Source organism: Dipodomys merriami, unplaced genomic scaffold, assembly GCF_024711535.1.
Source record: "Dipodomys merriami isolate MVZ:Mamm:240054 unplaced genomic scaffold, mDipMer1.0.p SCAF_71, whole genome shotgun sequence".
Taxonomy (NCBI): Eukaryota; Metazoa; Chordata; class Mammalia; order Rodentia; family Heteromyidae; genus Dipodomys; species Dipodomys merriami.
Genome location: NW_027206302.1, coordinates 1,142,298 through 1,261,352, shown reverse-complemented (window position 1 = coordinate 1,261,352; position 119,055 = coordinate 1,142,298). Strand labels below are relative to the sequence as shown.

Here is a 119,055-nt window from a genome sequence, read left to right as displayed (position 1 = left end):
ACTTATGGAATATCTCCAGGCAGACTGTCACTTTCCCTTAAGTCCCTCAGTGTCTGGAAGATCTATCCTTCAGCTGGTAGCTACCTGCCTGACTTGTCCTGAATAGGACAACAGTAGGCCCTGTCTATATCCCCAGCACCTCAGCCAGTTCCTGGACAGAAAGGGCTCCAGCCCTGGGCAGGAGAGTTTCTTTTCCAAGTATGTATTTTCTCTGTCAGTCCTGAATGACTACTTGCTATCAGTTGTGTGGAGTGAGGGAACAGGAGTCAGGAAGCTAGAAGTACAACATTAACTAATCTCAAGTAGCTGGCAGTGAAGAGTAAACCAAGTTAACATCTGGCTTGGAAAGTGTAATAGAAATATATAAAAAGCCGTAGAAGTGCCCAGGAAGGAGTGACTGACCAAATCTTACCATCACCAACACCACCATGAGTTAGGTAAGTGGCGTGTCTGAGAAGTTGCCAGTGGAGTGAGGGTGGGGCTTTTCCATATTTGAGACTCTTAACAGAGCTTGATTGCAAATCAGTATTCTCTCCTAGAATGCACAACTCTGAAATTTCAATCTCTAATTCAGATTTCTTGGTTCCAAATCTAGAGAGCCAATTTGCAGCCCCATTGTAGTTGGTTGGATGTCTCAGAAGCCCCTCCCACTCTGTGTCCCCAGTAGAACTAAACTACAGGTACTAGCAATGCTGCAACAGGGCATAGGGTTCCTTCATACCATACCAATTCCCATAGAAGCATCCCAGAAATTCCTGAAAGGGAGTTCTGCAGAGGCAGGAACAGGAACTCGGATGATTAATATTCCCGTGGCCACTAAGGACTGCATCATATTTGAATTACAATTCTCTTTTTGTACCTCTACTGCTAACCAGAGGTGAACTGCTATGGACAGGAACCATTTCTTGGATAGACAGAGGCCCAAGGCAGGGTAGGTATTCCAGTTTTGATGACAAATAGTTGCCACAAATTAAATTGCCACTCTGCCCTCACCTTCATCATTGACCTGTTCCCATCAGTGTCCCCTGTCTCAGAGAATAGTACCAGCACAAGCTGGAAATCTGACTGGTCCTAACTTCTCTCCATTGCCTTACTGCTCTACCTCTGCTAGATTTCTTTAAATCCTAGTTTTGTTTGTTCTGTATCAGACCTATATTTCTCTATCTCCACTGCCTCTGTCTCCATCTGAAGTACCATAATGCCTCACCTGAATTCCCTCCCTCCCTCCTTCTTCTTTCCTTCCCTCTGTCATATCCTCTCTCCCTCCCTTTCTCTCTCTTTTTTCTTTTTTTTCTTTTGGAGGTTGTGGGGCTTGAACTCTGGGCCTGGGCGCTTGTCCCTCAGCTCTTCAGCTCAAGGCGAGCGCTCTACCACTTGAGCTACAGCACCACTTCCAGTTTTCTAGTGGTTTATTGGAGATAGGAGTCTCACGGTCTCTCCTGCCCGGGCTGGCTTTGAACCGCGATCTTCAGATCTCAGCCTCCTGAGTAGGTAGGGTAATAGGTGTGAGCACCAGCACCTGGCTCCTTACCTGAATGTCTACATCTCTGATCTGGTCCTCTTCATCTTCTCCTGTATCCCTTTACGATTCTCAACATGCCATTCCAGAATACAAATCTGATTGTGCTTGCTGCTGGTTCTCTTTTTTTTTTTTTTCCCCCTTCTCTGTGCCAGTCCTGGTGCCTGAACTAAGGGCCTGAACACTGTCCCTGAGCTGTTTTTGCTTAAGGCTAGCTCTCTACCACTTGAACCACAATGCCACTTCCAGCTTTTTCTGCATAGTTTTTATTGGAGATAAGAGTCTTATGGACTTTCCTGCATGGGCTGATTTGGACGATGATCCTCAGACCTCAGCCTCCTGAGTAACTAGGATTGCAAGTGTGAGCCACCATCACCCTAATCTTTTGTTATCTTTAATAAAGGCATCCATAAAACAACACAATACAACACACACACACACACGCACGCACGCACGCACACACACACACACACACACACTTTTTGTTTTAACTTTTTCAGTGGCTTCTCATTGCCCTGCAATAAAGACCAGAGTGTTTAACTTGTCTGACCCAGCCCTGCCTGCATGGCTGGCCACATTTGACTTCATCTCAGGCCAGTCTCTTCTAGCCTTGGCTTTTTCCATTTCTTCAACTACACCAAATTCCTGTTTGCTATAGACCACACAGGCTGGTTCCACCTCAGGTTCATTTGCTGCTCTCTTCCTCATGCCCTGAAGTCTCTCTCCTATAGCTTTGATAACTCCAGATACATTCACATGTCTCCCAGAACCCCAGGACAGTGTTACAAGCTTTCATAACTCCTTTCTAGTCATATTTCTTTTACAGTACTGGAGACTCAAATCCATGGCCTTGTATATGCTAGGCAAATGTTCTTATCACTGAAGCAACATCCCCAGACTCCTCTAGTTTTTCTTGAAGTAGATGTAGGAAACACCCCTCCCTCTCCCACAGTAGGAAACACCCCTCCCTCTCCCACAGTAGGAAACACCCCTCCCTCTCCCACAGTTCAGACTCCTCCAAGCAATGGTTAGCTTCTGCCTTTAGATGGCACTCTCTCCATCCCTCTCCCTACGTATCATACTATCAGCCTGGTTCTTAAAGCTTTATGTTCTAGAAAGATCATTCTGGATGTGGAATCAGAGATCAGACAGAACAGAAGGAGAGTAGAGTGGAGGGTAGTGGCAGCCAGAAGCAACAGGGAGAAAAAGAGTTAATACTCAAATTAGAGACACCTAGATCCAAAGGACCCTATATCTTAACTCAGTTTGAGTCCAGTTAGTCAGGAATAGGGTCAGGGAAGGGAAGAATCTTCAGAATTTGTGACCCATTTTCTTGTGTTTGTTTTTCGGCCCATTCTGAGGCTTGATTGAAGGGCCTGGAAACTATCATTTAGGTTTTGTTGTTTTTTGTTGGTCGTGGGGCCTGAACTCTGGGCCTGGGCACTGTCCCAGCTCTTCAGCTCAAGGCTAGTGCTCTACCACTTGAGCCACAGCCCACTTCTGGCTTTTTCTGCTTATGTGGTGCTGAGGAATCAAACCCAGGGCTTCATGCATACAAGGCAAGCACTCTACCACTGAGCCACCTTTCAAGCCCTCCCTTAGTCTTTTCTTTTTTTTTTTTTTGTCGGTCGTGGGGCTTGAACTCTGGGCCTGGGCACTGTCCCTCAGCTCTTCAGCTCAAGGCTAGCGCTCTACCACTTGAGCTACAGCGCCACTTCCGGTTTTCTGGTGGCTTATTGGAGATAGGAGTCTCACGGTCTCTTCTGCCCGGGCTGGCTTTGAACCGTGATCCTCAGATCTCAGCCTCCTGAGTAGCTAGGATTATAGGCGTGAGCCACCAGCGCCCGGCTTCCCTTAGTCTTTTCTACTCAAGGTTGGTGCTTTATCTCTTGAGCCACAACTTGTGGGTGGGGATGGAAGGGAAAAACTGGGAGAGAGTAAAGAGGTGACATTGTCCAAAAAGGAATGTATTGAGAAATGTACTGATTAGCTGGGCACCGGTGGCTCACGCCCGTAATCCTTACTACTCAAGAGACTGAGATCTGAGGATCAAAGTTCAAAGCTAGCCTGGGCAGGAAAGACCTTGAGGCTCTTATCTCCAATTAACCACCAGAAAACCAGGAATGGTGCTGGGATTCAAGTGGTAGACCTCTAGCCTTGAGCTGAAGAGCTCAGGGACAGTTCCCAAGCCTAGAGTTCAAGCCCCACAACCGACAAAAAAAGAAAAAGAAAAGTACTGATTATCTGACTTACATAACTGTACCCCTGTGTACATAACCTTTATAATAACAATAAAAAATAAAAATTGGGGCCGGGCGCTGGTGGCTCACGCCTGTAATCCTAGCTACTCAGGAGGCTGAGATCTGAGGATCGCGGTTCAAAGCCAGCCCGGGCAGGAAAGACCGTGAGACTCCTATCTCCAATAAACCACCAGAAAACCAGAAGTGGCGCTGTAGCTCAAGTGGTAGAGCGCTCGCCTTGAGCTGAAGAGCTGAAGGACAGTGCTCAGGCCCAGAGTTCAAGCCCCACAACCGACAAAAATAAATAAATAAATAAAAATAAAAATGAAAATAAAAATTGGCTGGGAATGTGACTTAGTGGTAGAGTGCTAGCCTTGAGCAAAAGAAGTTCAAGGACAGTGCCCAAACCCTGAGTTCAAGCCCCAGGACTGGCAAAAATAAATAAATAAATAAATATTAAAAAAACAAATAGTCTCATAGACTTTCCTGCTCCATCCTCAACCAATGCCTAGCTTCCTATGGCCTATTGTCTGCTATTAGTTTTGTTTGGGCTCCTAGAGGAAAAAGGAAAATCCGAAAATCCACTGATTCTGGTTGATCTGAGTAAACTTTGGAAATTTAATAAGATATACCTTATGAGCCTACTAATTATTTATTTTTGTCAGTTGTGGGGCTTGAATTCTGGCCTGGTGTTGTCCTTTAGCTCAAGGCTAGCACTTTACCACTTGAGCCACAGTGCCACTTCCGGTTTTCTGGTGGTTAACTGGAGATAAGAGTCTCAAAGATTTTTCCTGCCCAGACTGGCTTTGAACTTCAATCCTTAGATCTCAGCCTCCTGAGTAGCTAGAATTACAGGTGTGAGCCACTAACGCCTGGCCTACTAATCATTTTGAAACAAGATTTTACCTTTTTTCCTAGGCCTGAATCTGAACTACAATCTGCCTATTTTATACTTCCCAGAATAGCTGAGATGACAACTCCACACTCAGCTTCTTCTGTTGAGATGGGATCTTGCAAATTTTTTTGCTCAAACTGGCCTGGAACCAAGATCCTCCCAATCTCAGCCTCTGACATAGCTGGGATGACAGGTGTATACCACTGCACCAAACTATTGGTACACCAAACTATTGAGAAGGAGTTCCGCTGGGAGAATGGTTTCCAGTGAAAAATTAAGTGTCATTAATTGTTTTGCTTGGTTTGGTTTTTTTGGTCGGTCATGGGGCTTGAACTCTGGGCCTGGGAAATTAAGTATAATTAAAGAGTAGTAAGACTGATTTTTCTCATGTAGCTTTTAAAGTGACAGCCAGTTCTAAAAGGTAAGCAAAAATCCTTCTGAGAAGCCGGGCGCTGGTGGCTCATCATGCCTGTAATCCTAGCTACTCAGGAGGCTGAGATCGGAAGATCAAGGTTCAAAGCCAGCATAGGCAGGAAAGTCCATGAGACTCTTCCCTCCATAATATACTAAAAAAAACAGAAGTGAAGCTGTGGATCAAAGTGGTAGAGTGCTAGCCTTGAGCAGAAAAACTCAGGGACAGTGCCCAGGCCCTACAACCGACCAAAAAAAAAAAAAAAAAATCCTTCTGAGCAATGAAGGTACTGTGAGAACAAAGATGGACATGCCCCCTTCCTCCTAAAAAAGATTACTTCAAGACAGCATTTGTGGGCTGGGAAGGTGGCTCAGTGGTAGAATGTTTGCCTTGCATGCATGAGGCCCTGAATTCAATTCCTCAGGACCACATAAGAAGAAAAAGCTGCAAGTGGTACTGTGGCTCAAGTGGTAGAGCGCTAACCTTGAGCTGAAGAGCTGAGGGACAGTGCCCAGCCCCAGAGTAAAGGCCGCATGACTGACAAAAAAAAAAGACAGTACTTGTTTCTTTCATGTATGTATGCATACATTTCTTCAAATATTTATTATTATTTTTCTCTAACAGGTGACACACATTGTCCTGGGTATTGTGGTAAGTGGTAAACAAGATAGAATCTCCATGTTTGTGTTATTTTATATAGGGAGACAGATAAACAGGGCAAAAGTAAGGTTTGTTTTGATTTTGTTTTGTTTTTGCCAATCCTAGGGCTTGAACTCTGGGCCTGGGTGCTGTCCCTGAGCCTCTTTGTGCTCAACGCTATTGCTCTACCACTTGAGCCACAGCGCCACTTCTGACTTTTTTTCTAATTAATTTATTAGAGATAAGAGTCTTCCGCACAGGGCTGGGAGTGTGGCCTAGTGGTAGAGTGTTTGCCTAGCATGCATGAAGCCCTGGGTTCAATTCCTCAGTACCACATAAACAGGAAAAAGCTGCAAGTGGCTCAAGTGATAGAGTGTTAGCCTTGAGCAAAAGATGCTCAGGGACAGTGCCCAGGCCCTGAGTTCAAGCCCCAGGACTGGCAAAAAAAAAAAAAAAAAAGAATCTCACACACTTTCCTGATCAGGCTGGCTTCAAACCACGATCCTCAGATCTCAGCCTCCTGAGGAGCTAGGATTACAGGGGTGAGCCACCAACACCTAACTCCAAAAGTAAGTTTTAAAAGCCAGGCAGTGGTGGCTCACTCCTGTAGTCCTAGTTACTCAGGAGTCTGAGCTCTGACAATTGTGGTTCAAAGCCAACTTGGGAAAAAATATCTGTGAGACTCTTTTATTTCCAATTAGCTACCAAAAAAGCTAGAAGTAGAGCTGTGGTGAAGTGCTAGCCTTGAGCAAAAAAAGTTCAGGGACAACACCCAAGCCCCAGCCCCAGGACACACTCTCTCTCTCTCTCTCTCTCTCTCTCTCTCTCTCTCTCTCTCACACACACACACACACACACACACACATACACACACATACACACACACACGCACATGGACACGCGCGTGTGTGTTCCTTAGCCAGGTACTAGTGGCTCATGCCTGTAATCCTAGCTTCTCAGGAGGCCCAAGGAGTGCAGTTTGAAGCCAGTTGGGACAAAAAAAGCCTGTGAGACTCATCTCCAATTAAAAAGCTGGAAGTAGAAGTATGGCTCAAGTGGTAGAGCACCAGCCTTGAGTGAAAAAGGTTAGCAAGAGTGCCAGGCCCTGAGTTCAAACCCCAGTACTCCCATACACATACTTCTCCTGCACATTAGCATGCACATAAAAGACATGAATTCTCTGATTGTTGATGACTGTGGGAGATAGAGATAAGCAAATGGCAATGGCAAGTCCAAGTCCCTGAGATTAAGTGCTAGCTTTAGCATAAACACAAGGTGTTAGGGATAACAAAGGGAGGCCACCTAACCTAGTCTTCAAGTTGAAGGGGTTTTTTTTGTTGTTGTTGTTTTTTGGTTGTGGGTCTTGAACTCCAGCCTGGGCACTATCCTTGAGTTCTTCAGCTTAAGGCGAGTGCTCAACCACTTGAGCCACAGTGCCACTTCCAGTTTTCCGGTGGTTAATTGGAGATAAGAGTCTCACGGTCTCTCCTGCCCAGGTTGGCTTTGAACCACAATCCTCAGATCTCAGTCTCCTGAGTAGCTAGGATTACAGGTGTGAGCCACGGGTACACAGCCGAGGGAGGAGAGAGAAAGAGAAAGGAGTCTGGTGAGAGGACTCACAGTTTAGTACGTCTGGCTCTTCAGAGGCATCTATCTTGTTAAAAGAGAAATCAGCTTAACTTATTTTATTTTTATAAGCCTCTTGAGTTTGCATAAGAAAGGCATTCTGAGGTTTGTCAGCAGTGAAATGACCCAGTTCAGGGCCTGCCCAACTCTCTGCTGCTTCTCCCTAATCTCCTCAAGTCAGTCTTAATAATCATCTGTCAGCTGGAACTTAGAGCCTGACACTAGGCTCCGTGTGGGAAAAAGTAAAGCCTTCTGGTTGAACACCTCAGTTCTTCTCTAACTAGATGAACAGAAACACAGGAGGGAAAAATCAAGATATTGTTCTCTGAGTAGAGGAAGACTGAATCCTGAGAGCCTCTTCTGGAGCACCAGGATAAAATGTGGGAAAGAGACTGGGGCCAGCTTAAACTTTCAAACAAGCTTTCAGAAAATCCACTTTATCAAAGAATGGGAGCAGTCTGTTGACTCTGTGCCCCTATAAACTGACTCATTGGGTTTGTCCCTAACCTCCAGAGAAGATAGGCATAAAAGGGATTGCTTACCAGCACAGATGGTCTGTATTTATTGAGATAGTGGTTTATTCTCTGTACAATAAGACTTCTGAGACAAGCTGACTGGGGCACTTGTGATTCTAACATACTTGTTCCTCCAAGTTTGTTGATTCTGTATTATTGGATTAGAAAACTAAACAATCCACTAGCCAAGAAGGAAGGGTGGGCTTTAACCTCTTCTGCATTGCAGATGAGAGCCTGGAATCCTGGCCTGTTTGTTTTGTGCCAGTACTGGGGCTTGAACTCAGAGTCTTGTGCGCTAAGCTCAGAATTTTCATTTAGGGCTGGTGTTCTACCACTTGAGCCATGCCTCTAGTCTGGCAGGTGCTCTACCAAAATGGAGCCATGCTGCTATTCTGGCATTTAGTTAGTTCGAGATAGAGTGTCTCTGATTTTTCTTCTCAGGCAGGATTTCAACCCCAAACCTCAGATCTCAGCCTCGTAGGTAGCTAGAATTATCAGTGTGTCACTAGTATCTGGCTATAGGAGTTATTTTTTATATAAGGCCTCATTTTTTTGCCAGGCTGGTCTGGATTGTGATACTCCTATTTTATGCTTCTGCTGTAGCTGAAATGACAGGCACATGTCACCACACCCAGCTTGTTCTTTTTTTCTTTTTTCTTTTTTTTCTTGGTTGTGGAGCTTGAACTCAGGACCTGGGCGCTATCTGTGAGCTCTTTCACTATGGGCTAGTGCTTTACCGCCTTGAGCCACAGTGTCACTTCAGTTTTCTGGTGAACTGGAGATGATTCTCAGGAAGACTTTCCTGCCCAGGCTGGCTTTGGGCCATGATCCTCAGATCTCAGCTTCCTGAGTAGCTAGGATAACAGATGTGAGCTGCCAGTACCGGTCTTGGTACCATTAAGTTGACCTTAGTGAACTAATTTGTTTAAAAATTATTAAGTTGGGTATGAAAAATACCTCAAGCAACTAAATTGTTTTCTTCAAGTTTATCAAGCTTTATTTTGAAGGAAGGAAGATTGTTCAAAAAATAATCATCTAAAGAACAGAACCCTGGTGGCTCATACCTGTAGTCCTTGCTACTCAGGAGGCTGAGATCTGAAAATCGCAGCCAGGACAAGAAAGTCTGTAAGACTCTTTATCTCCAATTAACCACCAAAAAAAGAAGTGATGTTGTGGCCCAAGTTGTAGGGCATTAGCCTTGAGCAAAAGAAGCTCAGGGACAGCGCCTAGGTCCTGAGTTTAAGCTCAAACATAAGTTGGAATATTTTAACCATTTTAAGCAGAGACTTCTGAAACCATTCCTCCATCTTAGATCCTAAAATTACTAGTTCATAATAATTACTAAAAACACAACTACTAACATTTTTTAAAGGACTTTAGTATATTTCAGGCTCTGGGTAAGGCTTTCAGAGTCAGGATCATGCAGCCCATTAAATGTATCGGATCTTCAAAGTAATTTGATACATGGATCAGACACATGCTTTTCATTGCTGCCCATAGCTCATCTGCTTATACACTTGACAATTTAGTATGTTCCGGAAGTGGCGCTGTAGCTCAAGTGGTAGAGCGCTCGCCTTGAGCTGAAGAGCTGAGGGACAGCGCCCAGGCCCAGAGTTCAAGCCCCACGACTGACAAAAAAAAAAAAAAAAAAGAAATTTTGTATGTTCCTCGAATGATGTTATAAATATCCAAATGGACTTGGAAGAAAAAGAATTTCCTACCCCTGCTAGAATTAAGGACCATAGTTAGGCCGTATTACAGAGAGGAAGAAACTGAAGCCCAATTGCTCAACTCACGTAAGTGGCAGATTAAGGTTTGGAAGCAAGGGCTCTCTGATTTCAAAGTCAATATTCTTAGATCACTAATAGTTGTGAGACTTACTCTATTTTTTTTTAAGTGCCAAGATGGGGATGTACCTGCTACTTTTGCTCACTGGCTAGCACTGTACTAACTGAACCACATCTCCAAACCCTGTAGAGATTTATTCTAAGAAATAGGTTCTTGTTTAAGCACATGAAAATGATTTTTTTGTGTGTGCCAGTACTGGAGCTTGAACTCAGGGCCTAGGCACTGTCCCTGAACTTTTTTTTTTTTTTTGGTCAGTTGTGGGGCCTGAACTCTGGGCCTGGGCACTGTCCCTCAGCTATTCAGCTCAAGGCAAGTGTACTACCACTTGAGCCACAGCGCCACTTCCTCTTTGTTTCTCTCTTTCTCTCTTTCTTTCTTCAGCAGACAGAGCCAATTTATTTGAAAGTGAATGGACTGAAGAGAAAGGAAACAGTGAAGGACTCTCCTAACACAGGGCCTTGAAGGATGAGTCCCATGCTATGTGTCTTAAACAGGTCACTCATAGAAAGTGCCCTCTTTAAAAATATGAGGTACTGGAGTGGAAAATGGAAGATCCTTTTCAATTTTATACTTAATAACTCACTTATAGAGTTTTTGCTTATTTTTTTTGGTCCCTCCCAGTTTATGTTCAAGGGTTTGGAGGTCCTATTTCCCAAGGGAGGAACGCTTCCTCCAGATAAGATACACACTAAATTGGTTCCCTCTATTTAGAAGTAAGACTTTCTCTGGGTGATTTTGAACTCCTCATGCTATTAAACTAATAGCAGAAAAGGAGTTTATGATATTGGTTAGGCTGATTGATCCTTCACATGAATTGGAAACTAGGTTGCAACCTCCACCAGTGGCCAGAAGAATGTTTGTTTCCAATGGATTCATCAGGGTGCCCCTTATTCCTCCCGTATCTATTAACAGTTGGTGTGAAACTATAGCAAAGTCATAAAGATGGTAGGGAAAAAACAAAGGAGGGGGTAACATTGCTCCATTGGAAATGTACTTACTCATGTAACTATAAGCCCTCTGTACAGGATCTTTTTTTTTTGTCAGTTGTGGAACTTGAACTCTGGGCCTGGGCGCTGTCCATCAGCTCTTCAGCTCAAGGCTAGCACTCTATCACTTGAGCCACAGCACCACTTCTGGTTTTCTGAGCGGTTTATTGGAGATAAGAGTCTCCCCGACTTTCCTGCCCATGATCCTCAGATCTCAGCCTCCTGAGTAGCTAGGATTACAGCATGAGCCACCGATGCCTGGCCTGTATAGTATCTTTACGATAAAAAAAATATGAATATTTATATAAAAAAGATGGGCCACTAACAGAATGGATCCTATAGAAATGAAACAAAGAGCCATTAGAAAGGACAAACTAATGGCATTTGCAGGGAAATGGATGAAACTAGAACAAATCATTTTGAGCAAAGTAAGCCAAGAGCAGAGAGACAAACAGCACATGGTCTCCCTGATATGTGGATGTTAAATCCAAAATGCAAGGCAAAATAAACAGGACTCAAGAAACAAAGGACCTCCGCACAATTTGTTGTATCATTTCTAAATGACTCTACGTTCTTGACCTCAAATATGGTGTGTGTGTGTGTGTGTGTGTGTGTGTGTATACATATACATATATATATATATATATATATATATATATATGCACATCTGAGGGAAGCTAGAAGGAGAATACAGAATCAAAAGAAACAGAAAAATAGGAAAATATACAACAGAGGGCCCATCAGCTGCACTGGACATTGATAAAAACGAACTAAGCAACTCAAGGGCAGCAATGGAAGGGAGGGGATGAGAGGGAAAGAGGGAATAGCTTACACTAAGCAAAAGGAAAGAAATGTACATATCACCTGGTGTGGAAGAAATAGTTGTATTGTCAAAGCTCATAGAATTCACAAACATTATAGATCATGATAATGACAACTTGCCTTGTGAAGGTTAAAATGTGTGACTTTGAACATCACTATCAATACTGTGAAATTTATGTAATCACTTAATCTCAATAAAAAAATACTTTAAAAAAAATGAAGCAAAGATCCCTTCTAGCCAATGGTAGAGGCTAAGGGGGACATAGACTAGAAGGCAAAAGAAAGCAGCTTAGAAGGTCAGCTCAGAGTCTTTTTTGTGTGTGTGTGTGTGTGGGTCCAGTCATGGGCCTGAACTCTGGGCCTGGGCGCTGTCCCTCAGCTCTTCAGCTCAAGGCTAGCACTCTACCACTTGAGCCACAGTGCCACTTCTGGCTTTTTTTTTCTGCTTACATAGTGCTGAAGAATTGAACCCAGGGCCTCATGCATGCAAGGCAAGTGCTCTACCACTGAGCCACCTTCCTAGCCTGAAGCTCAGAGTCTTAACATCTCTGTAGATAAATTATTTTCTATTTTCTGTATTTCTATGTTTTCTATTATTATTTTTATTATCCTTCTCCCCAACTTCCAAACTATCTGAGATGAACAAAACTAGTGGTGGCTATTTTTACTATTTATATTCCAGATGGAAATCACCTAGCTATGATATAGTTTGGTAACTGATGGGTTTTCTTCTTCTCCCCAGTTTTAATACCTCCTGTCTATTTTCTGCCCTGTGCCCCAGGAAGCTAACATCCATGGACTGTGTCACTAGGGCATGCTCTCTCCCTCTCTCCCTCTCTCTCTCTCCCTCCTTCTCTCTCTCTCTCTCTCTCTCTCTCTCTCTCTCTCTCTCTCTCTCTTTCTCACTCTCTCTCTCTCTCCTCTCTTGTTTATGCTGGTACTGGCATTTGTACTCAGGGCCTTGTGTTCTCATTTGCCTTTTTCAATCAAAGCCGGCATACTACCACTTGAACTGTACCTAAACTTTCAGCTTGTTGGTGGTTAATTGGTTATAAGAGTCTCATAGGCTTTTCTGCTCAGGCTGGATTTGAGCCGTGATCCTCAGATCTCAGCCTCCTGAGTAGCTAGGATTCCAGGCATGAGCCATCAGCACCTGGTTTCACTCTTTTTGATTGGCAGTGTTGGAGTTTAAACTCAGGGCCTCTAATTTGCTAAGCAGGCATTCTTAATGTTGAACTACACCTCCAGCCCTGATTTTTTTTTTTTTGGTAGTGGGTTTTGAACTCAGGACTTGGACACTGTTCCTCAGCTTTTTCACTCAAGGCTAATGCTCTACTTTGAGCCACAGCTCCACTTCCGGTTTTCTGGTGGTTGATTGGAGATAAGAATTTCACAGACTTTCCTGCCCAGACTGGCTTTGAACCATGCTCCTCAGACCTTAGCCACCAGCACCCAACTTGCTCATTCTTTTTGAGGTAGGGTTTTTCTTTCTGCCTGAATGTACCTTGCCGTGATGCACCTGTTAGTAGGTAGTAGCTAGGATAACAGGCGAGAGTCACCACATCCAGCTCTTCATTGAGAAGGATCCTGATGAACTTTTTCTTTCCTACTGGACTGGCCTTAAACTTTGATCCCAATAATCTCAGCCTCCCAAGTAGTTAGGAATATAGACATGAGCCACCCATGGATTTCACTTTTACTTGGGTTCAGCAAATAGGAGGCACAAGGAGACTGGTTTGCGGGAGAAAACAGTTTAGGGATTTCCCCTGTTCAAGGCTATATTTAATTTTTTTTCCTTGCAATGGCTAATTTTTCTCCAAGACAATAGCTTCTGTTGGTGCCTCTTCTTCCATGGCTCAGGGTCGCTGAGAACTCAGGAATCTATTCTCTTCCCTGGCCTTCTCAGTCAGACATACTAATGGCTTCCTGCTGTTGCTAGCCACTGTCTATGTACATCTTCCATTTTGATTCCTTTTAACCTGCCCTACTTATTGAATAATTCCTTCCTTAAAGTTTCTGTATTCATCTGTTTAGTAGAGTCTCCTGCTGAGACCCTGACTGAAAGATCTATCATTTAGAAGCCAGGCATCGGTGGCTCAAGCCTGTAATCCTAGCTACTCAGGAGACTGAGATCTGAGGATCATGGTTAATAGACAGCCCAGACACGAAAGTCCTCGAGACTCTTATCTCCAATAAGCCACCAGCAAACCAGAAGTGGCGCTGCAGCTCAAGTGCTAGGGCACTAGACTTGAGCTGAAATGCTGAGGGGCAGTGCCCAGGCCCAGAGTTCAAGCCCCACAACTGACATACATACATACATACATACATACATACATACATACATACATACATACATACATAAAAGAAAGATCATTCATTTAAAGGTGAATTATAAATTTCTGAAAATTAATGAGTTTATTAATAATTGATGGTTGCCAATGGCTCATGTCTGAAATCCTAGCTACTCAGGAGGCTGAGATCCAGAAGATTACTGAAAAATCCATTAGACTCCATCTCCAAAGTAACCTGAAAAAAAGGGGACTGGAGGCATAGCTCAAATCGTAGAGTGCCAGCCAAACTAGCAAGTCATACAAGTGTGTCTGTCATCTTGCGTTCAAACCTCAATATTAGCAAAAAAGATAAAAATAATTAATACTGGGGCTGGGAAGGTGGCTCAGTGGTAGAGTGCATGCCTTGCATGCCAGAGGCCCTGGGTTCGATTCCTCAGCACCACATAAGCAAAAAGAAAAAAGCCGGAAGTGGCGCTGTGGCTCAAGTGGTAGAGCACTAGCTTTGAGCTGAAGAGCTGAGGGACAGCGACCAGGCCCAGAGTTCAGGTCCCATGACCGGACCCAAAAAAATAAAAATAAATAAAATAAAGTTTATTAAAAAAAATAATTAATACTCATAAAACAGTAAGAGGATGTTGGGTGCCAGTGGCTTACACCTTTACTCCTAACTTCTCAGGAGGCTAAGATCTGAGGATTGCAGTTTGAAACTGGCCCATGCAGGAATGTCCTTAAGACTCTTACTTCCAATGTACTACAATAAAAGCTGGAAGTGGAGCTGGGCCTTGAGCAAAAGAAGCTCAGGGAGAGGGCCTAGGCCCTGAGTTCAAGTTCTAGGACTGGCAACAACAACAACAACAAAACATTAAGAGGATAGGATATGAAATTGAAGTCATTTTTTTACTCAACATTTATTGAATTCTTGTGGATATGCAAATTAGGTATTGGGAATATAAAAATTAGTGTTAGTTGCTATCTAGTGCACAACTAGCTGGGAGACATGTGTACATAAATTGCATAGTGTGCTAAGTACTCTCTAATGGGGTCCTCAAAGTACTGTGGAACAGATTTGAAGTTTATTCCTTTATTTCACATCCTTTTGGATTTATTTTAGTTTCTTCTCCCAATGGCTATTTGGGGGGACATAAAATCTAAGAGAAACAATTATTTTTAAAAGATTATTTTCATATTCTTAGTATATGCTATAATTCCCAGCGTAACAGAAAAGTATTCCCAAAGTATGCCTAGTTGTTACCTTTGAGAAATGGAAAGCTGGAATTCATCAGCACTTTATCTATTTATATAATAATTTATATATTTATATAATATACACAATATAGTTTATATATAATTTAAATTTGGTTTTCAATTTTTTGTGCACACCAGTCCTGGAGCTTGAACTCAGGGCCTGCTTTTTTGCTCAAGGCTAGTGCGTTGAACCATAGATCCACTTCCACCTTTTTTTTGGGGGGGGGTAGTTAATTTGAGATCAGAGTCTCATGAACTTTCCTGCCTGAGCTAGCTTTGAACTGCAATCCTCAGATCTCAGCCTTCTGAGTAGCTGTGATTATAGGCGTGAGCCACCGGTGCAAAGCTTTTTTTTTCTCTCTTCTTCACATTTGCCCCTGAACATTAATTTGTTGATATAATCCTTTTTCTTTTTTTGCTGGGGCTTGAACCCAGGGCCTTACACTCTCAGCTTTTTCACTCAAGTTGGGACTCTACCACAGGAGCCATGCCAACACTTCCTGTTCACTGAGTCTTTTTAGGAGACAAATATGCATTTGCTTTAAGCCAGTTGTAATGGACACAATGGCTGTGTAAGTTCCTGCTCTCAAAACATTTATTGTCCCAATGGGGAGTTAAGACATCCTCAGAACAGTTGGAGACAGCTCATGGTTTAGTGCCAACGGGTTTGGCCCATGAAAGAACAGCAAAAACTGTGTGAATTGCCAAGATTTGAGTCTGAGAGCCTTGGAATAGTGGTACCATTTATAAAAATGGATAGTTGGAAAAAGAGCTGTTTTGGAAATGCAGATACCTATAGTAAAATGTCAGTCTATTTGGCCATGCAGAGGAGTAGGGCTGCAAAAGTAATTCTTAGACTGCAGGCTGCCAGGAACTATAATAATCTCTACCTTTTATTGAATATAGACTATGTGCCAGGCACCGTGCAGTGTTGTTTGCATATGTTATCATTTAATCTTCCTAACTCAATGAGGCCTTTTGACCCTATTTTCCAAATGAAGGAAATAAGGCTTGGTGAAATTGGATCACTTGCCAAGGCTTCATAACCAGTGGGAAAGCAACAGACTAGAACATGAACAAGTCTGTTCAGCTCTAAAGCATTGTGCTCTGTCATCCAGGAGGATGTGGAAGATTCCATCTCAGCTGTAGGATATAAGTAGAAGGCCAAGGCAGGCATGTCAGCAGGCAGTGGGCAATTCCTCAGACAGCCAGTTCTTCATCCCCACATTCCCACCATCATGTAAAGGAGTTCAGAAACTGGGAGCTAGTGGCTTTCCTGCCTGTAATCCTAGCTATTCAAAAGCCTGAGCCGAGCACTGGTGGCTCACACCTGTAATGCTAGCTACTCAGCGGCTGAGATCTGAGAATTGCTGTTCAAAGCCAGCCCCGGCAAGAAAGACCGTGAGACTCTTTTTTTTTTTTTTTTTTTTTTTGGGTACAGACATGGGGCCTGAACTCTGGGCCTGGGTGCTATCCCTCAGCTCTTCAGCTAAAGGCTAGCGCTCTACCACTTGAGCCACAGCGCCACTCCGGCTTTTTCTTTTTGCTTATGTGGTGCTGAGGAATCAAACCCAGGGCCTCAGGCATGCAAGGCAAGCGCTCTACCACTGAACCATCTTCCCAGCCAGGCCGTGAGAACTCTTATCTCCAATTATCCACCAGAAAACCAGAAGAGACGCTGTGGCTCAAGTGGTCAAGCGCTCACCTTGAGCTGAAGAGCTCAGGGACAGTGCCCAAGCCCAGAGTTCAAGCCCCATGACTGACAAAAAACAAAAACAAAAACAAACAACAACAACAAAAAATACCAAGAGGGCTGGGTAGGTAGCTCAGTAGTACAGTGCTTGCTTGGCATGCATGAGGCCCTGGGTTTAATTCCTCAGCACCACATACATAGAAAAAGCCGGAAGTGGCGCTGTGGCTCAAGTGGTAGAGCACTAGCTTTGAGCTGAAGAGCTGAGGGACAGCGCCCAGGCCCATAGTTCAGACCCCACGACCGGACCAAAAAAAAAAAGAAGAATTCAAGCCTCATGACAGAAAAAAAAAAAAAAAAAAAAAAAGAGTCACATGGACTTTCCTGCCCGGGCTGGCTTTGAACTATGATCCTCAGATCTCAGCCTCCTGAGGAGCTAGGATTTACAGGCATGAGCCACTAGTGCCTGGCAAAGCCTAGGATTTCTTAAAGGAAATTTCTATTTGGGTTTCAGTAGATGTTGGGTTCCAGCAAATGACTTGAAGCTTTGTAAGTCATTCCTTATTGAAAGCCAGTGTCTCATGCTTCTTGGGTGGTCTTTAGTGGCTCCATTGCTAGCTTCTGTTGGTTGAATTTCTTTACAACATTAATATCACTGGAAGACTGCATTAAAGAGCTTCCTCTTTATCACAGCCCTGGCTTCACCCCAGGCATTGGGGATTTTGAACATGCTTTTCCTAGAGAATGGAAGAAACATAAGAGTTCATCCACTACCTTAATTGTCAGAAGTGTCCTCGCAGCATCAGGCACATGTGGCTGGCCAGTGTTTCTCCCTAGTGGTTCTGGTGGCTGGCATCATTTTTCCTGTCTGAACTCTGCAGGATGAGGCTAGCTGAGTCAGTAGAAACATCCACTTGGCAGTGGGGGGGGGGGGAGCTATGTGGCACCTCTCTCTTGTTCTTTCCCTGCAGCCTTAGTGGCCTGAGCAAGACTTTGTAAAGGCAGGATCTTCATGACAGCAGCCGGAGTGGGGCGGAGGCTGGCATGCAGTTTCTTGTGGGGTTAGAGCAGAAATAAGAGCGTGAGCTCAGCTGACACTGTGTGATTGGTAGGGCAGAGCGGAGAGGGGTATGAGGCCAAGGGCCTCTCTTTTTCTTGTGGATTGTTAGTCAGAGAGCCTCAGGGAAAATGTCAGCCATCCTGATCTGATATAATTTCCAGCCCCCCTGCTGGATAACTGAGTGATTCTCTAAGCACATGGTCAAGAACAGATTTTTTTTTTTCTTTCCTCAAGGTGAAAGCAATTAGGCCTTTATTCCCTCCTCCCCTGGCTGCTAGAAAGACAAGAATTATGGAGGGGAAGCAATGTCTGTTTCTGCCAAGGTCAGCCAGGATGCCCTGGCCCATTCCAGTAATTGGCTTGCCACCTGCTTGCACTTCGCCTCCGTTGTTGGTGTCCCTGGGAGGCAGAGACAGGGAGAAGGACAGGAATGGCTGCTTTTCCACTTTTCTCCAGAACAAGAAAGCGAGATCTTGCTCAGCCCTGAGTGGGGAATTAGTAGCAGCACCGTAGCCAGGCCTGGGTAACAGCACATACAGGTGAGGCTGAGCTGTTCTCTCCTTTTCTCTGGAAGATTCAAAGACAAACAGCAGAAAACTCAGAAGACAAAAGAATTCAAATACTTGTGCTTACAAAGGGGTAGAGTCAGAAAGAAGGGCAGGATGCCACCAGAACCTGATCTACTATTTAAAAAAAAAAAATCAGGGACATCTAAGTAGAGGGAAAGTCTTTAAAAAGGGACAAAAACCTCATGATAAATGTTTAAAAGAAGGATAAAATGAAAATAGAAGCTCCTAATTATCCACCCCCTTCCCCCCACACACACAGAGGGTAGCAGCTGTTGATGTCATTTTAGGTACTTCTCTAGGAATTTTCCATAATATATTCAAGTGTGCATACGTATATATGACTTTTTTTTTTTAAATGGGATTGGTTCATTATACAATACACCTAGTCTGCAGGTTTCTCTCCCTAGTCTGCAGGTTTCTCTCCCTTTACAATGTCTTATTCCATGTCAACAGCTTTGCCTCATTCTTTTTGAAGGTTTTGTGATAAGAGGAAATGATTTTCTCTTTTCTTTTTCTTGAAAGGTGAAACCTGAAGAGCAAGAGAGATCAGCAAGGCAAAGGGGTGGTTCTCTAATTGAAGGAGCCTGGGAAAACAAAAACAACAGAGGCTCCTCAACAACAGAGTCTCCAAACCTCCCTACCTCCCTTCCTCCAGATCCCGCCCTCGCTCCCTCTCCCTTCTCACAGCCACATTTTCCCACTTTAATTTGCAAAGCAACGTAGTCTTCTTTTGTCTTGCCCTAACCCTGGGGAGCTTCATTCTTTATGCCAAAGCAACTTATTAAGTATTTTCCTAAACAAAGAACTATCTACCCAGAGAAAAATTATGCCACTCCCTGAACAAAAAGTAGCTTCAAGCTCTGTGTTTAAATAGCAATTTAAAAAAATCTGTTACATACATATAGCACCTGACAATTCAGAAAGAGCAGTGGTTATTATTTTGCCAGGATTGATGGACCACTAGGCTGTTCCAGAGATCCTGTCTTTCATCTTGGGGATCTATCATCCAAGGACACCTTATGAATGTTAGGCAAGAGCTATACCCCCCAGCCTTTTGTATGTGTGCGGAAACGCAGCAGAATTTGGGCTTGAAATCAGAGTCTTATACTCTTGCTCAACTTTTTTGCTCAAAACTGGTGCTCTTACCACTTGAGCCACAGCTCCAATTCTGGCTTTTTGTTGATTAATTGGAGATAAGGCTAGCTTCAAAACCATAGTCCTCAGATCTCAGCCTTCTGGGTAGCTAGGATTAAAGGCATGAGTCTATATATATATATATATATATATATATATATATATATATATATATATATATATATATAATTTTATTTTATTTTTTTGTCGGTCATGGGCTTGAACTCTAGGTCTGAGTGCTGTCCCTCAGCTCTTCAGCTCAAGGCTAGTGCTCTACCACTTGAGCTACAGCGCCACTTCTGGTTTTCTGGTGGTTTATTGGAGATAAAAGTTTCACAGACTTTCCTGCCCTGGCTGGCTTTGAAGGGTGATCCTCAGATCTCAGCCTCCTGAGTAGCTAGGATTACAGGTGTAAGCCACTGGTGCACGGCTGTATATATTTTGTATTGTAAAAATACTGTATGGAGGGGTTACAAGTTACAGTAAGATGATTAAGGTAATTAGTATATTTCCTATTGAGCATTGTTATCTCCCTCCTTCGTTTTCCCCCTACCATCCCTTCCCTCCCACCTAACTCCCCCCTCCCTCCATGCCCCCCCCACTTCCAGTTGTAAAGTGTTTTTTTTTTTTGGGTCCAGTCATGGGGCCTGAACTCTGGGCCTGGGTGCTGTCCCTCAGCTCTTCAGCTCAAGGCTAGTACTCTACCACTTGAGCCATAGCACCACGTCCGGCTTTTTTCTTCTTCTTATGTGGTGCTGGGGAATCAAACCCAGGGCCTCAGGCATGCAAGGCAAGCGCTCTACCACTGAGCCACCTTCCCAGCCCTGTAAAGTTTGTTTTTAACATAGTGTTTTGTACATCTCATTGTTACAATGGGTCAACTTGTATCCTGTATCCTTATTTCAGCATTTTGTTATTTCCTTTCCTCTCCCCAAATTAGAAAAATGTATATGCAAGATGCAGGGTACTGGAATCAAATACAGTGAAACAGGTGTTATACCATGGGGGAAGAACATAGAAAAGAAACAAAAAAAATAACATGGTATATTATAAATACATTAAAAACAACAGCAAGAAAGATAAAACCACTCATGTCCCTATCTTGGGGTTCATTTCATTTAGCACCATCTTATATGGTCATATGTACATCGTTTTTGACCTTTTCTGCTTGTCCTATAGATTTGCTATGTAGTCCAGGCTGGTCTCAAACTTGTGACCCTCATGCTTCAGCCTCCCAAGTGCTGGGATTATTACTCTTCTCTCATCCCAAGACCATCTTACTTTAAGGCACCTGGTCAGTTCCATCATCTTTCTTCTCACTCCCCTGTGAATACTGAGGCCACAATCTAACATATTTCAAGAAATTTACACAAATGATTTCCCCACCTTATATCCTCTTTGCCCTGGATACTTCCTCCTCCCTCCTCTCGTGCTTCCTTCAGTGCTGATTCCCTCCCATTTATCCCTGCCATTTATCACATCAGATTATAGTTATGGGTATCATTGCCTGAATCCATGGACCAGACATCTATCTTTTTGCCAACTCAGCATTCATTCTGCTCTTGTTAGTACTCTAGTTTTCCCTAGGACCCTTCTCTTCCTTCTCACTCCATGTGGTTTTGGTACAGGGGTATGTATATCACTGACTGGTCAGCATATTCCATCTTTTAGTCTCATAACTGGGTCAGTGTTAAGCACAGAATTAACCAGTTGATCAGAGTCAATTTTAGGATTTTGTTGGAACAAGTGGAAAGGAAGCATTCCTTTTTATGAGGGAGTTACTGATAGACTAAATAAAGGTCTGGAAGGGGACACAGTGGGTGGGCACCTAGACCTTCCTCATTGTATAAGCTTTTTTCTTGGGGGGGAGTAAATTGACCTTAGGTCCTTGTGAATGCTAAGCACAGTCTACTAGTGAGCTAAAATCTTAGCCACTTTTCATTCCAGATGGATTATCTCTTTTCCATACTATTGGAACACAAAGATTCTATAAAACCCAGTCCTATCCAGGCGCCGGTGGCTCACGCCTGTAATCTTAGCTACTCAGGAGGCTGAGATCTGAGGATCACCATTCAAAGCCAGCCCAGGCAGGAAAGTCTGTGAGACTCTTATCTCCAATAAACCACTAGAAAACTGGAAGTGGCACTGTGGCTCAAGTGGTAGAGCAGCCTTGAGCTGAAGAGCTGAGGGACAGAGCCCAAGCCCAGAGTTCAAACCCCACTACAGACCAAAAATAAATAAATAAATAAATAAATAGATAAATAAATAAAACCCAGTCCTCTGTACCCCTTTCTCATTTCTAGTACTGTGAAGACTTCTAATCATCTCTTAGCTTTGTTATCAAACTATGAAGTAGCAGTGTTCTAAGTCAGGTATAGTAGTATATGCCTAGAATCTCAGCACTCCAGAGGCAGAGGCAGGAGGACTGCAAGTTCAAGGCCAGCCTGGGCCACAGAGCCAGAGTCTGGGCCAAAATCAATCATTTAATCAAGCTTAGGTTCTCAAGACAGATCCAAGGAGTTTGAACCCTAATACCACCACATACTGTAAGGTCCACTCCTGGATGTTGAACAGACTCCACCCTAATGGCTTCAAAGTCTCTGCTCAGTACCTGCGTTTCCTAGGCAACTGGCACACCTGGAAGAGGTCACATCTGCATCTGCTTAAGTCACAACTGGATTTGATGTGGCCACACCTTTCCCCCGCCCCTACCCCAGATAAGGCCTAGCCCAGGGCCAGATGCCCTCTTTCCCAGCTCTTTCCCAGCCAAGTGGAGTGCTAAATAGCCAGGTGCCAGCTGGAACGATGAATAAACCTACTCCTTATCTGAATACCACATGCATGGTGTGGTTCTTACTCGGCAACCTCTTCTTTAAAAACCTAACATAAATTCCAACCTTTTAATAATCACGAAATAGGGCGCAGATTCTCTCTGGCTACTTCCTGCTGACAAGGGGACGTCAACATTAGGGGTAAAAGGCCAGCAGAATGTGGTCCCCTCCCAGAGAAGGCAATGAGCAGCAGCAGCTGTCCCTTGGTAGGCGTGAGCCTTTAGGTGAAGTCTGGAGGAAGCAAGTCTCTTGGATGAAGTCTGGAGAAAGTCTCATGAGGCATTGAGGGGCTGGAAAAAAATACTAGAGAGCAAATAAATGGCAAGAGGAAGGACTTGGGGCTGAAAATGTTGGTAGAAATGTCCCTAGCTACTTCTGACATCTAGCTACTAGGTAGAGGAGAAGTCAGATAAAAAGGCAAGAATGTAAATCCCTGTCCAGTTAAAAGGTAGACAGGTGGAAGTGGTGCTGTGGCTCAAGCGGTAGAGCACTTGCCTTGAGCTGAAGAGCTGAGGGACAGTGCCCAGGCCCAGAGTTCAAGCCCCACGACCGACAGGCTTCTTACTTCTCTTGACCTCCAGGCTCTGGTTAATTTTGAAAGGGCAGGCACAAAATGGCTGATGTGACATCATCTTCTCTTACTCCTCTCCATGGTCCCTTGTTTCCCAGACTGGCTGAGTCCCCAGGGGTCTAGATGCTTGTTGCTGGGATGGCTCGTCCCAGTTGGCATTCATAGGCTTTCAACTCAAGGCCTGGGCACTGTCCCTGAGCACCTCTGCCCAAGGCTAGTGCTCTACCACTTTTAGTCACAGTACCACTTCCAGTGTTTGGTTGTTTAGAGATAAAAGTCTCTTGAGCCATGCTTCCAGCCTGGCTCTCTCTTTTTTTTTTTTTTTTTTTTTTTTATTTCTTTTTTTTTTTCAGCCTGGCTCTCTTTGCAGGTTAGTTGGGAGATAGAGTCTCAGGGATTTTTTTTTCAGCCCAGGCTGGCTTTAAACTGCAATCTTTGCCACAAAAACCCTTTAATATTTGCAATTAAAGAAACAAGGAGGTCAAATAGAATAAGTAGAGCTTACCTGCTCCTTATCAAGAATTGACCAACAAATAATCTGCAATGACAAAACTTGTTAGATGTGATGAGAATCTCAGCACAGATATGCCCAATATTTTAGAACCACGTAGTAAGTATTAGAATACACAACACAAAACAAAAAAGGCAAAACTCAAAACCTAAAAATTTTGACAACCATGTTTAGACATCTTTGCTAACAAATCACATCAGATGGTTGTGCCTCAATTACCACGGCCTGTGAAAAGAGCAACTTGTTAGCAAGGCACCTTAGAATAGATGGATGGAGGAGTAAGCTTGGTGGAAGGGTAAGGGTCAGGTGGGGCCAAACGCTTAACCCATCAAGATGGCAAACTCAAGATGGCAAATTTCTGAAAAAATGCAAAGATAACCTGAACAAATGGAAACTGACAATTTTCAAACCTAGAGTGACTAGCCTTTGAGTGGGAACCTAGAGTGGGTCCCAAGGTCTCAGCCCGCATCGCATTCTTCAGGGCACAAGCCAAAAAGTTGTAGAAAAGAGAAAGGGAGAGATAGAGAAAGTTGGACATGATTAGCAGAGAAAAAAGAGAGCCTGAAAGTAAACAGGCTTCTGACCATGTACCATTGCAGTGGCAAAAATTGTCTAAATCTGAGAATGGCATAAAAAACTAGGCGCTCTGGCTTTCCAGGGAGTGCAGGAGGCATTTCAAAGGGGTTTCACAGCTCAGGAGCGACACACAGCACCTCATTAAAAAGTGTAGGAAAGAAAAATGTAGTGAGTGAAAGAGGGCTTATGGGATGGAAGTGGCATCCAGACTTAGCACTGAGCCCTCTAGGGTGGAGTGGCCAAGCAACCAGAGTCAAGCATCCTAGGCTCCAGAAATTACTGGCCTTTCAGTTAAAGGCCCAGCAGGTTCTCCGGTGTGGTACCACGTCTGAAGAGAGACTGAGCGATAGAAGCCCCTTAGAGAGTAGTTCATTCATCAAAATGTAGAAGCATGGAGGTGGATGCAGAGGCCAGAAATGGTATTGATGTACTGTGTCCAGAGCAGACCCTCCCAAAAGGCCATTAGGGTATTCCTCAGAGCAAAAAAAGGAAAAAAAGAAAACAAAGCAAAACAAACAACAACAACAACAACAAAAAACGGAGGGGAATCCCACCTATCCTGACTTTAAGCCCTTGCCAAGCTCATGGAACCATTTATGTTAGGTTTTAAAGAAGAGAGCGCTGAGTAATAACAGCACCACGCTCCTGGTATTCAGGTAAGGGATAGGTCTATTCATGGTTCTGGCTGGCACCAGGCCACTCTGACATTCCATGAGACCTGGAAAGAGCCTGGGAAAGGGGGGGTCTGGCGCTGGCCTTATCTAGGGTAGGGGTAGGGAAAAGTGTGGCCACATCGAATCCAGATGTGACCTCTTCCAAGTGTGCCAGTTGCCCAGGTAATGCAGGTACTGTGCAGGGACTTTGCTGTGAGGAGGGTGGAGCCTGCTTGCCATCCAAGAGCTGACCTTACACATACCAGCTATGTGTGACACAAGAAAATTACTTCACCTTTCTTTGCCGCAGTTTTCTCCTCTATATAATGGAGCTATGATTAGAGGTGTGGTTCAGTAGATAGAGCACAAGCCAATGAATGAAAGCATCAGGTACTGAGTTTGAGTCCTGGTCTTGGACCTACATAAAAAGAAAAGAAAGCCGGATGCCAGTGCTCACACCTATAATCCTAGCTACTCAGGAGGCTGAGATCTGAGGATTCCAGTCAAAGCCAGCCCAGGAAGGAAGTCCTTGAGAATCTTTTTTTTGTTTTTGGTCTGGTCATGGGGCCTGAAATCTGGGCCTGGACGCTGTCCCTCAGCTCTTCAGCTCAAGGCTAGCACTCTACTGCTTGAGCCACAGCGCCACTTCCGTTTTTTTTTTCTTTTTTGCTTATGTGGTGCTGAGGAATCGAACCCAGGGCCTCATGCATGCAAGGCAAGCGCTCTACCACTGAGCCACCTTCCCAGCCCTCCTTGAGACTCTTTTTTTTTTTTTTTGTCAGTCATGGGGCTTGAACTCTGGGCCTGGGTGCTGTCCCTCAGCTCTTCAGCTCAAGGCAAGCGCTCAACCACTTGAGCTACAGCGCCACTTCCGGTTTTCTGGTGGTTTATTGGAGATAGGAGTCTCACAGTCTCTTCTGCCCGGGCTGGCTTTGAACCTCGATCCTCAGATCTCAGCCTCCTGAGTAGCTAGGATTACAGGCGTGAGCCACCAGTGCCCGGCTCCTCCTTGAGACTCTTATCTCCAGTTAACCACCAGAAAACTGGAAGTGGCACTGTGGCTCAAGTGGTAGAGTTCTCACCTTGAGCTGAAGAGCTCAGGGACAGCGCCCAGGCCCAGAGTTCAAGTCCAGGACTGGCAAGAGAGAGAGAGAGGAAAGAAATTAAGATGGAGATAATAGCATTTCCTTTAGATTGTTGTTGTGAGAATGAAGTGATGTCTGAGAATGTGACTTAGTGGTACAGTGCTTGCCTAGCATGCATGAAGCCCTGGGTTCAATTCCTCAGTACCACATACACAGAAAAAGCCAGAAGTGGTGCTGTGGCTCAAGTGGTAGAGTGCAAGCTTTGAGCAAAAGAATCTCAGGGACAGTGCCCAGGCCCTGAGTTCAAGCCCCAGGACAGGCAAAAATGAAAAAGAAAGAGAATGAAATGACTTGGTCAATATCAAGACTTGTTTACACTGGGGAAAAAATATTACAAGTGGTATTTCACAAAGAAAGTTAAGACAAGGCCAGCTTTCTAAATGGCTAAAGATAGCATTGTTGACTGTGAAGAAGGTAGCAGCATAATAGCCTGAGCAGTTTAATAGAAACTTCCAGTAAGTTCCTTTGCTTTCTCTATTTCATCTGCCTTATGTTCTTAATCACACACTGATATCACTAATGGAATTCTTTTCAAGTGTCTGTCAACTTGCTGAGATTCAAGAGCCAGAGTGGTGACCAAGTGAACTGAATCGCAGAAAGATATGGTGGCATTTGCTGTGAAAACTTCAGAGACTGCATTGTTGACAAGGTAAAGTGTTTACTTCATTTACTCAACAAATTAGCTTCATTGACTGTGATTCCAGTGTGTGTTATGGAGAGGATTCAGGAACTCATCCAGCCACTACTTAATTCTGCACATCTGGGGCACAACAAAACCCTGCAGCTCCAAGAATAAGGGCTCCTAGGTTGGTCAGACCTGAATTTAGGTCATAATCTGCTTTTCACTTGCTTGTGGAAACTTAAGCCAGTAGTGTTCTTTCTGAACCTCCTTTGCTCACTGAGGAAATAAAGTAATTGCCTCCAAATTGGCCTCTTGTCACAGGGCCCAATCCCCAAATATTGTGTGTAGGCTTAGCACTGATGTTTAAAACCTGCTGTTCCAGGGCTGGGAAGGTGGCTCAGTGGTAGAGAGCTTGCCTTGCAATGCATGAGGCCCTGGGTTCGATTCCTCAGCACCACATAAGCAGAAAAAGCCGGAAGTGGCCCTGTGACTCAAGTGGTAGAGTGCTTGCCTTGAGCTGAAGAGCTGAGGGACAGCACCCAGGCCCAGAGTTCAGGCCCCAAACAGGCGAAAACAACAACAACAACAACAACAAAAACAAATAAAACATGCTGTTCCAGCCAGGCACCCGTAGTAGCTCATGCTTGTAATCTTAGCTACCCAGGAGTCTGAGATCTGAGGATGGCGGTTCAATGCTAGCTCAGGTAGGAAAGTCCATGCAACTCTTGTACTCAATACAATACTCAGAAAAGGCCAGAAGTGGTGCTGTGGCTCAAGTGGTAGAGCACTAGCTCTGAGCAGAAGCTGCTCAGGGACGGTGCCCTGTCCCTTGAGTTCAAGCTCTAGGACCTGGGAAGGGGGGGAAAAAGCTGCTGTTCCTAGCTCTTCAAGAGGGAACTGAAGATCCCAGTTTGAAGCCAGCCTAGGCAGACAAATTTGTGAGCCTTTTATCTCTAATTAGCAAAAAGCCAGAAGTGGAGATGTGGCTCAAATGGTAGAGCACCAGCCTTGAGTGGGAAAAAAATGAAGAGTACAAGGCTCTGAGTTCAAGCCCCATTACCGGCATGAAAACCAGCAACAAACAAACAAAAAACAGAACAACATTGCTGTGTCACTGAGTTGGTTTTCCTAAAGCAACTAACACAGTGATGGGGGTAGCTCAAAAGCACTTGGTAAATATTCGTTTCTATTGTTGAGTGTTGGCATATACAAATACTTCTGCTAAGGATCACGGTGATGATGGAGAGTAGAGAGACAGCTCCACTTGTGGCTTTTGCCAGGAGATGAGAATCTGTCCAGGCTGGCTTTAAATCTTGATCATCAAGTCTCAGCTTCCTGTGTAGCTAGGATGACAGGTGTGAGCCACAGCACCTGGCTAGTAGGCAGATTTCTGTAGAGGCAAGAGAGGTGGCAGGGCAAGAGCCTGAGGGCAACGCAGTGCTCTCTGGCCTTGGGTAAACCAGGTTGAAGGCTTATTCCTCCCTGCAAAGGTAGAAGAGCAGGTGCATCAGCTTCTTCCTAGACACTCAACATCCCATCCTACTCATGTACCACCCAATGAGCTCTTTTCTAGGAAAGGAGGAAGAGTAATGTACAGGAAATTCCAAAGGATGCTAGGCCATTGAAAGTTCTAGTCTGGGGGTTTTTACCACTGGCTCAGTGATAAAACATGCGTCTAGTATATAGGAGGCCCTGGGTTTGATCCTTCCCCACCAGCAGTGCCAAAAGCTAAATCAATGAAGAAAAAAATTTGATGTGATCTTCATGAGGCTATGAGAAAGAGAGCCAGAATATTCTGTCACTTTCTAGTTGGGCTAAGCATCTCCTGGGTACCCTCCCAGTTCTATACTTCATCTTTTCGGGAGCTGTATTCTAAGCCTGTTTTCTGGATATGTAAGCAGGCTCCTTTACCTCCTGGCTTTTGGCTGGGCTCAGCCAACAGGGAAGTGGGTGGGTGAGGCAGGAGAAGAGAGGGCACTGCACATGTATTCCCTTGCTTTCTTGGCATGTGTCTTATTGACAGTCACTGCTTTCCTTTGCAGGCCTCTTTTGCAAAACTCCTTTCCACTGGGTTCAGGTAACAGTGTCCCTTGTCCCTGCAGGGTGGTGACAGTTCCTCAGTTGTCACTCTGTGACCTGGGGTGCTCTGACACCCACACACATCATGATACATAAGCCCTCTTCAAATTGTTCTAATTTGAGTGTGCCATCTGTTTTCAGTTGGGACCCCGATGACAGCATTTGCCAAATAAGGATTGTTTTGCTTGTCTTGAGAGAGGAAAGGAGGAAAAGGGAGAGGGAAAGGAAGATGGAGATGGAGAGAGAGAGAGAATATATTATTGGCTTCCTGTGGCTTCAAGTACCTGAAATTTGAGACAGTTTTCAGAGTCGTCTATTTATGAGTTGAGATGAGCAGGTGCTAGTGGCTCATGCCTGCAATCCTAGCTACTCAGGAAGCTGAGATCCAAGGATTGAGGTTCTAAGCCAGCCCCAGCAGGAAAGACAGTGAGAGTGAGGTTTTTTTTTTCTTCTTTATCTTTTTTTTTTTTTTTTTTGCCAGTCCTAGGGCTTGAACTCAAGGCCTGGGCACTGTTCCTGAGCTTCTTTTTCTTAAGGCCAGCACTCTACCACTTGAGTCACAGCATCACTTCTAGCTTGTTCTGTTTATGTAGAACTGAGGAATCAAACCCAGGGCTTCATGCATGTTAGGCAAGCACTCTACCATTAAGCCACAGCCACATTCCCAGCCCAACACTTTTATTCTTTTTTTTTTTTTTTTTTCTGTCAGTTGTGGGGCCTGAACTCTAGGCCTGGGCATTGTCCCTCAGCTCTTCAGCTCAAGGCTAGAGCCACAGCACCACTTCCAGCTTTTTCTGCTTATGTGGTGCTGAGGAATTGAACCCAGGGCCTTTACATGGGAGGCAAGTACTCTACCACTGAATCACTTTCCGAACTCCTCAACACTCTTATTCTTAAAAACATCTAATACAGCCCTTGGCGCAGTAGGTACTCAATCTATCTTCTTTTCTTTTATGTTTCTTTTTCTTCATATTGGTCCAGCCATCTCCCCAGCACTTTCTTTCCTTTTTTATTTTTCCTTGTCTGTGCTAGAGATCAAAGGTAGGTCTCACCTATGCTAGACAAGCACTCTACCACTAAGGTACATCCCTGGAACATGTTTGTCACCAGGTTTCTGAGCTATTTCCCCTACTGTCTAAATGCTGAGTAGACTCAAGGCACTTGTGCCTAGCAAAGTTCGGGCAAACAGGCATGAGGAATAATATGATCAGCATCATAGCACCTGTAGTTTCCCTATAAGCAACTTTGGACCCTTTTAGATCTCCAAGGAATCAGGGTACTACTCTAGTAGTATAGGTACTACTGGTGAAATGAGAGGTAGAAGGGTCACCAATTCAAGACTGCCAGTAAGCAGGAGCAGATCTATATTCTGATTTGTCCTCCAATCCCCCATATTGCTGTCATCCTGAAGCCAATTGTCCATTGTCTTTGACTCTCCATTCATTCTTTTTTTTTTGGGGGGGGTCCAGTTGTGGGGCCTGAACTCTGGGCCTGGGCACTGTCCCTCACCCTCAGCTCTTCAGCTCAAGGCTAGCACTCTACCACTTGAGCCACAGCACCACTTCTGGCTTTTTCTGTGTATGTGGTGCTGAGGAATCGAACCCAGGGCCTCATGCATGCAAGGCAAGCGCTCTACCACTGAGCCACCTTCCCAGACCAATCCATTTATTCTTTGTACAGTCATGTGCTGGGGCCTGATGATGTTCATAAATGATTGCTATTACTTCAGAGATTGGGTAAAGCTTTCTTGGTTGAGATTAAGGGTAAGGTTTATGTCTTTCATTTTTACATTTCCAGCAGCTAAGTATATGTTTAATTGAATTTGAATAGTAGTGATAATTTATGCAAAGCCTTCCATGAACCAGTTACTTCATTGATCAAGTTTAATCCTCCCAGCTAGGCTGTTTTTATCTGTACTTAACAGGAGAGGAAAGTATGGCTTTAGTAAGGTCCTAAGACTGGTAAATGGCTCAATAGTAAGCTAGCTAGGTAATAGTTTCTCTCTCTCCCTCCCCACCCCCTTTCTCTTTATTTCTAGGCATTATGGGCAACATGGGAAATACTGGGAATTATACTTAGGACCTTGCATTTGCAAGGCAAGCCCTCTACCACTTGAACCACAACCTCGGCTATTTCAAGTCTTTATTCTAAGGCCATTTTCTGGGTAAGGTTTTCCCACATACTTTATCCACGATTCCACATCTTCCAAGATTCCTTCCTTGTGTTACATTTTCTCCTTAGGATTTCTTTTTTGTCAGGTTGGGGGCTTGAACTACAGGCTTGGGCACTGTCCTGAGCAATTCAGTTCAAGGCAAGTGCTCTACCACTTGAGCCACCGAGCCACTTCCAGTTTTCTGGTGGTTAATTGGAGATAAGAGTCTCATGGACTTTCCTGCCTGGGCTGACTTTGAACCTTGATACTCAGATCTCAGTCTCCTGTGTAACTAGGATTACAGGCATGAGTCACCTGTGCCCAGCTATTTCCTCCTTAGCATTTATCTAAGATACTATATTTATTTATTCATTTTATTTATTTAATGTGGTCCTGATTGAACTTAGGGCCTGGGCTCTGTCCCTGAGCTTCTCTTTGCCCAAGACTAGTGCTTTACCACTTGAGCCACAGCTCCACTTCTGGCTTATTGGAGATAAGAGTCACAGAGTTTCCTGTCCTGCTGGCTTCAAACCAAGATCTTCAGATTTCAGCCTCCTGAGTAGCTAGGATTACAGGTGTGCCTGGTGTATATCCTGGTTCATTGTCAGTTTTCCCGGTAAAGTGTCTACTCCATTATGACAAGATTTTGATCAGTTTTCTTTATAATGGAAACTCCAGCTTCTTTAATAAAGCATGGCATCTATTTGGTGCTTGATAAATATTTGTTGAATCAATGTGTAAATAAGTGCATTTGGAAAATGAAATGAGGCCTACTGATTCAGTCAATTGCTTCATATTCCCTTCTCAAACTGATGGCCTCTGATTATATCTGTAACTATTTGGTGACACTCAGGCGGAGCCCCAGAGTCACTAGGGTTTGGGAAGTCATCAATAAACAAATGTCTTTTCAAATTCTTGTGTATGTGGGGGGGGGGAAGAGGGGTTGTAAATTGAAGCTAGAGCATCATAAATATCATGTATACTATAAGCATATACTCTACTGCTACCTAAATCCCTAGCCCTTTGCTCTTCCCCTCCCCAGGTGCTAGTACTGGGGCTTGATTCACTCAAGGCTAGTGCTCTAGTGCTTGAGCCACAGCTCCACTCCCAGCTTTTTGCTTGTTACTTAGAAAGACGTCTCATGGATTTTCCTGCCCAGACTGGATTCCAACCATAGTCCTCAGATCTCAGTCTCCTGAGTAGCTAGGATTACAGTTGTGAGCCACTGGCGCCTGGCTCGAGAAATTTATCTTTTATTTTGTGAATGTAAGAGTTCTTATACATCCTTGATACAAGCCCCTTTTCTGACACTATATGTGATTTACAAATATTTTCTCCTATTTTCTGGATTGTCTTTTATTTTCTCCATCAAGCGATGTTGCCTTTGAAACATAGTTTTAATGTTTACAAAGTCCAATTTATCTATTTTTCTCCTGTTGTTGCTCTTGCTTTTTGGTGTCATATCTGAGAAACTATTGCCTAATTCAATGCTGTGAAGATTTATTCCTGTTTTCTTCTAAGAGCTTTATGGCTGTTAAGCTCGTACATTTTGATCTATCATACATTTTGAGTTAAATTGTTTATGTGGTGTGAATGAGGGGTTTCCAATTTTGTTCTTTTTGCATGTAGGGGATACCCATTATCACATACTTGTCAAAAATTAATTGACCAGTGGGGTGGGTACCGGTGGCTCCCACCTGTAATCTGAGCTACCCAGGAGGCTTAGATCTGAAGATCATGGTTCAAAGCCAACCCAAACAGAAAAGTCCATGAAACTCTTTATCTCCAATTAACCAACAAAAAACTGGAAGTGTTGCTGTGTCTCAAAGTGGCAGATCCTTGAGTGAAGAAGCTCAGGGCAGTGGTCAGGCCCTTAGATCAAGCCCCAGGACTGACAAACTAATAATAATATAATAATAATAATAATAATCCAGACACATGAGTCTATTTCCCTTCTTCCTTTCTTCTTTCCTTCCTTCCTTCCTTCGTTCCTCCTTCCTTCCTTCCTTCCTCCCTCCCTTCCTCCCTTCCTTCCTAATTTTTCCTGGGGCTTAAACTCAGGACCTTGAGCTCTCCTTCAACTTTTTTCCTTCCTTCCTTCTTTCCTTCCTTCTTTCTTTCTTTCTTTCTTTCTTTCTTTCTTTCTTTCTTTCTTTCTTTCTTTCTTTCTTTCTTTCTTCCTTCCTTCCTTCCTTCCTCTCTCCCTCCCTCTCTCTCTCTTTCTTTCTTTCTTTCTTTTTTAAAAATATTTTTATTTATTTTTTATTGTGAAAATACTGTACAGAGGGGTTACAATTACATGGGCAAGATACTGAGTACATTTCTTATCAATCATTGTAGCCTCCTCCTTTGTTTCCCCTTCCCATCCCTTCCCAGCCTTCCCCCCCCCCCACTCCACCCCAGGGCCTCATGCATGCAAAGCAAGTGCTCTACCACTGAGCCACCTTCCCAGCCCCTCTTCTTCCTTATTTTAAACATGCACTCACACTTAGTGAGTGCATATCATGCTCTGCTACTTTTTCAAAATCTTAACAATGGATCAGCACACACAGGTCTAATTCATGCTTTTAAACAGCTGCATACTCTTCCCATTTAGTAAAATATTCTCCTACTGGGTGATATATAGCTTGTTTCATCTTTTGCTGTTACCCACAAATTTGTAACAAATATCCCTATAAGCATTTACTCGCAGCTGGGCACCAGTGGCTCACGCCTGTAATCCTAGCTACTCAGGAGGCTGAGAGCTGAGCATTGTGGTTCAAAGCCAGCCCGGGCACAAAAGTCTTGTGAAACTCTTATCTCCAATAAACCACCAGAAAACCAGAAGTGGCGCTGTAGCTCAAGTGGTAGAGTGAGCTGAAGAGCTGAAGAGCTGAGGGACAGCCCTCAGGCCCAGAGTTCAAGCCCTACAACCAACCAAAAAAAAAACCAAAAGGATTTACTCACACATCTCAAGCTGCCCAGGGAAATATTTTGAGATGAGAAGTAAAAGAGAGCATCTAAAGGTCTTGATGATTAGGATGATTTTGGTTGTTGGCGATGAGTCCTTTCCACTGTCTAAGCCTTATCCTGGTGCTCTGTAAGAGTAGGCAGGACAGCTCTCCTGCTTTTGCTCTAGCAGTGTGAGTAGGCAACATTATCCAGATGGGCTGGCAGCCATTAGGTTTAATCTGGGTAAACCGATTTGGGAGTGCTGAGCTACTGATGCTGGTGTACAGCATGTTGATTTCAGTGGTAGCCAGAAGTCAGATTCTGGGGATAATCTTGGCGACTCAGGATGCCACTGTATGGGCTGTTTAACTAGAGTAGGTGCCGATGTTTTATGACCACAAGAGGGCAATAGTGAGCTGCCTAGAATTTGTGTCAGGTTCATGGAGCACCATTCTCCCTGTTTCTGTCTGGAGCAGCTTGCTTGCTTGCTTTCTTGCTTGCTTGCTTGCTTGCTTGCTTGCTTGCTTGCTTGCTTGCTTGCTTGCTTGCTTGCTTGCTTTCTTCCTTTCTTCCTTTCTTTCTTTCTTCCTTTCTTCCTTTCTTTCTTCCTTCCTTTCTTTCTTTCTTTCTTTCTTTCTTTCTTTCTTTCTTTCTTTCTTTCTTTCTTCCTTCCTTTCTTCCTTTCTTTCTTTCTTCCTTTCTTCCTTTCTTTCTTCCTTTCTTTCCTTCTTTCTTTCTTTCTTTCTTCCTTTAACTTTCTTTCTTTCTGTCTTTCTTTCTGCCTTCCTTCCTTCCTTCCTTTCTTTCTCTCTCTTTCTTTCTTTTTTTGTCAGTCATGGGGCTTGAACTCTGGGCTTGGGTGCTGTCCCTGCACTCTTAGCTCAAGGAGAGCCCTCTACCACTTGAGCCACTTCCAGTTTTCTGGTTTATTGGAGATAAGAGTCTCACGAACTTTCCAGCCCAGGCTGGCTTTGAACCGTAATCCTCAGATCTCAGCCTCTTGACTAGCTAGGATTACAGATGTAAGCCACTGGCGCCCGGCCTTGGAGCAGCTTTCTAGAGGACTGGGTAGCTAGATCGATTCTCCTATTCCTGAAAAAAGAAGATGTATTAGAGGAAATCTAGGTGGACATGATATGAAACCAACCTAGGAAAACTAAGATAAAGGTAAATCACCTCCTTTGAAAATAGTTGTGTGTGGGGCTGGGAAGGTGGCTCTGGTAGAGCGCTTGCCTTGCATGCTCGAGGTCCTGGGTTCGATTCCTCAGCACCACATAAGAAAAAAAAAGCCGGAAGTGGCGTTGTGGCTCAAGTGGTAGAGCGCTAGCCTTGAGCTGAAGAGCTGAGGGACAGCGCCCAGGCCCAGAGTTCAGGCCCCACTATCGGACCCCCAAAAAAAAAAAAAAAGAAAAAAGAAAATAGTTGTGTGTTTAAAAAAATAATAATAAAATAAAAAAAGAAAATAGCTCTGTGTGTGTGTGTGTGTGTGTGTGTGTGTGTGTGTGTGTGTGTGTGTGTTTACCAATCCTGGGGCTTGAACTCAGGACCTGGGTGGAGTCCCTGAGCTTCTCACTCTCACTTGAAGGCGTAGCTCCACTCTGGCTTTTTTTTTTTTTTTTTTTGAGTAGTTTATTAGAGATAAAAGGCTCACAAACTTTCCTGCCTGGGCTGGCTTTGAACTGTGATCCTCATATCTCAGCCTCCTGAGTAGCTAGGATTACAGGCATGAGTCACAGGCACTCAGCATATTTTTTTCATAAATATAGTACATGTGCTTTGTAAAAATTTCTAATAGGGATTGGCTCAGTTGGTAGAACGCTAGTCAATGATCAAAAGTATCAGGTACCAGGGCTAGGAAGGTGGCTCAGCAGTACAGTGCTTGCCTCGCATGCATGAGGCCCTGGGTTCGATTTCTCAGCACCACATAAACAGAAAAGGAGGCTGGAAGTGGCGCTGTGGCTTAAGTGGTAGAGCACGAACCTTGAGTTGAAGAGCTCAGGGACAGTGCCCAGGCCTTAGAGTTCAAGCCCCAGGACCGGCCAAAAAAAAAAAAGTATCACGTTCATGTCCCATTCTTGAACCTAAAAAAATTCTACTAATACATAAAAGTATAATAAACAAAAGAGCTAGGTGGTGGTGGTTCACACCTGTAATCTTCGCTACTCCGGAGGCTGAGATCTGAGGATCACAGTTCAAAACCAGCCTAGGCAGGAAAGTCCACGAGACTCTTACCTCCACCAGAAAACCAGAAGTGGTCCTGTGGCTCAAGTGGTAGAGCTCTCGCCTTGAGCTGAAGAGCTCAGGGACAGCGCCCAGGCCCAGAGTTCAAGCCCCACGACTGATGAAAAACAAAAACAAAAACAAAATGAAAGGAAGTTCACCAGATATTCCATGACATGAGAAGATCGCTGTTCACATTTTTGGGGAAAATATACATAATTTTATTATTTATGTAGAACTCTGGGCTTCACACTCTTGCTTACCTTGCTTGCTCACACTCAATCTGCACTTCTAGCCTAGCTTTTTGGCTGGTTATTTTGGAGATATGAATCTAATGGACTCTTGTGCCTGGACTGGTTTGAACTGTGATCCTCTGGATCTCAGGCTCCTGAGTAGCTAGGAATATAGGTGTGAGCCACTAGTGCCCAGTTTGGCAATTTACTTTTTGTTTTGCTCAGAGAATGCTATGGATAGCTTTATCAACACCTTTAATGTTATAGGCCTCAGGACTATACTTATATAAATGCTTCATAAATCTTTCTACTCAGGTAACCCCAAAGGCAGAGAAGATGAATGCTTTACCAGATAGGTAGGGCACAAGACTGGTGTGGGGCTGAAATGTCAGAGAGCAGGAAAAATTTATTGGGCGCATGCGTGGGGGAGATACCAGGGCTTGACTCAGCTCTTCAATCTTTTACTTGGCTTTTCTCTCTTTTTTTGGGGGGGGGGTCCGGTCGTGGGGCCTGAACTCTGGGCCTGGGCACTGTCCCTCAGCTCTTCAGCTCAAGGCTAGTGCTCTACCACTTGAGCCACAGCACCACTTCCAGCTTTTTCTGCTTATGTGGTGCTGCGGAATCGAACCCAGGGCCTCATGCATGCAAGGCAAGCACTCTACAACTGAGCCACCTTCCCAGCCCACTTGGCTTTTCTCTTAAGGCTGGTACCTTACCATTTGAGCCAAAGGTCTACATCTAGCTTTTTTCTGGTTAACTGGAGATAAGAATCTTATGGACTTTTTCTGCCTGGGCTAGTGTTGAATCTGAATCCTCAGCTCTCAGTCTCCTGAGTAGCTAGGATTACAGGTGTGAGCCACCTGCACCTGGCTTTTATTGGACTTTTACCGTAAAAACTCAGCACAATGCCGGGTGCCAGTGGCTCACACCTGTAATCATAGCTACTCAGGTGAATGAGATCTGAGGATCTTGGTTCAAAGCAGCCCAGGCAGGAAAGTTAGTGAGATTTTTTTTGGGGGGGGGGGAGGGGGGGGTCCAGTCGTGGGGCCTGAACTCTGGGCCTGGGCGCTGTCCCTCAGCTCTTCAGCTCAAGGCTACCGCTCTACCACTTGAGCCACAGTGCCACTTCCAGCTTTTTTCTTTTTGCTTATGTGGTGCTGAGGAATCAGGCATGCAAGGCAAGTGCTCTACCACTGAGCCACCTTCCCAGACCCCCCCCCCACCCCCCGTGAGACTCCTATCTCCAATAAACCAGAAGAAAACCAGAAATAGAAGTGGTGCTGTGGTAGAGCTCTCGCCTTGAGCTGAAGAGCTCAGGGACAGCGCCCAGTCCCAGAGTTCAAGCCCCAGGACGGACAAAAACAAAAACAAACAAAAAAACCTCAGAACAGGGGCTGGGAAGGTGGCTCAGTGGTAGAGTGCTTGCTTTGTATGCATGGGGCCCTGGGTTTGATTCCTCAGCACCACACAAGCAGAAAAAGCTGGAAGTGGTGCTGTGGCTCAAGTGGTAGAGCGCTAGCCTTGAACTGAAGAGTTGAGGGACAGAGCCCAGGCCCAGGTTCAGGCCCCAGGACTGACCACCCCCCCCAAAAAAAAAATCAGACCAATTTTATATTACACCGTTTATCACTTTGCAGTCTACACATTTTTATCTAAAAATATTGTGTCTTCTTTTTATAATGTGTATGTACCTTCATCTAATAAGCAAAGCCCCATGCTATGTATTAAAATCATTAAGAATTTTTCTCTAATATAAACACTATTGCATCCTTATCCCTTTCTTCTTTCTCTTGTCTGATTATATCATTAGAAAAGAGTTCCAGAATGGGCATTTTAACAATATAAATATTCTTTTGCTCCTCAATGCTTTTGAAAAATTGTTTCAAGTGAGAAGAAAAGATGCTGTTAGCCAAAAGAGCTGTCACTTTAGGCAACGTTTTCTTTTTTCTTTTTCCTTGGTGGGGTCCGGTCATGGGGCCTGAACTCTGGGCCTAGGCGCTGTCCCTCAGCTCTTCAGCTCAAGGCTAGTGCTCTACCACTTGAGCCACAGCGCCACTTTCGGCTTTTTTCTGCTTATGTGGTGCTGAGGAATCGAACCCAGGGCCTCATGCATGCAAGGCAAGCACTCTACCACTGAGACACCTTCCCAGCCCCCTAGGCAGCTTTTTCTACTCCTGGCCAGGACCTACCCAGGGAAGTTGACTCTGCTTAGGCCCAACCCTTTTACTGCCTTTATACAAGCACATTACGTGGCTTCTGCTGCCTGGCACTGTGCTGTTCTCTGTTTTCCTTTCTCTTTTTCTCTCTCTCTTTCTCTCTTTCTTTCCTCCTTCCTTCCTTCTTTCCTTCTTTCTTTCCTTCTTTCTTTCTTTCTTTCTTTCTTTCTTTCTTTCTTTCTTTCTTTCTTTCTTTTTCTTTCTTTCTTTCTTTCTTTCTTTCTTTCTTTCTTTCTTTCTTTCTTTCTTTCTTTCTTTCTTTCTTTCTTTCTTTCCTTCATCCTGGGCTTGAACTCAGTGCCTTGGTACTGTTTCTTAGCTTTTGTGCTAAAGGCTAGTGCTCTGTCATGTGAGCCATAGCTCCATTTCTAGCTTTTTGGTGTTTAGTTGGAGATAAGAGTCACAGATTATACTGCTTGGGCAAAGATCAAATCACAATTCTCAACTGTCAGCCTCCTGAATAGCTAGGATTACAGGCGTGAGCTACTGGGCCTGGCTTATGTTAACTTCTTATTGCCACTGTATCTCCATTCACTGTTGCCAACAACCTTGTGAGATGGGCATTATTATGCTCATTTGACCGTGGAGGAGGCCAGTCCTATGAATCCAGGTGTTTGAGCCAAGGTTACACAGCTGATAATCTGATGTTTTGGGTGTCTTGATTCAGCCAGCCAGGATCACAGTCAGCTTATTGAGTAGGTCAGCTTTACTGTACATTTGTTCATACGATCATTGTCTAAAAACCGTTTAGTTACAAGGGGAAAAAAACCAAAACAACACTTGAGCTATTTTGAGTTAAAAAAAAAAAAAAAAGGAGCGGTAATAGTGGTGAAGGAGGGAATTACACAAACATAGAGAAGTCTCATGGAGCCCAAGAGAAGTAATTAGTCTCCTGAGAGATGAGGAAGCAGCGCTCTCTCGCTTTTACTGTTGCTTTCTCTCTGGGAAATCATGGCCTCCAGGCTCTGCTTCTGAAAGTGCATCTCTATCCTTCTTCTCTGCTGGGCCATGAATGTGACCTTTTCTCTGCTCTCAATTTTATATCCTTTCAGTGCAAACCTGCAACCTACATAGAATTAGGCTCTCATTCTTAACCCAAATCCCTTGGAGAGATCTGGTAATCAGGGTCTACTTGGGGTCCTGCCATTTGTGGTTTTGGGAGCAGGGCTGTGTAGCACAGGCCTGGCTGCTAGTCTAGTTTACAAGTAGAGAAAGGAAGATTCCCTTAGAGGTATCTGAATGCATCTACTATGACTCCCTGCTTGGAAATTCTAAGTATTATTGACTCTTTTGGAAGTAAATGATAAAACCCAACTCATCTGGACACATTAACAAAAGGAGGAATTTGTGATTTCTATCAGGAAAGTCAAGAACTTGTTTTCTGACACAACCAGATTCATTTGCTCAAGAATATTGCCTGGAACCCACACATTTATCTCCAACTCTCTCCATCTCTCATGTCTTTTTCTTTCTTTCTTTCTTTCTTTCTTTCTTTCTTTCTTTCTTTCTTTCTTTCTTTCTTTCTTTCTTTCTTTCTTTCTTTCTTTCTTTCTATCTTTCTTTTTTTGTCAGTTGTGGGGCTTGAACTCTGGGCCTAGGCACTGTCCCTGAGCTGTTCAGCTTTTCTGGTGGTTAATTGGAGATAAGAGTCTTATGGACTTTCCTGCACAGGATGGCTTTGAACCGTGATCCTCAGATCTCAGCCTCCTGAGTAGCTAGAATTACAGTCATGAGCCGCTGGCGCCTGGCTCTCATGCCTTTTTTTGTGTATGTTTTGCTTCTTTCTGGGGGAGGCTCTTTCTGAAACTGTGGTGGTGATGTACCTACTAGTAGCTCATTTTAATCTTCTCATGACCTAACTTCCTTAGGGGAAAGCAAATTTCCTCCTTTCCAATAGTTTCAGTTCTGATTGTCTTCAATTGAGCGTTACTCCATCCTGCACCAATCCCTGTGGTGGGTATTGGCCACGTGACCATTCCAGAGGGTCTGCTACTTTTGCATATAGAAGAGTCTATAAAATCTCAAAAGAGGGAGGGGGGAGGCTGGGAAGGGATGTGAAGGGTAAACCAAAGGAGGAGGCTGCAATGCTTGGTAAGAAATGTACGCATTATCCTGCCCATGTAATTGTAAATCCTCTGTACAGTATGTTCACAAATAAAATTAAATTAAATTTTAAAAAAAGAAAAAAGAAAAAAATCTCAAAAGAAAAGCAGGTTACTATTAACAGAAATTCCAGAACCTACTATGTAGGAATAACAGTAGCTGCTTGAGCCTGGTACCAGTCAGTGATTTAAACCTGTAATCCTAAAATACTAGGGGTCTGAGATCTGAGGATCTCAGTTCAAGCCCCAGAACTGGCACCAAAACAAACAAAACTAGTGATAGGAGCAAATTGTAAAATATTCAGAGTTACCCAAACAAACAGACAAGTACTCTGGGAGAAAGGGTTGGGATAAGGAAGTCTACTATTGCTACTGGCAACAACAACAACAATAATGGCTAACATCCACTGGGTACTTAATGAGTGCCAAGCACCATGCACGGAGCTTAATGAGCAATATTTCATTTGATTCTAGTAACAATCCTATGAGGAAAATGGTTTTTTTGGGGGGTTGCTATCAGTACTGGAATTTAAACTAAAGGCCTTGAGCTTGCTATGTAGGCAAGCTCAAGTACCTTTTTGTGTTATTATGTTGGGGATAGGGTTTTCCTCTTTGCCTGGACCACCTAGACTATGAACTTTCTATTTGTGTTTCCTAGTATGTCACGGGGAAGTGTGCCCAGCCATTGTGCTTCCTCCATAGCCTGCCACTGTACAAAACTGCTTGAGAGGGAGTCTCTTGAACTTTTATGTCTAAGCTGGCCTCAAACCTTGATTTCCCTATCCGCACCTCCCAAGTAGCTAGGATTACAGACTGGCTTAGGTGCCTGTTTTTTGTTTTTGTCTTTTTGTTTTTGCCAGTCCTGGAGCTTGAACTCTGGGTTCAGGCACTGTTCCTGAGCTTTTTTTTGCTCAAGGCTAGCATTCTACCACTTAAGCCCCAGAGCCACTTCTGGCTTTCTTGGGTAGTTTACTGGTGATGAGTCTTTCAGACTTAGCTGCCCAGGCTGGCTTTGAACCATGATTCTCAGATCTCAGCCTCTTGAGTAACTAGGATTACATGTGTAAGCCACTGGTACCTGGCTCAGGAGCCCCTTTTATATAGTAAGGTACTAAGATTCAGAGAAATGAAGTGACTTGCTCAAGAGCATACACCTAGAGAGTCAGAGTCAGTGACTTAAACACAAGTCATTGTCCTGCTTCATCATCCATAACATTAGCTCTTAGTTGCATAGTTATGGGGCTGGGAAGACATGGCATTGAGGGCTGGGAATGTGGCTCAGTGGTAGAGCGCTTGCCTAGCATGCATGAAGCCCTGGGTTCGATTCCTCTGTACCACATACACAGAAAAAGCTGGAAATAGCAGGCACTGGTGGCTCACGCCTGTGACCCTAGCTACTCTGCAAGCTGAGATGAGAATCACGGTTCAAAGCCAGCCCAGGCAGGAAAGTCTGAGACTCTTATCTCCAATAAATCACTAGAAAACCTGAAGTGACGCAGTGGCTCAATGGGTAGAGGGTTCACCTTGAGCTGAACAGCACAGGGACAGCACCCAGGCCCAGAGTTCAAGCCTCCCTACTGAAAAAGAAAAAGCTGGAAGTGGCACTGTGGCTCAAATGGTAGAGTGCTAGCCTTGAGCAAAAGAAGCTCAGAGACAGTGCCTAGGCCCAGAGTTCAAGCCCTAGCCTCAGGACAGAAAGAAAGAAAGAAAGGAAAAAAGAAAGAAAGAAAGAAAGAAAGAAAGAAAGAAAGAAAGAAAGAAAGAAAGAAAGAAAGAAAGAAAGATGACATTGGGCCTAAAAACAAGGGCACATGGCTTATGTGGGGGAAAAGGGCCAGCAGAAGAGGGTCAATACCATTCCTTTGTGTCAGCTTTGCTTCATCATACATAGAGCAAGAAGAGGCTATCTCTTGCAAACTGGCAGCCTATAGGCCAAATATGATAAATATACACACACACACACACACACATTTATCTTAGCCTGTGGTATTTATAAGAATGAATTAGTGCCCAAAATTCAAAAATTGAGAAATTTCACAGAAGAATTTGATGTGGAAAGTCAGACTATCTGACAGCTCTGGGCCTGTATTCCTATGGCAACCATCTGCTAGAGCCGGGAAGCAGCTGCTGCCTACAGGCAAGGCGCATACTCTCCCTCTCTGTGGCCATAGTCACTGCCATTCCCCACTGTCCTGCACTAAACTGTTTCATTTTTATTGTCTTTTCCGTTTTGTTTTGTTGGTCATGGGCTTGAACTCAGGGCCTGGGCGCTGTCCCTCAAGACTAATACTCTACCACTTTGAGCCACAGCGCCACTTCCAGTTTTGTTTTGTTTTCTTTTGTCAGTCGTGGGGCCTGAACATGGCCTGGGCGCTGTCCCTCAGCTCAAGATTGGCACTCTACCATTTGAGACACAGTGCCACTTATGGCTTTTTTTATGTGGTGCTGAGGAATCAAACCCAAGGCCTCATGCATGCAAGGCAAACACTACCACTGAGCCACCTTCCCAATCCCCAGTTTTCTCTTCTTTTCTTTTTTCTTTCTTCCTTTTTTTTTTTTTTTTTGTCAGCCCTGAGCTTCTTTTGCTCTCAAAGCTAGCACTCTACCACTTGAGCCACAGTGCCACTTTCGGCTTTTTCTGTTTATGTGTTACTGAGGAATTGAACCCAGGACTTCATGCATGTTAGGCAAGCACTGTACCACTGAGCCATATTCCCAGCCTCCACTTCAGTTTTCTGATGGTTAATTGGAGATAAGAGTCTTATGGACTTTTCTGCCTGGCTAGCTTTGAATTGTGATGCTCAGATCCCAGCATCTTGAGTAGCTGGGATTATAGGTGTGAGCCACCAGAGCCCGGCTTCATTTTTGTTATTATTGTGACCTTTGGGGGCATTTGAACTAGAGTCATGATGTTCCAGTTTCATGGTCCCTAGAGACAGAATTCAGTACAGCTCGGGTCAAATGTCTACTTCTGGTTCCAAGTGCTGTGGCCATAGCAGGGCAGGCTTCAGTGGGTCCTGGGACACGTCCCCAGCAAGGACTGCTAGCCACGGTAGGTTCTCAGAAACAGGACTATGTACTTAGGCACATACTCCAAGAGGGTTCTAGTACAAATTAAGGCCCAGAGTCTACTTATTATTACATAAAACACAATAATCCAGGATTCAGGTCACAATGAAGGCTTCTACTAAAGTGAAAACAAGAGGGCATGGAGGGGGTGGGGAAAGTTCATTTACATGATGTTAGGGACATGGTATTTTGTGGGCAAGGCCGGAAGGGGGGAAAGCCCCTGTGGCTCAGGTCACTGGGTAAAAGGTAGAACAGTTCATCAAGGCTGAGAACAAGGACCTGGGCACCTGGGTACCAGTAGCTGAATAAGGACTGCCTCTAATCCTAGCTACTCAGGAGGCTGAGATCTGAGGATCAAGGTTCAAAGCCAGCCCGGGCAGGAAAATCGTTAAGACTCTTACCTCCAATTAACCACCAGAAAACCAGAAGTGGCACTGTGGCTCAAGTGGTAGAATACTTGCCTTGGCTGAAGAGCTCAGGGACAGCGCCCAGGCCCACAGTTCAAGGCCCATGATGGACCCCCCCCCCAAAAAAAAAGAGAGAAGTAGAGGTGTGGCTCAAATGGTAGAGTTCCAACCTTGAAAGATAAAGCTAAAAGAGACACGAGTTCAAGCCCCAGTATAGGAAGAAAGAGAGAGGCGGGTAGGAGGGAAGGAGGGAAGATTCCCAGGGAAAGCCTGGCTGCTGGCTGAAAATCCAAGCGTAACTAGGCTGACACTTTATTTGGGGACTGGAGGACCTGGGAAGAGCTCAGATGCCAGGTGCTGTCTTGTTTCAAAGCTCATCAGAGGAGACACAGAGGGAATTGCCCTGAGAGGAGGCCCCAACTTTGTGTCTGGGTTTCCCCTACTCGGCATCTAGTTTCCTTGATCCCTTGATTATCTTGGGCGGGTTTTACTGAATGACTCAGGAGCTTGAGCAAGCTTTGCTACTGGGTTTCATAGCTCTGGGGGAGGGAAAGTCTGATCATTTCCTGATAAGTGGGAAACAGTCATTAGATATTAAAGGAAGCAGGAAGGTTGGGCCTGGGGGAGGACAACTCTGTAATCATTTCTTATTTATTTATTTAGTTATTCTTTTTATACCCATCTTGTGGCTTGAATTCAGGGCTTGGGTGCTGTACCTGAACTTTTTTTTTTTTTTTTTCCTAAAGGCTATCACTCTACTACTTGAGCCACAGCTCCACTTCTGGCTTTTTTGGGTGGTTAATTGGAGATGAAAGTCTCATAGACTTGCTTCCAACCTTGATCTTCAGAGCTTTGTCTCCTGAGTAGATTAGATTACAGGTGTGAGCCACCAATGCCCAGCTCAAGCTTTTTTTTTTTTTTGGTCCGGTCATGGGGCCTGAACTCTGGGCCTGGGTGCTGTCCCTCAGCTCTTCAGCTCAAGGCTAGCACTCTACCACTTGAGCCACAGCACCACTTCCGGCTTTTTTCTTTTTGCTTATGTGGTGCTGAGGAATCGAACCCAGGGCCTCAGGCATGCAAGTCAAGCGCTCTACCACTGAGCCACCTTCCCAGCCCCCCCCCCCCAGCTCAAGCTTGTATTCTTTTTATTTTTTATTTTTTGCTGGTCTTGGGCCTGGGCTCTGTCCTTGAGCTCTTTTGCTCAAGGTTAATGCTCTACTACTTGAGCCACAGTGTCACTTCCACTTTTCTAGTGGCTAATCAGAGATAAGAGTCTCACGGAGGAAGTGGTGCTATGCCTCAAAGTGGTAGTGTGCTAGCCTTGAGTGAAAAAGCTCAAGGACAGAGCCCAGGCCTTGAGTTTAAGCCCCATGACCGACAAAATAAGGCTTTGAACCTCAATCCTCAGGTCTCAGTCTTCTGAGGAGCTAGCATTACAGACATGGTCTACTAGTGCTCAGCCAAACTTCTATTCTTAATGAAAGTAACAACATTGAAAAGCAGGTTCAAAGCCAGCCTGGGCAGGAACAGCCATGAGATTTATCTCCAGAAAACCGGAAGTAGCACTGTGTCTCCAGAGGGAGAGCCCTAACCTTGAGCCCAGGCTCAGAGTTCAAGCCCCACAACCAACCAACCAAATAAATAAAATAACATCATCTAATAATTATTGAGGGCCTTTGCCACTGCCAGTGTAGGTAGTATTGTGCAAGCCTATTGTGCAAGTCCTTATCTGTGTAAAGTGACATTGTTATGATCCTCCCTGGCCAGGAGGAGGTTGAGAATTAGGTAAAATGACTTTCCTCAGGCATTTGGCTAGAAAGTGAATGAATCAAGAACTAGCTTCCATGGGGCTGGGAAGGTGGCCCAGTGGTAGAGTGCTTGCCTTGCATGCATGAGGCCCTGGGTTCGATTCCTCAGCACCGCATAAGCAAAAAGCCGGAAGTGGCACTGTGGCTCAAGTGGTAGAGCGCTAGCCTTGAGCTGAAGAGCTGAGGGACAGCACCCAGGCCCAGAGTTCAAGCGGCTCAAGTGGTAGAGTGCTTGCTTGAGCTGAAGAGCTGAAGGACAGTGCCCAGGCCCAGAGTTCAAGCCCAGGACTGGCAAAAAAAAAAAAAAAAAGTCTCACAGATTTTTCCCACCTGGGCTGGCTTTGAACTACAATCTTCAAATCTCACACTCCTAGTAGCCAGGATTACAGCTGTGGGCCACCAGCGCTCTGCCAGAGTTTCTGGTATGGGGGAAGGAATGAGAGCTTCTGTGCTAGTTCCCAGCCTCCAGTAACCTCAGCCCTCCTTCTATAGCCCTTTCTTCCCAGTTTAGATAAAGTGTTCATTCATTGGCCTCCCCAGGGCTGGTTCTGGAAGCTGGGACCCGTCTTCAGCCATGTCTCCTTTCTGCAGCCTGCCTTTTTTGAACCGCCTTCTGTGTCCCTAAGCATGGAAGCAAATGACACAGGCAGGGACAGTATCACTTTCTTTATATTTCAGGGACAGTGTTGAGGGCTGCCTGCTCCTGGAGTTAGAGTTCAACTTTCAAAGGTTCCTGTGCTAGCCAGGCTGTAGTAAACACTCGAAGTAGGGGAACCAGGCAATGAGCCTATGATTGCATCAGGGCTGACGCACTCCCTGCCTTTTCCCCTACCTCAGTCCCAGAGCAGCCTGGAGAGGCCAGGACATTGGCCAGGCCTACGCTTCCTAGCCTTTATTCAGTCGCAGGGAGAGGCCAAGGGCTGAAGTGGAGACTAGAGCTCAACCTTTCTTGACCAGGAAGAAAACTAGCTGATACAGTTGAACACTAGAGAGAGGGCAAAGATAAAGTGATCAGAGGAAAGAGTCAAAGAGGCTGGGAAGGGCCTGGTGCCTAGGACTCACACTTGTAATCCTTGCTACTCAGGAGGCTGAGATCATGGTTCAAAGCCAGATAAATCCTAGGCAATCTAGGATTAACTAGCAGAAGCCAGGAATGGAGGGGTGGCTCAAGTAGTAGAGTACGAGAACAGAAAATGCTAAGGAAGAACACAAGGCCTTGAGTTAAGCCCTCATACTGGCATGTGCGCACATACACATGCACACATACACATCAGATGCCAGGCTCTCAATACATGTAACAAGGACAATAATAATAAGAACAACAACAACAGGCGGGTGCTGGTGGCTCATGCCTGTAATCCTAACTACTCAGGAGGCTGAGATCTGAGGATCACAGTTCAAAGCCAGCCCAGGCAAGAAAGTCCGTAAGACTCTTAGCTCCAATTAACCACAGAGGTGCTGTGGATCAAGTGGTAGAGTGCTTACCTTGAGCTGATGAGCACAGGGACAGCAACCAGGCCCAGAGTTCAAGCCCCAAGAGCGACATCCAGCTTATGACACATTAGACACTTGGTCAGGAACTCTGCTTCCATAATCAGAAACAGCTACTTTTTTTTTTTTTTGGCTGGTCACAGGGCTTGAACTCTGGGCCTGGGCACTGTCTCTGAGCTCTTCTAGGATTACAGGCATAAGCCACTGGGGGCACCTGGTGACAGCTACTATTTATTTATTTATTTATTTATTTATTTATTTTGTCGATTGTGGAGCTTGAACTCTGGGCTTGGGCGCTATCCCTGTGCTCTTCAGCTCAAGGTAATTGCTCTACTGCGAGAGCCACAGTGCCACTTCTGGTTTTCTAGTGGTTTATGGGAGATAAGAGTCTCACAGACTTTCCTGCCTGGGCTGGCTTTGAACTGTGATCCTCAGATCTCAGCCTCCTGAGTAGCTAGGATTACAGGCATGAGCCACTGCCCCCCCCCCAGCTTTGTATACTATTATTGCTATCTTCCTATTGCTACCCTAACTAGCAATCTTTGTAAATGCTAGCAATACCCATCTGAGTTGTTATGACTATGATTTCCTTTTACAAGTAAGGAAACTGAGGGTTAAAGTTCAGAATGGTTATTGGACACCTGTGGTTCACATCTATAATCCTAGCTAATCAGGAAGCTTGAGATCTGAGGATTGAAGTTCAAGACCAGCCTAGGCAGGAAAGTCTTTGAAACTTTTTATCTCTAATTAACTACCAAAAAAGCTGGAAGTGGAGCTGTGTCTCAAGTGATAGCATGTTAGTCTGGAGCAGAAAAACCTAGGGACAATGCCCATGCTCTGAGTTTAAGCCCCAGAATGGCATACACACACAAAAAAAGTTTAAAATTATCCAAGGTCAGCCAGGTGCCGGTAGCTCACACCTGTAATCCTAGCTACTCAGGAGGCTGAGATCTGAGGACTGAGGTTCAAAGACAGCCTGGGTTGAAAGTCCCTGTGAGACCCTTATTTCTAATTAGTCAGTCAGAAACTGGAAGTGGAGTGGTGGCTCAAGTGGTAGAGGGCTAGCCTTGAACACAGGCTCAGGGATAGTACCCAGGCCTGAATTCAAGCCCCACAAACTGACCAAAAAAAGAATTATCCAAGGTCACTCAGGTATTAGAGAGTCTAGCTATGAATCCTTGTCTGTCTGTTCTTTGCTTCATCTGTATGTATTATTTTAATTAATTTAATTTTCTCAATTAGAGTAAAGTAGTTACTATTAGTTTTGGTTTACAGGTTGGGAAACTGAGGCTCCTCTGGAAAGTGAATTAACTTGCCTAAGACCAGAGTGTGTATACATACATGTACATATATATATATATATATATTTTTTTTTTTTTTTTTTTTTCCTGGTTGTAGGGCTTGAACTCTGAGCCTGGGCACTGTCCCTCAGCTCTTCAGCTCAAGGCTAGCACTCTACCACTTGAGCCACAGCACCACTTTGCATTTTCTGCTTATGTGGTGCTGAGGAATCAAACCCAGGGCCTTATGCATGCGAGGCAGGCACTCTACCACTGAGCCACATTCCCAGTTCCTGTTTCTTTAAAAAAATATAGCCGGGCGCTGGTGGCTCACACCTGTAATCCTAGCTACTCAGGAGGCTGAGATCTGAGGATTGCGGTTCAAAGCCAGCCCGGGCAGGAGAGACCGTGAGACTCCTATCTCCAATAAACCACCAGAAAACCGGAAGTGGCGCTGTAGCTCAAGTGGTAGAGCGCTCGCCTTGAGCTGAAGAGCTGAGGGACAGCGCTCAGGCCCAGAGTTCAAGCCCCACGACCGACAAAAAAAAAAAAAAAAAAAAAAATTATATATATATATATATATATATTTGGGTCTGAGAATTTTGGCTCAGTGGTTGAGTGCCTGCCTAGCATGTGTGAAGTCCTGGGTTCAGTTCCTCAGTACCACATATATAGAAAAAGCCAGTAGTTGGGGCTGAGAATTAGCTTAGTGGTTGAGCTCCTGCCTAGCATACATGAAGCCCTGGATGCAATTCTTCAGTACCACACATAAAAAGCTGGAAGTGGAGCTGTGGCTCAAGTGGTAGAGTGCTAGCTTTTTATTTTTGTAGTTGAGTCATGGGGCCTGAACTCTGGGCCTGGGCGCTGTCCCTCAGCTCTTCAGCTCAAGGCTAGCGCTCTACCACTTGAGCCACAGCGCCACTTCCAACTTTTTTCTTTTTTCTTATGTGGTGCTGAGGAATCGAACCCAGGGCTTCATGCATGCAAGGCAAGTGCTCTACTACTGAGCCACCTTCCCAGCCTGAGTGCTAGCTTTTGAGAAAAGTAAACTTAGGGACAGTGTCCAGACCATAAGTTCAAGCCCCAGGACTGGCGCGCTCTTTCTCTCTTCCCCTGTCTTTCTCCCTCTCCTTTTCCTTCCTTCCCTCCCTTCCTCCCTCTCTCCCTTCTTCCTCTCTCCCTCCCCCCTCTCTTTCCATATATTTGCATACAGATTTTATATATATATATATATATAATTAGTATATATTAGTTGTATGTGGGGGGGGATACACTGTGCCATTTCCATGCACACATACAACATAATCCATTACTTTTCTTTATTTATCCCTCCTCTCTCTCTCTCTCTCTCTCTCTCTCTCTCTCTCTTTTTCTCTGATGGTTCAGGCTAGCCTTGAACTCAAAATACTTTTATCTCATCCTCTTGAGTGCTGGGATGGGATTACACATGTGTGCTACCATGCCTGGCCCCACTTTACATCCTTAATTTTATGGATGCTCTCATGTTGACCTGTTGGGAGCCCAACTGTCCCTAAGTGCTGACTCCATTATTATGAGTCCATCTCAGTTTGGTCTGTGTATCATGTTGCTTTCTCGCTGCCTCAGTGTTTTTCATGCTGTCTGGAGACCATCTGAACACTTAGCTTTCCCTCTGGACTGTCAGCTCTCTGTGGGCTAACTCTGGCTACTCCCTCAGCTCTGTGTATCTGCCAGGGCCTGGTACAAAGGAAGGGTTGTTTGAATGAAAAAATAGATTCCTGGACTGGGACTGTAGCTTAGTGGTAGAGTGCTTACCTAGCATACATGAAGCCCTGTGTTTGATTCCTCAGTACCACATAAACACAAAAGGCTGGAAGTGGTGCTATGACTCAAGTGGTAGAGTGCTAGCGCCCAGGCTCTGAGTTCAGGCCCCAGGACTGGTCCAAAAAAAAAAAAAGAAAAGAAAAAGATTCCTTAATGAGTTGAGATTTGAGATTTGAGGTCTGCTGGGCTGGGTCAGAGCCATCTCTGCTCACCCCACCCACCTACTATCGGCCTCTTTTCATAGCGAGGCCTGCACTAGCCTGAGAGCAAAAGCCAGGGCAGTAGGAAAGCTGCTTTAGAGTCATTCCTCTCTCCTCCCTCTTCCTTTTCCAGACACTTAGGAGAAGTAAGAAACCTCGAGGGTGCCCTGCACCAGCCTCAACCCCCATGTTGTTAAGGAATGCAAAAGGTGAAGAATCACCATGGTAACCAGCACCAGGTGTGCTGGTGAATACTTCGTTTCTGCAGCATCCCTGGGAAGGCCTGCCCAGGGCCAGTCTCAGACCTGTTTTCTGGCTTCAGGGAACCGCATTTCATTTGTTCTCTTTAATGGGACATTATAGGAGACTTTTGCTTTTCATTGCCTACATTTTCCTATAAGTGGAAAGAGAGAGAGGGAAAAAAATCATTTTCCTTTCTCCTTCCCACTTATTCAGAGAAATGCCAGAAAAACGCGATCATTCCCTTTAGAGGGCTTTGCTGCCGCTGGTCATGAAACCCCATCATCATTTCAATTGCTCTGTTTTAAAGGTTTGTGAAAACTGCACCAAATTGATTTTTTCCATATCACTTCTATCTGTTATTTCTGTGGTCTCTCTCCTTCATTGCTGCATTTTCTCAGGGCAGGGGGGATTAAGTCTAGATGAAAACTTGAGGTACTCCGTGGTTTAAAATTCCAAACTGAAGAGTTTGTAGAGGGTACCCAATGCTTGTCTCCCTCTTTCTTATTCATGCACTTATGTTTTTATTTTTTAACCATAGGTATGTTGAAAAAGATTTGGCTCACAGATTCTAAACTCAATTTAGCTTCAGGCCTTAATCACTATTGAGCCTCACAGAATCTTATAATCACAGGATGAATTGAAAAGAATCTTAGAAGTCTTCTGGCTCATAAGTCCTCCAACTTTGAGATTTTTATCAGTAGTTCAAAGTAAAAAAAAAAAAATAAGGGAGACTGAAATGCAGTTGTCAGAATTTAGTTTGGATAAGCAAAAGCATTAATGAGACTCAATGATCTTGTGCTCTGTTTTGCCTTTTTTTTTTTTTTTTAATGGTGTACTGGTGTTTGAACTTAGGTTTGTGTTAGTTTTTTTTTTTTTTTTTTAATTTTATTTATTTATTTTTTGGGTCCAGTCATGAGGCCTGAACTCTGGGCCTGGGCGCTGTCCCTCAGCTCTTCAGCTCAAAGCTCAAGGCTAGTGCTCTACCACTTGAGCCACAGTGCCACTTCCGGCTTTTTTCTTTTTGCTTATGTAGCGCTGAGGAATCGAACCCTGGGCCTCATGCATGCAAGGCAAGCGCTCTACCACTGAGCCACATTCCCAGCCCCTGTGTTAGGTTTTTAAAAAGAGGTAGCCGAGTAAGAACAGCACCAGCACGCACGTGGTATTCAGGTAAGGGGTAGGTTTATTCAGCAGACCTGCTGGGACCAGGCAAGGTTGGCACTCCACGTGGCTGGGAAAGGCCTGGGAATGAGAGAGAGCTGGGAAGAGAGGAAAGAGAGAGAAAAGAGCCAGAAAAGAGCAGAGAGAGGGGTAAGAACAGTAGCACTCACGTGGTATTCAGGTAAGGGGTAGACCTGCTGGGACCAGGCAAGGTTGGCACTCCACGTGGCTGGGAAAGAGAGAGAGCAAGAAAAGAACAGAGAGAGAGCTAGAATAGAACAGAGAGAGCAAGAAAAGAGCAGCAAGAGAGCATCTGGGCCTGGGCTAGGCCTTATGTAGGGTATGGGCGGGGAAAGGTGTGGCCACATCAAATTCAGATGTGACCTCAGCGGATGCAGATGTGACCTCTTCCAGGTGTCCCAGTTGCCTAGGTAACGCAGGTACTGGGTGGAGACTTTGCTGCGAGGAGGGTGGAGTCTGTTCGCCATCCAGGAGCAGACCTTACAGTTTGTTCCCCAGACCCTTTTTGCTTCTTATTCTGCATAGGTTCCTGCTTTTTGTTAAGCCTGCCTGGACCACAATCCTCCTATTCACATGAGATCATGTGTGTACACCACCATGCTTAGCTTTTCTTTTTATTAGATGAGAAGAAGGTTTCCTAAACTTTTTGTATGCTTAGACTGGAACCATGATCCTCCTGATTTCCACCTCTCAAGTGGAAATCAGGTATAGTGTTATAGGTGTAAGTCCTTATGCCTGCCTTTCAAGGCCAGCCCCAGTAAAAAGCTCAGGAGACACCCTTCTCAATCAATAGCTGATTGCAGTGTCATCCCAGCTCTGAGGAAGGCTGAGGCTCAGAGGATCAAAGTTCCAGGCCAGCTTGGGCAAAAAAAGTTCACAAGACTCCATCTCAATGGAAGAAATTGGGCATGGTAGTATCATTCCAGCTACAGTGGGAAATGTAAAATAGAAGAAACATAATCAATATATAGACCTCCAGCAAAAATGGAGCTCTGGTCTCAGAATAATAACCAGTGCAGCCAAGCACTGGTGTAATCAGTAGGGTGTAATCAGGAGGCTGAGATCTGAGGATCAAGGTTCAAAGCCAGCCCAGGCAGAAAAGTCCTGTGAGACTCTTATCTCCAATTAACCACCTAAAAACTGGAAGTGGTGCTGTGGCTCAAGTGATAGAGCTTGAGCACAAAGATATGCAGGGTAAGGACCTAGGCCCTGAGTTCAAGCCCCACAACCAACAACAACAACAAAAATAACCAGTGCAAAAGGAGTTATAGGTGTGGCTCAGTGATAGAGCACCAACCTAGCAAATGTGAGGCCCTGAGTTCAAGTCTTAGTAGTGCAGGAAAAAAATGTAGGAGGGCTGGGAATGTGGCTTAGTGGTAGAGTGCTTGCCTGGCATGCATGAAGTCCTGGGTTCAAGTCCTCAGTACCACATAAGCAGAAAATGCTGGAAGTGGTGCTGTGGCTCAAGTGGTAGAGTGCTAGACTTGAGCAAAAGCAGCTCAGGGACAGTGTCCAGGCCCTAAGTTCAAGCCCCAGGACTGGCAAAATAAAAAATGTAGGAAGGGTATATACTTTCTGAATGAAAAGATTTTCTTGTGTGTGTGTGTGTGTGTGTGTGTGTGTGTGTGTGTGTGTGTGAGAGAGAGAGAGAGAGAGAGAGAGAGAGAGATGGGGATAGTGTTCTGGTACCAGGACTTGAACTCAGGACCTGTGCTCTTACTTGGCTTTCTTGCTGATGCTCTACCACTGATCCATACCTCTGCTATAGCATTTTGCCAGTTAAATAAGAAGACATAGTTTCATGGATTTTTCTGCCTGAGCTGGTGTGGAACTTTGATCTCAGCTTCCCATGTACTTTAGGATGACAGGCACATGCTACTGTGCCCAGTCATGAGAAGAGATTTCTTGGACTTTAATGTCTTGGTTGGCCTTAAACCTCAGTCCTCTACTTCTCAGTCTCCCAAGTAGGTAGGATTATAGGTTTGATCACAAATACCAACAAAAGTCCCTTTTTTTTTTTTTTTTTTTTTTGGTATCATACTGTGGTTTAACTCAGGGTCTGGGTGCTGACCCTTAACATTGTTGTTCAAGGCAGGTGCTCTATGGCTTGAGCTCCACTTTCAGTATTTTGGTGGTTAGCTGGAGATGAGAGTCTCATGAACTGCCCAGGCTAGCTTCAAACATCCTCAGATCTCAGCCTCCTGAGTAGCTAAGATGACAGGCATGAGCCACTGGTGACAGGCTCAAAATTCACCATTTTAATCTCTACATATTTTCCCCATTTCTCTATGCACTCGCCTTCATTGGAGAGTGAATATTTGGGAGTTACTGATCTGGGTTACTAGTAGCAGTTTATCTCGGAGGTGGTGTCCGGACTTCTGTTTGAATATCTCTGGGAGCTGGGGTGCTTACTACATTTAAGAGTTTATGACTCTTGGCCTTTCCCTTGCCTGCCCTTTTTCAGACAAGCTGGATGTCCTGTGTATGTACTTCCTTATCTCTTCTGTGCTTACCACTTTTGTGTATTCATCTCAGGGTGGTTTAATTGCTATAGAAACATCAACTGTGCCAGCTTTTGAGGGCAGGGTCTTTTGCCTGTTTCTTGTTGGATCCTCAGCCCTAGCACATGGCAGAGATTCAGCCACAACTGTTGACGGAAGGAATGGACTTTTATCCATTAAACTAATGACATCATGAAACAATTGTTAATAATGGCCATGACAATAACAAACTTTTGTTCACATGTACTCTATGCTAAGCATTTTATGAGATTTTGATCAGGAACAGACTCTTGTGTTAGGGCCTTCAGGATAAAATGAAAATTGTAATTGATGAAGCATGTTATTTTAAAAGGAAATTTCTCCGGGAATTTATCCTATAAAATTCCCTTAAAAGAGCTCCAAGATGTATGTTCAGTGATGTCTATTTCAGTATTGCTTGGAACAGCAAAATGTTGGAAATAACCCAAAGACCTATCAATAGGGAAACTGCTAAATAAATTATAGTTCAGTCATTCTATTGGGAAGCCTTTAAAGAGAACAAGGTAGAGCTAAATATACTGACCTTATTAAGGAAAACAATCTTATTTCTGCTAGACATGAACACACACAAGTACATACACTAAACCACTCATTACATACACATACACATCTTACATAAACTATACATACCCTCCCATACATAAATATACAGGAAAAACAAAGGAATATACAGAAAAAAAAAAACTCTGGAGGGACAAATGTCAATAATGGTTTGTTCTCTGGCTAGGTAATTAAAACAAAACAAACACAAACAAAACTTCAAGGATGTTTTGTCAAGGTACAGTAGTCCCTGCTACTTGGAAGGCTGAAGCAGAGGATTACAAGTTGACACCAACCTGAGCAACATATTAAGACTCTGTCTTGGGGTGGGGGGTGCGCTCAGTGGTAGAGTGCTGGCTTTGCATGCATGAAGCCCTGGGTTCAATTACTCAGTACTAGATAAACAGAAAAAGCTGGAAGTGGCACTGTGGCTCAATGGTAGAGCGCTAGCCTTAAGCTGAAGAGCTGAGGGACAGCGCCCAGGCCCAGAGTTCAGGCCCCATGACCAGACCCCCCCAAAAAAACAAAACTAAAACATAATAAACCACAACCAGACCAAACATGAAAACATAAAAGAAAAACAACCTCTTCCTTCCCTCTTTTCCCTTTTTTTTTTGAGACATGATCTATCAGTGTAGACCAGGCTACCCTTAACTTTGGATTCTCCCGTGTACTCAGGAAGTACTGGATTGCAGGTCTGCACCACTATACTCAGCTAAGAAAAGCTTTGACATTGAGATTAACATAATCCCTTGTCCCTTTGCCAGGTCTTCTGTTTCCTTCTTCAGAGTGGAGCCAATTCTCAGGTCCTCAATATCTGTGAGTAACTTGGGGACTTTTTTTTCATCACATGAGCTTCATTTTATTTATTGTATTATTTACTGCCAGAACTAGTGCTTGAACTCTGGGCTTTTTCCTCTCAGCTGGCAGTCTGCTACTTGTGCCATAACTCCTCTTCTGGCTTTTTGCTGATTAGTTAGAAATGTTTTGTCTGCTTGGCTGGTTTTGAACCTTGATCCTCAGACCTCAACTTCCTGAGTAGTTAGGATTACAGGCATGAGCCACTGGCACCTGGCTACCTGGGCTTTAAGAAGAGGGCTAACATTTGATAACTTCTAAGGTTTGTTCAGAAATTGGTAGTTCGGTTTCTCTCCTACCAAAACTTGTGAGAAGAGGGGGAAGAGCAGGCCATCTCATTCCTATTACATGAAGATGGCTGACAAGGCCCCGTTTATTTTTCTCTCTTGTGAATGTGTTTGCATTTTAAGAAAAGATGACTTGCTAGCTTGGCTTTCAATCTTCAAATCTGCAGTTTCTATGCATATAAACTGAGAATGGGTAAGAATAGGTTGGGGAGTGGGGGGAAGAGTCAGACCAACCATGATAGCATCCTTAAAAACATAGCAGTAGCCAGGCACCAGTGGCTCAGACCTGTAATCCTAGCTACTAAGGAGGCTGAGATCTGATGAGCACGGTTCAAAGAAAGCCGAGGCAGGAAAGTCAGTGAGACTCTTGTCTCTAATAAACCACTAGAAACTGGAAAGTGGCGATGTGGCTTAAGTGATAGAGTGCTTGCCTTGAGCTAAAGAGCTGAGGGGTAGTGCCTAAGCCCAGAGTTCAAGCCACAGGACCAACAAAAAAAAAAAAAAAAAAAAAAAGAAAAAGAAAAAGAAAAAGAAAGAAAAGAAAAATAAAACATAGCAGTTGTAAGTTAGGATCACTGATGTGACAAAACCTGAAGATTACCACTAAGGAAATTACCTACCCTTTGAGGGGGGAAGTGATGTGTTCTGCACTATGGCGGTGAAGGAGTCCGCTCAGTTTCACAGTGTGACCTTGATTGCCCCGTTTAACTTGGTGCTTTGAGGGCTCCATGTGTAGAAACATTATCTGGTCAGAGCTTATATTAAACATTTATACAGGCACAGATAACCTACAGTCACCCTGAAAGCAGTTGTCATAATAATGAATTTACACTGTTAAATCAGCATCCAGAATGTTGTAGATTGCAACCACATGATTGAGGTGTTGGGCTCTGGAAAAATACTTGCTGGGTATGAATTCTCCTGGAAAAATACGTGGAATTCAAATCTTCCTTTATTGTGTATTATCACAGCTGAGGAACCTGGTCAAGTGGCTTTGCTATTACTCTCATAAATTCGGGTAAGAATAGGATAATGTAAAATGGCAATAATACTACCCACTTCCTGATATATGGAAATTAACTGATCCACATAAAGGGTTTATTTATTTATTTTATCTGTCTTGGGGCCTGAACTCTGGGCCTGGGCACTGTCCCTGAGCTCTTCAGCTCAAGGCTAGTGCTCTACCACTTGAGCCACAACATCACTTTTGGCCTTTTCTGCCTATGTGGTGCCGAGGAATCAAACCCAGGGCCCCATGCATGCAAGGCAAACACTCTACCACCGAGCCACCCTCCCAGCCCCTATTTTATTTTGGTGCTAGTTGTTAGGAAAATGGAGGAGAATGGAAAAGGAATAGATTAGACTCAATGCTCAGTACTGGGGCTTGGACTCAGGGACTAGGTGCTATCTCTTAACTTTTTCACTCAAAGCTGGTTTGTGTTCTACCTCTTGAGCCACACCTCCACATTTGGCTTTTTAGTAGTTAATTGGAGATAAGCATCTCATAGACTTTCCAGTCTACTTGGCTTTGAACCATGGTCCTTAGATCTCAGCCTCGTGAGTATCTAGGATTATAGGCATGAGCCATTGGTGCCTGGTTCTACATAAAGGCTTTAGAACAGACCCTGATACATAGTAAGTAGTTGATAAATGTTAGGGGTGAACATTGTCATTACTTCCTAATCCTTCTTAGGATGTAGGGAGATTTACTCTTCACTTCCCAACAATTCTATTTTTGTTGTTGTTGTTGTTGGTCCTCTGGCTCCAACTCTGGGCTTAGGCACTGTCCGTCCTTGCACTCTTTAGCTCAAGGCGAGTGCTCCACTGGTTGAGCCGCAGCACCACTTCCGGTTTTCTAGTGGTTTATTGGAGATAAGAGTCTCACGGACTTTCCTGCCCAGGCTGGCTTTGAACCGCAATGCTCAGATCTCAGCCTCCTGAGTAGTTAGTATTATAGGCATGAGCCACTGACGCCTAGCTAACAATTCTAGTTTTAATTATTAATATACTCTTTGATATTTTCTTACTGCCAAACAGGGAAACTGAGTCACAAGGTATTAAAGAAGACTTAATGAAACCAAGAGGCAGGGTAACACCAGAGGTCCAAGTACCAGCATGGACTCCACTGTTGTTTCCTGGCACTGTTTTGGCCAGATCCCTGTCCCCCACTGGCCTCAGTTTCTCCACTTATAAGATAGAACAGGAAGCTGAGTCTCCATTCTCACTTTTTCCTTCTTTGCCAGTTCCTAAAGTATTGTGTCTGGCTCAAATCCAATTACATCTCAAGTATTCTGATTGTCCATGGGCCTCCCTGGAGAAGGCCAAGGCCTTCCAGTCCTCTCAGGCTTGAGACAGGCATAAACAGAAGTTTTCTAGCTACAACTGGAGCCAGGAGTGCAAGCTCTCCACACAGGACCCAGGATGGGGTCGTAAACTCGGACACTCTACCAGAATCTACACAGGGAGCTGGAGAGGCTTGGAGTTGAGGAAGTGGCTGAGAACAGGGGCTTGCTTTGGATCCCTCAGGCTTCCTGTGCAAGCTGATCTTTGAGGCCAGGGTTGGGTAGGGTTGTGAAGCAACCAGGAAGAACCAGAGAGCCCCCGCCCCTAGTAAAAGAGAACTCTAAAATTCCGGAAGAGAGATTAGAGGCAGGAGATGGGTGGGGCTGTGAATCAGTACATTCTTTCTTTCTTCCTTCTGCTCCTCCTCTCCCTCCTCCTCCCCCTCTTCCCCTCTTCTTCCCCTTCCTCCTTCTCCCCCTGAGTTATCACTGAGGGTTGGGCCCTCTCTTGGCCTTCTGCTGACTGGTCCACTGCTACAGTACAGATGAGACAAGCATTGCTAGGCAGAGCCTCCCATGCCCCTCTGAACTTTGTAATAATCTGGATCGTTTATTTTGCAGCTCATGACCCCATTTGGTTGCTGGCAGGGGAATTTTAGTTGTTTCCAACTGGGTCCTTTCCATAAGAGTGTTTCCTAGGCCTGCCTGAGCATTAGCAAATAGAATGATTTCTTTTTTCTCTTCTGCCTTCTTTCTTCTTTCTTGGTGCCATGGGGGGGGGAGGGGGATAGGTGGGCGGGGGGTTCGAACTCAGGGTTTGGGTACTGTCCCATAGCTTTTACCTCAAGTCTGGCATTCAACCACTTGAGCTCTACTGCTGGCTTTTGGTTGGTTGACTGGAGATAAAAGTCTCATGGACTTTCCTCCCTGGGTTGGTTTGGAGCGTCAATCCTTACAGTTCAGCCTCCTGAATAGCTAGGATTACAGGCATGAGCCACTGGCACCCAATTTAGCTCTGATTTCTTAAGCAGGGCCTCACTATGAGGCAGTGTCAATTGCTCTTCCTAAAAAAAGACTAGTGTTAGAGGTAGGGAATATGAAGGTTGAGGGAAGACAAGGTAACTTTCCAAAGGTCATCCAGTGGCAGAGCCAGAAATAACCCCAACTCTGTTGGTTTTCCACTATGCCCTGCCTATTCCTTTATTTTAGATCACTGAGTTTTTTTGTTTCTGGGGGCAAGAAAGTAGCATTTATATGCTAGCTACTTTAAATACTGTGTCCTTAATTTGATTTTTTGCATTTTTTTGCATCATATAAATAGATGTGTTCACCAAGTCCACAGTGATGCAGGTGAGGAGAGTAGAGGTCAGGAATTTTAAGTCACAGCGCTGAGATTTCAGTGTAGTCATCTTACCAAGCCTATGCTCTTTCCAAAACCACAGCTAATGTCTTTAGAGTGCTTGACAGTTTACAAAGCACTTTCAAGCTTTTCATTTCAGAGCTTTCATTCCCATATGGCAGACAAGGATACAGGTTCACATTCATGAAAATATGTAAGGTCACAAAGCTAATAGTGAAGAGCCGAGTCTGTAACTTTATTTATTTATTTTTATTTTTATTTTTAGGTCCGGTTGTGGGGCCTGAACTCTGTCTGGGCCTGGGCGCTGTCCCTCAGCTCTTCAGTTCAAGGCTAGCGCTCTACCACTTGAGCCACAGAGCCACTTCCATTTTTTTATTTTGCTTATGTGATGCTGAGGAATTGAACCCAGGGCCTCATGCATGCAAGGCAAGCGCTCTACCACTGAGCCACCTTCCCAGCCCTGTAACTTTATTATTATTATTATTTTTTTGGGTCCAGTCATGGGGCCTGAACTCTGGGCCTGGGCACTGTCCCTCAGCTCTTCAGCTCAAGGCTAGTGCTCTACCAATTGAGCCACAGCGCCACTTCTGGCTTTTTTCTTTTTGCTTATGTGGTGCTGAGGAATCGAACCCAGGTCCTCATGCATGCAAAGCAAGCGCTCTACCACTGAGCCACCTTCCCAGCCCTGTAACTTTATTATTTATCTCTCTTTTTTTTTTTTTTTTTTGGTAGATCGTGGGGCTTGAACTCTGGGCTTAGGTGCTGTCCCTGCGCTCTTCAGCTCAAGGCGAGTGCTCTACCACTTGAGCCACAGTGCCACTTCCGGTTTTCAAGTGGTTTATTGGAGATAAGAGTCTCACAGACTTTCCTGCCTGGGCTGGCTTTGAACTGAGATCCTCAAATCTCAGCCTCCTGAGTAGCTAGGATTACAGGCGTGAGCCACTGGCGATCGGCTTTTATTATTATTATTTTTTTTTGGGGGGGGGGGTCCAGTCATGGAGCCTGAACTCTGGGCCTGGGTGCTATCCCTCAGCTCTTCAGCTCAAGGCTAGCGCTCTACCACTTGAACCACAGTGCCACTTTACAGCTTTTTTCTTTTTGCTTATGTGGTGCTGAGGAATCGAGCCAAGGGCCTCATGCATGCAAGGCAAGCACTCTACCACTGAGTCACCTTTCCAGCCCCCAACTTTTATTATTTATCTCAAACAAGATCAAGATCAAATTCTTTATCCTCCAAACTTTGTGGACCACTCAGTTCTGGCATTACAGGTGTGTACCACCATACCTGGCGCCTCATTTATTTTTGTCTAGTCTCCTGATTAGTTTAGATTACAGACCCTGGTGCTACCTGGCTCAGCTAAAGCCTGAAACTTTTTTTTTTTTTAAAAACTGATACTAGAGCTTAAACTTAGGGTTTGGCCACTGTCCCTTAGCTTTTTTCACTTAAACCTAGTGCTCTACTAGGTTTTTGGTGGTTAATTGGAGATAAGACTTTCCTTCAAGGGCTTGCTTTGAACCATGATCCTCAGATCTCAGCTTCCTGAGTAATTAGGATTACAAGTGTGAGCCACAATACCCACTTAGAGCCTGTAATTTTAAAATAAATTCTGCAAAGACAGTCAAAAACTCATTGAATTAATTCACTCCATGGTGCCAACTAGCATTCTAATAATTATAAGATTAGTTAATATTTATTGAATACTTACCATATGTACACTAACTCCTTTAGTGCTCAAAAGACCCTATTTTTTTTGGGTCCGGTCGTGGGGCCTGAACTCTGGGCCTGGGCGCTGTCCCTCAGCTCTTCATCTCAAGGCTAGTGCTCTAACACTTGAGCCACAGTTCCACTTCCGGCTTTTAAAAAAAATTTTTGCTTATGTGGTGCTGAGGAATCGAACCCAGGGCCTCAGGCATGCAAGGCAAGTACTCTACCACTAAGCCACCTTCCCAGCCCCTCAAAATATCTTATGTGGTTAGTAATATTACCCTTTTTATTTTCTAAATTAAGAAAATAAGAATCAGAGAGCTGAAGTAATTTTCCAAAGTTACACAGCAACTACGTGGCAATGAATGATACATTGATCACTGCCACCTACCATTACTTCTTTCTCTAACTGCTGTGTGTGGCAGGCCCACACAGCTCCTGTTCCCAAAGAGCTAACGCTCTATAAAATCAACCAAAAATACAGCCAGCTTTGCCTCACAGGGGTGCTGGGAGGATTAATAAGCTAATGGCACTTGGAATGCTTCAGCAATGGCCTTGAATAAACTTAGGGCACTAAAGTGTGAAACTCTTTGCCAAGGGTGGTTCATACTTTAACAAGGCACCTGCAGCCTCAGTTCCTGATCTTTGGTGTGGAGGAAGTAGAATCACATTACTGCCTTCCTTGGGAAACCATTTGGATGTTTGAGATTAGAACACTTCTCTGCTTGCATGGGGAAAAGTAGCCTGACAGTCTCTGGGGTCTTTTTCTAATGCTTCACAGAAAGCTTTTCAGTTAACACTGTTGATGGGGCACCAACTGTTGATGGAAGTCAGAAATGTTAACATGGAGATGATTTGGGCTCCAGTTGCAGACAAACCTGGGCTAAAGGCAACTTCTGTCATTTCCTCTCTCTAAAATAGGGTAATGATAGCTTCCTCACAGGAGTATTTTGAAGCATAAACTTGATCATGTAAACGTACTTCATGCAGGGCTTAGAATGGATGGTTAATAAATGGCCATTATGGTTATCTTTATGTTGTCATGTTATTTACTGATATTTTAGGGGTAGCCTGAGAGCCAGATGGAAGGAAGATTCCTTTGTTCAACAATCTACAGAATTCCCCTAAGCAGATCAGTCTAAGAAGAGAAGCATTTATGATATGTTAAGTGCTGGATATGGTAGGCCTGAGGTGTTTTGAGAACTTAAGGGCAGAATCAGTAACTAGTAGAGGCAACCAAAGGTTTGCAGGGGAAGTGCACCAGTAGGTGCTTTCAGGAAGTGGGAAATGTTGCTGGGAGGCAGGTAGATGCCAGCGCTCCTCACCAAAAGGCCTTGATTCTAATCTCTGGCTCCTCAAGGCCTCTCAACTCCCACACAGCCCAGCTAGTCAGCCTTGCCCTAGAATACCCCCTCCTGGGCCACCTGCTGGTGGTAAACATCCTGAGCTCTATGCTGTGGCTAAAAGCCCGCTGAGTCATAAGACCTTTTTCCTTTCAGCGTTAAGCTCTGACAGAATATTTTTGGTCAGGAGTGATGCTCCCGGTCTACCTTGTGGGGAAAGGCTAAGGTTGACTGACCACTGCTTTTCCCCACAGGGCAGGATGAAGGTGTATGGTGATGTCTGTGGAGAATGGCAGAAGAAAGGGGGCCTCTTATTTCCTTGTAGTTAGGAGCCAGTTTTGATCAGGTAAAACTCTTCTGGGGCGATTAGGGAGCACCGATGTTCTGCCATACCTCCAGCACCCTCCTCCCTTCCTCCCAGACCAGTCTTCATGGCCTTTAGTTACTGCCATCTGGCAGACACCCAAACTAGTTTCTCAACTCACTGGTGACCACATTTTCCAAACCAAAACTCAGGACACGTGATCTGGTAAAGAATTTCTGACCAGCTTTAAAGTCAAAAGATAAAAAAAACCCTTTCCACTAGAAAGAATCTATAATAATCAGCACCTTTAAAGTGGGATGTTAGATGAGAAGTCTTGAAACAGCCTCCCTTACTTTTCCTGTGTGAGCTGGTCCTGGGGCTTGAATTCAGGGTCTGGTTTGGGCGCTGTGTCCCTTTTTCATGCCACACTAGCTTTCTACCATTTGAGACAGCTCCACTTCTGGCTTTTTGTTGTTGGCTAACTGGAGATCAGAGTCTCAAGGATTTTTCCGCTTGGTTTGGCTTTGAATCTTGATCCTTAGATCTCAGCCTCCAGAGAAGCTAAGATTACAGACAGGAGCCTCCAGGGCCCGGCTGACATCATCTTTTTAATTAGGCATTTTTTCCCTTCATATTTTATATTCCTGATAAGATGAAAAATGCCCCATGAAGTAGATGGCTATTGTTTCCATTTAACAGTTGAAGGTACTTAGGTGAGGAAATCACTCAGCAAGTTCAACACCCGAAGTCCGATTTGGGGACTTATGTTCGGGCGAGTGCTGAGGTCTGTGTTTGTCTCATGGACAGAGATGGGGGCTGGGAAGCAGCGCAGAAATATCCTCCGCGAAGATCCACACGCCATCTGAGGCCTCCAGCAAGGGCAGCCAAGCGCTCAGCTGCCCGGGTTCCCACTTCTGAGCTGGAAACCGCCAAGCCCAGGCCTCGGCCGGCCGCCACGCAGTTCCACCCGGAACAGCCTCGGGCCTCCCCACCCGGGAGCGGGAAGAAGCACCACGACCCTGGGGGGCATTCCGTGGCCACAGGCCAGAGCCCCAGCCCAGGTGGGGATGGGCGGGGCGCAGCGGACGCGGCGACTCCCCAGGCCGCTGGCGTTCCCTCCTCCTTCCCCCACCCCCCTCCGGTCACATGGGCGCGCCTTCCGTCGCCTGGAGTGCCGCGCGGAGCAAACCACGAGGAGGAGGAGCGGGGGAGGCGCCGAGGGCAGTGGGTCAGCGCCCGCGGGGTAGGTGGGTGGGACCAAGCGCTCCGCGAGCGGTCGGCAGCCAGTCAGCGGCGCCGAGGGCGGGCAGACGGCGGCGCGCGCCGCGCCCCGCAGCGCCCCCTGAGGGGCGGCGGCGGGAGCTGGTTCCGGCTGCGCGCGCAGCGGTGGCGGCGGCGCGATCAGCTAGGCTGTAACCGTCGTCTGTCCAGAGCGGCCGGAGCGGCAGCGGCGGTGGGGTACGGCGCGAGGCGACGCCACAGGGCAGCGGCGGCAGCGGAGGCAGCGGCGATAGCAGCAGGAGACGCAGTAGCGGCGGCAGCAGTAGCAGCAGCAAGACGGACTCGTGGACACGCGCCGCCGTTCTCGCCGCCGCCGGGCCGGGCCGGGTGTCGCGCGCCGAGGCTGGGGGGGAGTCGCCGCCGCCGCCACCACCACCGCTACCGCCGCCGCCGCCGCCGCCGAGGTGACTGAGGAGAGAGGCGCCTCCTCGCTCCCGCCACCGCTGGACTTCAATGCCCAGTCCCCAGCTCGCCAGCGTGAGTGCGCCCCTCCCGGGCGGCCCCCGCGCGGCGGCCCGGGCCTCGAGGCCGGGGATGGGGGGGGGGACGGGAGGCGCCGCTGCCATTAGAGCAGGCCCGAGACACGTCCCCGGAAGGAGGGCCCAGCTGGGCCGGGCCGGGCCGGTGCCGGGGAGCGCGGCGGGCAGCAGGCAGCGCGAGGGTGGTGAACCCACGGGGTCGTGTGTGCGGGGGGGGGGGCGTGAGTGCGGGGGGAAGGTAAGCGCGAAGTGCGCGTGGGGAGAGCATAGGGCAGGCTGCGGGACTGGGGGACCGTGTGTGTGTGTGGGGGGAGGTAGAAGGTGAGCCGCGCATGGACGGGGTGCAAGGGTGCGCCCGCGTGTGTCCAGCGTGAGAGCAGGCGTCCCGGAGGCCTTTCACTCGCTCTTTGTGTGTGTTGGAAGTGAACCTTGTTGTCTTGAGGGAGGGAGTTTCCTAACCCTGGATCATTTTTATCTCTGGCTGCTTGCGATCAAGTTAAAAGGAAAAGAGGCTCTGTCCCAACACAGTGATCTGGGACTCGGGGAGATCCTCCCAACCTAGAAAGAATGTGTGCGGCATTCCCCCCTCCCCCCCCCCTAATTCCCTTCGACCCCCTCGTTTCATAAAGTTGACATAGACTTCCAAGGTGTATTTGCTTCGAATCTTAACTTGGTTTGAGAACTCTGAGAACTAACAGAAGCTTGACTCTTGCCCACGGTGCTACTTTCCTTGCCTGTAGAGAATTTAGGAGCACCGTCTCTTTTGTAAAGTATTGCTAATATTTTCAGGTAAAAGATATTTTACTTTAGACAAGCAGAAGTATTCTACCCTTTGGAGGAAGGCTCCTAAGAAATAATAGTATAGCGTTGTTGAAGCAAAAAGAAACCACCTACAGGGTTAGTTGGTTATTTTCTGGAATTTGTCACGAATACTGTAAAAAGTGACTTTAATTCTAGCACCCCCGAAGGTATTCAGCAAGTGCTTGTGAGTTTGGAGTCACTAAACTACCACTGCTGGATTAGTGTATGCTACTTATTCTAATGGGCAGTATTACTAAATAGTTTCAGACAGGAAGTGAATCGAGTTATATGTTACATTTGCAAAAGGAAAGTAAAGATACCGAAGGACACATTATTAGGGCTACAGAATCACTTGGCAGCATACCATTGTATTGGTGAGAAGTTGCCAGGGTTCTGATACTGACATTTCTAAGGTTTCCTATTGAATGGGCTAGCCTGTGCCATGGACTTTTTCCAGTGCTATGGAAGTATGGATGCCTGTGAGGAGTACCTTGGTGTAGGGATTTTATTTGTAGTCTTAGAAGATAAAATCTCAAAGAAGTTAGGAATAAGTGGTTCAGGCAAAATCTTTGATACATAATTAGAAGTTGGGAATTATATTTCCCATAAGAGTGTTCTTGATATCTGGGTCTGGGCACTGTCCCTCAGCTCTTCAGTTTAATCACCAGCATTCATTCTCTGCTTACAAAATAATGTCATATTTTGTGAAGGGAGGGATTAATTAGTATTTTTTTTATAGTTTTTCACAGGCACTATTAATATGATAGATATCCTTGTTTGCATTTATTTGGCACATTTTGAGGTTAAGGAATTTGTTTTAGGTCATTTGGTTAATAAGAATTTGATTAAAATTTTGCCTGACCCAACAGACCCTGATTTTCCCACCAAACCATACCAGCCTCTCAGGTTGGTTGAGACCTCTCATCCATACAGTACCCAGAAGCTGTGCATATAAGTGTTTGGAAATAATGGAGAAGACAATGACTGAGGGTAGGGATGGTTTGGGAGATGCTGACTTGAGGCTCTTTGAGGCTTAAATGTGGGAGGAGATTATGCTTTGAAAACTCTATTGGGGCCTCCAGGTATGTGCTTTGAGACAGTTTTTATGAGGCACCTGGGATGTCTAGGAGAGGGAAGTCTGTTAAAAGAAGTGCAGCAGCCTTTTATATCATTTTGGTTTTTTGGGGGGAGTGGTGATGGTGGAAAGAAAATACTAGAGCTAAGAGTCAACTGGAAAGTTGCGACTTAATGAAAGTTTCTCAGTTGAGATATATGGGTTGTTTAAAATCAGAAGACATTTATTTATTTATTTATTTATTTATTTATTTATTTATTTATTTGGGCCTGGACACTGTTCCTGAGCTTCTTTTGCTCAAGGCTAGCACTCTACCACTTGAGCCACAGTGCCATTTCTGGCTTTTTCTGCTTATGTGGTGCTGAGGAATCGAACCCACGGCCTCATGCATACAAGGCAAGCACTCTTACCATTGAGCCACCTTTCTAGCCCATAAGGTAGTATTTTATTTTATTTATTTATTTTTGGTCAGTCGTGGGGCTTGAACTCGGCTTGGGTGCTGTCCCTGCACTCTTCAGCTCAAGGTAGTATTTTAGACCACCTTTACAAATGAAAAAATAATTTAGAACTGCTGAAATGGGTATTTTCTGACTCAGAACAGTAAAAGCCAGACCACTCCCTCATGAGTCAGTAAAGTAATATTTAATTTGAATGAACCCAAGTTTATAGGCAGAAGCCATTTACAACATCATTGAACTTTGGTGGCACTAGGGAAGAGTAAATGTATGCCTAGGCATATAGTTGTTTTTCTTTGGTTGGTCATGGGGCTTAAACTCTGGGTGCTGTCCCTCAGCTCTTCAGCTCAAGGGTAGCACTCTACCACTTGAGCCACAGTACCACTTCGGGGTTTCTGATGGTTTATTGAAGATTACAGACTTTTCTGCCCGGGCTGGCTATGATCCGTGATCCTCAGATCTCAGCCTCCTGAGTAGCTAGGATCACAGGCGTGAGCCACCAGCACCAGGCTACTGTGAAACTCTTTTTTTTTTTTTTTTGCCAGTCATGGGGTCAGAACTCTGGGCCTGGGCACTGTCCCTGAGCTCTTCAGCTCAAGGCTAGCACTCTACCACTTGAGCCACAGTGCCACTTCTGGCCTTTTCTGCTTATGTGGTGCTGAGGAATCGAACCCAGGGCCTCATGCATGTAAGGCAAATGCTCTACCACTGAGCCACCTTCCCAGCCCCTACTGTGAAACTCTTATCTCAATTAACCACTAGAAAACTGGAAGAGCACTAATGTTGAGCAAAAAAGCTCAGGGATAGTTCCCAAGCCCTGAGTGAGTTCAAGTCCCATGACCAGAAAAAAAATGTGAACAAGGTAAATTGGATTTATTTTTCTTTAGTTAATTTTAAATTTACTTTATTTATTTTTGTGAATTAAATGCTAGTGGCATCTGTAATCCTAGTGACTCTCAGGAAGCTGAGATCTGAGTATCACACCAGTTGGAAGCTAGCCTGCAGGAAAGCCTGAGACTTACTTCCAGTTAACCTTCCATTCCAGTTAACCTTCCAAGAGCCAGAAGTGGAGTTGTGGCTCAACTGGTAGAACACAAGCTTTGAGTGAAAAAGCCAGTCAAGAATTCGAGGCCCCTGAGTTCAAGCCTTAACACACACACACACACACACACACACACACACACACACACACACACACACACACACACACACACACACACACACACACACACACACACACACACACACACACACACACACACACACACACACACACACACACACACACACACACACACACACTTCCTTTGTACTTTGGATTGAACTCATGGCCCTGAGTCATGCTCTACTATTGAATTATATTTCAGCCATTTTCTTTTTCTTTTCTTTTTTTGGTCAGTTGTGGGGCTTCACTCAGCTCTTCAGCTCAATGCAAGTGCTCTACTACTTGAGCCACAATGCCACTTCCGGTTTTCTAGTGGTTTTTATTGGAGATGAGAATCTCATGGACTTTCCTGCCTGGGCTGGCTTTGAACTGTAATCCTCAGATCTCAGCCTCCTGAGTAGCTAGGATTACAGGCGGGAGCCACCGGCGCCCAGCCCCAGCGTCCTTTTGTCTTTTAATGGTTTTGGTTTCTAATATAATCACAGAGCACTATAATTTTGAGGTGCAAAGTTGAGATTCAGTAGGAATTTAGTTTCTAGAGCTTGTGCTTGTTCTTTTGTTGAAATGTCATGTTGGTAACCAGTGAAGCCTCTCTGGACAAAGCATTTGCAAATAGGATTCAGAGGAACAGTATATACACTTTTGGCTATTGCTCCTGGAAGAATGAAATTTCAGTAGGAATAAAATAAGTCATTTCTCCTTCCCCTCTAGGTATTGTTCTATCAATTAATACAAATTTGTGGACTAGATCTTTAAATTTTGGGAGACTTTTCTGATTGGGGATCTTTAAAATTTTTGAGTAACAAAGTCAGAATACATAGTTTTGGTAGATGTAAGGAGTATAGTAATAGTAGAGATCTGGTGGTCTTGAGATACTCGTGAAGTCCAGTATCAATCTTCAGTACTTCAGGTTTCACTTTCTTTTCTTTATATTATTCTTGTGCTAGATAATGAGTTATCACATTTAAAATGCAATCCTAAGTCATGTTCTTTTAACTATACACATAAGAAAAAAAATATATTTTTTGCTGGTTGTGGGGCACTGTTCCTCAGCTCTTCAGCTCAAGGCTAGCACTCTACCACTTGAGACACAGGGCCACTTCCAGCTCTTTTGCTTATGTGGTGCTGAGGAACCCAACCCAGGGCCTCATGCATGCAAGGCAAGCACTTTACAACTGAGCCACCTTCCTAGTCCCCGCCCCCCCCTGCCCCTTTTTAATGTTTAAAAAAGGCTTAAAGTACTTAAATCCCTGTCATGAACAGTGGATGCCACCAAGTATAATTACTTTGCCAAATAGCCATTTGAGTCTGTTAGTCTTAAGTATTAGTCTTTCATTCATTTGCAGGTTCAGAATTATTATGTATGGTAGGCTAGGTAAACTATTAAGTGTTTGGTAAACTGAGTGCAATGGCTTATACCTATAATCCTACTACTCTACAGGTGGAAATTGAGAAGGTCATGGTTCCAGGTTTACTAGCACACAAAGTTCAAATCCTCCCCCCCCCCCCCCCCATCTCAACCAATAAAAAAAGCTGCTGACTGTGCCTGAGAAGCATAAATAGGATCTCTGTCCAGGCTGACCTGGGCATAAATGTGAGACCCGTAATGAATCAAGGTTTGATTTTAGTGCTTGGCTCAAGTGGTAGAGTGCCTGCTTGCCAAGCAAAAGGCCCAGAATCATTTAAAAAAAAAAAAAAAGGTGGTGGTGAAGAAAGCTACAAGCTGTAGCTTTCTTCAGCTATCTATCTGTATCCATCCTAGCTCTTTGTTAATTAATTAATTTCTGTTGGTCCTGAGGCTTGAACTCAGGGCCTGAGTGCTATCCCTGAGCTCTTTTGCTCAAGGCTAGCACTCTATCATTTTGAGCCACAGCTCCACTTCTGGTTTTCTGGTGGCTAATTGGAGATAAGAGTCTCACAGACTTCCCTGCCTGGGCTGGCTTTGCACCAGGATCCTCAAATCTCAACTTCCTGAATAGTTTAGGATTTTAGGCATAAGCCACTGGCTCCTGGCTCATTAAATTTTGTGCTTGAATTCAGGGCTTGGGTTCTGTCCCTTTACCTTATATCACTCAGGCTGGCGCTTTTCTACTTGAGCCACAGCTCTACTTAAGATTTTTTGTTTTTAGTGGTTAATAGAGAGTCTCAAGAGATTTTTCTGCTCTGGCTGGCTTTGAACCTCAATCCTCAGATTTTAGCTTCCTGAATAAGATAGGATTACAGGCATGAGCCACTGGTGATCAGCACATTATTTGTTTGTTTGTTTGTTTTCTTTTGGTCCGGTTGTGGGGCCTGAACTCTGGGCCTGGACGCTGTCCCTCAGCTCTTCAGCTCAAGGCTAGTGCTCTACCACTTGAGCCATGGCGCCACTTCCGGTTTTTTCTTTTTTGCTTATGTGGTGCTGAGGAATCGAACCCAGGGCCTCGTGCATGCAAGGCAAGCACACTACCACTGAGCCACCTTCTCAGCCCAGCTCAAGTTATTTGTGTTATTTATTGAACCACATTTTCTAGTTCAGCTGACTTCTGGACAGTTTCTTGGGACTTGATGCCTTACAGAATTACTTGGTATAGATCTAAAGTGGGTGTTGTATGTAAAACTTGTGCTCCTTGGAGTTGCAGAGTTTACACTGAGCCAGAAATCCACTCCCTTAGTACCTTTACGAAAGTAGCCACACCGAGCCACTATCCACTTTCACAGATTCCCATAGTTAAGTTGACTTAGGTGAGAAAAGTTTTTCTTGTGGGCTAGGAATATGGCTTGGTGGGAGAGTACTTGCCTAGCATGCATGAAGCCCTGGGTTCCATTCCTCAGTAATATATAAACAGAAAAAGCCAGAAGTGGCACTGTGGCTCAAGTGGTAGAGTGCTAGCCTTGAGCAAAAGAAGCTCAGGGACAGTGCCATGCCCTGAGTTCAAATCCCAGGACTGGCAAAGAAAGAAAGTTAGTTTTCTCTGCATTTATTCAATTAGTTTAGATTTATAGGACACCAAAATCTTGGCTAATAAATGATTTTGAGCTTGCATACTCATTATGCACTTGAAACCAGGGCCTTGTGTTCTTGTCTATCTTTTTTTTGGGGGGGGCTCTGGTTGTGGGGCCTGAACTCTGGGCCTGGGCACTGTCCCTCAGCTCTTCAGCTCAAGGCTAGCACTCTACCACTTGAGCCACAGCGCCACTTCTGGCTTGCTTTCTTTTTTTTTTTTTTTTTTTTTTTTTTTTGTCGGTTGTGGGGCTTGAACTCTGGGCCTGGGCACTGTCCCTCAGCTCTTCAGCTCAAGTCGAGCGCTCTACCACTTGAGCTACAGCGCCACTTCCGGTTTTCTGGTGGTTTATTGGAGATAGGAGTCTCACGGTCTCTCCTGCCCGGGCTGGCTTTGAACCGCGATCCTCAGATCTCAGCCTCCTGAGTAGCTAGGATTACAGGCGTGAGCCACCAGCGCCCGGCTGGCTTGCTTTCTTTTTGCTTATGTGGTGCTGAGGAATTGAACCCAGGGCCTCATGCATGCAAGGCAAATAAGTGTTCTACCACTGAGCCACCTTCCCAGCCCCTTGCCTATCTTTTTATGGGTTGTGCTCTACCACCTGAACTGTGCAGTGGCCAGTGCAGCTTTTTTTTTTTTTCCTGGTATTTGGTGATAAGAGTCTTACATACTTTTTTGCCTAGGCTGGGTTCAAACCAAGATCCTTAGATCTTTGTCTCCTAAGTAGTGAGGATTACTGGTATGAGCCACCAGGGCTTGGTGAGCTATATATTTTTTTGTGACCTTGAGTACATGTTTTTTGATTGTAAACACCTCTTTCTTACCATAGGTTCTATTAACACTGTCTACCCCAGGTTAAGTGATCTAGAAATGAAATTTTGCCATTTGTACCTATTTTTTTTTTCTTGTGGGTCATGGGCTTGAAATAGGCCTGGGTGTTGTCCCTGAGCTCTTCAGCTCAAGGCTAGTGCTCTAACACTTGGGCCACAGTGTCACTTCCAGCCTTTTCTGTTTATGAGGTGCTGAGAAATTAAACTCAGGGCCTCATGCATGCGAGGCAAGCACTCTACAGCTGAGCCACCTTCCCAGCCCCATGTACCTAAATTTATATTGTACTACGCTGGCTTTTTAACAATATAGAGAGGGCTGGGAAGGTGCCTTAGCAGTAGAGTGCCTGCTTAGCATGTATGAAGCCCTGGGTTTGATTCCTCAGTACTATATAAACAGATAAAGCCAGTACTGGTGCTGTGGCTCAAGTGGTAGAGTGCAGGTCTTGAGTAAAAGAAGCTCAGATATAGCACCCAGTCCTTGAGTTTAAGCCCCAGAACTGGCAAAAAACAAAACAAAACAACCCCCCCCCAAAAAAAAAAACTGTAGAGAATTTTAAGATCTGTCTTTCTTTCCTGGTTGGACCTGGTTTGAAAAAAAATATTTTGAACATTACAACTTTTTTTACCTTAGAGAAGTGGTGTATTTTCATTCCTTTCTTAGTATTTTTGGTTTGAAATTTCATTTTTCCAGAAGATGTTAGTTTTTTTGGCTTAAAATACAGATATGATACATTTATTTTAGCAGATCAGATAAGTTACTTTGTATTTTTATTTCTACAGTGGTCAAAATGTTAGCTCTTAACAAATGTATAATTTGACAAAAATTCAAAATCACCATCAAGTTTGCTTTTTTTCTATTTGTCATTTAAGTCATCCCCCAGCCCTAAATGAATTATTTTTTCCAGTGCTTTGCAGGAAACATTAACTAGGTTGTATTATCACTGTATTTGTGAAGTGGATTTATATATATTTAAATTTTACTGTTTTTAGTAGTAGAGAAAAATGGTGTGTTTTATACTTTCCATTATTGGTGAAAGCCTGTCACGAGGGACAGAAGGATATGAGTCATTAATAGGATTTGTCAGCAAATTGAGAAGGATATGACAGAGTAACAATAGCTGGTTATGACAGTATTCCTTTTTTTTTGTTGTTTTTTTTGGGTCATAGGGCCTGCTGAACTCTGGGCCTGGGTGCTGTCCCTCAGCTCTTCAGCTCAAGGCTAGCACTCTACCACTTTGAGCCACAGTGCCACTTTCGGCTTTTTTCTTTTCTTTTCTTTTCTTTTTTTTGCTTGTGTGGTGCTGAGGAATCGAACCCAGGGCCTCATGCATGCAAGGCAAGTGCTCTGCCACTGAGCCACCTTCCCAGCCCCAATGAGTACATTTCTTGTTGAACATTGTTACTCCCTCTTTTTCTTCTATTATCCCTTCTCTTCCCTCACCTCCTCTATTTTTCCTTCCTGTGAGATTCTTTTTTTTTTTTTCTTTCTTTTGGTTGGTTGTGGGGATTGAACTCTGGGCTTGGGCGCTGTCCCAGCGCTCATCAGCACAAGGCAAGAGCTCTATTGGTTGAGCCACAGTGGCACTGCCAGTTTTCTGGGGTTTATTGGAGATAAGAGTCTCATAGCCTTTCCTGCCCACCCTGGCTTTGAAACGTGATCCTCAGATCTCAGCCTCCTGAGTAGCTAAGATTACAGGTGTGAGCCACCAATGCCAGAAATTCTTTATCTCCAATTAACCAGAAAAGCCAGAAGTGGAACTCAAGTGGTAAAGTGCTAGCCTATAGAAAAAAGCTCAGGGACAGCACCTAGGCTGAGTTCAAGCCCTAGTAGTGGTGTTAAAAAAGAAAAGAAGAAAAAAAAAAAAAAGCAAATATCGATCTTTTAGGGTGAAAGGTAATTCAAATGTAAATCATAGACTATTCTGCTAACATTCGTTTTCTTCTGGTACTAGGAATCAAACACAGAGTTCTGCTCATGTTACTTACACTAGCTCTGTACCACCGAGCTACATCCCTAGCCCTTGGTTTTATGAGACAGGGTTTTGCTTTGTAGCCCAGGTTGGGCCCCTGATAACCTCAGTCTCTTGAGAACTGGGATTCCAGGCATGTATACCCAGCTAGACTATATACTTTTTTAATGAGATGGGTTCATTTGGAGTTAGTTGTTCAGTAGAATTTAGTTAAGCTAATTTCATCTGTTTATTGGGAAAAGTAATTCATTTATCAAATAAGATTTTTTTTTGGGGGGGGGTGTCTGGTCGTGGGGCCTGCACTCTGGGCCTGGGCACTGTCCCTCAGCTCTTCAGCTCAAGGCTAGTGCTCTACCACTTGAGCCACAGGGCCACTTCCAGTTTTTTCTTTTTGCTTATGTGGTGTTGAGGAATAGAACCCAGGGCCTCAGGCATGCAAGGCAAGCGCTGTACCACTGAGCCACCTTCCCAGGCCTCAAATAGGATTTTTTTAAGTTGAGAGAATATTTTTGTGTCTTTGGTAATTATGGAGTTGCTCAGATCAAAATAAGCACCATTAGTTTGACAGTATTTACTCTCTTTCTAGTCTTGTCAAAATCTCCCAAGTTTTGGGACTGGGAAGGTGGCTCAGTGGTAGAGTGCTTACCTTGCATGCATGAGGCCCTGGGTTCAATTCCTCAGCACCACATAAGCAGAAAAGGCTGGAAGTGGTGCTGTGGCTCCAGTGGTAGAGCACTAGCCTTGAGCTGAAGAGCTGAGACAGCACCCAGGCCCAGAGTTCAGGCCCTATCACTGGCAAAAAAAATAAAACTCCAAGTTTTCTAGCCAAAGACAAATCGTTCTCAAATGATACTACCATTGTCATTTGCTATTCCTTCTAGTTTTTGTCATAAGAAGTTTATCTTTCCTCACATTCTTATGTAATATGCAACATTTACTTTAATCATACCACTTTAAAGGTTGTGAATATTACTGCATTTTGTGAAAATGAACATTATGCTATCATTATTGGATGATTAGTAGGTAGACAGAATATTTAAAAGGTCACTAGCAGCTTACACAGAGACTGTAAAGTATTACATGATTTATAAAAAGCAAGCTTAGGGCTAGATGCAGTGGCTCATACACATAATCCTAGGTATTTCAAAGAGATAGAGATCAGAAGGATTGAAGTTTGAAGCCAGCCTGGACAGAGTTTGAGATTGAAATTTGAGGCCATATCAACCAACTTTCTGGTGTGGTAGTCCAACCCTAGGTAAAACAGACCCAAGACCCTATCTGAAAAACAGCTAAGGCAAGAGAGAAGAGGGGTGAGGGGAAAGGAAGTGAAGTGTAATTTACTCAGTTTTAGGGGAAACTAAGACCAAAAATATCCTAATAGCAAAAAAAATTCTAGGGCTCAGACCAATTAATACTGACAAGGTATTTTGGGGAGTGTTTATTCTATATCCTCTATATAGAAATCTTCCCTTTCCCTTTTCAGGAATGATAATGTACAGAATATATTTTGTTCCATTTCACAAAACGGGAAATGAGAATGTTAAACTATTAAGTTCTGAAACATGGTATGTTTTTAAATAATGCTAACAATAACCTGAAAGTTTTTGCTTTGCATGCTGCTCCTGAACTCTGTAGGGCATTTTGAAAGGTGATTCAAATAATCTTTTCCAAGTATCTGTTTTGCAACCTCAGGGAGCTTGCAGCTGTTATACTCATTTTAACTGTCCTGATGTAGCCCAGAAAACACTTCAAAGCCATGTTGACAGGCTGAATCAGGTGTCCTTTGGCTTTTTAACTTCTAAATTTGCTTTGTTAAAGTTCAGAATTTTAATTTTATTTATTTACTTACTTGAGGCTGAGGTTAAACCCAGAACCTAGAGCATGCTAGAAAACAACCAGTGAGTTATATACCCAGAACCCTTAAGTGTATTTCTAGCTGTATGTGTATATGTGTACACATATGAGCATGTGTGCCAGTTCTCTGGCTTGAAATTGACCTGGGTGCTGTCCCTCAGCGCTTCAGCTTAAGATGAGCACTCTACCATTTAAGCCACAGTGCCACTTCTGATTTTCTGATAGCTTATTGGAGATAAGAGTCTCATGGACTTTCCTGCCTGGGCTGGCTCTGACCCATGATCATCAGATCTCAGCTTCCTGAGTAGGATTACAGGTGTGAGCCACTGTTGCCTGGCTATATTTATTAATGAAATAATGGATTCAATAAGTAAATCTTAGGTTAATGTATGTACAGTGAGATTGGAAACAGGATTAAAATTTAAATTGTTTTCCAGGAAAATTAGTCTCATTTAAGGAAAGAAGGATGAAAGGAACAAGGAAAACAAACATTAGGACTTAATATATGGGAAAGTTGCCATGATAGAAAGGAAAAAATGTGCTTAACTGAATAGTAAAGAGACTTGGGAGACTTAAAATGCTCATTAAATACAGTCTTTAAACATAGAGCCCCTAGAAGATAGCCATGAAACCTTTGTCTGGAAATGAAAGTATAGGAGAGTAGAATCAATTGATTAGTCATTTAATGTTACTAAAAAGATGAACTGAAAACAGCCGAGTGTCGGTAGCTCACCTCTGTAATCCTAGCTACTCAGGAGGCTGAGATCTGAGGATCATGGTTCAAAGCCAGCACAGGCAGGAAAGATGCTTAGAAACCACTCAGAAAACCGGAAGTGGCACTGTGGCTCAAGTGGGTAGAGCACTCACTATCCTTGAGCTGAAAAGCTGAGGGACAGAGCCCAGGCCCAGAGTTAAAGCCCAACCACCAACCCCCAAAAAAGGTTAACTGAAAACAATTAATGTCTAGTGTTAGGATTTTACTAAGTAGTATTTTTAATATTATTAACCAATATAATAAAAAAAAACAGTAATAGTGAAAATTGGCCACTGTGCTGTTAACTGCATTTAAATTTTATTTATGAAAGGAATTGTGACTTCTTTATTTTTTTATTTTTTGTCGGTTGTGGGGCTTGAACTCTGGGCTTGGGCACTGCCCCTCTGCCCTTCAGCTCAAGGCTAGCGTATTACCACTTGAGCCACAGCGCCACTTCCGGTCTTCTTTATTTATTTATTTTTTTTGATCTGGTCGTGGGGTCTGAACTCTGGGCCTGGGCGCTGTCCCTCAGCTCTTCAGCTCAAGGCTAACGCTCTACTACTGAGCCACAGTGCCACTTCCGGCTTTTTTTTTCCTTTTTGCTTATGTGGTGCTGAGGAATTGAACCCAGGGCCTCATGCATGCAAGGCAAGCGCTCTACCACTGAGCCACCTTCCCAGCCCCACTTCTGGTCTTCTAATGGTTTATTGGAGATAAGAGTCTTGAACTTTCCTGCCCAGGCTGGCTTTGAACCTAGATCCTCAGATCTCAGCCTTCTGAGTAGCTAGGATTATAGGCGTGAGCCACCGATGCCAGGCTTATTTCTTTTCTTTTCTTTTCTTTTTTTTTTTTTTTGGGTCCAGTCGTGGGGCTTAAACTCTGGGCCTGGGCACTGTCCCTGAGCTCTTCAGCTCAAGGCTTGCATTCTACCACTTGAGCCACAGCGCCACTTCCGGCTTTTTTCTTTTTGCTTATGTGGTGCTGAGGAATTGAACCCAGGGCCTCATGCATGCAAGGCAAGCGCTCTACCACTGAGCCACCTTCTCAGCCCCAGGTTTATTTCTTTTAAGGTGAGGTTTAGCTGGACACTGATGGCTCATGCCTATAATCCTAGCTACTCAGGAGGCTGAGATCTGAGGATCAAGATTCAAATCTAACCTGGACAGGAAAGACCAAGACACTCTTAACTCCAATAAACCATCAGAAAACCGGAAGTGGTATTGGGGCTTATGGTAGAGCGCTTGCCTTGAGCTGAAGAGATGAGGAACAGTGCCCAGGCCCAGAGTTCAAACCCCATGACTGACAGAAAAAAAAAAAGATGAGGTTTATTTGGAGAATTGCTAGTCTTCAGAGGACAAATAGTATACAATATTGAAAAGTAATATTGCCAAGTGTGGTATGAAAATACCACAACATTTGTTTTACCGTTATTTGTAGAGGTGGAAGTGGTTAGAAAAGGGCAACTGCTAATTAACAGAGTACTGCACAAACCTGAAAAACACTCTTCAGTTGTGTGGGTATAGGACCCTCAGGACTTTAGCAAATAACTCACTATTTTTTAAAGCAGATGTGATTATTGGTTGTTTTCCATTCTTTTCTGAGAACTATGCCTGTGTATATTCTAATAAAATGTTTGAAGACATTTTCTTACCATCAAGGTCATACTTTCTTTTTATAGAACTTATTGATTTCTGAACTGGAACTTGATTCTCAAGTTCCCTCCTTAAATGAAGAAGTGCAAAAGTGGAACTAACCAAGGGAATAATTGTAAAAGTTGTTCTAGGTGCAGTGTCTCATTTTTGTAACCTTTATTCAAGGGTCTGAGGTTGGGAGGATTTTGTAGTTTTAAGGCCAACCTGGAGAGAAAAAGGTGGTGAGGCTTCATTTCAACTAAATAAGAAGATGGGTGAGACGGTATGTGACTGTCATTCCAGCTATGTGGGAAGCATAAATAGGATCATAGTCCATATGGTCTAAGGCAAAAAGTGAGGCCTTACTTGAAAAAATAATGAAAGCAGAAAAAGCTGGAGGTGTAGCTCCATTGGTAGAACCTATCTAAGCAAGGGTAAAGCCCTGAGTTCAAAACTACAGTACTACCCCCCCCCCCAAAAAAAAAAATCTCCAAAAGAAAGTTGCTTTTTTTTAGCTAGTTTAAGATATGTTGGATTTTCTTTCTTTTTTTTGGGGGGGGTCTGGTCGTGAGGCCTCAACTCTGGGCCTGGGTGCTGTCCTTCAGCTCAAGGCTAGTGCTCTACCACTTGAGCCACAGCGCCACTTCCGTTTTTTGTTTTTGTTTTTTTTTTGGGGTTGGTCGTGGGGCTTGAACTCTGGGCCTGGGCGCTTGTCCCTCAGCTCGTCAGTTCAAGGCGAGTGCTCTACCACTTGAGCTACAGAGCCACTTCCGGTTTTCTGGTAGTTTATTGGAAATAGGAGTCTCACGGTCTTTCCTGCCCGGGCTGGCTTTGAACCTCGATCCTCAGATCTCAGCCTCCTGAGTAGCTAGGATTACAGGCGTGAGCCAACAGCGCCTGGCTGCCACTTCCGTTTTTTTTTTTTTTTTCTTTTTTGCTTATGTGGTCCTGAGGAGTGGAACCCAGGGCCTCATACATGCAAGGCAAGCACTCTACCACTGAGCCACCTCCCAGCCCTGTGTTGGATTTTCATTGGTACAGAATTTAATGGATACCTTAAAAAAAAAAAAAAAAGCCTTGTACTATATGAAGTAATTGGAGGAAGGGAAACACATACTAATTTACATTTCCTAAGTCTTAAGAAGCTAGATGTAATACTCGTTTGATAAATGCAACATTAATATTAGAAGGATGAACAAGGGCAAGTAACACAGGATAGGGCCATTGTTTGTTAAGGATTGTGATGAATTGAGAGTAAGTCATGAAAGAGAAAAATTTCAGTGTCCCTCCCCCATGGTCTAACCCCTGTTTTCACTGTATTTGATGTTGGTATAATTTGTGGAGGGGAAGGGAAAAAACAAATTGTTTAAATAGGGATATAGGTAGACCCATTGCAACAATGAGATGTACAAGACGTTAGGTCTAAAAACGAACTTTACAACTTTGGGGGGTGGGGTGGGTAGGTGGGAATGGGGGGAGGGGATGGAGGAGTGGGGTGGGGAGTGGGAAGGGGAAACAAAGGAGGAGGCAAGCAACAATGCTTGATAAGAAATGTACTCAAGGGCTGGGAAGGTGGCTCAGTGGTAGAGCGCTTGCCTTGCATGCCTGAGGCCCTGGGTTCAATTCCTCAGCACCACATAAGCCAAAAAAAAAAAATGTACTCAATACCTTGCCCATGCAATTGTAACCCCTCTATACGACATTTTCACAATTTAAAAAAAAAATAAAGAAAAAAAATTTCAGTTTGAAACTAGTTAACCAGAAGCTAAATAAATAGTAAAGGTGAATTCTCTTAAATTTTTTTTTATTATCTTTAAGTAGTTGTACAAAGGTGTTGCTATTCAACAAATCAGTTTATGAAAACAATGTGTCTTGAGTGAATTCTCTTTAGTTTACAAGTCTTCAGAAACTTTTTAGATGGTCATAATGCAGTAGAGAATAACAAAGATTTTTCCTGTTTATTCTTTGATGGTTTAAATTTTTTGTTGTTGGTTGTAAGGGCTTGAACGCAGGGCCTGGGCACTGTTCCTAAGCTCTTTTGCTCAAGGCTGGAGCTTTACCACTTCATGCTTTTTCTGTTTATATGGAACTAGGGAATTGAACCCAGAGCTTCCATGCATGCTAGGCAAGCATTCCCAGCTATAGGTTATTTGTTTTGTAGTCTTAGTGTGTCATTAGAGTTAACATTAGTTTACTGAACTGACAGATACAAAAATTCTTCGTTGATATGTAGTTGTGCTGTTGTGGGAGAGAATTAACAATTTGCTTTTATCATGTTAATTTTGTCTTGTTAATTGTTTTTGTGTGTGTATATGTATGTGTATGTGTTGTAGAGCTTGAACTATTAAGCTTTTGTGCTTAACACACAGCTACTACTTGAGCCACAGCTCCACTTGTGTGGTTACTTGGTTAATTGGAGCTACTCAGGATTACAGGAGTGAGCCATTGGCTCCCACATTTGTTTGTGGTGTTTTTTTTGTTTTGTTTTGTTTTTTTTTGTCGATCCTGGGGCCTGAGCCCCGTCCCTCAGCTCTTCTGCTCAAGGCTGGCGCTCTACCACTTGAACCATAGAGCTACTTCCAGCTTTTTCTGCTTATGTGGTGCTGAGGAATCAAACCCAGGGCCTCATGCATGCAAGGCAAGCACTCTACCACTGAGTCACCTTCCCAGTCTGGTTGTTAGTTTTGATAGAACATTACTGTTTCCTTTGGCAGAAATTTCTTCGTTGGAACTTTCAGTACTAAGAATTGAAAACCTAATAATTAGTTATCCTTATCCCTGGAAATGGTTCTTTCCAAATGAGATGGGAGAAATAAGATGGGATAAAGCTTGTTCTGTTTGTTGAACAGATAAACAATGGAAAGTAGGCAGAAAACTTAATTCGAGAACTGTAACCTTTTAAGCCTAGTTGACACTACAATATGAGTCTTTCAGTTCCTTTATTCAGCTGACACACATTAGATGTGATAATATCATTAAATCAAAGGGATTAAAACAGGTTAGAATTTCCTTGTGTTTTACTCTGCACTGCATGGAAACCACTATTTTTTGAGCAGTTATGTTAACAGCCTTCTTCATATAAGGTCATAGTTGCAGATGATTGTTACGGGAGATACTTGAAGAAAGGTTTCACCTTTTTGGGAGTACTCCCAGAATTGAAGGAGAAATAACTAGGGAATTAGGAGGCCAGGGTTCTTGTCCTTGATTTACAGTTAGCAGGGTCGTCTTCGTTAAGTCATTTTAGCCTCTGAGCCTTGAGTATCTTAAAAACTTTTTTTTTTTGTGATATTGGGGTTTGAATTCAGGACCTTGTTAAGCAAGTGCTCTACTATCCCTTGACCAAAGCCTTTCTTTCCACCCCCCCTTCCTTCCTTCCTTCCTTCCTTCCTTTCTTTCTTTTCTTTTCTTTTCTTTCGTTTTTGGGGGGCTGATTTTTGCCTTGGCTTACTTTAGACTGAAGTATCCACCTAGTCTTTGCCTGCCAAGCAGCTTGGATTACAGATGTGCTTTTACTATACCATTTTTTTTCAAGTTTTTTTCCCCCTCCAAGTTTTTAAAAAGCTAAGGGAAAATAAGGCACTGGTGGCTCACACCAGTAATCGTGGTTACTTGGGAGGCTGAAATCTGAGGATCATGGTTTGAAGTCAGCCTATGCAGGAAAGTCAGTGAGACTGTTATCTCCAAATAACCACCAAAAAGCCTGAAGTGGAACTGTGGCTCAAGTGGTAGACCACTAGCCTTGAGCAAAAAAGCTCTTGAATAGCACCTAGATGCTAAGTTTAAGCTCTAAAGTGGCTATGTTTGGTGGTACAATTAGAATTATAAGTTAAAGGGGGGAGGCTGGGAAGGGATGTGAAGGGTAAACAAAGGAGGAGGCTGCAATGCTTGGTGAGAAATGTACACATTATCCTGCCCATGTAATTGTAACTCCTCTGTACAGTATGTTCACAAATAAAATAAAATAAAATTTAAAAAAATAATAAAAATTAAAAGCCACTCAAAAAAAAAAGAATTATAAGTTAAAGAGGGGTCTTCTGTATTTGTTTTTTCTTTCTTTCTTTTTTTTTTTTTTTTTTTGGTCAGTTGTGGGGCTTGAACTTGGGGCCTGGGTGCTGTCCCTGAGCTCTTGTGCTCTAGACTCGTGTTCTACCACCTTGAGCCACACAGTGCCACTTCTGGTTTCTTGGTGATTAGTTGTAGATGAGTCTCAGGGATTTTCCTGCCTGGGCTGGCTTTGAACTGTGATCCTTAGATCTTCAGCTTCCTGAATAGCTAAGAGTTACAGCTGTGAGCCACCAGGGCCGTTTTTTTTTTTTTTTTTTTTTTTTTTTTTTTTTTTTTTTTAAATTTTAATGTTTGCTTGTGGAAGTTTTATGTCTTTACAGTAGTGAGTAAACTCATTTTGCTGAGATACTATTGAATTGATAATTCGTTTTTAGAATGCTCTTTTGAATTTCATATGTAGTTTTCATATTTTAGGAATATTTTAGTTTTATGTTTGTGTCCATGGTGATATAACTTACAAAATAACTAAGAATACCATTAATAATGCATTTAAGAAAATAATAAAAGATGAGAATAGAAGAATAGGTTTGGAAATTTCTATGCCTGATTCTTCCTCTCCTCCACCCTCACCCCCCGCCCTCCAAATTGTGCTGGGACTGAGCCTCAAGGCTGTTCTATCACTTGAGCCACAGCTCCACTATTGGATTTTTGTTGGTCTCACAGATTTTGCTGCCTAGGCAGTGTTCAGCCTTCTCAGTAACTAGGATTACAGGTAGCCACTGGTACCCTCCTAGGCCTGAGTTCTTACCTGTATTTCAATGCCTTCCTCAAATGGCCTATATATAACCCATATTTTGCATGTCTCTATCTGATTACAGTCTATTTTTTTTAAAGAGACATTTTTTTGGGGGTAGAGTGTTTATAATAGGACCTGGGGCTTTTTTTTGGGGGGGGGTCCGGTCGTGGGACCTGAACTCTGGGCCTGGGCGCTGTCCCTCAGCTTTTCAGCTCAAGGCTAGCGCTCTACCACTTGAGCCACAGCGCCACTTCCGGCTTTTTGCTTTTTGCTTTATGTGGTGCTGAGGAATCGAACCCAGGGCCTCAGGCATGCAAGGCAAGCACTCTACCACTGAGCCACCTTCCCAACCCTGGACCTGGGGCTTTGTTCATATAAAACAAGCACATTTTCACTGATCTATATGCCAAACTCATTTTTTTGGCAATGGTACCAAGTCTTGAACTCAGGACTTTTTTCCTCTTTGTTCACTGCTGACACTCAAACATTTGAATCACACTTCTAGCCCAGTTTCTTTGTAGATTAATTGGAGTGGAGACTATCTAGTCAACTTTTCTGCCTTTTTTCCTATCTAGCTGGCTTTGAACTGTGATCCTCAGATCTCGGCTTCCTGAATAGCTAGATTTATAAGGATGAACCACCGGTGCCCAGCTACCACTGGAAACTTTTTTTAATTTTTTTTTTTTTTTGGTCCAGTCATGGGGCCTGAACTCTGGGCCTGGACACTGTCCCTCAGCTCTTCAGCTCAAGGTTAGCGCTCTATCACTTGAGCCACAGCGCCACATCCATCTTTTTTCTTTTTGCTTATGTGGGTGCTGAGGAATTGAACCCAGGGCCTCAGGCATGCAAGCAAGCGCTCTACCACTGAGCCACCTTCCCAGTCCCTTGAAACTTATTTCCAGTTAACCACTAAAAAGCCAAAGAGGAGCTGAAGCTCAAGTGGTAGAGCACTACTTGAATAAAAAAACTTAGGGACAGTACCCACACCTTGAGTTCAAGACCACCAAAACAAACAAACAAAAAAACACAAAAAACAAACTTCATGAACCCAGTTTGGAAGAAAATACAAACTTTTTTTTTTTGGGGGGGGGGGGAGGTCTGGTCGTGTGGCCTGAACTCTGGGCCTGGGCGCTGTCCCTTAGCTCTTCAGCTCAAGGCTAGCGCTCTACCACTTGAAACACAGCGCCACTTCTGGCTTTTTTCTTTTTGCTTATGTGGTGCTGAGGAATCAAACCTAGGGCCTCATGCATGCAAGGCAAGCGCTCTACCACTGAGCCACCTTCCCAGCCCCGAAAATACAAACTTTTGAGTCTCAATTTTTATGTAGGTATACAAGGATGTTAAATTCCAGTTTGTTTTTTTAAGGTTCTGGGTATATCCTTTTGTCCTGTTCTTTATAGATGACAATAATTAGAATTGGTGATCACTTGTCTTGGCTCTTAAAAATACAGTATTTGAGGCTCAGAAGGCGGTTCAGTGGTAGAGTGTTTGCCTTGTATGCATGAGGCCCTGAGTTTGATTCCTCAGCACCATATAAGCAGAAAAGGCCGGAAGTGGCACTGTGGCTCAAGTGGTGGGGCTCTATCCTTGAGCTGAATTGCTGAGGGACAGCGCCCAGCGTTCAGGCCCTATGACAACCAAAAAAAAAAACAAAAAAAACCCCCCAAAACAAAAAAACAACAACAAAACAATGGTATTTGGGCTAGGAATGTGGCTTAGTGGTAGAGTTCTTGCCTTGCATGCATGAAGCTCTAGGTTTGATTCCTCAGTACCACATAAACAGAAGAAGCCAGAAATGGTGATGTGGCTCAAATGGTAGAGTACTAGCCTTGAGCAAAAGAAGCTCAGGGACAAGCACCCAGGCCCTGAGTTCAAGCCCCAGGACTGGGGGGTGAAAACACAGTATTTACTTAAGGCTTCATGTTTGCTTTTATCAATCTTACTTCATTTTATTTATGCTTTTCTTTTCCAGGTTTTTCGTTGGAATATACGTTGCACATTTATGGCGATTCTGAGTGTGAGGGCAGACTTCTGCCAGGCTCAGCACAGCACTCTTGCTGACAAGTGAGCTTGGAGGTTCTATGTGCCATAATTAACATTGCCTTGAAGAATCTGGACACCGAGACTGGCCTCAGAAATAGTTGGCTTTTTGTTTTAATTGAAAGCATATTTCTTTTAATGACTCCAGTAAAATTAAATATCAAGTAAACAAAAGTGGAAAACAAACTACACTTTTAACTTGTCTCACTAGTGCCTACATGTAGTAAAGGCTGCTTAAGTTTTTGTAGTTGGATCGTTTTTTGGAGTCGGAGGTATCCGTCTGCAGACATTGAGGCCCAAGTTGAATTTGGATTCAAGTGGATGCTAAACACTTCTGCCTATCTTGAAGAAAGAAGCTTCATAAGGAATAAACAAGTCGAATAGAGAAAATACTGGTCAATAATAGGCATTTTAGTGGTCTTTTTAATGTTTTCTGCTGTGAAACATTTCAAGATTTATTGATCCCCCCCCTCCCCATTTTTCCCCTTTACACTCACACAAGCACGCTCACACTTTTTATTTGCCATAATGAACCGTCCAGCCCCTGTGGAGATCTCCTATGAGAATATGCGCTTTCTGATAACTCACAATCCTACCAATGCTACTCTCAACAAGTTCACAGAGGTAAGATTGTAGTAGACTCTGCTGTTTTGGGTTGATTTATAGTTTTAACAGCATTTAAAATTTCCTGTAATTGAATTGAAATATAGATTATTTATGCTATCAGTTCTGGTTTGAATTACAGTAGATTAAAAAAAAGTTAATGAAATTTGGAAATGCCATAAAGATGATCTAGTCTGTCCTTTTTTTTTTCTTAGTCTATTCTGGGGCTTGAACCTCAGGACCTGGGTGCTGTACCTGAGCCTCTGTGTTCAAGGCTAGTGCTCTATCTCTTGAGACACAGTGCCACTTCTGGTTTTTGAGTGGTTAATTGGAGAAAAAAGTCTCACAGAGACTTTTCTGCCCAGGGCCTCATGCATGCAAAGCAAGTACTCTACCACTGAACCACCTTCCCAGCCCCTCAATCATAACTGTAGTAAGTATTTTTATTTTTAAACAGAAGCATATTTTGACACAGATGTACTATTCAAGCCACATTTTGGCTTAAGGAAAAATTTCAAAGTACTGAAAAAATCTTTAATCTTATTTTTCTTAATTTTTTTTTTAAGTCCTGGGGCTTGAACTCTGGACCTGAGTGCTGTTCTTGAGCTCTTCAGCTCAAGGCTAGCGCTCTAACACTTTAGCTATAGCACCATTTCCAGCTTTTTCTGTTTATGTGGTACTAAGGAATCAAACTGAGGCATACTAGGCAAGCATTCTACAACTGAGCCACATCCCCAGACTGGAATTCTCATTTTCATTCTTACCATAAGAATTTGGAATACAACCAACCTTTTGATGGATGACAATTATGGAAGCTTTTTTTTTTTTTTTTCCTGGGTGCTGGTCCTGGGGCTTGAACTCAGGGCCTAAGGGCTGACTCAGTGTTTTTGCTCAAGACTAGTGCTCTGCTACTTGAATCTCTACTCCACTTCTGGCTTTTTGATAGTTTTTGATAGTTCTAGCTTTCCTGTTTGGTCTGGCTTTAAATTGCCATCTTCTGATCTCTCCCTCTTGTGGGTAGTACAATCCTGGGTTGAGGTTCATTTTAATTGTGTATGGGGGGGGCGGGTGGTTTGCGCAGTTTGTGCATCAAGTGTGGGGCGAGTTGTCTACCACTGAGCTGTACTTAGTCCTTGTATTTTAAAGTTTGTTTATTGATATATTTGGGGGTTGGGTGGGTAGTTAGTGCTGGGGCTTGAACTCTGGGTCTGAGCACTGTCTCTAGGCTTCTTTTTATTTAAGGCTAGTGCTCTACCACTTGAGCCATAGTGCCACTTTTTTGAATAGTTTATTGGAGATAAGAGTCTTTTCTGTCTAGGCTTCTAACCATGATCCTCTCAGGTCCTAGACTTCTGAGTAGCTAGGCTTACAGGTGTGAGCCACTGACACCTGGCTAATTTATTATTTTAAATTAAGTGTATGTACTGGAGCTTGAACTCAGGGTCTGAGCACTGTCTTTTAACTTTTTTGCTCAAATATGCTACTCTACCACTTGAGCCATAGCTCTTTATCCAGCTTTTGGAGTCTCACAGACTTTCCTGCCCAGACTGGCTTCAAACTGTGATCCTCAAATCTCAGCCTCCTAAGTAGAGTTACAAGTGTGAAGCACCAATGCCTGGTTTAAAATTTATTTTTAACATTCCTAACTGAATATAGTACTTCTATCTTTCCTGTGTCCAAATTATAAGAAGTCCTTTAGCAATATTAATAGCTTCTTTCTGGAGATACTTAGTGTTGAATACTTTTTATATGATAATAATAACTGTCCAACTGTTCATGATTGATTTATATTTACCATTCTCTGAAATTCTATTTTTTTTTTTTTTTTTTTTTTGGTGGCGCTTGAGCCACAGCGCCACTTTCAGTTTTCTATTGATTTATTGGAGAGAAGAGTCTCATGGACTTTCTTGCCTGGGCTGGCTTTGGACAGTGATCCTCAGATCTTAGCCTCCTGAGTAGCTAGGATTATAGGCGTGAGCCACCAATGCCCAGCTGAGATTTTTTTTTTGTCTCTTTGAACACAAGGCTTTTTATGGGTGAAGGAAGCATTTTACCATTGAGCTATATCTGTAGTCCCTTAGTAAGAGTTTTAAAAGAGCAGGGCACTATAATTGTGCATTAGTCAGCCTGGGGCTGTCCCTGAGCTCTTCAGCTCTGTGCCACTTCTTGCTTCATCTGCTTATGTGGTGCTGAGGAATCGAACCTGGGGCCTCATGCATGCAAGGCAAGCACTCTACTACCACTGAGCATCACTTTCCCAGCCCTGTATCTGGCATTTTAAAACACCACTTTTCCCAGTTTCAGAATTGCCTTTTTTTTTACTTTCTCACCAGTCCTGGGACTTGAACTCAAGGCCTGTGTCCTGTCCCTGAGCTACTTTACTTTTTGGTTGGTTGTAGGACTTGAACTCTGGGCTGTCCCTTAGCTCTTCAGCTTAGTGCTAGTGCTCTACCACTTGCACCACAGCATTGTTTCCGGTTTTCTAGTGGTTTATTGGAGGTAAGAGTCTCACGGAGGGCTGGGAAGTTGGCTCAGAAGCAGAGTGCTTGCTTTGCATGCATGAGGATCTCAGTTCATTTCCTCAGCATCGTATAAGCAGAAAAGGCTGGAAATAGAGGTGTGGCTCAAGTGGAAGAGTGCTAGCCTTGAGCCGAAGAGCTGAGGCTGAGGGACAGCGCCCAGGCCCAGAGTTCAGCCCTCACAACTGACAAAAACCTAAAAACCAAATAACAAGAGTCTCATGGACTTACCTGCTCAGACTGGCTTTGAACCATGATTATCAGATCTCAGCCTTCTGAGTAGCTAGGATTATAGGTGTGAGCCACCAGCGTCCCACCCTGAGCTATTTTTTTGCCCAAAGTGAGTGCTCTACCCTCCAAAGGGAGCGCTCTACCACTTGAGCCATAGTGCTGCTACTTCAGGCTTTTTTTGAGTAGTTCGTGGGAGATAAAGAGTCTCACAGAATTTTTTGCCTGGACTGGCTTCAAACCGCAGTCCTAAAACCTCAGCCTCCTGAGTAGCTAGGATTACACGCATGAGCTACCATCACCTGACTTCAGAAGTGCTTTTATGTATTGTTTCTTTAAAACAAACAAAAAAGCTGGGTTCTGCCAGTGGCTCAGGTAAGATCCTTCTTGAAAAATAGCTAAAGCAAAAAAGGCTGGGGGTGGGGCTCAAGTGGTACAGTGCATAGTTCAATCCCTATAATTGCAAAAAATAAAACACAAAAAACCTCCAGTGTTTTATTATGTAAAAATCAAAAGATTACAGGGAGCCAGCAGCTCATACCTGTACTCCTAGCTACTAAAGAGGCAAATATGAGGATCAGGGTTCAAAGCCAGCTGAGCAGATAATTCCACTAGACTCTTATCTCCAATAAACCACCAGAAAACCAGAAGTGGTGCTATGGCTCAAGTGTTAGAGTGCTCGCCTTGAGCTGAAGTGCTTAGGGATAGCGCCCAAGCCCAGAGTTCAAGCCCCATGACCGCCCACCCCACCCCACCCCCCAAAAAAATCAAAAGAAAAGCAAAGTAAGCAAAGAAAATTAAAAGAAAAGCAAAATAAGTCAATTTAGTAACAGTTGTTAATAACCGATTCTAGATGTTTTTCTATATATGTATATGTGTAAATACATACATATATATGCTTAGGCTATGTAGGTTTTTTTTTAACTTCCCCCAACCTCCTTAGTATTTATTAGCTGTCACAGTATACACTGCAGTTAATGTTTTATTTTTAACTGTTCCCTCAGTTTGGACCATTAATATAGCTTCTACCTCTTCACCATTCTAAATAGTCTGTGGTGAATATGCCACTACCTAAATCATGTATGTCTTTATTTTTTGGGTCCAGTTGTGGGGCCTGAACTCTGGGCCTGGGCGCTGTCCCTCAGCTCTTCAGCTCAAGGCTAGCGCTCTAACACTTGAGCCACAGCACCACTTCCAGCTTTTTTCTTTTTGCTTATGTGGTGCTGAGGAATCGAGCCCAGACCTTCATGCATGCAAGGCAAACGCTCTACCACTGAGCCACCTTTCCAGCCCCTCATGTATGTCTTTAAAAAGATTATCTTTCTATACATTTTTAGAAATAGAATTTCTAGGTCAAAATGTGACCTTAAAACATTAGTGAGCCAGGTGCTGATGGCTCCTCAGGATTCTGAGATCTGAGGATCATGGTTCAAAGCCAGCCCAGACAGGAAAGTCTGTGAGACTCTTATCTCCAATAAATCACTAGAAAACTGGAAGTGGGTCTGTGGCTCAAGTGGTAGAGCGCTTGCCTTGAGCTGAAGAGTGCAGGGACAGTGCCCATACCTAGAGTTCAAGCCCCACCACTGACACCCCCTGCCCCCAAAAAAAGGTTTTTGTGGCTGATCACCACTTGTTCACTCTTGTAATATGGCTACTCAAAAGGCTTGAGGTCTCTCACAGTTCAAAGCCAGCCCAGGCAAGAGTATGACACTAATCTTCATTTAACCATCAAGCCACTAGGTGCCAGTGGCTTGTTCCTGTAATTTTAGCTACTCAGGAGGCTGAGATTTGAGGATTAAGTGGCGGAACGATTGCCTTGAGCTGAAGAGATGAGGGACAGTGCCAAGGCCCATGACCAAAAAAAAGAAGTTGGGAGTGGAGCTCTGGTTCAAGTGGTAGAGTGCTAGCTAGCCTTGAACAAAAAAGTTTAGGGGCATTGCTTAGCCCCTGAGTTCAAAGACTGGCACACATAATTTTATGGCTCAGGCCTATAATCCTAACTTCTCGAGATCTGAGGATTGCGGTTCCCATTCCGGGCAGGAATGTCTGTGAGGCTCTTCTCCTCAGTTAACTGTTAAAAAAAAACAACCCAAAAGCTGAGCTGAGGCTCAAATAGCCTTTGGAAAAAAAGTCATTTGTCTCCCACAGAGTGTATATAAGTCTCTCTTGTATATGTTACTACAGTGTGAATGATTTTGACCTTTGTCTAAGAAAGATAACCTCATATTTCCAGAAACAAATGAAATTAGCTGGTACACTTTGCCAAAGTAGATTTAATTATTTCACCTTACAGTAATATATTTCTAAAGCTTTGGTTGCAGATTCTAAAAGCAAGTTCCCTTTATAATTGTTTTTCTTTAAAGGAACTTAAGAAGTATGGAGTGACAACTTTGGTTCGAGTTTGTGATGCTACATATGATAAAGCTCCAGTTGAAAAAGAAGGAATCCACGTTCTAGTGAGTGTGTAATGTTTTGTTACATATAAGTTATACCTTTAGCATAGATAGTTATAAAACTTGACACTTAGTACTTGTTACTTTTAAGATTATAGTGCAATATTTTATAGTGATTTTTAAAATTTCTTTGGATCAATAAATTGACAGTTTGGTTCATTTGTGTACAAGTCTACAAATTCAGAGTATTTTCAACAAAAAGCAAATTTTAGTGCACACATTTCAAGAAAATGGAAATTAGCATTTTGTATTCTTTAGGAAATTTAGTATTTAATTTTAGGCTAATAGCTTGAATATAAAAAAGTGGTTAATATTTTTAGGGGGCTGGTACCGGGATTTGAAGTCAGCCTGAGTTCTCAGCTTTTTCTGCTCAAGGTTAGTGCTCTACCATTTGAACCACATCTCCACTTCTGACTTTTTGTTGGTTAATTGAAAATAAAAGTCTCAGATTTATCTGCTTGGGCTGACTTCAAACCTTGATTCTCAGATCTCAGCTTTTTAGTAGCTAGGATTGCAGTCATGGCCACTGGTGCATGGCTAACAGACATTCTTACTTCACGTGTCACCTGCCACTATGCAAGTAGCAAGTTAGTTACTCAATATTTTGTGGATAATTGTAGAGAACTAAAAGGTGTGAGAAGAAAATAAGTGGAAAGGGTATCTTGCTCCAGAAGGATAGTATTCCGACATTCTGAGAAGCTTTTGTGGAGTAAGATTTCTTTTATAGTTCAGTTTGAATATAGTGATTAAAATTAATCTCATATGAAATTCTTTTTTAGTACCTAAATATTGCTATTTCCTTACAGAAAACATGAACCTTGAATTAGTTAAAATTTTATGTTTTCTTCCCTAAGTGGTTGTCTAAATCACAGGAACAGCTTTTTTGTTGTTGTTGGTCGTGGGGCTTGAACTCTGGACCTGGGCACTGTCCCTGAGCTCTTCAGCTCAAGGCTAGCACTCTACCATTTGAGCCACAGCACCACTTTCAGCTTTTTCTATTTATGTGGTGCTGAGGAATTGAACCCAGGGCTGCGTGCATGTGAGGCAAGCACTCTACCACTGAGCCACCTTCCCAGTCCCCTGAGGTATTTATTGGAGATAAGAGTCTCACAGACTTCACTGCCCGGGCTGGCTTTGAACTGCCATCCTCAGATCTCAGCCTCCTTAATAGTTAGGATTACAGACATGAGCCACTGGTGCCCAGCTCACAGGAATAGCTTTTATGAGCATTTAATGAAATGACCTTTTAGTATCTATTCTTTTTTTTTTTTTTAATTATTTTTTATTTTTTTTTGGGGGGTCCGGTCGTGGGGCCTGAGCTCTGGGCCTGGGCACTGTCCCTCAGCTCTTCAGCTCAAGGCTAGGGCTCTACCACTTGAGCTACAGTGCCACTTCCGGCTTTTTTCTTATGTGGTGCTGAGGAATCGAACCCAGGGCCTCAGGCATGCAAGGCAAGCGCTCTACCACTGAGCCAACTTCCCAGCCCTAGTATCTATTCTTTTTATGTCAGTCCTGGGGCTTGACCTCAAGGCCTGAATTTTCTTCAAGGTTAGCACTCTACCAGTTAAGTTATAACTCCACTTCCAGCTTTTTGGTGATTAATTGCAAATAAGAGTCTCATAGACTTTCCTGCCCCAGCTAGCTTCAAACTGCATTCTTTAGATATCAGCTTTCCTGAAGAGCTAGCATTGTGACATGAGCTACTAGTACCTGGCTAGTCCCTTGTTTTGTAGAGTTATTTGATTTGATTGTGAGAAAGCAATGTAGAATGATGAAACTGGAAATTTTTGTAAGTAATTAGAAAGTAATAAGGAAGGTAGTCCCTATTGGTGGTTTTTGGCTTAGCCTCTACTTATCTAGACAAGGGCTTTACCAGTTGAGCCATACCACTAATCCTTTTTGGTTGAGGTTAATTTTCAGAGTTTTTTTTTTTTTTTTTTAACTTTTTTGCTTGGAAGTAGGTTTGAGCTGTGATCCTACCTGTAGACTATGATCTCTGCTGGGCAAAACGGCACTTGCCATACATACCTGCTTTTTTTTTTTTCCTGCTTACGTGGTGCTGAGGAATTGAACCCAGGCCTCATGCATGCAAGGCAAGAGTTCTACCACTGAGCCACCTTCCCAGCCCACATACCTGGTTTGTATTGAGATTACTCCTGAGTAGCTAGGATTAGGTGTGAGCCACAGGTGCCTGGCTTATATATTATTTCTGAACCATAAAGTTTCCTTATTTCCCTTTTTTTAAATTTTTTTTTTTTGGGGTCCAGTCGTGGGACCTAAACTCTGGGCCTGGGCACTTCAGCTCAAGGCTAGCACTCTACCACGTGAGCCACAGCACCACTTCCGGGTTTTTTCTTTTCTGCTTATGTGGTGCTGAGGAATCGAACCCAGGGCCTCAGGCATGCAAGGCAAGCGCTCTACCACTGAGCCAACTTCCCAGCCCCCTTACTTCCCTTTTGATAAAAACGTAAAACTAAGTTGGGTGCTGGTGACTTACTCCTGTATCTCTAATTACTTAGGAGGCTGCAATTTGAGGATGGCAGTTTGAAGCCAGTCTGGGCAGGAAAGTTCCTGAAATTCTTTATCTCTAATAAACTACTCAGAAAAATCTGGAAGTGACACTCTGGCTCAGGTGATAGAGCACTATCCTTGAGCAAAAAGCAGCTTCGGGACAATGCCCAGGCCAAATTTCAGCATCAGGATAGACTTAACCAAAAAAACAAAGCCCATACATACATAGCCAAACACTGCCTAATTTTATTTTATTTTATTTTATTTTATTTTATTTTATTTTATTTTATTTTATTTTATTTTATTTTATTTTTTGGTTGTTTGTGAGGCCTGAACTCTGGGCCTGGGCACTGTCCCTGTGCTCTTCAGCTCAAGGTGAGCGCTCTACTGCTTGAGCCACAGCACCACTTGTTTTCTAGTGGTTTATTGGATATAAGAGTCTCATGGACTTTCCTGCCTGGGCTGGCTTTGAACCGCGATCCTCAGATCTCAGCCTCCTGAGTAGCTAGGATTATAGGTGTGAGCCACCGGGGCCCAGCTTAAAATTTTTGTTTTAATAGTATGACATAATAATTTGCTTGTATTTCTATTTTAAGTGACTTTATCTCAGTTAACTAAATACAAACGTATATGTAAAATAACGATTCTGTTTTGTTCTTGTTGTTGGCTTGTATTTTACTGTATTTGGGATTGAACTCAGGATCATATGTATGCTAACTAAGCAAGTACTCACTTGAGGCATACCTCTGGCCTTAGCAATTTTTTGGGGGGAGCCAGTCATGGGGCTTGAACTCAGGGCCTAAGTAAGCACTGTCCCTGAGCTTCTCTTGTTCAAGGCTAGCACTCTACCACTTGAGCCACAGCGCCACTTCCGATGGTTTCTGTTTATGTGGTACTGAGTAATCAAACTCAGGGCTTCATGCATGCTAGGCAAGCTGTCTACCACTAAGCTACCTTTCCAACCCCAGCACTGTGTTTGTTTGTTTGTTTGTTTTTTGAATTAGAAACAAGAATTTAAAACTCCGTGGCTGGGAGAGTGGCTCAGTAGTAGAGTGCTTGCCATGTATGCATGAGGCCCTGGGTTAGATTCCTCAGCACCACATAAGCAGAAAAAGCCGGAAGTGGTGCTCTGGCTCAAGTGTTAGAGCACTAGCCTTGAGTTGAAGAGCTCAGGGACAGTACCCAGGTCCAGAGTTTAAGGCCCCATGACTGACCAAAAAAAAAAAAAAAAATTTAAAACTGAAATTAACTGAATATAGTCAATTTCTTAGTACTATGAATATGTTTTCTAGTCTGTAGATGAGAAATGAACTTTTTTTTTTTTTTTTGGCCAGTCCTGGGGCTTCAACTCAGGGCCTGGGCACTGTCCCTAAGCTTCTTTTGCTCAAGCCTACAACTCTCCTACTTGAGCCACAGTGCAATTTCTGCCTTTTTCTTTTCTTTTCTTTTTTTTTTTTTTTGGGTCCGGTCATGGGGCCTGAACTCTGGGCCTGGGCGCTGTCCCTCAGCTCTTCAGCTTAAGGCTAGCGCTCTACTGATTGAGTCACAGCGCCACCTCCGGCTACTTTCTTTTTGCTTATGTGGTGCTGAGGAATCGAACCCAGGGCCTCATGCATGCAAGGCAAGCGCTCTACCACTGAGCCACCTTCCCAGCCCCTCTGCCTTTTTCTTTCTTTCTTTTTTTTTTTTCAGGTAAGGGGTAGGTTTATTTAGTAGACCTGCTGGGACCAGGCAAGGTTGGCACTCCACGTGGCTGGGAAAGGCCTGGGAATGAGAGAGAGCTGGGAAGAGAGGAAAGAGAGAGAAAAGAGCAGAGAGAGGGGTAAGAACAGTAGCACTCACGTGGTATTCAGGTAAGGGGTAGACCTGCTGGGACCAGGCAAGATTGGCACTCCACGTGGCTGGGAAAGAGAGAGAGCAAGAAAAGAACAGAGAGAGAGCTAGAATAAAACAGAGAGAGCAAGAAAAGAGCAGCAAGAGCAAGAGCAAGAGCCCCTCTGCCTTTTTCTATGTATGTGGTACTGAGAAATGGAACCTAGGGCTTCATGTATGTTAGACAAACACTCTACTACTAACTTAAGCCACATTCCTAGTCCAATGAATTTTTTTGATATATGATGGGGTGCGAAAGTAAATTTGGTTGACTATAATCTATTTGAATCAGTTATGTTGATAAACACCTTCATGAAATAGACATGAACTGGAAAACCTGAATCTAGTTTGTAGATGATAATGGTAGTTCTAAGATGTATTTCAGGCCCTTTCAGCTTTTTTTTTGTTTTAAATAGTTCTGATCAGATAAAAATCACTAACTCATGCTTGAATGAAATAAGGACATTTAGTGTTAAGCTCAGAATTTCTTTTTCCCACATATATTTAAGATGGAGTCTCAATTTACATTTTCGAGGGTTTGGAACATTTTACTATACGAGAACTTTCAATCCTTTGGATGCTTTTGCAAATTGAATAGATTAATTAATGGTGGTTTCAGCTGTGTTAGTTTGAGGTTTAGATACTTCTTTTTCTTTTTGTCGGTCGTGGGGCTGGACCTAGGCACTATCCCTCAGCTCTTCAGCTCACGGCTAGTGCTCTACCACTTGAGCCACAGCGCCACTTCTGGCTTTCTAGTGGTTTATTGGAGATAAAGAGTCTCACGGACTTTTCTGCATGGGCTGGCTTTGAACCGCGATCCTCAGATCTCAGCCTCCTAGTAGCTAAGATTATAGGCGTGAGCCACTGGCGCCCAACTAATACTTTCATTTTTTAAATTTTTTAAATTTTTTAAATTTTTATTTATTTTGTCAGTTGTGGGGCTTGAACTCTGGGCTTAGGCGCTGTCCCTGCGCTCTTCAGCTCAAGGCGAGCACTCTACCACTTGAGCCACAACACCACTTCCAGTTTTCTAGTGGTTAATTGGAGATAAGAGACCTGTTGTAACAAGGAGAATTACAAAATGTCATGTCAAAGCAAGCTTTACAATGTCGGAGTGGGGGGGGAGGGGGATATGATTGGGTGGGGGGGAGGGGGGAGGCTGGGGAGGGAGGTGAAGGGTAAACAGAGGAGGAGGCTGCAATGCTTGGTAAGAAATGTATGCATTATCCTGCCAATGTAATTGTAACCCCTCTGTACAGTATGTTCTCAAATAAAATAAAATTAAAAAAAAAAAAAAAAAAGTCTCGGACTTTCCTGCCCGGACTGTCTTTGAACCAAGACCCTCAGATTTCAGCCTCCTGAGTACCTAGGATTACAGGGGTGAGCCACCAGCACCTGGCTAATACTTTCATTTTTGGGGGGGGGTTCGGTCATGGGGCCTGAACTCTGGGCCTGGGCACTGTCCCTAGATCTCTACCACTTGAGCCACAGTGCCACTTCCAGCTTTTTCTGCTTATGTGGTGCTGAGGAATCGAACCCAGTGCCTCAGGCATGCAAGGCAAGCGCTGTACCACTGAGCCACCTTCCCAGCCCCCAATACTTTTATTTTTTAACTGGGCACATTAGGGTGTGCTAGAGGAAGTAAGTTCTCAACTAAAGTGCTTACCTGTCTTACTGCTATTTGCAGCTCTATTTGGTAAACTCTATTTTTGTAAACTCTAGTGACATTTATACTAATACATCCTTTCTAATTATGGGGCATAGTTGACAATTCAAACATAATGTGCTGTTATAGCTAATGGGGTATGTGAAATGTTGTAGTGTTGCCAGTGGGTAAATCAAAATTAATTTAGTACTGTAGGTTTTCTCTTTCTAAAGGGCTTTTAACCATATTTTAAAATTACTTTAGATTTTTAGACATCTTAAAGAGTATTTTCAGAAGTTTTGTGACAAAAGTCAACGTACAAAGATTACCTAAGACATACATACATGTGACACATATGTTAAAACACACATGCACTTGCCTATGCATCCACCTTTGCCTCAAAGTTAAAAAAATTAAACCAAAAACTTCATTGGCTGTCTTTGAATTATATAATTCTGAGTATTCTTTCTACTTTTCAGTTTCTTTTCTTTTTTTTTGGTCCGGTCATGGGACCTGAACTCTGGGCCTGGGTGCTGTCCCTCAGCTATTCAGCTCAAGACTAGCGCTCTACCACTTGAGCTACAGCGCCACTTCTGGCTTTTTTCTTTTTTCTTATGTGGTGCTGGGGAATCGAACCCAGGGCCTCATGCATGCAAGGCAAGCACTCAACCACTGGGCCACTTTCCCAGCCCCCTATATGACTCTTATCTCCAGTTAACCATCAGAAAACTGAAAGTGGACCTGGACTAAGTGGTAGAATCAGCCTTGAGCAAAAAATCTCAGGGACAGTGCCTAGGCTCTTGTTCAAGCCCTAATACTAGTACAAAACTAAAAAGAGAAGGATATTTGAGAAAATGGTCACTATTTGCTCATGAACTTAATGAACTTTAACAATGTTAAACAACGTATCTATAATTTAGACATAGTTTTTTTGTTTTGTGTGTTTTTTTTTTTTTTTAATGCCAATACTGGGGCTGGAACTCAGGGCCTAGGGGCTGACCCTGATTTTTTTCTGCCCAAGGCTTCTTAGTGTTCTGCCATTTGAGCCACAGCTCTGCTTCCATCTCTTTGGTAGTTAATTGGAAGTAAGAGTCTCATAGACTTTCCTTCCCAGGTTGGCTTTGAACCATGATCCTCAGATCTCAGCCTTCTGAATAATTAGGACTACAGGTGTGAGCTTCTGGCACCCACCTAGACATAGGTTTAAAAAATTGCCAGTGTGGTGCCTTATACCCCAGATACTAAGGAGGTAGAGATCAGAAGGATCTTAGTTGGATGCCAGCCTGAGCAAAACGTTAGAGTCCTTATCTCAACCAATGAAAAGCTGGGCATAGTGGTGCACACCTACCATCCTAGTTATACAGGAAGAGTACAGATAGGATTGTGGTCCAGCTCAGCTCCAGGCAAAAATGCAAGACATTTTCAAAATATAACTAAAGCATCTGAATGCCAGTGGCTCATGCCTATAATCCTAACTACTTAGAGGCTGGGATCAGAGGATCATACTATAAGGCCAGCTAGGGCTGAAAAGTCCATAAGGCTCCATCTCCAGTCAATCAGCAAAATACCATAGGAGAGGCATGGCTAAGGTGGTAGTGTGTAAGCCATGGCAGGAAAGCTGAGAGAGAACACAAAAGCCTGAGTTAAAGCCCTAGTTTTGGAAAACATACCCAAACATAAACATATAATATATGTATTATACACATACACAAAACAAAAAAGAGCCCAAGGCTCACATGATAAAGCACTTACTTAGCAAGGACAAGAATCTGAGTTTAATCCTCAGTATTGAAAAAAAAATTGTCCGTATTTTTATTTTCAAACTTAATAGTATAAGGACAAAGATGGTAATGTGTTTTTGTTAGATTCACTAATTATTGTAGATAACAGATTTTTTTTTCTACATGGGGCTGAGTAGTGGTGGCTCGTGCCTGTAATCCTAGCTACTCAGGAGGCTGAAATCTGAGGATCAAGATTTAAAGCCAATTTAGGCAGGAAAGGCTGTGAGACTCTTTATCTCCAGTTTCACCACCTAAAAACTGGAAATTTTTGAGCTTTGAGCTGTGGCTTAAAGCAGTAGAGCACTAGTCTTGAGCAAAAAAGCTCAGGGACAGCAACCATGGCCTGAGTTCAAATCAGTGACCTCCCCCCTCCACACACGTGCGCGCACACGCGCGCGCGCACACACACACGCATACACCACACACCACCACCAATACCAACAACAACAGCAAAACATTTAGACTAATGAAACTTTAATTGGATGTTTTGCCAAAGAAAACTTTTAAATCGTGTTATGAAGTGTTTGCCCTCTCTTACTTGGTCTTAGCTTTAATTATAGTTTTTTATGTCTAAAATTATGTCTAACTACTACTCCACTCAGATACAGTTTTTGAGAGAATACTAGCCTTTATGCTCTGATAATGAGATGTTTGCAAGATAAATTTAGATATTCATGACACTGATACCATTTTATAAAGATGATTTAGTTTCTTTGGAAAATGCAAATTTTGATCTGAGATAATTTTTCAGCAATGATCAGAATTGTGTCAAGAATAGGTAAGGGTGCAAGTGGAGCTGTGGCTAAAGTGGTAGTTTGCCAGCCTTGAGCAAAAAGCTAAGGAACAGCACCAGGCCCTGAGTTCAAGTGCATATACACAAAAAATTAGGTAACTATATTGTTAGTTCAGTTTGGTCTGCCCTGTTTACTCTTTGTAGCTCTTCTGCATTAGGAAGTTAGTCCCAGAGAAAAATGCCAATTTAATGTAAAAGTAAATTTCATTTCAGGATTGGCCATTTGACGATGGAGCTCCACCCCCTAATCAGATAGTAGATGATTGGCTGAACCTGTTAAAAACCAAATTTCGTGAAGAGCCAGGTTGCTGTGTTGCAGTGCATTGTGTTGCAGGATTGGGAAGGTAACAGCCTTTTGTATCTCATCTGGTTGTCTAGATTCTGATGCGATGGTGTACTTAGTTGTTTTATTTTTTTCTCCATTTTAAGTAATCGAGGGTTTAGGCCATTAAAGTGGGTAACAAAATTGGAAATTTCAGCTACTACTGAGAAATCTGCACAGTTAATTTTGGATTGAGAAGAATAGGGAGTTAATAGGTAGAGAACAGATGGTTGAACCTTAAGCTCTTGTAAGATATAGTCAGTGATAGTTGATGTTGATTTTAAAACTTTTTCCTCTGAGCATTACTTGAAATGGTGTTGCAATAATTTCATCAGTAGCAGATTAAATGCCAATTTATGATGTGCACTTTGACTCAAAACATTTAATGCCAGCTGCCATTGCCTGAAGGTTATTGTGACTCAGGCTGTTAGTTCTATTTAGATGTTTTTAGTGTGGTACAATTTCTTCATAAGTCAGAAGTTCCAGACTAACCCTGAAGGCTGAAGATAGTGTTATAACTTGACTTGGGCAGTTGTATTTCTGATATCTGTTCCCCTTAGGTAGTCCAAATTGATGGCACTATATAATTAGCTTTTTAAAACACCATTTACTTCATGGGGAGCTACAAAATAACCAATTTGACAAGCTTTAGACACTTCAGGCACATTGTCCTTGTTGGTGTGATTATAAGAGGGAATGAATACATTCTGAGACCTGGCTTGGAATATGTATATTCTTCCCTTCCCCAAAAGAGGAGGAAAAAAAGAAACATTTCTTTTGCTAGATTCTCCCCCCCCCCCCTTTTTTTTTTTTTTTTTGGCAGTATTGGGGTTTGAACTCAGGGCTTTGTACTTTCTTACTTGCTTGCTGATCTGTTGCTCTACCACTTGGGCTGTGCCTCACACCTTTTCTTATCCTTTTCTGTTCATTGTAGAGATGGACTCTTATGGACTTTTCTGCCCAGGCTGGCTTCAAACTGGTGATCCTCTAGATCTCAGCCTTCTTGGTAACTAGGATTACAAACATGCACCACTGGTACCCAGCTTCTTTGTTAGGTTAAGAAATAGAGAAGTAATGATTGATGATCATTACTCTTACCTTTGGCATTCTTAGCTCAATGAAAGGATTTTTGTTGAAAAATATATATTACCTTTTTAGTATTTAGTAAGGATATACTAAAATTTGTAATAAAATTCTGAGGTAGTGGAGAATAGTATATTTTGCCATTTAGTGTACTTCTTTTTTTATTTTAAATTAATAGTGTCTCACTGTAGCCTAGGTTAGCCTCACACAATATCACTTACTACAGGTTTAGAATCTAGTGCTTTACCAAAAATAGATAATAGCAGGTGTTATATTAAGAGCTATTTCCATTGTATAAGGAAATATCAAATCAGGCATGGTGATTCAAGCCTATAATTTTAGCTATTTAGGCTGTGAATACTAGGGCTTGAAGTTCAAGGCCAATCTGGGTATAGAAGTTTGCAAGACTCCATCTCAACCAATGACTAGGCCAGGTGTTATACCTCTGTCATTCCCAGCAACTGGGAGTGTACATGAAGGAGAGGTGCACAGTCCAAGGTGGCCCAGGCATGCAGCAAGACCTTACCTTAAAAATGACCAGGGCAGAAAGAGGCTATAGGCATGGCTCAAATAGTAGAATGCCTGAGTTCAATCACTAGTACCACCAGAAAAACAAAGAAAAAGAAAATGTTGTGTGTAAGTATATATGAAGGAATAAAAAACTCAGACTTCGCTAATATGTAATTCTAGGTTAAAGGAAAAAAACCCTTTCAGGCACTTAATGGTGGCTCACAACCTGTTATCCTAGCTACTCAGGCTGCTGAGATCTGAGGATAGTGGTTCAAAGTCAGCCTGGGCAGGAAAGTCTTACCTCCATTTAACCACCAGAAAAGCTGGAAATGGATCTGTGACTCAAGTAGTAGAGTGCTAGCTAGCCTTGAGCAAGAAAGGCTTATTGATAGTGCCCCGGCCCTGAGTTCAAGCCCTAGGACCAGTTTGTGTGTGTATACCACACAAACTCTTTGTGTCTGTTTCTGTCTCTCTGCCTCTACCTCTGCCCCCTCACCCCACCCCACCCTAATTCTAAAGATTCCTGGATATTTACAAATGGCTTTCTTATTTCAGGGCACCTGTGCTGGTTGCACTTGCTTTGATTGAATGTGGAATGAAGTATGAAGATGCTGTTCAGTTTATAAGACAGTGAGTATGAAGTTTTCTATTCAAAAACAAATTAAGATCAAACAGGAGGAAGGAATTAAGGAAAGTAGTATGGATTTGGTAGTATGGAATTATTAACTATCTTGGCTCTTTAACTATTGAAAACAAAAATTTAGGGGCAAATGATACATTTTTTTAAAATTTAGGGGTCAAATTTGGACATTGTAGAATATTTCCAGTATATGGTTTGATTACCTAGAAATCTTGGTTAAATAGCATCTCATGATATATTTCCCCTTTTTAGTAGGTTGCAAAATGCCTTCTGGATGTAATATTTATGACCAAGAGGCAAAAAGAATGTACAGAGAAACAGTTTAATTACCTGAGATTCTAAGTGACTTGTTCAGGCACAAAATCTTGATGGTAGTACCCAAACAGAATCTTGGCATTGGGCTGAAATAGTGGGCCGTACTGTTTTATTGTCTGGAATTATTTGGCAATTATTGTCTTGCTCTTACCATTTGAACCCTATCTTCAAAATAAAAAGAAAAGAAAAACAATAATTAAAAAAATGACAGAATTCAGGTGCCAATGGCTATCATGTCTATAATCTTATACCTAGAAGGCTGTTAATCTGAGAATCATAGCTCAAAGCCAGCTTAGGCAGACACATCCATGAAATTATTTCTAACTAATCAGTAAATAGACGAAAATGGATGTGTGGCTCAACAGTAGAGCCACTAGAGAGGAAAAACACAAGCAAGAACTTGAGGCCATGAGTTCAAATCCCAGTACCTGCACCAAGAAAAATAAGACTGATAGCATGAAATGTATGGTAGCCATCTGTGTATGTCTTGAGCTTGTTGCTTCATGTTAATATGTTTTGAGGCATTCACTGAAATATATTACCACCCTAAAGCTACTGCACATTTCACCCCCTTAGTCTTCTTTCTAAACTGAAGAATACATTAATTGTAAAGAGAATGATCAGACAACTGGACAAATAATACTGATATTTACTTAATGCTAGCAGTGAAAAAATGTCTATTTCTTAGGAAGGATTAGGAAATTTATGTTACAATTTAGATCTTTTATGCGGGGGAAAAGTGAAAAGTGATGTAATATGGGAAATCTGCTGGTTTTCAGCACAGTGGGGCTGTTAGAAGGACTTAAGCCATAAATAATGTGTTTTGGTGAATCAGATTTTTTTTTTTTTCCAATAATATGAGAATGTGTGCTGTTCTTACTTTTTCAGAAAAAGAAGGGGAGCATTCAATTCCAAACAGCTGCTTTACTTGGAGAAATACCGACCTAAGATGCGATTACGCTTCAGAGATACCAATGGGCATTGTTGCATTCAATAGGAAGAGACAAAGGCTTACTTGATTGTGTCATTTAGAGGAAACTCTTGGTACCTGGAAATGTGAATCTGGAATCTTACCTGTGTCATCAAAGTAGTAGTGATGGATTCAGTATTCCTCAACTTCTAATGATTGGGGAAAAAAAACCCAAAAAGGTCCCTCTATAACATGAATAAAATATTTGAGAAAGGAAAAGGATTAATTCCATGAAGGGTGATTTAGCTCCGAGTTTTGGAGTTTTAATTTCTGCCAGGATAGAATGATTTCATAATCTCCTTTTTTAACTTTTTCAAAATGGTCTCTAAGGAAAACCAGCAAAATATTAACCTGTGCAGAACCATCTCTTTGGGGAGCACATTCTTCCATTATGCTTGGCACATAGACCTTGAGGATTTGTAGGGTAAGGAGTATATTTTCCCCCTTTTTTCTCCCATCTCCTGCCCCCTGCCTTCCCTTGGTAAACATTGTAAATGGTATAGAAGCCCTTGTTGCTGTAGATGTGCGTGCAGTCTGGCAGCCTTAAGCCCACCTGGGCACTTTTAGGGAGGGAAAAAAAAGCACCAGGAAAAAAAAAAAAAAAGAACAGTTGCAGATGCACATATATATATGACCCAGGTGGTTTTAAGTCTTTACTGATGATGGGGTGTTCATAGTTTCTTTTCTTCAAAGCCCCAATCTAACATTAGGCAAAGTAGCCAGGAGCCTTTTGTTTTTGTAAATTACTGGGAAATGGAATTTGAAGAGGAGTGTGCTCGTACAATTTAGCTGAAAGTAGAAATCTTTCTCAACCATTGAAGCTAAATGGGTATCCTAGAAGCTTGCTTGCTGAAGATGACAGCTCAGGCCATTATTAAGATGTTTCCAGGCAGAGAATTAGTACAAAGTGGTACACTGTAGATTTGGGGGCTCTAGCTCTATTCTGACTTTTCTGTCTAATTATGTCAGAATACTTATAGCTTCAAATTATTTTAGGACTTAACTTGTACCCTAGATTTCCAGAAACAAAGGAGCAACAGCAAATTCACCGTATTTTGGTTTTGAGAAATGCCTGGGTGGTTATTTCCAAACTGCTCCCTATATGTACAGTTCAGCTTAGCCACTGATTGCCTTGTTATTTTCTTACTAGGTTCTTTCTGAGATAAGGAAAAAAAATCACCAGTTTGGAATTAGCAATGCCTAGTGAGTATGTGTCCACAGGCTATACCAGGGTAAACAAGCAATACCAAGCAACCCAGATCAGTAGCAAAGGGACCGTGTTGCTTGGGAGGTGGTATGGTGATATGTTTGCAGATTCTCCTCTGGATTCAACACTTTTCTCATTTGCAGAAGGCAGTTAGAACCAGGCTGCAATGACAAAGGGAGTGGAGAGACTTTGTCAGGGGCTCTTACTCTTATTTTTCACGTAAAAATTAAATTTCAGATTAGTATTGTCCTGCTTCTAAGGCTCTGAATCCAGGCTTAGAGTCATCTTGTCCCACGGGAATTTGCTGTGCCGAGCTATAAGCTTCTCATTTTGTAGCATCAGCTAGGCCAGTAGGAATGGACTGGGACCTCGTCTCACACTGATGATAATACCTCACACGTTGGCCGGCTATGTGAACTGCCTCTTTACTATTGCCAGAGTTTTTATTTTTAAGTGCAAATGTGTAGATTTTCTCCTCCCTCATACCAGAAGATAAAAATAATGCCTTTTGCCATTCATTCTAGAATTTTAAAGTTAAAAAAATGATGGTACTAACCAAAATTTTATTTTTGAATATGACAATAGATAATATAGACTCAAGATCAGAACATCATACCTTCTAAGTGTAGATAAGGCTGTTGATTCTAAGACTTTTGATCAATAGCATCAAAAAACTTCTCAGTTGACATGCTGTAAATTTTATTGACTGCCCATCAGTGTCAGTACCTGCCCAAGGAAAATTACATTCCTGGTTTTGTGTGAGAAAGGTGTATAAAGCAAAATGAACATTTGACCTTATTTTGTTTTAAATTACAAGCTGATGTTCTCAAAACTGGATCTTCTTTCTCTCAAAATTAAACCTTTTTGTTATTGTTTTGGATTTAATGAAGTATTGCTAGCTGAAGCCAGTCTGACATGGGAAGAGATGTCAGACTGATGAGAGGTGTGCAGCCTGATTAAAACCAAACCCTGAACCCTTTTAAAGAACAATAAAACATATTTTACATGCTCTTGGTGTGTATGTGTGTGTATATGTTTGTGTGTGTGTGTGTTATCTCCTAACTTGTTTATTATGTTTGCCTCTTCCTTTCTCTCAGGGCTTGTTGGGTTCTGGTAGTTTACTACAAGGATGTTGAAATAGAGGTTGGGAAATTCAAAAATTACTGTGCTATGTGCTTGACCTTAGTTGAGATGTATTTAAAAATTTTTAGCTTAGTTCTTGGGTACCAGAATTCATATCTTTTGTCTCATTCAGAGGATTTTACACCATAGGTATTCTTTTTTTTGTGTACTAGATTTCCATCCCTTACCTACCTATTTATTAGGTTTTCCTTTCAGGTATTCCCATTAGCATATAAATATTACAAACATGCTGTTACTATGTATATATATATATTTTTTGGGGGGGGGGTCCGGTCGTGGGGCTTGAACTCTGGGCCTGGGCGCTGTCCCTCAGCTCAAGGCTCAAGGCTAGCACTCTACCACTTGAGCCACAGTGCCACTTCTGGCTTTTTTCTTTTTGCTTATGTGGTGCTAAGGAATCAAACCCAGGACCTCATTCATGCAAGGCAAGCGCTCTACCACTGAGCCACCTTCCCAGCCCTTGTTACTATACCTTATATATTAAAAACCTAATTTGAGGAAGTGGAGCTGTGGTTTATATGGTGTTAGAGCACTAGCCTTGAGGGAAAAAAAAATTCAGGGACAGTGCCTAAGCCCTTAGTTCAAGCCCCAGGAATGACAAAGGAATAAAAATGCAACTTCATTGACCCCACATCTACCTAGCAAAACTCCCATCTTCAGTCTGCTTTCCTCTTTTGAATTCATTCCAATGTAGGTTTTAATCCATAGGATCACCAGAACTTGTGAGATGCTTAATCCTGTAATCAAACTGTACTCTGTCCTCCTCCCTTTCCCCCCTCCCCCAACAGATTTTGAACACAGGGCCTTGGACTTGTTAGGTAGATGCTACCTACTACTGGAGCCACACACACCCATTTGTATATTGCTTGTAGTTATTTTTCAGTTAGAATTTCAATATCTTTGCCCAGGGCTGGCCTTCGAATGTGATCTTCCTACCTGCTTAGAGCCTTCTGTGTAGCTGAGATTAGGGTTGTGAACCATGGTTGCCTGGCTTCTCAGAATTTTCTGATCTCAATGTGACACAGTTGATTATTCTCTGAAATGCTTCACTGTTTCACTGTTCACTTGAATACTCTTTCCCCTAATGTCCACCATCTTAAATTCCCTGGAACCTGTAAATGTTACCTTAAATAGTGAAGGGGACTTAATAGATGTGGTTAAAGATTTGAGATGGGAAGACCATTCTAGTACAGATGAGCCTGTTCTGAAAGCACAAGTTTTTTTTTTTTTTTTTGTTTGTTTTTTCTTTTTTTTTACCTGTCCTGGAGCTTGAACTCAGGGCCTGGGCACTGTCCCTGAGCCTCTCTATGCTCAAGGCTAGCACTGTACATGAGCCATAGCACCACTTCCAGCTTTTTCTGTGTATGTGGTACTGAGGAATTGAACCCAGGGCTTCATGCATGTGAGGCAAGCACTATTAATACTAAGCCACATTCCCAGCCCAGCACAAGTTCTTTAAAAGTAGAAAACCTTCCTTACCTAAGTCAAAAGAGCAACATTGTTGGCTTTGAAGATGGACAATAAGGATTAAAGCTTCTGTAATCTGGAAAGGCAAAGGCAACTTCCCCCCCCCTACAATCTCCAAGAAGAGTGCCTAGACAGCACCTTGATTTAGAACTAGGTCCTCTATAGAGATTTTAGTAGAGCATGCCAGCCTGGGAAGAAAAGTGAGACACAACTCCAGTTAACCACTCCCCCAAAAGCCAAAAATGGAGGAGTGGTTCAAATGGTAGAGTTCTGTCCTTGGGCAAAACTCAGGGATGGCATCTAGGCCCTGAATTCAAGCCCCAGGCCCAGTACACAACACCTTGGGCTTTGCTACTTAGTGACTCAAACCACCAAGTAAAACCTAGAGGGATGACTTGAGACTAAAGTCACCAGAAGCACGCTGTGGTTGGGAAGTTCAAAGATACCATGTAAGAGGGATGGCTTATTGGTAAATATTTGAGCATTTACTACATAGGGCACTGAGAACATAGTGGGAAACTAAGCTTAAAGGCCTTGATAGGGCTTAAGTTCTGAAGCCAGAATAGGTTTCCAGGTGGTGATCAGGAGTCCTGGAAAGGAAGACTAAAGGAGCTAACAGGAGTTGGCTGAAAAGCCTACTCTGCCATGTGAAGGTGGTCTGTAGAATGTGTAAACTGAAAATAGCTTTGTGTGTGCGTAGATAAGAGTATAGATAAAGTGGTTGGAGTGTAGTTAGAAAGGCAGAATGTAGGCAGAGCCTGCCCTGTGTTGATTTAGTGAGTCTTGGGAGGTAGTTGAGGTGTTTACATTCATATTGCAGAGTATTTACATATGGTAAGAAACTGGAAGGTTAATTCTTAACCTAGAGGAGGCTATCAAAGGTAACTGTCCTTTATTCCAAATGCCTATCTAGTACTGGTGGGTTATGACTAATGCTTGAAATTTGGGAGGATTATGGCTTGAGGTCAGTTCAATCAGAAAAGCTTGTGAGGACCTCACCCCCTCTTCTCTGGATGCTGATGTGTGGGTTTATTAGCTATGATAGGAAGTCTAATGGTAGGTAGATTTAGAGTGTTCAGGCAGGAAGTGAGATCCTGTCAGAAATAATCAGCAGTGGGGCTCTGGTGGCTCATTCCTGTAATCCTAGCTACTCAGGAGATCAGAGGATTGCGGTTCAAAGCCAGCTCAGGGCAGGAAAGTCCGTGAAACTTACCTCCAATAAACTGCCAGAAAACCAGAAGTGGTGCTGTGGCTCAAGTGGTGGCTTTCCTTGCACTGAAGAGCTGAGGGAAGGTGCCCAAGCCCAGAGTTCAGGCCTCACAACCAGTCTCCCCTCCTCCTTTCCCCACAAAAAATCTTAAATTCAAGGCCATGCTTGTAAACTCTGTACTTGTGCTATGCTGGAAATAAGAGAGTAGAAGGGGGCTGGGAAGATGGCTCAGTGGTAAAGCGCTTGCCTTGTATGCTTGAGGCCCTGGGTTCAATTCCTCTAGCACCCATAAGCAAAAAAAAAAAAAAAAAAAAAAAAAGCCAGAAGTGGCTCAAGTGGTAGAGCGCTAGCCTTGAGTTGAAGAGCTGGACAGTGCCAAGGCTCAGAGTACAGGCCCACGACTGGACCCAAAATAAAAATAAGAGAGTAGAAGCTGAAAGGTTCTTTTTTGGGGGGGGGGGTCAATTGTGGGGCTTGAACTCAGCCTGGGCGCTGTCCCTCAGCTCTTCAGCTCAAGGCTAAGTGCTCTACCACTTGAGCTACAGCACTACTTCAGGTTTTCTGGTGGTTTATTGGAGATAAGAGTCTCACGGTCTTTCCTGCCTGGGCTAGCTTTGAACCGAAATCCTCAGATCTCAGCCTCATGCATAGCTAGGATTACAGGCGTGAGCCACCAGTACCCTGCTTGAAAGATTTTTTTTTTTTTTTTTTTTTTTTTTTTTTGCCAGTCATGGGGCCTGAACTCTGGGCCTGGGCGCTGTCCCTCAGCTCTTCAGCTCAAGGCTAGTGCTCTACCACTGGAGCCACAGCGCCACTTCCGGCTTTTTCTGTTTATGTGGTGCTGAGGAATCGAACCCAGGGCCTCATGCTTGCAAGGCACACACTCTACCGCTGAGCTACCTTCCCAGCCCCTGAAAGATTCTTTATAGATGGTGGTTGATGGGTTTCTGGAGTCCACTGAGGGAATAGCTGAGGACAGAAGTAGAAGACTCATTGGATGCTGCCAGTGGCTCACACCTGTAATTTTTAATTACTCAGGAGGCTGAGATCTGAGGATCACGGTTCAAAGGTAGCCCTAGCAGGAAAGTCCCTGAGACTCTTATCTCCAGTTAACCACCAGAAAAGCAGAAGTGGTGCTGTGGCTCAAAGTGGTAGAGTGCTTGACCACAGTTCAAGCCCATGACCTACAAAAACAAGAAGAAAAAAAAAAGATTGTCTTTCTAAAGCTACCAGAATCCACATCTAGAAGAAAGGGTGATCAGAACATTATGCTTACATTTTAAGTTTAAATCAGATCAGCTGGCATATTTGTTCATGGAAAAAACTTGTAAACCCCTTTCCACTTTCCTGCCTCTGATTCCCTCCACAGACCACATATATTTGGCCAACTATTCTGTAAGAGGCTACTAGCAAGTATGTTAACAGTGTGGTACGGGCCATCTCTCTTGTTTCTCCATTGCTGTTTTGGGATTAGGGAGGGGAAAAGATAGGGGAAATGGATAACATTACTCAACATCTGTTGAATTCTACTGTTCCCAGAATTTCATGTGCATGATCAGATTAAAAAAAAAATATTTTAAAGGTGAAGTACAGAGGGGTTACAGTTACACAAGTCAGGTGAGGAGTACTTTGCTTCTGATCAGATTTAACCTTCATAGTCTTGTACACAGGTCTCATTGTTAATAAAGTTACAGCAAGCCAGTGGGACGATCAGTATTCAAGGATATTGGATTATAAAAGTAGCACTTTATTACATGGTTAATGTGTTGTAGTGGAGTAGGGGGTGTTTGTTGGGGACTTTATTCTCATAATGTTGCTGTGGGTGTTGCCCTTTATAAGGGCACCTATTCAGCTGGGCGCTGGTGGCTCTTGTAATCCTAGTTACTCAGGAGGCTAAGATCTGAGGATCGAGGTTGAAAGCCAGCCCGGGCAGGAAAGTCTGTGAGACTCTTATCTCCAGTAAAAACCTCTAGAAAACCGGAAGTGGCACTGTGGCTCAAGTGGTAGGGCGCTTGCCTTGAGCTGAAGAGCACAGGGACAGCTCCCAAGTCCAGAGTTCAAGCCCCACCAAAAAACAAACAAACACCTATTAATTGAGCTGTACCTTTATATTTAGTGAGAGGCAGGAGGGGGTTGTTGGTACACTGTGTGTGTGTGTAGCAGTTCTAACTTCTCAGTGGTGTTTTTTTTTTTTTAGATGGGGGGGTTGGTTTTATTTTGTGCTAGTACTGAGGCTTGAACTCAGGGCCTAAACACTCTCCCTTGGCTTTTTTTGCTTAAAGCTAGTGCTCTGTCCCTTGAGCCACAGCTTCACTTCTGGCTTTTTGGTGGTTAGTTGGAGATAAGAAAATCACATAGACTTTCTTACCTGGGCTGGCCTTGAACCATGAGCCAATGGCCACTGGCTTCTCAGTGGATTTAACTGTGCAAACTGTTTGTAAAGGGCCCTGCTAGTAAGAAACCATGGCATTTGAACACAGTAGTTTATAGTTTATAATTGGCTTCCTATTACTGTTGGCTGTTCTCCTTCATAGAGTATAACTCCAGGACTGGTATTAGATTGAAGAAATTTTCAAATTGATTTTATCTCTAATGCATTAATGCATGGCCTAAATTCCTGCAGAAGCATTAGATAACCACTGAGGTTGTGCTTTAAGAACCGTAACTGGATCTGAACTGCTAGTGGTACAGCTTGCATTTAACACAGATAAATCTCTGTTCTGAAAACCCTGTTTTAGCTAAGCTCTGTGACTTATTTTTTACAGCATCTCAAGTTGAGGCTCCCTTGAAATCTGGAGAAATTTCCCCAAATCATGCTAGAACACAAAAAAAGATTTGTTAACATGAGTAGATTTAATTGCTATTTTCCTTTTGGAACCCAACATAAATATTCAAGCAGGTCAGCTCCCATGTTCAAGGGTACACAAATGGGATGCCTTCTTATTTATTTTGTTTTTGTTTTTTGTTGGTTGTGGGGCTTGAACTCTGGGCCTGTCCCTCAGCTCTTCAGCTCAAGGCTAGCGCTCTACCACTTAAGCTACAGCGCCACTTCTGGTTTTCTAGTGGTTTATTGGAAATAAGAGTTTCATGGACTTTCCTGCCCGGGCTGGCTTTGAACCTCGATCCTCAGATCTCAGCCTCATGAGTACCTAGGATTACAGGCATGAGCCACTGGTGCCTGACTTGTGGGATGCCTTTTTATTTTTTATTTTTTTTTGTGGGATGCCTTTTTAAAAATGAGCAAATATGAAATAGAACCTCAGTAGCCGGGCGCTGGTGGCTCACGCCTGTAATCCTAGCTACTCAGGAGGCTGAGATCTGAGGATCGCGGTTCAAAGCCAGCCCGGGCAGGAGAGACCGTTAGACTCCTATCTCTAATAAACCACCAGAAAACCGGAAGTGGTGCTGTAGCTCAAGTGGTAGAGTGCTAGCCTTGAGCTGAAGAGCTGAGGGACAGCGCCCAGGCCCAGAGTTCAACCTCAGTAAAGAAAATGCTATTAATGTGACTGAGTGCATGGAAAACTGTTCTTCAATTTCAGGAGCGTTAGCATAGGTAAATGTTTTAGTTAATTTTTTTGAGGCCTAGAAGTGGAGAACAATTCGCAGCTGCAGGAACATACCAATTAATCATCTTTCAGTGCTTTTATGCAAATGATTATGTTTGACTTTCATTTAGAGTTGCCTTTAACACCTGGAACTCTGAAATTGATTAACAGGTAAAAATTTAATGAACACATAAAGATCTGAATCATGTTTAGATTAATTTATAGTCCCTTTATTCATTTACTTTAAGTCATTAAAATCTGAAAATCATAGGATGAGACAGAAAATAGAAAAGAGGAAACAGCCTTTGAACTTACCACCAGTTTTTTGAAACTGGTGTAAAGGATGACTTTGAAAAGCTAGGGTCTGCAAAGGATTTTTCTTTCCTTTGCTCTAGGTGTCAGTCCTATGTGTAGTACAGAAGGATTTTTAGTTGGTTCATATCCTGAGACTATACAGGAATTTTTTTTGGCAGTACTGAATATACTAATATACTGAATGCTCTGTGTAACTCCTTCCATTCCCTCTGTTCCTTTTACCTCCCTTCTCCTTCGTTCCCTTCGCTCCCCTCTCCTCTCCTTCCCTCGGCTCCCCTCCTATTCCCTTCCCTTCCTCCCTCCCTTCCTCCCTCCTTCCCTCCTTCCCTCCCTCCCTCCCTCCCTCCCTCTCTCTCTCTCTCTCTCTCTCTCTCTCTCTCTCTCTCTCTCTCTCTCTCTCTCTCTCTCTCTCTCTTCTTTTGTCCTGGGGCTTGAACTCAGGGCCTGGGCACTGTCTCTGAGCTTCTTTTGCTCAAGGCTAGCATTCTAACACTTGAGCCACAGTGCCACTTCTGACTTTTTCTGTTTATGTGGTATCAAACCCAGGGCTTCATGCATACTAGGCAAGCACTCTACCACTAAGCACATTCCCAGCCCCAGGCAGTGTCATTTCTATCCATCTAAAAGTAAAAGAAATATAGTATATCCATACTATGGATTATTACTCAGCCATAAAAAGTCAGTGCAGGTAACTACTACAATGTGGCTGAATGTTGATCACCTTATATTCAGTGAAAGAAGGCAGACACAAAGGAGCACAGAGTATATGGTTACATTTAGATGAAATATTCAAAATAGAGACAAAGTGGATGAGTGGTTCCCAGGGACTGATGGGAGGGGAAGTTGGGAATTAACTGCTCAGTGGGTACTGGGTTTCATTTTGGAATGATGAAAATGTTTTAGCAATATTATGGTAGTTGTATTAAATACTCACTGAGTTGTACATTTTAAACTGTTTGATTTTATGTTGCAGGAAATATACAATAAAAAATTTTAAAGAAAAATGAAAAAGGAATGAAGTCAGGTATGGTGGTGCACATCTATAATCTTAGGTATCTATACAGGAGTATTGGTTAGAAGTCAGCAGGCAAAAAAATAGGAAGAGCCTATCTCAAAAAAATAAGTTGAAGTCGGGCGCTGGTGGCTCATGCCTGTAATCCTAGCTACTCAGGAGGCTGAGATCTGAGGATCATGGTTCAAAGCCAGCTTGGACAGGAAAATCCATGAGACTCTTATCTCCAATAAACCACTAGAAAACTGGAAGTGGCGCTGTAGCTCAAGCAGTAGAGCGCTCGCCTTGAGCTGAAGAGCGCAGGGACAGCGCCCAAGCCCAGAGTTCAAGCCCCATGACCGACCAAAAAAAAAAAAAAAGTTGAGGGCCTGGGAATGTGGCTTAGTGGTAGAGTGCTTGCCTACCATGCACAGAAACCCTGGGTTCAATTCCTCAGTTCCACATAAACAGAAAAAGCCAGAAATGGAGCCATGGCTCAAGTGGTAGAGCACTAGCCTTGAGCAAAAGAACTCAAGACAGCACCTGGGCCTAGAGTTCAAGCCCCAGGACTGGCAAAAAAAAAAAAAAGATGAAAAAAAATAACTTGAGGCCAGGTGCTAGTGGTTTATGCCTGTAATTCCAGCTACTCAAGAGGCTGGGATCTGAGGATCACAGTTTGAAGCTATTCTAGGTTAGAAAGTCCATGAGAGGTCTGGGAATATGGCTTAGTGGTAGAGTGCTTGCCTAGCATGCATGAAGTCCTGGGTTTGATTTCTCAGTACCACATAAACAGAAAGGGCTGGAAGTGATATTGTGGACCTGGGATTGAACTCAGGGCCCTGTGGTGCAAGGGAAGTACTCTGACCCTTGAACGATGCTCCCAGCCCAATTCTATTTGTATGAAATAGCTAGATTAGGCAAAGGTATAGAAGCAGAAAGCAGGTCAGTGGTTGCCAGAGGCTGAGTAGAAGCAGAAACAGGAACGACTGTTTAATGGATGCAATATTTCCTTTTGGGCTGCTTGAGTATGCTGGAATTAGATCCTAGTGATGATTACTCAACACTCTGAATAGGCTAAGTGTCCCAAAACCTTTACATGGTTCAAATGGTAACTTTTATGTGGCATGTATTTATGGGGTGCATATTTCTTGCTGAAAGATTTTCTGAAATAGAGCGCTGCTGGACCAGGTTGAGAAGGGTTGCTCCTGCCCTTTCCCTAGCAAGTGTCTGAGACTAGACTTGAGTACGGTGGTCACGGTAAAACCAAACAACCTAATTCCATACAGGATTTGTACTCTTCTGGGAATCGAACCCAGGGCTTCATGTAGCCTAGGCAAGCACTCTACCACTAAGCCACATTTCCAGCCCACATAGTATTTAATAAGAAAATAAATATGCTAGATTATTTCTTTTTTGCTTAAGACAATTCATTTAGCATTGGCCAAGGTCCTCAGCAAGGTGGGAGTTTCCTCCTTCTGACTTCCTCCAAGCTGACTGTGGCCCCTTTGCCGGTCATACTGCTGCAGACTGAGCCATAGGCTGCACATGCACTTTACCTTCCTGAGCACGTAGCATGTGAGAGGCAGAATTGACTTACATAAGCACACTGACCTCTTGCTTCTCGCCAAGTCTAAAATCATGAAATCTTTTGCCAGTGTGCTCTTGCTACCTCTGGACTGGAATGCTAAGTACAGGAAGAGTTGTCTGGCTTAACAATCTGATCAAAATATGCCCAGGACTGGACAAGGTCAGTGATTGACTTGTGGAAGAACTTCAGATTAAAAAAAAAAAAAAAAAAAAGGCATTGGGAAGAACAGAGCTAGGGATGTGTGGAGAAGAAGGCCCAAGCAATCTGAGTATTCCCAGGACAGCACAAGCAGCATTTCACATTCACGTTTAATTTAGTTTTGAAAAAGAAATGTACTCAGATGCTTCATAATTCAAAAGGAAGGGTGAGGGGCTGGGAAGGTGGCTCAGTGGTAGAGCGCTTGCCTTGCATGCATGAGGCCCTGGGTTCGATTCCTCAGCACCACATAAGCAAAAAGAAAAAAAAAAAAAAGGAAGGGTGAGTGTATTGTGAAGAGCTTTTCTCTTCACCATGTCCCCAGTCACCCCATATCACCAAAGGTAACTATAACTCCTTCCCACCCCAGTTTTTCTTGCATATTCTTCTAGAGATTTATGTATTTGCATATATAAATATACATGTGTGGTTAACTTGTGGGGGGGTCAGGGGAATAGGGGGTTCCTTTTTACCCAGTGCTAGCAAACTAAACACATTGTTAAACACTCTGATTTTTCTTTTCACTTACATATTTTGGAGCTTGGCCTATGGTAGATGGGAAGACTCTTTTCATTCTTTTTTCTTTTCTTTCCATACTTTTCCAGGCTACTTTCCTAACCAGTTAAGGAAGCAGGGTATTAGAATTCACTGGAATGGGTAGGATCCTAGCATCACAAAGGTAAGTCATTTTAGTTTGCTGTAAATTATGACAGAGTCAATCATGGCAACACCTGATCTTCTAAACTGTGATAGAATCACTGTTAGTAGACTGATGGGAAGGGAGCATTTCTCAGTGCTTAATATGTCAATAGATTCATAAAGTAGTGCTTTTTAAACTTTGGTGTCCTTCAGAATTACCTGGGGAGCTAATTAAGAGTGAGGCCAGGCAGGCTCCACACTTCACCACTGCCCCAGGAAGTCTGCCTCATAGGAGCTGGAGATGGGGAAGTCCAAGAGCCTGAGACAGATGGTCCTCAGGGTTTCTAAGAACAACCAAGCTGGATGGAAAATCAAGAGCATTTCACTAAAGGAATAACTGAATGATACACTAATTCACATTATTAAAGAGATTTTATTGCCATATTCTAAAACCAGAAAAGAAATTTATGAACCAGTAAATGGGTTTTTCAAACCATTTGGAAGAGTCTGCCACTGCTCCCTCTCAGTTCTGCTTCTTTTTGTTTTGTTTTGTTTTGAACTGGTACAAGGGCTTGAACTCAGAGCCTGGGGGCTGTCCTTTATGTTTTTCACTCAAGGCTACTTCTTTACCAGTAGAGCCATAGCTTCACTTTTGGCTCTTTGGTGGTTAATTGGAGGTTACAGTCTTACAGGGATGATGCTTCTCAGATCCTGAGACCAGTGTCTGGTGCATGAGTCCTTAACAAGATATTTGACTCTTAACCCTGGACTCTCAACACCTCTCTTATGTGGAAAAATGACTTCTGAGATTTGGGGGTCACTTGTGACCATGTCATAATCTACCTCATTCTGTCCATTTGACCTAGTGTCCTTGGATATGGGACATGACCTCTCTGAGCCTCCTCATCTGTGTAGGAAGGATTACAGTGCTTATTTCAGTGCACAAGGTTGTTTCTAGAACTTATGCAAAGCAATGAATGGAAAGTCCATTATAATTAGTTGGGTTGAATCTAATCAGCAGCTGGATAGGCCAGAGAGGAAGTGACATACGATTATCTTCCATTAAAGCAGCCCCATTTGCAAGAACTGAAGAGAGGGGCTAAGAAGAGTGGTAGAGTGCATGCCTTGCATACCAGAGGCCCTGGGTTCAATTCCTCAGCACCACATAAGCAAAAAGAAAAAAGCCGGAAGTGGCGCTGTGGCTCAAGTGGTAGAGCACTAGCCTTGAGCTGAAGAGCTGAGGGACAGTGCCCAGGCCCAGAGTTCAGGCCCCATGACCGGACCCAAAAAAAAAACAAACAAAACAAGAACTGAAGAGAGTAAACAATCCAAGGATCCTTAGATGGATGAATGGGTAAGCTAAACACACACACACACACACACATACACACACACACACACAAATCATCCTTAAAAAGGGAAGGAGATGAGTCACAAACTTTCCTGCCCAGGCTGGTTTCAAACTTCAATCTTTAGTGAAGGAAGAAATTTCTGACATGCTATAACATCGGTAAACCTTGAAGACATTATCTTAAGTCAGCCAGTCACAAAAACAAACAAAACAAAACAAAATAAAACACCCAGGTGCTCTAATTGTACCAGGTGCTGGTGGCTCATACTTGTTATCGCAGCTACTGTGGAGGCTGAGAGCTGAGAATTGTGTGACCAAGCAGACTGGGCAGAAAAGGCTATTCTTTTGGAGACTCTTTTCCAATTAACCAGCAAGAAGCCAGAAGAAGAACTGTAGCTAAAGGTAAGGGAAAACACACACACACACACACACACACACACACACACACACACACACACACACACACACACACACACACACACACACACACACACACACACACACACACACACACACACACACACACACACACACACACACACACACTCTGGGGAACAAAAACAGAACCGTGGTTGTCAGGAGCTGGGCAAGGAGAGATTGGGAGATAGTGTGAGTTTCAGTTGAGCAAATGGAAAAGCTCTAGGGATTGATGGTGATGGTAGTTGCACAGCCATAGGAATGTACTTCATGCTGCTGAACTGCACATTTAGAAGTCATTAAAATGGAAAGTTTTAGGACATATATTTTTATCATAATAACAAAAACAACAGTTTCATTTTTTTATTCTGCTTTGTATTGACAGATCTCATCTAGAATTCTTTCTTGCTCTGTACCAGACATTATTTTTCCTTTGTCATTACTTTTTTTTTTTTTGTCTGTCATGGGGCTTGAACTCTGGGCCTAATCACTGTCCCTCAGCTCTTCAGCTCAAGGCTAGTGCTCTACTACTTGAACCACAATGTCACTTCTGGTTTTCTGGTGGTTTATTAGAGATAGGAGTCTCACAGACTTTCCTGACCGGTCTGGCTTTGAACCATGATCCTCAGATCTCAGCCTCCTAAGTAGCTCACAGGCGTAAGCCACCAGCACTCAGCTTACTTTTTTTGTGTGTGTGTGTGTATGCTCGTCCTGCTTGAACTCAGGGCCTGGGCACTGTCCCTGAACTTCTTTTGCTCAAGGCTAGCACTCTACCACTTGAGTCACAGTGCCATTTCTGGCCTTTTCTGTGTGGTACTGAGGAATCGAACCCAGGGCTTCATGCATGCAAGCACTCTACCACTAAGCCATACCCCCAGTCCCTGCCATTACTTTTTTTTTTTTGCTGGTTGTGGGCTTGAACTCTGGGCCTGGAGACTGTCCTTCAGCTATTCAGCTCAAAACTAGCACCCTACCACTTGAGCCCCAGCACCACTTCTGGCTTTTTCTGCTTATGTGGTACTGAGGAATGACCCAAGGCCTCATGCATGCAAGGCAAGCACTCTACCACTGAGCCACCTTCCCAGCCCTTTCATTACATTTTATTGCACATAGCATACATGGACATGATTTTATTATTTTTTGTGCATGTGCAGGTCCTGAGGCTTGAACTCAGGGCCTGGGGTTCTGCCCCTGAGTTTTTGGGCTCAAGACTAATACTTTACCCCACTGAACCACAGCTCCACTTCTGGCTTTGGTATTTAATTAGAGATGAGTCTCACAGACTTTCCTGACTAGGCTGGCTTCAAACCTGAATCCTCAAATTTCAGCTGCTAAATAACTGGGATTATAGTTGTGAACCACCAGTACCTGGCATGGACCTTAGTTTAATAAATTAAAATATGGACAAAAATAAGAAGATCCACCCCTATGTGTACCTTGTCACTGTAGCACTGCTGATTATTTGCTTATCTCCAAACATTTTTCTAAGCACTTATACTTACATATACATCTATATGTGCATATTACCAACTTGCATTTTAGCACAAAATCAGGTCATAGTATACAGAATAATGTGCAACCTACTTT

At 43.5% G+C, this 119,055-nt stretch overlaps 1 protein-coding gene across 1 annotated transcript; it reads left to right on the top strand.

Moving 5' to 3' along the window:
- Positions 1–64,403: 64,403 nt before the first annotated feature.
- Ptp4a2 (protein tyrosine phosphatase 4A2) lies at positions 64,404–105,617 on the top strand. Its single transcript, XM_070008852.1, has 6 exons — positions 64,404–64,793; positions 85,088–85,779; positions 90,869–90,961; positions 99,774–99,904; positions 102,031–102,105; positions 103,319–105,617. Exons 2-6 carry the CDS (start codon positions 85,684–85,686, stop codon positions 103,425–103,427), a joined length of 504 nt encoding a protein of 167 aa, XP_069864953.1. The 5' UTR covers positions 64,404–64,793; positions 85,088–85,683; the 3' UTR covers positions 103,428–105,617.
- The last annotated feature ends 13,438 nt before the right edge of the window (positions 105,618–119,055 follow it).

Bases quoted from the DNA above. Each gene is read 5' to 3' on its own strand.
- Ptp4a2 (XM_070008852.1), top strand. From the start codon at position 85,684: ATGAACCGTCCAGCCCCTGTGGAGATCTCCTATGAGAATATGCGCTTT. The intron at 90,962-99,773 runs GTGAGTGTGTAA...ATTTCATTTCAG, and splicing joins AAGAAGGAATCCACGTTCTA to GATTGGCCATTTGACGATGG. The intron at 99,905-102,030 runs GTAACAGCCTTT...TTCTTATTTCAG, and splicing joins TGTGTTGCAGGATTGGGAAG to GGCACCTGTGCTGGTTGCAC.